The 144,179-nt window shown below is 36.3% G+C and overlaps 1 protein-coding gene across 1 annotated transcript; it reads left to right on the top strand.

Moving 5' to 3' along the window:
- Positions 1-82,857: 82,857 nt before the first annotated feature.
- Adamts5 (ADAM metallopeptidase with thrombospondin type 1 motif 5) lies at positions 82,858-124,193 on the top strand. The gene is made up of 8 exons (XM_026396168.2): positions 82,858-84,738; positions 95,640-95,772; positions 105,898-106,065; positions 114,078-114,361; positions 115,789-115,972; positions 116,326-116,501; positions 118,308-118,483; positions 123,208-124,193. The coding sequence occupies exons 1-8, from the start codon at positions 83,635-83,637 to the stop codon at positions 123,773-123,775; spliced, it is 2,793 nt and encodes a 930-aa protein (XP_026251953.1). The 5' UTR covers positions 82,858-83,634; the 3' UTR covers positions 123,776-124,193.
- The last annotated feature ends 19,986 nt before the right edge of the window (positions 124,194-144,179 follow it).

Genomic DNA, 144,179 nt, shown 5'->3' with positions numbered 1-144,179 from the left:
TGGAGAACACACTACTCATCTTATTTTAAGTCACTTAATTTCTGCCATCATGGAAATGATAGCATTATAATAGGTAGACCCTATCCAACAGGAAAATAAGCCTCCTGAGGAGGGTAAAATGGAAAGCCATAAGGAGCGGTACTTGTTCATGTCATGCTTGAACATCTGGAAAAATCCTAAGCTCCTTCATTCTTATTAAGCAAGTAATTATTGTCCTTTTGCTTTAATCCTACTACTATTACTTGGTTATACTTTTGCTGAAATGTTTTTATTCAATACAGGATATAGCTCCTAAGTAAATTATATTCTCTGTGAAATTGAAAATGTATCAGTTTTTTATTCTATGACAAAGAATTTTATTATTGTGAGCAATAACTTCTCTTTTCTATTTTTAAAACAATTTGTCTGTCTCCATACCATAGTATAAAAATTATAATTAAAAGACTTTGGAGAGAAAGGTGTTAAGAGCATGAGCTTATAGTGACTGTTGGTTCATTTGCTTTCTCCTTATAACACTTTCCTGGAAAGCAAATCTTTTGTCTTTGTCACCTAAGTTCACTGAAATTTCTATTATCTTGCATTTTTTCAGATCTCACATATATTTTTTTCAAAACTCTTTGGCCTTTAAATACACAAACTAATGGGAGTTCTAAAATGAAAGAACAAAGAAATGAGAAAAGATAATTATCAAATAAATAATACAAAAATTCACTCAGAATTGAAAGATGAAAGTTTTTGGTCTTAAATGTCCTACTTAATGCCCAGTACAATAAATTCTGAAAGATACACAATGAATCACATTATCATACATTGTAGAACACCAGAAAAAAAAAAGTTCTGAAGTCTTACCCAGTTAGTGTACACAGGTCATGTGCAAAAGAATAGCACAGGAAATTCACTGGATGCTACAACACAGTGGAGTAAGTCCTTCAAATAAAGAAAAGTTATTTTAAAATAATGTATATTTCAAGGACTGCTCACAAATGATCTGATTCTCCTCTCCCTCCAGTTCCTTGACAGAGCTGATAGACGCGTGCTTGGTCCTTGCTTTGACCAATTAAAGGGAAGAGACAGCCTTGACAGCACTTCTTGCTGGAAAGTGTGTGATGTGTCCCATGCTCCTTAACTTGCCACAGTAACCTGCTACTTTTCTGGCCAACGAAATACAAATGGAAATAATGTGTGTTGGTTCAAGATGGGCTTCCTCAGCGTCAGAGTATGATACTCCCTTTCCTCTGCCTGGATAATACAGAAGCATTTGAGATGAAGATTTTACTGGATTGGACTATATCAGAGCTCTTTTTCCAAGTAAAAAGTAAACATTTCTGTTAAATCTCTGAGATTTGTAGGCTGTTTGTTAAAAACCACATAAGCTAACGTATCTGGACTAATTCAAGCAAGTAAGATCCCCCCAGTCTGTCAATGAGGGTGAAGTAGGATAAGACATTTTCAGACACGCAATGCTCATAACTTTTCTCCCATTTACAACTTCCAAAGAAGTTACTCATAAAAGTATTCCAACAAATAAAGTAATGAAACAGTGAAGGGAGATTATTGAATCCCAAACCCTGGGTCCTCCTGGAAGAGTAGATTGAAGTCGGGGAGGGGACTTGTTGCTTAGGAAACAAAAGACAAAGAGAAGATTTTTTTTTTTTTTGTAATGGAATGCATGAATAGTTATAAAGACTTAAATATATGCTCTAGGCAAATAATGCAATAAAAAAGTAGTTTAAAAATACTGTGAAAACTTGCACGCTATACAATCTTGGTGATGCATACCTATATTTCAGCAATTCATGAAGCTGAGGAAGAAGGATCGCAAGTTAACGGCTAACCTAAGCAATTTAGCAAGATCCTGTCTTAAAAAATAAAAAGGGCTGGGGTTGTAGCTCAGTGACTGAGCACCGCTACATTCAATCCCTAATATGAGGAAAAAGAAAAAAATTTCTTGCACACTCAAGTACAATCTCAAGGGTGAAGCACATTAAAATACTGAATCACTTCAAGCAATTAATAAAGTATATGGAAAAAGAGTCTATTTGACTTTGACCCAGATCATTCTTTCTTAAGGACATTTGGGTTTGTGATAGTGAATGCATGTAGAATCATACATAATACTAGCAAGTACTTAAATCAGAACTGAACAGCTTTGATTATACCAATACAGTCATAATGGGAACTCATGGAATATGTTAAGTTTTTTTTCTTTCATTACTTTTCCTAAAAACTTGGTAAAATTCTGTTCTTTTTATAACTAGATGAAAACTATCAATTTTATTACTTCTTTGGATATTCTTAAGTCATAAAAGTCAGAAGGTCCTCCTAATTCATTACATCACACAATTTAGTCCTTTTTTTATTTATTTTTTGGTCGGGGGAAGGTACAGGGGATTGAACTTAGGTGCACTCAACCAGGGAGCCACATCCCTAGCTCTATTTTGTATTTGATTCAGAGACAGGGTCTCACTGAGTTGCTTAGCACCTCACTTTTGCTGAGGCTGGCTTTGAAATCATGATCTTTCTGCCTCAGCCTCCCTAGCATCTGGGATTACTGGCATGCACCACCATACTGAGCCAATAATTCATTGCCTTAATTCATTTTGTACTGCTGTAACAGAATACCAGAGACTGGGTAATTTATAAAGAACAGAGATTTATTTCTTACAGTTCTAGAAGCTGGAAGATCCAAGGTCAAGAACCCACATCTGGCAAGGGCACTCATGCTGCCTCACACTATGGAAGAAGACAGGAGAGCAAGGTAGCATGCACAGAAGAGAGAATGCAGAAGAGGGCCAAATTCATCCTTTGGTCAGGAACCCACATCCATAATAAGTAACCTATTCTTGAGGACAGCAGGGATCCACTCCTGAGAGCCTCTTAATGTTCCCACCTCTCAACGCTGTTTTACTGGGGATTTAATTTTCAACACATGAAATTTGTAGGACATATTTAAATCAGAGCTTTCCTAGTGTCAATAATCATCATTTTAATTTTCTTTCCAAGATAAGACTTCCTTTCCAAGAGTTCCCACCCAACAATTGGGGTACTGTTAGATGCAAACTTACATCCAGAAACTTGAGCAAGTGAAATTTTTTTCTTTCTCACTTCCTGTTTCTCTACTCCCTAAGACTTGTTTCTGAAATCTTTGGGGCTGGAACATCAGAAAGTGAAAGGCACATTAAAGGAGAGTCAGAACGCACATTCTTCCCTGGTATGATTGTAGGTTCCCTTCATGCTCTCTAGGCGTGGTAGATACTAAAAGAACACTTCTTTATCTTATGGACGCTTTTGTGCTTTCTTGGAAGTTCCCATGCTGGGCCCATCCATTTATAATTTATCAGACTTAAACAGTGATGATGGCATCTCAGCTCTAGTTTTGCAGGAGTCTCCAATGAGTTTTCAATTGCAGGAAATTTTCTTTGCCAAGAGAAACAGCAGCTTCAGGGTAGCTTGCGCTCCTACTTGCCCTGCATTTAATGAGTGGGAAACATTCACTTCTCATCCTCGTTTCCAGAGAACACTGCATTTTCCTCCCTAGTTCATTACAGATTCCTTGGCCTTCTCAGGAAGATATCAGTCTTTCAGCTTTGCCTTATCTGCCCCTCTGAGCAATAATTTTGAAGCCCTTTTTACTCACAACACTTAACTTAGATAATGGAAGCTCAGACTTTCACTTAACCAAGTCACGGCTCTCTACCAACATCTTTAACAAGTTCTTGTTATAAACTCTCTCAGTGAATTACAAAAAAAAAAAAAAAAAAAAAAAAAAAAAAAAAAAAAAACTGGACTTTTTGACATATGGCATTTGGGAGGTTATATGGGATTTTTTTTGTTAGATCATAAATGTTCAAAACTTAAAAATATGAAAGTAAATATTCATATAATAGTGTGTGGAAGAAGACAGGCGAAATGCAGCAGAGAATGAGGGAGATAATATTCTTATCATAAAATGAGATATAGAAAGCTGCAAGAAAGAAGAAATTGGGGGTTTATAATAGTTGCAAAGCTGACCACTTAGGAGCTACTGTTAATGATATAGCTATCAACATCCAGAGGAAGATAAATGAGTAAGGTTTTTCAACTAAATAGCCATCCTTTGTACTGGGAAGAAGATAGATTTTGTCTAAAGTGGATAAACCAAGCAATAGACACATACATAAAAGAAAAGATTTATTTGTTTAGATTATATAATCAAAATCACATAAGGAAATCATTTTAATTCTTTCATTCAGTAAGTATTTATACCCACTTTTAAAAAGTTTAGACTTTATCAAAATAACACATACATGTATATTATTGAAGCAATCTAAATAAATAAAATAAATGTTATTATGGAGTGAATGTCTATTGTCATCTCAAAATTCATGTGTTGAAGTCCTAAACTTGAGTGTGATGGTATATGAAGATAACAGATTCAGAAGATAATAGATTCCTATTAGGTCAGCAGGGTACAACATCAATGATGGAATTAGTGTCCTTTAAATAAAAGGAACACACTGGAGCCCTGGGTCTTTCCACCAAAGAAGGTTACAGCAAAAACATCAATTATCTACAAACCAATTGAGAGTCCTTACCAGACACCAAATCTGGCAGCTTCTTCATCTTAGACCACCACCCAGCCTCCAGAAACAAATGTTGTTTAAACACACTTTTTGTTATTTTTGTCATAGCATCCGAAACTAAGAAATTCTTTAAAGACAAACCACCATTAATTTTTTTTTTAGAGTAAAACTTGACCTGCTTGTCAAGAGTTAAAATAGCTATTTATTTCACTAATATGCAAAACTCTATTTAAATGTGATAGGGAAAAAAAAAAAAGAACAATTCCAAAGCAAACTTGGTAAAACCCTGAATGATAAACTTGCACCAAGCTGCCTACAGGAATGCCACAGGTTCTGAAATGAATTGCCCTAACACTATCACGTTGGATTTAATGCAGAGTTAAATTTACAGTTTTATGAGTCATCTGTTCAAAGCCCTGAGATTGCTGGGGACATGTGGTGACAGAACATGTGACCTAAAGTCCTTGTTGGCGGCACAACTACATTCCTTATCTTCCAGAAATTTTGACAAACTGCCTAGTGCTGATTTCTAAGCAGCAAAATCTGACAAAAGCAGCATGGCAGAGTGGTACCACCAACAAGAGCTACAGGCAAGCCAGTTCCATGTCCAAGAAGGAAAATGGCACCATCTCTGTCTTAGAGAATCAACACCCACAGCTCGAAGGTCTGTAGATAGATCCTGATCCACTAGTTGAAATGTGTCTTTTGGAATGTTTCTAATTGTGCTTTCTGGGTGGGGAAATACTCTACGAATTCTTTATTTTCTGACCTAACGCTCCACTCCAAATCACTTTTTTTTTTTCTTTTTTCAAGTTGAACTGTTTTCTTGATAGAGAAGGTTGAAATGATGGTTGAAATGAGGGCATCTCCTTGGAGTGGGTCATGAGACCCAGACTCTTTCTCTCTCTTTTGCTGCTCTCCCCACCAAGATGTGCTGCTTCTCCACAGGCTTAAAAGCAACCAACCAACTGACTGTAAACCAAAACTGTGAGCCAAAGTACACCTTCTCTCATTATCAGTTGATTACCTCAGTTATTTATTATAGTGAGAGAAAATGATTAACACAGGCATCCAAGACTTAATCAAGGAAAGAGAGAGAAGGAAAGCTATTAGGCAGTAACATCTTGGCTATAAATTTATATCATCTTAGATTTGCATTCTGAAAAAGTAATCATATGAAAAAGCACACTGAGTATTTACTCCTGGCTTAATGAAATTAAGGAACTATGTAGCTGCATTATAAACCCCTACCCTAGACTATAAATAATACTTTCATTTAGAAAGTCCTTGATAAACCAAGGACTATGTCTAACTCTTCTTTTATAATTTAATCTATGTGTTATATGAATACAATTTTGCAGTTAATAAAATGTATAGTATTTATATATATAAATTTCCCTTCACAATCTGCTTATTAGTCTTATTTCTTTGTACATAGTAATGCTCTAAGCCAGGCAAGGTGACATATATCTGTAGATCCAACTACTTGGGAGTCTGAGGAAGGAGGATAGCTTGAACCCAAGAATTTGAGCACAGTGAGACCCTGTCTCAAAAGAATAACAACAACAATAATAATAAAATTATTAGTGCCTTATAATTTTGCATCATAGTGGGAATAATAATGCTTTGAGCAGTATTCTTTCTTACTGTGAAATTCTCAGTGATATAACCATTTGGATGTACAGCTTAGTCACAGGCTAATGAGGATCCCCTGGGTTGCATTGCGGTTAACATATCAAAACACCTGTATCCATCCTATACAGCAAAAGGTGTCATGGTAAAACATTTCCTTAACATGGAGTGAATGTGAGATTTGGAGAATATTAGATCAGGGCAGTAGCCAGAGGACTGAGGATGATGTGGTTTCACCTGAAAACAACCTTCAGACATGAACTCCCAGGGCACCATTAGAGGAAAGCATGAACACATAGTTTTATTCTAACATAAATCAAAAGTGACTAAGAATTGTATTCCGATTTCCCCTAAATTAAATTTATCTTGGAATGGAGACAAAACAGAGATGAATTGCAATTGAAGAACATTTTTCATCATATTCTAAACATATGTAAACAAAAAATAAAGCTGAAAATCTATATGCCCTCTCACCCAGCCTCAGGGAGCCACCTCATTGAAACCATTTGCTACTACATGGAAAATAACCAAAATGGATTAGGCCCGCGGAACAAAAGGAGTGACATTATAAACTCAAGTCACAAGCAACAAGATCCCATAGGGAGTAAATTCCTTAAAAGGAACTTTCAAAATCCCTTTGTTCTAGGTTTATCAGCTTAAGGGGCTTAATTTCACAAAGCTTTAGAAGGAAGAACACTGTGGTACACACTTCTCTAAGTTCAGGTCTCCTAATCCTTCTAAATTGCTCTGTCTTGTTTAGAAAAGATCTGCTTACAACCATCTTTGTGCAAGTGTAAACACAAGAGCTCTCAGATCATTCTTTGTGCTTCAGATCTGCCAGACATCATTCATGTCTCATTTTACAGGCAAACCCTTAGCACTACCACAGGCTTCTGAAGAAAACCAAACCGTAAGGCAAGGCGCATATACAAATCTTTGCATGTCTGGGCTTCCCTATAAGGGCATTGGGTTTTATTCCCATCACAATTCTTGTTTACAACTTTCTGAATTTATAGCCACCCTCTTAGACATCTGCAGTCATCACTTTTTCTCTCTTTTCTAAGGACAAGCACAGTTCTCTATTTAGGACATCAAGCAGGTATTTTCTCCTTCAAAACCTTAAAGGGAGATTCCGCCCCCCCCCCCCCCCGTGTGTTTTTACCATTGAAATAACTCAAATGTAAGATTCTAATGCTGTCAACAGGATTAGCATGAATTTCTTTGACACTAAAACTTTAATATTTCTGGAAAGTTCCATCAGCTGCATGTCAGGCAAACAGGGCTCTAAACCCACAAAATTTATTTATTCACTATTGACTGATAGTCTGTCTCTCCATTTTCTTTGTATTTCATAGCATCACAGACTTTAAAAGTCAGGAGCAACCTTAGGGTCTCATCCAATTCAATACTCTCATTTTAGAGAGAGGATCTCATACCCAAAATCACTAATTTAATGCCCCCTCCCCACTCCAGAAGCACTAACTTCTCTTCTGATCTTCTCATTTCAGTGTTCTTATTGCTCTCTCCACTGTACTATGACCCAGATTCCCAGCCAACATCTAATGACAGGGTTCCTATCACAAGCACATTGCAAGGTTCACACAAAATATTTGACCTGGAAGTATTTGGAAAAACAGTAAACATAACCAAAATGTGAGCTGTTGTATATGTTAATCTTAAAAATAGCTGCAAGATGCAAGCTCAAATATGCCCTTTAGAAATTGCTTTCAGATTTTATAATAATGTATTATCAAGAAAGAGATTCCATTTCATATCTATCACTGGCAAAATTATCTCTCTCGCTCTTTCTCTTCTTCCCTCCCTTCCTCACTTCCTCTCTCCCTCCCTCCTTCTCTCCCTCCCTCCCTCCTTAATATAAACTCGAAAAACCATGCAGTAGCTTAAAACATTTTTTTGTACTTTGCCTCTATTATGATACTGACACTGTAAACTTTTTGTAGTGGACTGAATTGTGTGTCCCCAAAGTTTATATCCCAAAGCTCTAACCTTCCGTGTGCTTGTATTTGGAGGTAAGGTTTTCAGGAGGCAATTAACTAAGGTTAAATAACATCATAAGGAGGGGGCCCAGTATGACTGTTGACCCTATAAGAAGAGGACAGAAATACTTCTCTCTCTACAGGCACAAAAAAGTCATATAAGCCTACAGCAAGATGGCAGCCATCTGTGAGCTGAGAAAAGTCCCTCACCATAAACTCAGCTGAACATTGATCTTGGACTTCTGGCTTCCAGAAGTGAGAGATTACATTTTTGTTGTTTACATCCCAAGTCTATGCTATTTTATTGCCTAAAATGTTACCTATTTTATTACTTTATTAGCCTTAGCTGCCTAATGTACCACTTCAGAGTAAACAACAGAAAAATATCATTTAAGAAACACCACATGGAAAAGTATGAACTTTATATTGATAACAATCAGGAAATATTTTAAAAGTCAGCTGTGTATGTTTATTGTGACTAGTCTTTCCCACATCACTCCCTGACACATCTGGCTGTTAAAGTCGCCAACATGACACTCAGCAACAATAGGAAAAACAACAACAAGCCAATCAGATCCTTAACATCATGATAACACCCCACTGAAAAATGCAGCATGCTCTATTCCAGAGCAATAAAAAATGTTGTGGTGTTTTGTTTATTTCTAAAAATATAATAGTCCTACAAAAAAAGCAAATAATTCATCCCTTCATTGGCAAAAACCAAAAATATCTTTAAAGAGCAAAATCTTTGTGACATGTTTCCTCCCATTGGTGAACTCTGGGCTGATCCCTACTTGGAGCTGGTGACAGGATGCCACAATACTCAAGTTCTTTCACCCAGTACCAAGCATTTTAACAGCTGAAACTGCATGGGTACTAATTATTTTCAAGGAGTTCTTTCGCCTTCCTTTCCAGCTTGTAGTTTCAACAATTGTTTTCTTTTCTTTTCCTTTTTTCTCCCAATACTGTTTTTCTCTTTTATGTTGCCAGAAAAAGCCAGGCTTTTTTTTTCAAAGATTAGATTACCAGCCAGTGACTTTCCTTTGTTGAAAGGACAAGCTTTCTAACAAAGGAGGTGCCTTTCAGGGTAAAGCAAGATGCATTAAAACAGTGGGTCACAAGTCTTAGATAAAGTCATTCTTCATAAACCTAAGCAACTTTGTGAGCTTTCCGGATATTGGTACTAATTTCAGTCTTTCTTTCTAAAAACATAACAAAACAACAGTGAGGAAGAAAAAAGGCACGCTTATCTTCCAAACAACAATCTCAATAATAAGTTTCTTTGTTTGAAATTCAAAATAACTACCCACTATGTTATTTATTGGGAGAAAAAGAACATATTTCTATTGATGTTATGGTTTGGATGTGAGGTGTCTCTCAAAATTGCATGTGTGAGACAATGCAATAAGGTTTTGAGGAGAAAAAATTGGGAATTAATCAGTTGGTGGGATTTATTGAATGGTAATTGAAAGTGGATAGGTTATGGTTGGAGGAGGTGGGCATTGAGGGTGTGGCTTTGAAGTATATACTTGTATCCGGCAAGTGGAGTCTCTCTCTGCTTCCTAATCATCATGTGAGCAGCTTCCCTCTGCCACACTCTTCCACAATATTGTCCTGCCTCATCTTGAGCTCTGAATAAATTTTTGTCTCCTCTACAGGTGTTCTGGTCAGATCCCTTAGTCACAGCTACAAAAAAAAAAAAAAAAAAAAAAAAAAAAAGCTGACTAAAATAATTGGGCATCAAATAAATTGAGTAATCTTCATATCCACACCTCACTGATTACACGTTTTATTATTTTCTTTAGTTTAAATTAAGAAGCAAGGTATAAGGCTAGGGTTGTGGCTCAGAGGCAGAGAGCTCCCCTAGCATGTGTAAAGCCCTGAGTTTGACCCTCCGCACCACATAAAAAAAAAAATAAAATAAATTAAATAAAGGTATTTTTTCCAAACTATAATTAAACAATAAAATATTTTTTTAAAAAAACTATCGACAATTTAGAATCCCCTGAATAGTTTTTTCCATTCATTTATTGCAGTTACAGAAATATTCAAGGTTATTTCCATTAGCATTGAAGAGCAAGAGTTCCTAAATTAATGTGTCTCAAAAGCTATTTTCTATACATTGCTATTGCTTTGTCTGGACTTAATTTGGAAAAGAACTGTGGAATATTAAGAAAAAATTTAAAAGGATACAAAAGATTCATACCAATCCTGAGACCTAATTCTAGCAGAAAACAGTTCATTCCAAGTCTTGCCTCAGAGGAACAAAGATGCCTACTAATTCCTACAGGGTCTCATGACCTCCTTTGGTAGAATGCATGACTTTCTCTTTCCAGCCTATGTCAGCACCCTGGGTTCCCACTGCCCCAACTGAGTCACAAATGTATCCCTTATCCCCGACCTCAGCCTCCAGTGAAAACAGCTTAAGACCATTAGTACCTGTTTTGTGGTGAAGGCCAACTTCAGGATGAAAAGTGTCCCGTAGATCCAAAGCCAATCAATCAGATTAGAGCAGTAAGAGAGCAGGCTCTAGGACTCAAGTAAATTTTTTTAAAAGTCTCTTTGATATATTTGAATACATTATTTGGAGCTTTACACTTATAAGAATTTGGGAGAAACTAGTAATAGACACATGCAAAACTAGACAAATAAAACAAGCAAGAAAATTAAAGAAAAACTAAAAAAACCTATGACTCATGAAAATAACATTTGAATAAACATATAATGATTAATTTGGGACTTTTCAGATTATGATACAGTTATGGTGGGATAAGGGTTGGGGATAAAATTTTTGTCTGTGTTTGGAAAACAGAGTGAATTGGGGACCTATTTTCCATATTAGGAAGTAAATACTATTACTGTAGATGAAAACTCAAAAAATAGTAGTATAAACATGTTGTATAGAGGTATGGAAGATGGTATTAGGAAGAACTGCTAGAATACATGGAAGTGACTACATCTGGGAAATGGGAATTATTGGGAACCAAGTTTGTAGCAGAGAAATTCCAATTTTCATAAATTTTAAAAGTTCTTTTTATTACAAACACTAATAAACCATTTGACTTTTGGCACCATACATATTTTTTAAATTTTTTTTCAAAGTAGATTAAGATGGGTAATTCTTACAAGACTCTGAGATGGAAAGGAATGTGGAGTGTTCCTGCACTAGTAGCTCCTGGTGGGAGGTAGTGGGCTAGGAGCAGAATAAGAAGAGAGGGTTATATATCCAATACTGGGTCTGGCAGGCAGGGTCTCCAAGGCACATGAAGATTTAGCAATTTGCATTGACAATAATGAGATATTCACCTAAGTTCTGAAAGAAACCTAAAAAGTATATCCTTATAATATGTTAATCAGTTAAGATAATTATATTAGAAACATTTAAAAATAAATGAAAACTAGATATTCCTTTTTAGAGAGTATCTGATATTCTTAGCTGGCTTAGAAGCACCGCCCCCTCCCCCCAAAAAAAGTGAAAATAGAAACTTCAGATTCAATATTCTATCATGTGCAAAATTGACTAAGTAAACCTGGAGTGAAAAAATGAGATTTGATCATCTTGTTTTCATAATAGTATTTAATACTAAATAATATTACAAAATTGAAATTCATAAATATATCATTTAATACATATACAATCTAAATTTATGTCAAATCAGTCATTTCATGACTTACATAGTCTAACATATTTATATAGTAATTTTATTAAATGAGTTCCATAATGGTATGTCTATTATTTATTATACATAGTGAAGTCTACTAAAGCCCTAAAACTATCTTGATCCTGCTCTATAAGAACACAAAAAAAGTACTTCAAGAAAAATGTTAGTAAAAATATTCATATGTATACCTATATACATACTCATATTTATACACAATCTTTCCAATTTGTAAGTATAGTAAAAAAACTAACTTAATTCAAATTTTATATTTCATATATAAAAATTTCAGACAAAGTCATCAAGTATTTTTGTTCTTGTCCTCATTACCAGAGTTCTTAATTCAAAACTAGGGTAATAAAAAAAAATAAACCATGTACTCTGTAACATCCTCCTTTGTTGTAATTTCTCATAGTTATTTTCTAATTCTCCTCTTCTGAAGATCAAACTTTAAGCAAATAAAAATCATAGACCTAATTCCTTTAGGGGACCCAGGAGAGGGTGGGAGCAAACCCTCCACATTGGGTATTGTTTATGATGTCTTAAGTCCCTTCCTCTTCATTGCCTATGCTTTTGCTGGTGACAGGGTTCTCCCTGGGTCATAAGCTCCAACCTCCACAGATTACACATTAGTCAAATATATTCTTTGTGGGAGCAGTTAATGCTGTGGGAAGAGAATTCTTGGAAGCACAATCCAGAGGCAGCCTGATTTCATAGAGGTAGTAAACATCATGGGAACAATGGTTGACATTGGCCAAGCTCCACCATAAGGAGGCACATGATCACAGGACAACCCAAGGGGAAGTGAATATAAAAAAAAGGCAAAACCTAAGAATCAGTCATGGAAGGAAAAGGGAGAAGATTGCCAAGAAATCCAGGCATACAAATAAATGAGTAATGTTTTTCATTGGTTGTTCAGTTGCACATGTGTGTTTTCTGGGGCAGGGGCGGGGAGGGGTTGTATCTTAAAAACTCAGGAAGTAATTTATGAAATAAAAAAAGTTCAAGTTTATTATCTTGGAATTTAAACCCTAGAAACATACTTTCACTTTTTTTGAGATGTTTATTCTCAATTTGCTTTGTACAGTATTACTTTACACTATTCACAAATAGCAAAGCGTTCACACAATTAAGCCTTAGTATTTTTACAAAGTTAGTCTTACTGAATTCCCTCAACCTAGGTGGATTTTTATACCTCATTAAATAGTTCCTTGTGCTCTCAGAGCAACAATAAACTGATCAAGAGGCAAAAGAGGGTCACCATTTTTTTTCACTCAAACTTAATGAAAATGTTTTCCTCTTCCAATCATAACCTCTTTGACAAGTTAACAGTTTTTGAATATTGTAAGCAGTGTTTTTCTAAGTGTCTACTTTGAAAATTCCAAGTGTATACTAGCATTCTTAACACATCTTATATCCAGTGTTACCAAAACCTATTTTTCCCTTGGCTTCAGTCTTTTTCAGCCATTAAATGGTCTTGAAAATTTTATTGTAAATTTCCACATATTATGAATCAATAATTGATCATATAAAGTGTTTGAAATCTACCATGTCCTATCTATTCAAACTTCCCCAATTTCTCTATGCCTCCTTTCCTGTGTTTCCAAATATATAAATATCTCAACCAACAGATGGCAAATGGAAGCACCAATGATCACAGAAATCAATCCAAAGCTTTTAAGCATGAAATGGCCCTGAGGCAAGTAGCAGAAGGAATAAAGAAGGAAAGCTTGAATATTTACAAAGAAAAGGAAGGACTGCCTGTCCTTTCATGTAGTTTGGAAAGCCATCCATAAAACTGGACCATTAAAATTGACCAATTCATTTCATACTTTAAATCACATTAATAAGTCACATTGAAGGAGGCACTGGGCTTTTTGGTACTCAATATGAAAAAACACGTAAGTGATATAATCTTTTTTAATGCTATTTGTTTTCATTGGAAAAGAGACCTACACATCCTTTGACTTTAAAGAATTTCTGTATGTTCTTATACTATAACCTACCACGTAGGCTCTTGATTTTTAATGATTTTGATATGAAATGTTCTTGGTCTTTGGATTCTTCACAACTGTTAAAGAAAACATGGTGATGCAATCCTAAAACATGACCACTTCCTGGTATTTTATCTCAATAATTACTCATCTCACATGATTCTGTTCTTAATATATGACTATGAAGAAAAAATTTTGAACATTCATACTGATACATTTTAAATGGATTCCAGTGTCATTTAAGCTGGATATAAAGGATGATTAGAGAGGAATTAATGTTATTTTAATTTTTATTTATTCATTTTTTTTGATTCTTCACAATGAAGTCTAGAAAAAAATAAAAGTTATACTGAAACAACATTTAAAAATGTGAACAAACTAAGTTTCTGTTCACAGGAAACCAAGTGTTAGCATCTGACATCAATATTGACTTTTCTTTGTTGTACCTCTTTATTGCTCTTTATTCTAAATAGTAGCTGAAGTCTTTTTTCTGTTCAAATTCCATCCTCTAAAACTGCAAAGAAAATGTGATGACAAGTGTGTTTACTTATAAGAGGTTGTAAGCAGTACAGTCCAATGTTGATGGTAGCATAACACGTGGGAATGTGCTGGATCCCGGTGCTCCAGACCTTGGCTGGAGACCTGGCCAGCACCAGGAACTGTGCTGTAAGGGGGGCATGCTAAGAAAAAAGGAAAGAAAGGGAAAGAAAATAGTCTAACAATGGAAATTATGTGAAGTTATAAAAGTGTTCTGGACATAAGATAAGGTTAAAGTTCCTGATGTAGCTGAAGGGAGATTTATGATATAGAAGATCCAGAAAGACCAAAGTCTTCAAGAGGTCAGCTCTGAGAAGAGAGGGAACAAAAGCATGTCACCAAAATGTAGGCTCTCTATTCACCTCACAGATTATTCCTTTTGCTGAGAAGAAACTTTTCAGTCTGAATAATTCCATTTAATGATTCTTGATTTTTAACTCTTGAGCTATAAGAGTCTTATTAAGGAAGTCAGGGTCTAATCCAACATGATGGAGATTAGGGCCTAATTTTTCTTCCATTAGACACAGAGTCTCTGGTTTAATTCCTAGATCCTTGATCCACCATGAGTTGAGTTTCGTGCATGGTAAGAGATAGGGGTTTAATTTTATTTTGTTGCACATGGACTTTCAGTTCTCCCAGAACCATTTGTTGAAGAGGCTATCTTTTCTCCAATGTATGTTTTTGGTGCCTTTGTCTAATATAAGATAACTGTATTTATGTAGGTTAGTCTCTGTGTCCTCTATTCTATACCATTTGTCTACAATTTTATTTTGGTGCCAATACCATGCTGTTTTTGTTACTATTGTTCTGTAGTATAGTTTAAGTGATGCCACCTGCTTTACTCTTCTTGCTAAGGATTGCTTTAGCTATTCTGGGTCTCTTATTTTTCCAGATGAATTTCATCACTTCTTTTTCTATTTCTATGAGGAATGTCATTGGGATTTTTATTGAAATTGCATTAAATCTGTATAGTGCACTTGGTAGTATGATCATTTTGACAATCTTAATTCTAACTATCCAAGAACAAGATAGATCTTTCCATCTTCTACAGTTTTCTTTCTTTCTTTAGAACTCTGTAGTTTTCATTGTAGAGGTTTTTCACCTCTTTTGTTAAGTTTTTTTTTTTTTTTAGTCTATTGTAAATCTTCTCATTTTCCTTTAGCGGATTTGTAACTGATATACAGAAATGCCTTTGATTCCAGTCAGAATGGCAGCTACTAAGAATAAAAACAACAATAAGTGTTGGTGCAGATGTGGAGGAAAAGGCACATTCATATACTGCTGGTGGGACTGCAAATTGGTGCAGTCAATGTGGAAAGCAGTATGGAGATTCCTTAGAAACTTGGAATGGAACAACCATTTGACCCAGCTATCCCTCGGTCTATACCCAAAGGACTTAAAAACAGCATACTACAGGGACACAGCCACATCATTGCTTATAGCAGTACAATTCACAATAGCTCAACTGTGGAACCAAACTAAATACCCATCAATTGATGAATGGGTAAAGAAAATGTGGTACATATACGAAATGAAATACTATTCAGCATTAAAAGAGAATAATATCATGTCATTTGCAGGTAAATGGATGGAGTTGGAGAATATAATGCTAAGTGAAGTAAACCAATCCCAAAAAAACAAATGCCGAATGTTTTCTCTGATATAAAGATGCTGATTCATAACGGAGTTGGGGGAGAGCATGGGAGAATTAGACAAACTCTAGGTAGAGCAAAGGGAAGGGAGGGGAAGGGAGGGGGCATGGAAGTAGGAAAGATGGTGGAATGAGATGGACATCATTACCCTAAGTACATTTATAAAGACATGAATGTTGTGACTCTACTTTTTGTACAACCAGAGATATGAAAAATTGTGTTCTATATGTATAACATGAATTGTAATGCATTCTGCTGTCATATGTAACAAATTAGAATTTTTAAAAAAAGCATTCCACCAGAGAGTTCATACCATGAACTAAAACTCACATGGACAAGAGCTTCACTTGTTCCCAAACTGAAAGTCTAGTCTGATAAAAAGAATCATGAGGGAGAACAGATCAGAAGTAATATAGTAATAGGTTGTTGACTTCATGAGCTGCTGCTTTGTCCTGAATGTGATTGGAGGGTTTTAAGCAAAGCAGTATGTATTAACTTTCTACTTCTGTTTAAAAAAATGAGTCCAAAATGTAGATATTTAACAACATTTATCACCTCACAATTTCTGTCATTCAGGAATGCAGTTGAAGTCAACTGAGGACACTGAGGTTTTTCACAATGCTGTAATCAAGGCATTCACTAAGGGTGTAGCTATCTCACGACTGGACTGGAGTGAGGTCCATTTCCAAGCTCACTTACTTTTGTTAGCATGGTTCAGTTCCTTGTGGACTGTGACACTGAGTGTTGGCTGAAGGTCATACTCAGTTTTCTGCTGCCTGGACCTCTGCATATAGCGATTCACAGCATGGCAGATTGCTTCATCAGAGAACACATGGAGAAGAAAGAGAGAGAGGAAATAAAATTGAAGTCACAGTCTTTGGCAACCCAAGCTCAGAAGTGATGTCCCATTACTACTGTCATGTTCTGTTCATTAGAAAATCAATATGTTCATGCAACTCTTAAGAAAGGAATTACATAATGGCCCTAATAGCAACTGATGATGGGCTTTCTTAGAGGGTGCAAAATGTCATGATCTTATAATTTAAAAAAAACTACTAATTCTTAGTGAATAATGGCATGTGGGGATCCAAAGTAAAGTCAGGCAAACCGATTAGAAATAGCCTACAGAATTTGATGATACATTTGATATGGAAAGTTAGAGGAAAAGAATTCAAGAATTTCTAACATTAGTAACTGAGTTGATGATGATATATTTTTGGATGACAAATACAAGCATAAAGAAAGTCTTGCTTAACAATTTATTTATGAAAAACCAAAATATTGACTTTTTGCTTCAGAAATTTTGCATATGTATCTACATATACATATAGGTGTGTGTGTAGTTAAGATTACACTACATGTTTTTTAATCTGATTTTATTTAAAGGATCAAGACACTGTAAACAACTAAAAATATGTATAACTTTTCCTAAAATTCTAATTTTATTCTTTTTAGTCACATAAGGAAGATCAATAGACATAAACTATCAAAAACCATATTTTTATATCCACATAAGAGTCTTCTTGTAATGTAATAAAATTTAATAAACTGATTCATAAAATAATAAGCTTCCTGTTTCTAAAGGTGTTTAAACAGCATTTAAAAACCTGCATGTCAGAGGAACCATTTATGAAGTAGAAACTGGATTAATTTATCTGTAAATATTCACATATTTTCTGTTCAATAACTCCATAAAATATTTACCATAAGTATGGCAAAATATTAAATTATTATATAAGTCATAATATCTTTTGACTTCCTTAAGAAGATTTACCTTCATAAGTCCTCTAAATATAGGTCATGGATTTTAATTGTAGGAGAAACAGCAGAATAACTTGATAATGTCATTCTAAGTTTCCTTTATGTTGTGTTTCATGGGATAGTGAAGTATGTTCTGATGGATCTCAGAACACTTCTCACTGATGCAGAGCATTGTGAGCCATAGTCATTCAGAAGACTCTAAGCAGTTCTACTACCAAACAAATATACGTCAGGTCAGTGATCCATCCCACACTGAGTTCACTTGTAAAATATTACTGAGGAATGGTAAGGCCATTTCCCAGAATGTAATAGGCATAAAGGTCCAAAACGTCTGTGTTCATGCAACTTGAGAAGGTGAGAAATTTGACACAAGTAATGGAATATATTAGCACCATGGCTAGATAGTCATACATCCTCATCTTCTAAAACGTGAAAGAATAGTAATATGCTGGAACTGGTATTTAGTTTTCTTTTTAAAATGATTTCAATTAATTTTATGTCTTATTTTATCTTCTGTACTACTTTTTATTGAAATATAGCAGGCATAAGTTTAATAATGAAATTTCTCTTTACTATGGTTACTCCACATTTATTATTTTGAGGAGGTAGACATGGTATTTACAATGAGTCTTTCATCTTATGACAATGGCATGTCATTCATTTATTTGTCCTTTTTTCATTTATTTCAATAATTTTTATGTCATAAGTCTCTGAAGAGAAGTTTTTCACATCTACCATTTTACTTATTCATAGGTATTGGATTTTTTGATACTACTATAAATGATATTATAAACATAACTAATATATGTGTATAAGAAAGAAGGTGCATGATTAGTCACCCGAGGTAACCATTGTTGTGACATTCAGCCTCATTGATTAGTTTTACTTTTGGCAGGAGGAAGGGATTTTATATAAATGGAATCATCAAGTATATAATCTATCATGCCTGACTTATTACTATCAATTTATAAAGCAACACATCCATGTTCTTACTATGAAACAAGTCTCCAGTTGTGAAAGGAAATCTTTATTATTTTACCTTACACATTGAGATCTTCAGTCCACATGTAATCTTCAATTCATCCATAATGAACTCCTATATATGGTGTGAGAAAAAGTTTAGCTCAATTTTTCTTCCCTTCGAATATCTAATTGACCCAGCCTCACTGAATGAAAATTTGAAGATTATTTTTTTTCCATACAGATACTCAGCTTATCCAGTATCATAACAGGAAATGTGAACCTTTCACCATTAAATTGTTTTAGTACTTTTTTGAGAAATGGTGTGATTATTGATATGCTTGTGCCATTTTGGATTTTAACTGATGTTTCACTGTATTATTTGTCTAATTCTGTCAATGCCACATAGTTTTACTATATCTTTATAATAAAACTTGATAGTGTAAGTTCTCCGAATGCATTCTTAAAGATTGTTTACTATTCTTCATTCTTTGACTTTCTGCTTACCAGAGACAGTTTTGATCTATACACATACTCACACACGTACACACCTCTGGAGGGAATTTGATGAAAATAATTGTGCATGTATTATTTGGGTGAATATTATTTATACCTTTAAGTGATATGATCTCTAGTCCATACATATGGTACATTGTTTAATTTGTTTACTTAGTTTTCATTCATTCAATAATGTTTGTGAGATAATTTAATTTCTTAATGGTTTGGGGACATTTTATTACTCACAGAGTCATTTTCTGTGTGGAGATTTGGCACATCTTTCATTTGATTTATTCCTAGGTATTTGAGATGATTGATGCTACTTTAAAGAATATTATTTGTGTATTTCATTTTGTATTCATTAATTAACAAACCCATCCAAAATCAGCCAGCCAACAGAATAAAGAGAAAAAATGTAAATATATATATATATATATATATTTAGATATATATAAATATATATCTAAATATATATATTTAGAACATGAGTTTTGAGATGATTTGTTAGAACACAATAATCAATGGACACAACTTTATTAGTTTATGAAATCTCCCTCTATCATCAGTTTGCTGTGAGGTTTCTCAGAAAAATCAATATTGATACTATCTAAACAGATAATCATGTTTTCCCCTTTATTTAATTAATGTGAATCACATTGATCAATTTACAAATATTATAATAATAGAACAAATTCTGCTTTATGCATTATTAGATTAATTCTGCTGATATTTTGTTTTATATTTTTGTTCCTATGCCCTTGGGAAAAAAAAAAAAAAACTGTGTCCATGATTTTGGCATGAACTTATGCTTATACATTAAAAAGGTTTGGAAAAAGCCGTGCACTTGGGTGTCTGTAGTTCTAGCAGTGCAGGAGATTGAGTCAGGAGGATGACTTGAGCCCAGGAGTTCAAGGACAGTTAGAGTAACAGAGCAAGACTCCTTTTCAAAGAGAGAGAGAAGAGAGAGGGAGGGAGGGAGGGAAATAAGAGGGAAAATGGAAGGAAAGAAGTAAGGAAGGGAGGGAGGGAGGGAGGGATGTAGGAAAGAAGGAAAGGAAGAAGGAAGGATGGGAAAAAAGAAAAGGAAGAGAAGATAAAATTAAATCACTCGATAAGTGTGGAAAGTATACCTTCCACTTCCATTCTTAAAAGAGTTTGTGTGGTAATTGTAATATCTGTCACCAACACTTTTGGGAAAAAAATCACAAATGCAGTCCTTTGGGTTTGGGAATTTTCTTAGTGGAGACTTTAATTTGTGGATCTGGTGTTTTTTTTTTTTTTTTAAATTTTATTGTCAATGGACCTTTATTTTGTTTTTTACTTATATGTGGTGCTGAGAATGGAACCCAGTGCCTCACACGTGCTAGGCAAGTGCTCTGCCACTGAGCTACAATCCCAATCCTGGATTTGGTGTTTTAAAAGATGGAGAATAAAGAATATAGATACAGATAATAAGGAAATTTACATTTAATCTTTCATCTTATGTCAGCTTAGTAGGTTAAACGACAGAGGTCACTTAATGTTTTTGCTATCTCGATTTACTTCCTGTGTCTCTCAGGTATGTATAGACAGCTTATTTTACTTTCTTCAATAAGCTGCACCCTCTCTTTCTTAAAAAAAAAAAAATAACAGGAGTAAGTTTGCTAAAAGTCTACAATTTTAATACTATTTTCAAACAAGCAAATTGTGGCTTTATTTTCCTAAACTGTTATTTTATGTTTCATTGATTCTTATTTTTACTTTTTATTATTTCTTTACTTATATTTTAGTTAGCTCTTTTTACAACTTTTTCACATGGAAGTTTAGTTTATTGATTTTTCCGAATTTTCTTTGCTTCTGAATGATACCACTGATAGCTATGCCTGCCTTCCTCTGTGCATGGCCACAACAACATTTAAGAGATTTCTGTATGCCAATATGTTGTCATTATGTTTTAGTTCAAAATATTTTCTAATTATATAATTTCTTCTTTGGCATATGGATTATTTACAAATACTTACTTAGAAGATTATTGCTTAATCTTCAAAGTTCAGCGATTTTATTAGTTATCTTTCTGCTTTTGATATTGTTTTTTATTTCCAGCTAAACCACAGGTTTTTTTTCCCATATATATTTTCTCTTGATTTCATTTCCAAATCTTCTGAAGTTTCTTGAGACTTGCTTTATGTCTCAGCATTTGTCAACCTATTTGGGCAAATGTTCCATGAACATGCACACTTGAAAAAAATTCATTTTGCAGTTGTTGAGTGCAGTTTTATACACACACATCATATGTGTATATTTTCTGTATATATAGATACATATTATATATGCCATATATCTTGCCAAATTGTTTAATTAAATAGTTTTAAATTCTTAGACCTAAACAATACTTAATTTTTGTCTGTGTCATCCATCATTTACTGAATTGGGCATATTTAAGTCTCAAATTACTATCATGAATCTTTTGTCCCTTTTTTTTTTTATCAGTTTTGAGCACATAGGATAAGTTGTATACAAATTTAGGCCTTGCATATCTTTCTACTGAATAAATTTACTGGTAACTACTCCCTTAAATATTTGACTGATAATGTTGTAGTTACACATCTCTATGTTGGTTACTGTTTTTCTTGCTTTTAATTTCAACTACTGTGTCCTTACATTAAAGACACATCTCATGGAAGAAGTAGTATAGCTATTTTAATCTTTAATCTAATCTTTACAATGAATATTGGCTAATGAATTTGGATTTATTGGAAACACTTCACTATTTTATAACTTATTTCATCAGTTCTTTGTGTCTTCTCACCTCTTGACATATTTTAAAAATTATTTTAATTTTTCCTCTTCTTTTCATTTTTTAGTTTGTTAGTAATACATTCTATTATTATATTTTGTTGTTGTTAAGGTTCTTTTAAAAATTGTTTCAAGGTATAAGCAGAAAATTTGCCATTTTAACCATTTTTAGTATATAGCTCAGTATAAGTATATTCACATTGTTTTGCAGTCAGCACTAGCATTCATTTCCCGAACTTTCTTTCATCTCCCCAAACTGAAACTCCATGCCCATTAACACAGTGACACCCATTTTCACCTGTACTGGCAACTGCTCTGGGTATTTCCTATAAGGGGATAATGTAGTCTCTGTTCGTTAATGGCTGCAGTTTCACTTAGCATACTGCTTGCAGGATTCAGTCATCAAAATTTCTTTTTAATGTTAAATAGTGTCTCATTGGTATCTATATATACCGTTTTGTTTTTCTCTTCATTAATACCCACTTGAGATGCTTTCTTCTTTCTGTTGTTAATGAACAAGGATGTATAAATATCCATTCAAGTTCTTACTTTCACCTCTCTTCAGTATATACCCCAAAGTAGAACTGCTGGATTACATACTAATTCTGTTTAATTTTTTTTTTTTGAAGAACCATGATGCTATTTTCCACAATGGCTTACCATTTTTTCATTTTTACTAACAACACTCAAGAGTTTCAATTTTTCCACATCCTCATCAATAATTTTGTTTTTATTTTTGTTTTCTCTTTTGGTTATAGCCATCTCATCACAGTGAAGTAGTATATCTTGTAGTCTTTGTTTACATTTCCCTAATGATTAATGACGTTGAGCATCTTTGCATGTGACATTGACAATCTGTATAACTTTTTAAGAGAAATTTCTATTTAAGTCCTTTAACCATTTTCAAAATCAGATTGTCCTGTTGTTTGGGGGTTATATCACTAGCCTTTTAACTGCTACAGGAGCTATTTAGTATGCATCCTTGCTTTACTTGATACCTAGCATTTTTTTCAATATCCTTGGCTTACTAGAGTTGACATGAAATTCAGAACTTTACCAATTTCAAGGCAATGCAAGAGCCTTTGGCATTTGTAATGCTATTATTGTACTCAACTTTTTCACTATTCTAATGACTTTTAACTCTGCATATACTTTAAAACATACAAATATTATTATTGTTGAGATGATTAGTTGGTTACCACTTTAAGCAATCTATTTCCATTTAGACTTGGCCACTTATTTCCATTACCCATTCTCTTCATTCCTTGTTGATCTACTATGCTTCTTTCTGGTATAATTTTAATTATGCTTAAAGATTCCCTCTTTATAATTATTTATTATAGATGTAGAGCTGAAATTTCTTATTGTTTATCTGAAAATCTCTCTACTTCATTCTTAATTTAAAAGAATATGTCTTATAAAGTATAGTATCTAGTTTGGCATTTTTTTAATTCTTAAAAAATTGTATTTCAGTCTTTTATGTCTCTCATTTCTATTGAAAAGATGAATATCTGCCTTATTTTTTCCCTTTGGAAGTAATTTATTCTTTAAACCGGTCTGTTTTTAAGATTTTCTGTTTGTCTTGGTATTCAGTAATTTTAGTCTGATATAGATGAGTATGAGGTTTGTTTTTTTGTATAAACTGGTTTGTGGTTTGGAAAAGTTTTTGAATCTGCAGCTCAAAGTCTAAAATTTGTTTTGAAAAATTCTATGCCATATTTCTTGTAATGTAATTTTGGTGTCATTCTCTTTTCTTTTGGTGACTACAATTATATGTATGTTATAACTTTTCATTTTAATCCATAACTTTTTAAACTTTTTTCTTATCATCCTTTTATTTATTCATTACAGAATTACCATTTGAAACTTTGAATAGATTCCAATTCTCTTATCCTACCCTCAATCTTTTTATCCATTTTGTTTTGTTATTATTGTTGTTGTTTAGAACCGATGTTTTAATCAAAGCCTAGAACAGTAGGCTTTTTCAATACCTTAAGATTGAAATTAGGTTATATAGAACAAACTCAACAAAGATTCAAAGATTCAGATGAATTTCATGACTATTTTTTCTATTTCTATGAGGAATGTCATTTTATTTTGATTTGAATTGCATTAAATCTGTATAATGCTTTTGGAAGTATGACAGAGCTCTATATGGTCTCTTTTATGGTTTGCTGTGGTTCTCACCTCTTCTTTCACTTCCTTCACCTACAGTAATATACTTAAGAAATAAAGACTCAATGAATATTTTAGAGAAGAAAAGTTATATACTTGTAAGAGTTTAGAAAATAATCTGGATTTCAGAAATCCCAGTTTACCATTAAATGACAGAAATCCAGAAGAGATATTTAATGGGACAAGAGGTAAGGAAAACTGCAATAGGAGATCGGTAAAGTCACTAAAGTTTCAAACTAATCTTTTCATGGTGAAATATAAGTAATATTTCATATACCTAAGCAACACCTTCAGGCATCACCAATGCAAATGGCAGGGATAAGTATATTTCTGTTAGTAAGTCAACCACTTACAGGTGAGTATATTAGTGTTCTCTGGAGTAACAGAAGCAATAGGAGAGATAGATGGATGGACAGATAGAGAGACAGACATACAGACACATATTTATTTACCATGCAAAATTGGCTTGCATGAGAATAGAAGTTTAGAATTCCAAGAACTAGTAAGCTGGAGACCCAGAAGAGCCTATATTATAGTTCTGGTTCAAGCTTGAAGGTTTAAGAAGCAGAAGAAATTATGATAAGAGTTTCAGTTCAAGTCCAAGGTCAAGTCTAACTCCAAAGGCAGAAGACTATCTCAATTCAAAGACAGAGAGGAAAAATTCTTTCTTATCTAGCCTTTTATTCTATTCAGATCATCCACTCTTGAGATGAGTCTAACACATACTGGGGAGGGCCTTCTGCTCTATTTTGTCTACCAATTCAACTGTCAATCTCATCCAAAAACACTCTCCCAGACACAGCCAATAAAAATGATTAACCAAACACTCAGCACCCCAAGACTCTAAGTTGATGTCTACAATTAACAGACTCATCAAGATTTCATTTGTTTAGAAAGTACTAGGAATTGGAAAGTAAAACTGTTTTACATTTGTTTGCTTTGTCTTATTTTGATTTGTTTTTATCTCAAGGTTACCATGACACATTCTGAGGAGACATTAAGGTGTTCTTCTCTCTGCCATCCAGATCCTATCTGAACCTGGAGTTCAGCTGCACTGTGCACTGCTAACTGGCCCATTGGTGCTAGATGAGAACCTTTGGCTGGGACATCATCAGTTTGTATAGAGTATTCATATGAACCAAAGGGACAGCTACCCTTTCTGTTACGCCACTAAGTCTTAATGTCACTTCAATTAAGTATTCGTGTCTCTCTGCAAAACAAACCTGGAAATCTGTTTTCTAATTGATTAATGTATTTACCATAAATTTAAAAATGATAAGAGCAACCTGATGCAGTAGTGCATACTGCCAAAACTGTAAGACAGTATGACCCACCTTAAGCATTGTGAATGGTGAAATAGTCAATAGTGAATCACCTTTTATAAATTACCTACTTCAAAATGGAAAGTATTTCATTAATCTTACATATATATTTAAACTTTAGAATAGTAATACTCTGTTGAAAGTAAGGAAATTTCCACCCTTGATAATGAGGATTCTTTATCTTATGGAAGATTTTATCTCAAGTTTGTTTCTAAAAATACAGTTGAGAGGATAAAATATTCCATGGTAAAATCACAATAAAATTTTCACATTAAAAATGACAGCTCCTATGTAAAACATTTCTGCAAGAATTCCAAAGCCTCTACTCAAATATCTGGCATTTCTATAAAACCCTACTAGATATTTTTGGTATAACATAACATTACCTCAAGGAATTCCACAGGCTGTCCCTCCCCACATCTGTTAGCAAAGTTCCTGTCAAACCCAGCCATGAAATGTGGCTCTGAGACCTCCAACGCATTCAGTCAAAACTGATGATATAAAATAGTCATATAAAATTACAATTGTGTCTGCACTGAGGAGCTGGGGGTGCATTACTTTAATCTCCTTAATTTCTAGATGAAGAATTAGATTTAGAGAAGTGAAGAGATGTGTTAAAGTTACATAGCTAGTTGACAGCAGATTTAGTTCCAAAGCAATGTTATCCAAAGAACATTAAAAACTTTGCTCCAGATGTTTTTAACATAGAAGAAATTTATTCACTGAAGGTCTAGGGATGTAAATGGTAGGGCTTTAAAAGAAGTAGAAACTATCCAGGAAGAGTTTGAATTTTACAAAACACCTAAAATATATTCATAGCTCTTTTAGTTTTGTATTATTTATCAATTTTAAAGAATGGAAATTCAGTCAAAATTAATAAGAGCTGGTACATTACGGAAAGCACAGGGTCCAGATATTATCTTTTTACCTCCACAGCATACCCTCCAAAGCATACATGTATCTGAATTTTAGAAATAAATAATGGCAATGATTTCTTTTCTATATCCTTAATTGGATCAACTGGGAAAGAGTATGTGTGTGAGAGAGAGAGGAAGAATTTGGGGGTGGGGGTAATTTTAGAAAGCCTATGAAACAGAATAAATGATGCCAGATTCCAAATAGGCATGGGCAAATATAAAATACCATGAATTTTTACTAAATCCTATTCCAAGAAAAATAACTATTTCATTAATAAACTGTACTCTTGGGCACATTTTTTTCTCATAACATAAACACCAAGATATAAATGAGGGCAGAACAGAAGTCATTAGCCATGGCTAGCCTACTAGCACCAAGAGACACCCATGACATTCACCCCTCCCTCCCTGGACTTTTGTTCTCAAGCCTACTGGATCCAAACATTCTGCTTTTTCCCCTCTAACTTACAGGCTTCAAAATAGGCATGAAAGTTGTTTTTTGCAAACTTTTTTTCTGGTTAAAAATGACTCTTTCTCTTTCCTTCTTCTATTTAAAACTTCTTCTTTCATAATTCTGTGACTCTTGAGTAGATGTTAGGAAGCAAGCAATCTGGTTATGTAAGTTCAAATAAAGCTTATACAACTAGTAATTTGATCAACCTTTCCCAGATACAGCCTTAATATAAATGAAGGCTTTATCCTTAGCTTGAATGAATATGTAATTTTCAGAGAATCTGAAGTACAGTATAGGTTAAGCACTAATATACATACGTAAAATCTGAAATGCTCCAAAATCCAAAACTTTTTGACAATCCACTTGATGTTGTACATGAAAAACCCCACACCCGACCTCAAGCAATGATTCATAGCCCAAAATGCAAACACACCAAAAAATATTAAAATTAAAATTACCTTCAGACTGTATGTACAAGGTATACATGAAACATAAATGAATTTTGTATTTAGACTTGGGTCCTGTCTCCAACACATCTTATTATACATGTACAGATATTCCCAATTCTGAAGTCTGAATCACTTCCAACATTAAGCATTTCAGACAAGGAATGTTCAACCTGTAATCACAGGAAGAGCCTGGGAATGATAGATAGCCTTGTTCTCACCTTTGCTACTCATTCAGGTCTTTTGAGCTGTCATCCCCCGTTGTCTTTGAGGCTCTCTCCCTTGATGCTAGACTTTATACTAAGGTAAGGCGAAGGCAGGTAGCAGACCTCCCTCCATTACAGAAGGTCTTTTTTAAAGGTAGTATTTCCGGCACAGTCTCAGCACTTGTCAATCACAGATGCCTGCATCATTACCCAGTAGACATTTCTTTTGAGATTAGGCTTCACAGTCCCTTTTAGCCTGGTGCTGTTCATGGATAAAGCAGTTCATTGAGGTAAGAGGATTCTGCAGGGGACATCTCCATGTAGTAGTCCAGCTTTTCCTGCAACTTCTCTGAGCAGAATTACAGTGTTATTTATGGTTTCAATGTCATAGCCTTTCAACTGCTTACAAGGATGATGGTGAGCAATTCTGTTTTTAGGATGGGGGCAGCTGAGAGAAGTCCCTTAATATGATATATGTTTTCCCAAAGGAAAAGTTTTTAATGATTTGAGTCTGCATGTGATTCTTAGGGAGTTAAGTAATTTTACCTGCTAACTTGGCAATACAAATGTGGATAATTAAAAGCAGACATTTCACAAAATATTAGCAACCAGAAATTTGGAGACAATGAGGGTGTTGACCTATCTTCATAATGTTTCCACCCTTTGAGTATCTTGGAGAAATTAAGAAAGATTGGCTGATACTGATCCTTACTGTAAAGAGCAATGGAGGTAGGCAATTCTGCCAAGAATCTGTTGTTTTAAGCTATTCACAAAGGAGGCCAGATTGGTGTGCATTTTCCTTACTTAAGTGTTTCTGGTTCAAATTATTTCTTCCAACAATCAATTCTGGCAGGATGTTGTATTGGTTATCTAGATGGTTATAGTAGGAAGGTGGTTCCAATTCCAAAGTATATTGAGTAATTAGGTTCAATGGAATTGATCTTCTCAGAGATAAGACCAATGACTTACTCTTTAAAACATTTTTCATTAGCAAGAATGTTTTCTCTTAAATGTAGCCCATCAACAATCTCGTGTGTGTGTGTGTGTGTGTGTGTGTGTGTGTGTGTGTGTGTTTCACTTCCCAAACCCTCACGATGGACATTTTAAAGGTAATATTTCAAATAGACATTTTTTTACATGTGTAAATGTGCATAGTTATATCATTCAACAAACCAATGGTCAGATTTTTATGGAAGAAAAATCTTATTTTTAACTATTTAGTGGTGAACATTTTATACTCCTTATTAGCCATCTTTATGGAAAGAGAAACTTAAAAGCCTACTAACATCCTTCCACCATTATAAGTCTTATTTCAAAGAAGTTTAGAACTTACTCCAATTACCAATGATGTGAAATAAAATTACTGATTAAATCTTTTGTGCTTGATACTATAGTGCTGTTATTTTCTGAAAATAAAGTCACTTATCTAGAACCACCAAATCCTACCAGGATTTTTATCATTCTTTTTGGATTCAGGTTTACAAAAACTCTTAAGATTGCCAAACAACTATTCCTTCTCTTAATTAAAGACTTTGCCACCTTAAACTTGGCTTCCTCTTCACAGAAAATTCAAACAAAGGGAACAATCAGCACTCTGAAAGTTCTGACTTGTCCACATGAAATTCTATTTTAATTAGGCTTGAAAAGCAGTTGTTTCCGTTGAATTGGTCTTATAAAAACCATATTTGTTTCTCCTTGTGCTTTCAATAGACATCAAACCAACTGAAACCATGCATTTCAACAAAGGCACAGTAAAAGTAAAGTTAAAACTATGCTAAATTTCAATTTCCTACCAATTTTAGGTTTATCCATCATAATCATTACCAAATAACCCCATGGAAATAATACAGGGACCCAATGAAGGTTGAAATATGGCCTGAATTTATCACCTACTTGATCATCAGCCTATACAATTCCAGAAATAATCACTAACAACTAATGACACAATTACTGTTAGTCCCATCTCTACCATGTCTTATAATAGCTATTTTATATGCATTTGTACTCAATTGTCAAAAACAATGAAAACACAAATTGTAATTTTAGTCTCTTCTCTATTTGCCTAAGAGAGAAAGCAAATATCCAAGAGTCCATACAATCTAAGATACTTCTCCTAGAAAGTAGGAAAGCAGTGTTCATTCATTTCCAGCAATGAGTGAACACCTTCTGACCTTGTATTCACAGATGCAATGCTTATTTCCCCAGTTAATATAAAGTCATCAGTGAAATTCTAGATAGCCACTATACATTTATATGTGTATAAGCGAATGCATTTATATACATACATACATTTATACATACATATTTATGTACATTTATATGTGTATATACATGTAAAATATAGATGTATATATTAATCCTCTAAAGGAAAGAGGTGGATATGAAAGATAGACAGGTCTTATGGAGAAAACAGGTAAGGGGAATGGGGATAAAAGCCTGGCTTGGGACAGGGGACATCCACCAAGGAGACCAGACTACAGAAACTGATGGAGAAGTGTCCATGTGAGTTCAGTCCTGTTGCTATGTGAGTGGAGGGCAGGAGGACAAGATATGCCTTCCTGGAGTGATTCAGGATAAGCAAGGAAGCCACTATGGATGAGGAGTAACACACAAGGATTGGTGTCAATGAAGGTGAAATCACAAGGGAAAGTAGGGAGGCATATATTTAGTAGCCTTGCTAAGTCATTGTTGAATTATGGCTTTGATTTTGAATGGGTGAGAAGCTATTGGGAGGATTTGTAAAGGGGAATTATATGATGTGACCTGTATCTGAACCATATTACTTACCAATTGTGCTGCAAATAGACAAAGAGTTCTGGGTCAGAGGTAGAAAGAGCAGTTATCCTGTTAATGTGATTGTTCAGCGGAGAGATGTCAGTGGCTTAGATCAGGGTAGAGGCAGTGGAAATGGAAGAAGTTTATTTGGAAGACAGAACTGTCAGCATTTGTAAGTAAATTGAGACTGGGATGTGAGAGAAGGTGAAGAGCCAAGCAAATGGGGCAGGGCAGGGTGGGATCTTGTGCACAGGTGGAGGGTTTGGACTGGACAGGTAGTCCCAACTTGTGGAGGTTCTTTTCCAATTGTTCCCTTTTCTCAGTAGCATGGAAGATGAGCTCATCAGTTCAGAGTGCAGATAGGTTATGAAGTTTTAGAAGGGGGAGGATAATGATACGGTACGATAATTCAGGAACATGAAAAATTTAATATAGTATCAAACTCCATAGCAAAGTTTGGGTTTTTAATTCAGCATGAGATTGGATGGCATGGTTTTGCATTCAATTCCACCTATGCTGAGATGCTAGTGCAGATGGAAATTACTTGGAAACAAAAGCCAACCTCACAAAACATCATGGAGTTGAGAAATCAACTTTTGATGGGCTCCACCTCTGTAAGGTTAAGCATATATATTAGCTCAGCTTAGCCTGAACTATTCTGAATAATACACAGCACTGGACAGAGAGAGTGTGATCTTTTGAAAGAAGATTCTCACTTGTCCTCTGTCCTTATTTTCCAAGTGTCTTGGGTGTAACTGCCTATTCCAAAGAAAATAATAACTCCCAACAGGGTTTGGAATTTCAAATAGCATAATAGCTCTGATTAAGTCCATTTTGCATTAATCTAATAAAACAAAAATAAGAAAAATAGAGAAACTTTACCTGTAATCTCACTACCTCAAACACTATTATAATTACCATCAAAAACATGCACATCCTCTAGTGAAGTTTTAAAATTTTTACGAGTAATTCTGGTTTTTACTTTTTAACACTATACTCATCTTGTTAAAATGTTTTTATAATTTTCCTTTTAATGACCGTGTTTTTTTAAAAAATTAGTAGAGTGGTTGATTTTTATTAACTACTACCCTATTTGCCAGATATTGAATTATTATTTGTCAGGAACATTTTGGGGAATAGTTTTCTTCTATTGTTCTAATTCCTCTTAATGCTAAGTTTTTTTAGGATAACTTCCAAGAAAAAAAAAAACTGATCTATGTCTCTCTGAGCTCATTGTTTGCACCCATATCACTTTTGTTCCAACCTTCTCTGCTCTTAGTTTTTTAAATATTTAATATGGTGAATGGCACTTTGTTGTTTAAATTTAGCATTTATGTGTTTCAAAATCAAAGTATAACCTCATATACTTTTTTGTAATTTATATCAAATACATTAAAGTGAAATTCATTATGCTAATAAAGGGATAATTATGCCCTTTTAGATGACTTGTTCTTTAAACTGAAATTACATTCAATTTAAATTTGTCTCTTATGTTAAAAGCTAGATATCTTTTTGATAGAACATATAACATGATGTTCTCTAATGGTAGCCATGGGTAAAAATTATACAGAAAAGCATTTCCATTGTTCACCACATAGTCATTGCCATTGCATTAACATAAATTCACCAATAATCCATGCATCCTAATCTTGCACCAAAGATGGTTTAGTAATGAATGATTTTAAGTAATACCAGCACAATTTTTTTAAAAAAAAGCTTCACATTGAGTAGTTTTGATTTGCATTTCTCTAATTGCTAGGGATGATGAACATTTTTTCATGTATTTGTTGATTGATTGTACCTCATCTTCTGAGAAGCATCTGTTCAGGTCCTTGACCCATTTATTGATTGTGTTATTTGGTTTTTGGTGTTTAGCTTTTGAAGTTCTTTATATACCCTAGTGATTATTGCTCTATTTGATGTGTGAGGGGTAAAGATTTGCTCCCAAGATGCAGGCTCTCTATTCACCTCACACATTGTTTCTTTTGCTGAGAAGAAGCTTTTTAGTTTGAGTCCATCCCATTTATTGATTCTTGATTTTAATTCTTGCACCACAGGAGTCTTATTAAGGAAGTTGGGGCCTAATCCCCCATGATGGAGATTAGGGCCTACTTTTTCTTCTATTAGACGCAGGGTCTCTAAGATTTCATTTCAATCCAGTGAGAATGGCAGCTATTATGCATACAAACCACAATTAGTGTTGGTGAGTATGAGGAGGAAAAGGCACACTCATTCACTGCTGATGGGACTACAATTGGTGCAGCCAATATAGAAAGCAGTATGGAGATCTCTTGGAGAATTGGTAATGAAACAACCATTTCCCTCTCCTCGGTCTATACCCAAAGGACTTAAAAACACATACTATAGGGACACAGCCACATCAATGTTCATAGAACACAATTCACAATAGCTAAACTGTGGAACCAAGCATAGATACCCTTCAATAGATGAATGGATAAAAAAACATGTGTCATATATACACAATGGAATATTACTCAGCAATAAAAGAGAATAAAATTATGGTATTTGCAAGAAAATAGATGGAGTTAGAGAAGATAATACTAAGTGAAGTTAGCCAATGCCCCAAAACCAAATGCTATATGTTTTCTTTGATATAAGGAGGCTGATTCATAGTGGGATAGGGAGCAGGAGCATGGGAGGAATAGACAAACTCTAGATAGGGCAGAGAGTTTGAAGGAGAAGGGAGGGGTCATGGGGTTATTAATGATGGTGGAATATGATGATCATTATTATCCAAAGTACAAGTATGAAGACACAAATTGATGTGAATATAACTATGTATACAACCAGAGATATGAAAAATTGTGCTCTATATGTGTAATAAGAATTGTAATGCATTCTGCTGTCATATATATATACATATATATATGACAGCAGAATGCATTACATACACACACACACATATGTTTCACATAATAGTCACACTCCACTCTTTGCAAAATGTTTGGAATAAAATCTGCAGTGATTGTTCAGTGAGTTACACGTGGTGCTGTGTATGTAGGAGTGTGCAATTTGTAAAATTTTAGCTATTTGTTTTTTTAATTGTATTTTAATGAGTTTTTGAAGTTGTATTATATTTTAAGCAGTTTTTAATCTGAGAAAGTTTTAAATTTAGGCAGCATTGTAGTTTATTTAAAGTTGTATGAAATAGAATCCTCTTGGAAAAACTACATAATTAGCTCACATTTTAGTAATTTTCAACTAAAGTACATCACTGCATAATAAATTATATTAAATTAAAACTTTCTATCAGTATCTATTAGTCCACTTATTTTAGCATATTGAAAGCTATTTAGAATAAAACCATAACTCAAGAAGAAAAATATTTGGATGAATAGTTGGAGTAAAAGAAAAAATTCAGTTAGGTTACCACTGTGTTTTAAATTTATTTAGACAGAGTGGTAAAAATAAATTTCGATATGTGAAAATGTATGGTTATTAATATTTAATTTCCTTTCAGAATAACTAAGTTTTATCTCAATTTTGATCTCTCCCCTTATTTGAGAGAAAAAGCAAGAAAATGTGAATTGTGTAAATTAATAAAACAAAATAAAGCTCATAGATTGTAAATGGAGAACAAACGCATCTGCACATTTGGATGGACAGTCTCCAAGGTCTGGCATGAGTGATTATGCACCTCCCTAAGGTTTCGCCTTGAACATGTCTGTTCATTCTTTTTTTTTTTTTTTTAAATCTGGTGCATTATCATTATATATAATGGTGAGATTCATTGTTACATATTAGTACATATTTATTCTTGATTCTACATGTACAGCATTTGTTCCATCTTTGCTATTTTCATAGAGCTTATCAAAAATGTAAGAATGGCCCTACCAACACAGGTACAAAATTAGGGTAGTAGTATAATATCTGTTTCAATCAAAACGTATATTAAACTAAATGGTCACAAAGTTTTGTATCTTCCTATCATACCAGGAAGCACAAACTCTTCCCTGACTTGTTAGAAAGAGGATTCTTTAAAACATTCACTAAATGGAGTACTCTTATTTTTTGGTACTGGGGATTGAATCCAAAGGGGCTTAAACACTGAGTCATATCCCCAACCCCTTTTTTTATAGATACACATATATTTGTACATATTTTATTTAGATACAGGGTTTCATTGACTTGCTTAGGGCCTCTCTAAATTGCTAAAGCTGGCTTTGAACTTGCAATCCTTCTGCCTAAGCATCCCAAGCTGCTGGGATTAAAGATATCCACCATGCTCAGCTGAGTGCTTTCTTTTTGGAGATCATGTGTTTCATTTCTCTTTGAAGAGAAGGTAGGCCTTAGATGCTGCCTCAGTATGGATGCCCACAGGAGTTGTATTGTGGCTGCAGCAAACCTTCCCACAGAATTCCCAAATACTATTATAGATGTCCCCATAGCAGGTTAACATGTCTCTAAAAATGTCCTGCTGCTATGAATGGCCAATATGAAATTTAAAAAGAGACAGAGTAGGATATGGGAAAGAAACAGTACTGGAAGAAAAGAAAGTCATGTAATCAGCTTCCACTCTATCTTCCACTCTATCTAAATTTGAAATGCCCAAATTTGGTTCATTGCTTCTTTTCCAATTTTCAAGGATGACAATGAAAACTGATATAAGATAGTTATTTCAAGAAATTATGGAAAAACATTCCTCCTCAACCACTTCAGATTTGACATTTTATTTTCTTAACTGTATTTTGTAGGATGGCATCAAAGACCCATTAAATTGTAGAAAATAAATTTATTCTAGAAATTCACTAGGGAAGCCATTGTCACACTGTTTCACCATTTATCTTTTACTTGGATATTGGGATATATTTTTGCCTAAATCTCCTAGGGAGTTCTTAGGAATAAATTACTCATCCTAGCTGCTCATGATTGCCTCCCCGTAGAAAGAAATTCAGATAAGAAATTATGTATTCTCAACAGCCTGCATAGTCTTTCCTTCTTGGTAAAAATTTGAGCAGCTCAACAATTCCCTATATTTTAACAGGCACAGATCCCTATTGTTACCTAGGAATGACTATACCTGAATCCCCATTGCATTTACTAAGATTAGGGAAGTTGATAAGGGACTGGAAAATACTTCTTGTTATCCACAGCTTGATCCTGTGAAAACTTTAAGTAGACCTGATCATGCAAGCTGAAACCCCTTTCCTCAATTGGAGCATTTCATGAACTTTACACACACACACACACACACACACACACCAGGCATTTCATTGACACTCATTTCAGCCACTGCTCAGATTTTTCTAATAGCACATATGAAAAGGCAGATTCACTTTTTGTATACATACTACATGTTTGTTATCCATTCATCTACTGAAGGACATCTAGGTTGGTTCCACAGTTCAGCTATGGTGAATTGTGTCATACATAACAAATTAGAATTTTAAAAAAAGAGAGATTCATGCCTGAGTTCGTGAAACATGAGTATAGAGGGAAATGTCTGATATTTTGAATTTGTTCCAAACACTTCTATCAACATTTAAAAATAAGATCACTGTCCTTGACTGTACTGGTTTAGGAGGACTGCTATAACAAATACACAAACTGAGTGGCTAAAACCATAGAAATTTATTGTTACATTGTTTCTGGAGTTAAGACTCCTCCCATCAAGATGTAGGAAGAGTCGGGGTTTTTTTTGTTTTTTGTTTTTCCCTGAGGGCCACGAGGGAGAATAAATTCCATGCCTTTCCTCCAATCTACTGGCTGTCTCTGGCCATGGGGTTCTCCCTTGGTGCCAGTCAGTAGCCAAATTTACTTTCTTAAAAGAATAGCAGTCATATTGACTTGGGGATCCACCCTAATCTAGAATAACCTCATCCTACCTGATTCCATGTGCAATGACCCTATGTACAAATACGGTTACATTCTGAGACATTGGTAGTTAGGCCTTCAGCACATGTATTTGCGGGAAGTGGGGGTCAACATTGAACCCACAAAACTAATCAATAGTTTCTTAAAAGTAACAGCTCCCTGATTCATTGTTTGATCTTGCTTCTATCCATGTAAGTTAGATGTTTCTTTCTCTCTCCCCATAACTTACTTAGGTTTTGAATAAATATACATCTAATATATTTTCATTTTCCCAACAAAATAGATGTTATCATTTATTTATTTGTTCAAAGAGCAAATAATCATTGAACTATGTAGAACTCTTCTAGATGCAAGGGATAAAGTGTAAAAGAAGCACTAAATATTGTCAGCTCCTCAGAATTTACAGTCAAATTTGAAACTTAGTCAATTAAGAAAAGTTTATAGTCCAGAAATTTTAGATATTAAAGGAAATATACTATTATTTTGGGTAGGGAAAATGAAGCAAGAAGTCAAGAGCTTGTTCACTCTTATTTTTATGACTTCCCTGAAGCCTAATTTTTCATGTATAATTGTCAGTCTTGGTGACAATCTGACATTCCAAAGGGATTAATTCCTAGCAAGAGGAAACAGACTCCACAAGAGTACATTTCAGTGGCTGGTTGAGCATCCTTGGGCCATGAGCCACAGACAGATTTTCTGGCTTGGATTATAGCCTTAAGAATTTGAGCAAATATTGCTCAGAAATATGAATGGAGAAAATTCATTCTAAAAAATTATTTTTTCCTGCATGCTTTGTTCTTTGCCACAAGCAATTTAAGCAAACCATTCTTCAAGTGCCACACTGGGATGGAATTCAAATGGACCACAGAGTGAATGAGAATCATGCAAATGAGAAAAGTCTGAGGAACACAGGCAACTGGCAAGTGCCAATTCAACCAAGAATAGGTAGTGTAACATCACTATTTACATGTAGTAAGAGGAAAACATTTACAGAAAAAAATAAACTTTAGTTCTGAATTTTTGTTGTTTATAATGAAAATAATCTGGCATCATTAAAAACAGTTAAGTGCTGAAGAAAAAAGCTTCATTCTGTAAAAAAAGTTCTAAGAGGGCCCAAGTATCTCTTTTAGTGGTCTTGGTAGTTTCAGTATAATAATATTTTTCCAACTTCCAACTCAATGAAAAGTATTAAAATTCAGAAAATGGAAAGCCTCACAGCAAGTTAGACAGGAAGTAATTAAGAGAGGTTTGATCTCAGCCTAAAAGAGAGAATATTAAAACATCATTAACACTAGAAAAGAAATGATGTTATTGTGTATGTATACATAACTTGAATAAGTATTTGCTAGATTGCTCTGCAAAAATAAGTATGGAAGTTTTCATTTCCAATTATAAATGGATTAAGTTTCCTATCATTCCATATGGTAGAAGATATGTGGTTATTTCTGGCCTATGTCATATTTCTGGTCACTTTATGGCAGAAGTGACATAAATCATTTATTTGTCAATAAAAGCTCCATTCCCATCCCCACGGTCTTAACACCCATCCCCTGCCCCCATTCTTTGTCCAAAGATCTCCCTTTTCCCCATTGGCATGGAGATAAATAACAATCACTTGTTTGTGCTCTATCAACTTGGGCTTTTGAGTACAGTGAAGAGAAGACTACCCAACAATATAATTCTCACAAATTTACACGTAGCAATAAGTAAATCTTTGGTATATTTTACCACCAAATTTGGTGTGTCATTTGTCTTTGTAGCTAATACTGGTTCATTCAGAGAGATAAATTCCATATTTATAGCAATATTCAACATTAGCTGAATTTACAAAATTTTTCCAGTCTTGGATATATATACTTATAATCCACTGTTTTAACTTGTATTTCTCTAGTACCATAAATTCTTATCATATGACTTCATCTTGTATGAGGATGATATTTTAGTTTCCTCTTTAACTTTCCTATTCAGAGATATAGTCTATTTTCTCTTGATCTTTCTATATCATTGGTTGTCATGAGTTTTATTTGTTTACTTGTGCTTTTCTTTTTTTCGTTTTTTTTCTTTTCTTTCTTTTTTTTGTGGGGAGCGGTTCTGGGGATTAAACCCAGGGGTACTCAACCACTGAGCCCCATCCCCAGCCTTTTTTTGTATTTTATTTTGAGACAGGGATTCACTAAGTTACTGAGGCTGGCTTTGAACTCGTGATCCTCTTGTCTGAGTCATCCAAGCCACTGGGATTAGAGGCATTTGACACTGAACTTGGCTTGTTTGCGTTTTTCTTAACCTCTTTTCAGTTTTTGATATTACATATATTTTATTCTATTCTGACAATTTGTTCTTAAAGTGATCTGGGTGATCCTTTGTTAAAAAATAATAATAATTAATTATTTGTCATTACTTTGCCATCAACATCTTATTTTAAAAAATTCTTTCCTATCTCTAAGTCACGTGATAATTTCCTATTTCTTATGTATTTATAGTTTTTGTCTTTTCATACTCTTTCAATCCATCTAAGTTTCTTATTTTTTTCCTATGAAGGGAGTAGTTTCTCAACATCATATATTAAACAATCTGACCTTTACCATTGATTTGTAGAGACTGTTTTCTTCTATGTAAATCTTCATATATTTGCATTGTGATTATTGGCTCAACCCTCCTAAACAGTTTCCCTCAGGGATCTCATTTGACAGGGGTATCTTCTTCCCATGGTTTTTGCATTTTGTTACTGTAAGTGCCCACCCACAAAAACTGAGATGTATGCAGATGAATGCAAACTCCTCCATCATCTTGCAGCCAAGATTATTCCTCAATATCCCTCCCACCAGGTTAAACAGATTAGAGGGGCAACAAAATTGCCTACTATATACCATGCTGGCGAGTGGGAAATAAATTCACCTAAAAATAGGATATCTTGAGTTGAATTTCCCAGACATAGACTCTGGAACAAAAATGTCGCAAATCACTTACTTAGGAAGTTAACAACAACAAAAAAAAAAAACACTGTTGGGAAAGTTATGAAATGAGACAAGAGAAAGCCACTAACAAAAGATTGCTACCACTAGGGGAAGTGGAGCTTCAAATTCCATTGGAAAAACTCTGGGATTCCATATAGAGCCAAAGTTTTATAGTCATCACGCATGTGACATAAGGGGACTTTAGTATTTACAAACAGAATCATTGCTCAAGAGCCACATTCTTCAGTGGACATTGAAAAGGTCCCAGCCCTTCAATGGCTCTCAGGTGGACATATACAGATGCCGAACTTTAGTAGTAGGCAAGAACAGGGTCAGCAGCAAGGATGCAACCAAGTGTGATGGGAAGCAGGTAGAACAACAGCTGCTCTCCAAGGTGAACGTAGATCATTACTGGATAGTACTGATTAATAGTAAAGGAGACAGTGCTTCTCAGGTCTAACTTACAAATGGGCCACTTTGAAATCTTCTCCAAACCCCTCCAAAATGGATATTATTCATGTTCTATTTTATGTATTAAAAATGCTAAAGAGATTGAGGTTGGCTAAATGTCCCAAGATTTCAGAGCCAGGTTTTATGGTTTCCACTATTTTTTTTTTTTAGGAATTCAGGTGACTGCAATATTGAAACAGTTAATATAATTTTTAGTTATTCTTTATATTGCTACCCCATTGCATTTTCAAAATAGTCTGTGGAGAAAAAAGAACATGACTGTTAATAACATTTTTTTGTTGTTGTTGTTTATACAAAATGAAAGAAACAAGTAAGAACAATGTGAAATCCAAATGTTCAATCACTTTCTGGTTGAAAGGTAGGAACACAAACAGGAAACATTATCCAGGCAGTGAGAGAACCTCATATTTAATGTTCTCCTTTCTTATTTTCTCACATGCCCGCAATGAAAATAGCTTTGCAAAGCTCTGACCTGAGAGGATATTTGCCACACTGTCCTTAAAATCTCTCATATTGAGCCTTACTTTCACATTTTAAAAAAATTAAATGAATGAGAGGTGCAGTGTTTTAAGTAGTCCTGTTTTCCCTACTCTAATACTCAGTCATGATCATTCTCCATTCTTTCTTCCAATGAACAAGATAATGTGGCCTTCTGTCATGCTGTTTGTGTGGTGTGGCTTCAAAGTCTGCTTTGGATCCATCACCAGTCTGTTTGCAAAGCAACTCATATTAAGTAGTTTTGGCCCTTCTCTACCTGTGCTTTTTCTTTGGATTGATTGTATGTTCTGAAATTCCCCTGTAGAATCTATTATTGAAATGGCAATGAAAAAAAGATAGTTACCAACGAAAAATAGCATTACTATTCTTGATCATAATTTTTTAAATGAAATATTCAAAAATTGTATATATTTTTAGAAATTTTCCTTTAGGGCCACTGATATTTTGTTGTCAGATTTTAAGTTTCTATGCTCACATAGCATGGCCTTCAAGCTGGAATACTATGTATTGACAAAACTAATGATACAATATATCTTTTAGTGTGTGTGCAATGGAGATTTTAAATGAAGCATCACATTTCATCATCCAAAAATGTTATCACCTACCCTACCGTGCAGTAGACTTACAAAAACAAAACTCAAGGTGACTATGCTAGGATCAAAGAGATCCAGTAAATATCAGATGCATGAGTTGAGTAAAGGACTACTGAATCTGATGTTAAGAGAGCATTAATATTCATCCCAACATGCCATGCTTCATGACTGTATTTCCAAGGAGGCATGTAACACTATCAACTGAAAGTCCAGGCACACTATGCAGCCTCAAAAACTCCACAGAATGCCTGAAATGGTCCCTCATTTATGCATATTTGCTCCCCAGATTTTCTGCCAAGTGAGCCATGAGAGAACAAGGAACAAAATGGTAACTTTGTGTGATAATTAAAGAATTTCTACCAGTAATTTTTACTAATAAGGCAGAAATTTTTAAAAGGTGCCATAACATTTGATGAGTAGAAGAATGTATTAAAAGCATGGTATGGTCTCAAAAAGTAGGTGGTGCTAACTGTGACTTAAGGGGCTAAAAATTTTTGTGTATTTTTGTTACTTAGATATTGCTTTAAGCTGTACTCTGTTAGGGCATAGAAAATGTATTCAAGAAATACACACAACCATGTATGTGTGGTTGAGAATTAATAAATAATTGGTGCAGATGTGCCTCAGAAATTAAGAAAATATATTTTGTGGCTGGTAAAAAATGGTGGCTACACAACCAATTACAACAGTAAGATTTCCTTAAAAAGTAACAGAAATGAGAGAACAGTTACTCATACTTTTGTTTCTAGAAAATTTATTCCTAAGTGAGTCAGAGAGCCAGAGAGCTACCAGATTCTTAGCTAAGGAAGAATGCCATGATTTGAATGTGACCCCCAAATTCACATGCGGACAGCAATTGAAAATAGAGTATGGATGAGGTAATTTCCATTAGATGAGGTCATGAAGGGGAATCCTACATGATGGGATTAGAGACTTTACAATAGAGGAAGAAAGACCTGAGTTTGCCCACTTCCTCTCTCTCCATGTGATGCCCTCTGTCACACAAGAAGGCCCTTACCAGATTCAAACTGTCAACCTTGGACTTTCTAGCCTCCAGAACAGTAAGAAATAATTGTTTTACATCATTTACCCAGCCTGTGATATAATGTTAGAGCAACATTAAACAAACTAAGACAAAGGGTGAAAAGAACACACTGAACTACCAAAAACTTTGTTTAAGTTGCTGGGACTAGCCTGGAACTTGAGATACCATGAACATTGTTAAATGATGAGTTATTACTTTATGCTGAATATTCTCCTTAAAACAAAGAACTGAATGCTTACAGAGGCTCAGCATAATTTGATTGTATTGCATGAGGCTTTGGCTATGCTAAGGACTTATATTAAGAGGAAAGGTCATGATTTTATGGGATAAAAATAAAATCATTGTAACACTTCTTAAAATTTTATGTGACTTCCAGATTATTTCTTCATGAGCAACTTGATAGTCTAATTTGGCTTTTTCTTTTTTCTTTTTTCCTTTTTCAAATACAAAATTTTTTTAAGGAAAGAAACACATTACTCAAACCAAACAACATCATTCATATCTTTGATTTAGATATCTAAACTTAAGAAAATTGGAATTTATTGAAGTTAAATGAGTATTACTCAGAAGTCTTGCATTATATTTTCTGGTATTTTATATTTTGGAATCAATCCCATCTATATGCAATTGATTTTTTTAATTTTTTTTCTTATGTCAAAACATTTTTGCTTAGACACATGTTACCTTTGAATCAAAGTCAGTATGATGGCTGGATCATTGTAAGACACGGACTATACTTTTAAAATAAATTTAAATGTTTCATTATCGAAACATATTTTTTTCTCCAGAAAAAAATATGTTTCACATTCTTGTAGGGATAGTAGACAAAAAGAGAAATAGGTCCTCACGTTCTGGAGTTTACAGCCCAGAAGAGGATACAAATCAAATACATAAGTCACTTTCTGGGATCAATGAAAAATTGGGTATCATGCAATAAAATCAATTGCTATTATTGAATTCCTGTTGTATAATTCATTACAACAAGAAGGGTGTATCAAAATAAAACACAAGAATCTTACAGCAATCAAGGATTCCTTCATGACACCTCAACTTTTGCCACATCATCTGTGATCTTGGAGCTTACCTGTGCAACATGCCACCCTATTTAGCATGTTAGAGTCGGAGATGTTAGAGTCGGAGACACCAGTGCTGCATTATGACTGCATCTTCTGTGTCCCTGGAGCTTAAATCAACATGACTATTTTTATGGTCAGAATCTCCTTGAGTTGAAAAATATTAATACACTCAATTCCAGGAGTGTTTCAAGTTTTGGTGGCCCACTGCTTATATAATTATTAGGAGGTTTCTTTAGGGAAAAGAGTACTCTCTTATGGATACAAACTTAAGGAGAAGAACTTGGAAGATGCTAATGCAAAGGAAGCCCCGAAAGTCCACAGTATGTTTCTGTTAACAACAATTATAGTATATGAAAACCTAAAAAGCAAGTAAGAACAGAGTCATATCCCACACATAGAGGTACTTGATATATACAACCATACCTAAAAGTCTCTCAGCCTTGAATAAATTCATAAAAATCCTATAACACATTAGCAGAATGTACATTAAAAACATGTTATAATTATGTACTGTTGATTCCAAGAATATAAGAATTATTTGATTTTTTAAATGTATAAATTTGAGTTAGTATATTAAAATACTAAAGGATAAATATGTATGATCAATTCAATAATTGTGAAAATTATTCCTATTTTTAAAATGTCTTTTTTTAGAAATATAGGACCTATTTGAAAGTTATGCATTCACCAAGACCTCATAATAGCAACTATAATTTAAAAATAAAATTTGGAAGCCCTTTCATACAAGTCAGAAGTTGAACATTTTACTAGAATCATTGGGTGTGACAATAAATCAGCTGAAGGAAATAAAAAGGTTTGTGTATCAGGCAATATTGGGAGATAATTTACCAGTTAGAAAACCCATGACAGCTAGGCGTGGTGATGCATGCCTGTAATCCAATGTCTCAGAAGGCTGAGGTAGAGAGAGTTCAAAGCCAGCCTCATCAAAAGTAAAGTGCCAAGGAACTCAGCGAGACCCTATCTTTAAATAAAATACAAAATAGGGCTGGAGATGAGTCTCAGTGGTCGAATGTCCCTGAGTTCAATCCCTGGTAATGTCTCCCCGCCCCCCCCCCCACACACACACAAAAAAAAAGTCCATGACAATTATTTTGAAAAAAAATCTATCATAACTTATATGGATACTCAGAAAGATACTTACATACAAGGTGAACATATAAAAGTAGTAATAGCATTTTATATGGTGGTAATAATAGATTTTAAATATAACAGAGAAAGCAGTAGTAAGAGTAATTGAAACTATAAGAAAAATCATAATTTTAGATGACTTAAATACATGAGAAAATATAGTGGCAAACAGGAAGTATAAAAAAAGAAAAGATAAAAACAGGAAGGATAAAAAGTGTACTTTTGGGCTCAAATCAATATTGAATTCTGTGAAACAAAATAAAAGTCTTTTTTTTAAAAAAAAAAAAGAGGAAATCTTTTTTTATTTTTTGCACAGTGTCTCCCAAAGAAATAAGCCCCGGTGACATAAAATAGACTCGAATCATAGAGGTTAAGAATATCATTAGAAAGCTAAAGACACAATGTATGTTGAATGACCCTCGATGGAGGTACATACACGCTGGCCGGGCAAGTCTCAGGAACCTTCCTTGCCTTATCTTTTTTAAATTTTTTTATTTGTTTTAATTAGTTATAAATGACAGTACAATGCATTTATGCACTTTGATATATCATATATAGATGAGATATAATTTCTCATTTCTCTGAGTGTACATGTTGTAGAATCACATTGGTCATGCAATCACATATATACATAAAGTAATAATGTCTGTTTGATTCTTATCCTCATATCCCCTCCCCTCCTCTCCTTTCACTTCCTCTACCTAATCTAAGGTAACTCAATTCTTTAGTGCCCCCGCCACATGGTGAATTAGCATCCATATATTAGAGAAAACATTTGGCCTTTGGTTTAATGGAAAATGATCAGACCATTGTAATGTCAGCAGTTCTTTGTGGCTCTTTAACTATTTATTGTAATTTCTTTCATTGAATGTTCATTTGGAAAGAATTGCAAATGTTTCTAAGAAGCATGATAAATCAATCATAGTGCTTAAAACATTAAGAAGAAATGGACAAATAGCCTCATGGAGAGATTCTGCAGCCCCAGATGTAACTCATAATGTAATGACAATGGTAGCTTTTTAGATTCATGGAGGAAACATTGAATAATTCAATATATTACGTTCAGACAACTTGCTATTAACTTAGGGGAAAAAATTCTATAAATCCACTTAATAAATGGACAGATCAAAATACTAAATTTAAGAAAATATAAAAAGAAGATAGTAAAATAGTAAATGTTTGTGTTAATATGTGTAAAGTTTTTTAAGACATTAGTAAAAGATGCTAAAGTAAACATAAAATTCATAAAACATTTGTATTTTCTTATATTCAAAAATGATGTAAACAAACACATATGGCAAAGGACATTCAAACATAAAATTTTAAATGTCATAGCAAATCGATAAAACAGTAAAACAGAAATATAGCAACAGCAAAAAAGAAATATAGCCTGTGAGAAAAATTCTATTCACATGCATAATACGAAAATAACTATTAATATTAAAAATAAAACTCATAAGCTCATGAGTAATTGAGAAACTGCAAATCATAACAAGATATTATTTTTAACCATTTGATAAACATAAACCAGAAATATTCATGAAATATACTACTGGGCTATATAGGATAATAAGATACAGAAAACTGCATGCTCAATTGAGAAAATGCAAATTTTCTACATGTTCAAAGAAATCCTTGAGGGTCTCTTTCCAATTTAAAAACACATATATCCCCAACATCACATTTCTAAGTAGCCATGCTAGCTAACACACACACAAAATGATTTATGGTCTTCATTGCAACTTTCTTGTTCATAACAAAAGAAATAAATGAAGGCTACAAATTTTCTACCAACGGAGTAAGATAGAGGATACTATTTCATCCTGTGAAATACTATGCAGCAGTTTGAAAATATACTGAGCATACATGAATTGTCATGGACCAACCTTTAAGATATGTTAGAACAAAACCTATAATATAATCCGATATATATCAAGGGTGTTAGTGTTTGTGTGTGAGCCTCCAAAGGTCCAGAAGAAGTCAGGGTAAATTATTGGCAGCAATAACTATTGAGACGACAAGTGGACGCGTGCAACTGGAGGATTGTGAGGTGGGACTCTGGATCCCCCACGATTCTCACTTCCCTTGTTGACAGTGCCAGTCCTCCAGTGAATATGAGCTGGATTTTTAACTTGCTTTTAGCAAATAAAACATGGCAAAGGTGATGGGGTGTCACTCCTGTGTGTATGCTGCATTGTATGTGACTCCTTACGAGCCGGCTCACTCTAGAGACTATCTCCCTCCCACCCTATCCACCCCCCACCTTTCTCCCACTATTCTTCCCTCACCACTCCCCTCGTGCTGGTTTTGAAGAAGCAAGATGCCATGAATCCTGCAACTGTAGCAGAATTCATGAGTGAACTTAGATGCATGTCCTTCTCCAGTAGCCCAGGCTCTCGTGAGACCACTGCCCCAGCCAAAGCCAGGGTTGCAGCCTGAAGACACCAAGGGAACCAGCAGAGCAGAGGAGACTCCTAAACCACAGAAACTGTGAGATAATAAATGAGTGTTGCTTTAAATGTGTGGAAATTTGTTGCACAGCACATAGGCAACCAAGACCTTTCACCTTTCACTCCTATTTATTGTGTCTTCCATGGAAAAATGTAAAGCTATGTTGAAATGGAACTAACAACAAAACTGCTGTTGTCATAGAATCAGACCACCTCCTTTCTTGAGAGGTCCTGTGAGTCCCACTTAGATAAGTGAAGAGCACTGAAAGCCACAGAGCCTCAGAGAATCCTGTTACAACTAAAAAATAGGTTCTTCTCTTCATAAGGAAACCTACCACATTTAGGAAATCACACATGTATACACAACTCAACTCAAAAGGAAAACTTACTCTGGAGGGAAAAAAAAAAACACTTTTTCTCTTAGAAGAATTATAAATAGTCAATTTAGAAGAAAATGCAGAATTTATAAGTTATCCCTTGACAATCATAAGAATAATAAATAATTCATCCAGGAAGAATCAATAGATCCTAAAATGTGTGTGAAATCTTGACATGTAATGACATAGTTACATAGTCCTAAAGTACCTCCAACTTTCTAATTATAAAAGAGAAAAAGTGTAAAAGTGCAACTTCATAGTGAAGAAAGTTGTTCATCATCACCTTAATCAGAAAATCAAAAGCAACATCACCAGTTATGTGTCAAACTAAAACAGAGCTCCTTCTGATAAAATGGAATAAGAATAACAAAGAATCCTCTCTGTGAAATCTCTACCAGAAATGCACAATATGGGTTTAATCATTAAAAAAAAAAAATTAGACCAACCTAAATTGGGGGGATGGGAGAAAGTAATCGTAAAACAATAACAACAAAAATACACCCTGAAATCTTTACATGTGCCAAGTTCATGCAAGTTAAGAAAATACTGAGAAATTCTTCCAAACCAAAGAAGACAAAACAACTAAATGTAATGTAAGACGTTGGAATGATTCCTTTTGGTATTAAGGACATTCTTGGGAATAACGGGAAATCTAAATGAGATCTGAGGATTAGACGGTAGTCATGTATCAGTGTTAACTTCCTGATTTGGATGATTATATTGTGGGTACACTGGGCAATGTCTCTGTTAAAATTCATCAGTGATGGGACGTCAAACAATGACTTATTGAAAAACTGTCAAGGGTTAAAAGAAAAAAAAAACCAACTTATTCTATCCTTATAATACTTTGGTGATTTGAAAGTATTTTAAATTAAAAATAAAAAATGGTCATTATTATTTTTAACCAAAATAAGATATTTCCAAAACAACCATTATTGTGAATATTTTTACCAAGATTTACCAGTTATGAATTCTTTCAATCTAAGCCAAAAGATCATTATTATTTAAGTGCTTTAATTCTAAAATCTGACTTCTTCCCAATGTGTCTTGCCTCTAGTAGAAGATTGTCACCATCCAATATGGAGACTAATTGTTTTTTCATTCAAAAAAACAATTCTCACATGTGGTGAATGTCTATACACGATAGAATTTGAGACTAAGGCAATGGCCTCTTTCCCATGATATAACAGTATGTTTGAGGTGAAAATATCTAGTTTACTTGAGTCTTCCAAATAGGTAATTAATGTTTTCATTTCCCTTCTGTTTCATCAGGGCAATCGAAAAACCACTGTTTTCAATTCCAAACACACACTGAAGTACACACACAAAGACCCACGTCATATGTGTCCATGACCCCAGTGATTGGACAAGACTACTCATTTCTAAATAACAGTAGCCTTTACTGGAACCCACTAGACCACTAATGTGCTTGTCCCTGAGCTAGAGCTAGACACAGAGCAGACTCCCAGATCTGTGTGGTTTTTACCAGCCGGTGCCATCTGTTTGCCATTGAAAGAATGCTGAGACCTACTTCCCACCACTTTTAAGAGATCCATCAGAGGGACATCCAAGTGCTCTCCTATCTTTAACAAGATATCTTATTCTTTAAGTTTTCAGTTTTAAACACTGCACATCAAGGGCAAAAACAGGCCCCAAAGAGGAAATATTTTGAAGAAGCAGAAGTAGGAAGTTTTCATGACTGTTCTCATTCACCCATTTGATGCATTTCTTGCTCCTACTTCACCAAGTTCTATCCAGGCATTCATCAATAATTATTAAGATCTTACCTAATAATCCTCATCTTAACCTCAAGTACATGTGCATTTTAGTGACAGATTTTAAATGAACTAAAATCCCTTAAGACTTACAGACATAAATATCCTTTGGAGAAATGTCAAGCATCATTATCATTGGTGAAAGAATATTTGGAGCAAAACTCTTTCCAAAAACCACATTCTGCAAACATTTCCCTGCTGGACTCCACCTCTCCTTGCTGAGAGGTCTAGGGTAGTGGAGGAGGAGACTTATTTCTGCAGCAAAGAATAACAGCAGTTCTGTTATTTACTACAAGTATGATCAAGGACAGATGATGAAACTTTCTGATCATCAGCTTAGTGAAATATATAGGAAAACACAATTATTTATTTTTCTAAGATTATTGTTGTAATTGAATATTACGTTGCATGTAAAGTGTCTGGCACATAGTAGGTGTGTAATAAATGGCAATTATTAGTCATAGAGCTTGCCCCGTCCTCATAGGAAAATATGGTCTGTATTTTTACAATTTTGTTCTTCAAATAAATTTGTGACTACAGTTTAACAGTCCACATTTTCTGAAAATGAAGTATTTGTGTGAAGTAGATTTATCCAGAAATTTGTTGCTGTAGCTTTTATTAGTGTAGAAATGTTCTCAGTAATAAAAACATTATCATAGCTAAGTGCTTTCAATTTCTGCTCTATTGTAGCATTGTGGATAGAAATGGAAAATAAATTGTTTGCTACTTGTGTTCTAGTGTAAGTGATACAGGAATTCTATATGGGTCTGAAATCCAATTTTTTGCATAAGCTGAGAAGGAAGGTATGCAGTCATTAAATTCAACATCGCGAAACTATTCCTCTCTTGAAAAAAATAAACAAGTTTAGTACTTTATGCCTCATGTTATAAGTAGAAAATTAAAATCAGCAAAATAATAGAGTAAATAATTTCACTATGTTCTAAAAATTGCCTTTGAAGTAGCATCATCACGATAACAATCAATGATTTACTGATTTGTGAAGGGATAAATTCATAAGAATGTTTCATAAACCGTACTTCCACAAAGTATGAATGTCTGATTATAAATGTTAAAATATCTTCTGATGTAGCTATTTATTAAGTTATTCTTTAAAACTGTGAAGAGGGTAACATTTGTCAATATCAAGACTTTGTTTTGTTTTCCTAATGAGTCCTATTCTAAAGATCCCAAACTTGTTGAAATCAGTGTCATTTCTGTGAAGAGATTTTTTTTATGGTTTGTCAGTAAAAATAGAAATAATCATTTGAAATTCTGTCCATGAGTGAGATACTGTCCTAAGGACTACATTTAATCCTCAAAACAACCTTTAAGGTATGTCTGTACTATTCTCATTTCTGAAAAGAGAAAATTGATCCTTTGAAAGGCAGAAGAACTCCACTTTTTCCACACCACCTAGTTGGCAAAGGTAGAATCAGTACTGAAACCCAGTGACTGTGACTCCAAAGCCTTTGTTCTCCATCTCTCAGAAAATCCATGAACTCATGTCCTGCGGATCCCATTCATATTCCAGATATATAGCTTTCAACATTGCTGTCACCTGCTCCGGAGAGCAAACGGAGGAGTTGCCAGCCTTGGTTATGGTACAAAGTGCCAAAAATTACTTGAACTGCAAGACAGCTCACTCCAAAATCCTATCCTGGCCCAGGATTAGAAAACCACCAGAAAGTAAGGAGGCAAAGTAAAAACTAATAAATAACTGAAGACACAGTTTGAGTATTCCTGGAACACACTCCTGTATCAGGCTCACCAGTCAGCATTACAAAAAGAAAAGTACTGATCAGGACATTATTTGACATGCTATGTCCCCCTCCTGCCTACGGCATATAACTGTCACTTCTACACTACTGCTTTCCTGGGATTTGAGTTAGTGGAGTTGTCATGCATCAAAGAAGACATTATTACAGAACAGCTATCAACAGACCTGAACAGATAACTTGGAAAGTTTACCAAACAGGTCCTATTCTGGATCCCACCCCTCCCCAAGAAAGAACAGAGTGAAAAACACGTGGATCAGATGGGGTTTCTCTCTGACCTGAGGTTTGAGATATTATAATTTGTTGAAACAGTGAATTCCAAGACTACATTCTTAGAAAGAAGTCCATTATCATCTGGTATTAGAATTCTGGGATCTGGGATCTCTACAGTGAAATAGTGAATAGTTTCCTTGACCGCAGACTTGGCAAGGAGAAATCAGCCAGAAGCCTCCGGAGACCTGCCAGACCTTAACCTGAGCATGGTCTTAGGGCAGGCGGTGCACAGAGCAGGGCAAAGTTAAGGTGCACAGATGCTCTTGAAGGTCTGTTGCCTTTTGATATTTATAAGGGTAAAAGCTTGTGATTGGGCCTGATGGTTAGATTTTGCTTATTCCTTGTCCATTTGCTGACAATTCATGGATCAAGTGCCATTGTTTAAAGGCGAGTAAGGCTTCTAATATCCTTTGGTGGCCTCTTTGCATATGAATGACATGGTAAATGCTGAAAGCTGTGGTTTCATCTCAGTGGCGCAGGGAACCACTGGTTCTTGACCCAGTAGGAGACATCCTGAACAACTTAGTTAATTCTTTTATGTATTATTCCAGAATCGAAGGCTAGTGGAATCTTAGCAGTGTTGAGAAATAAATAGGATTTTCCCTTGTAAACCAGTCTTACTAAACCTTCAGCTAATTAGTAAGGGCATGGTGGTAGTTTTCAAGGAGCTAATAGAAACCTGTTTTAGCTGGGCACCATAACCAAGGCCTGTAATCCCAGCAGCTGCACTGGAGGCTGAGGCAGGAGAATTGGAAATTCAAAGCCAGCCTCAGCAACTTAGCAGAGGCCCTAAGTAACTCAATGAGACCTTGTCTCTAAATAAAATACAAAATAGGATTGGGGATGTGGCTTAGTGGTCAAATGCCCCTGAGTTCAATCCCCAATATCCTCAAAACAAATAAATTTTTTAAAAAAATGTTTTAATATTATGGAGAAAACAGCTTATAAGTTGTTGATATGAACAGTAAGTAGTTTTATAAATAACTCTATAATGTGTTACAATCCTGGTTAACTTTTACTACTGTTTGTAACCTGTGCTCAATTTAGGAGTACTTCTTCCCTGTATTACTCAGGGTTCTCTAGAAGAACAGAATCAAGGGAAAGTAGAGTTATAAAAAGGGATTTATCAGGATGGCTTATGGGACCAGAAACTGAATAATTCAAAATGGCCATCTGCAGGTTGGAGAGGTGGAAGAACTAGTCCAAGAGGCTGAAGCCCCAAAACAAGAGGCATCAACAGTGCCACCCTAGTCTGAGACAGAAAGCTTCTGCAGAATCACTGGCAGAGTCCACTTTGGAAGAGTGAAGAAGCAAGAGTCCAGTACCCTCAGAGGATTGCAGCAGCAATCAAGTACCCATTCAAGAAGAACTGAGCTTGAACCTCCTACTGATGATTCCTTGTTCTTCCAATTTTTATTCCATCCAAGCCATCATCCTATTGGATAGTGCTGCCCACACTTAGGGAGGGTCTCCATTTCTGTTGGGTATCCCACATGCCAATCATTCCTAGATGCATCCTCATTGACACACCCATAAACCTCTTAATCCTCAGCATTTCATAATGCAATTAAGTTGACAACTCAAGTTAACCATTACAAGTAGTTTTATAAATAACTCTGTAATATGACTTATCTTGTTTAGTTTATACTACTGTTTGTAACCTATGCTCGATTTAGGAGTACTTCATTCCGTATGAGTGACACCAGTGTCCCATTTTGTAATCTGAACACTAAACCAATTAAATTCGTGAAAAGGGTAATAGTGTTAAATTTTTATTTTCAAAATGAATCACTTAAATAGGCTTGAACTAGCTAACAAACTGTCCCCATGAGAAGTTACGAGATTACTTGTAATTTCACAACAGATGAAATTTCACAGCCATCAAAACATCCACTAAGCTGATGCACTTAAACTTTGCCCTTGTCACAGGAGTGGAAAGTATTTTTCTAACATTAGAAGTTTCATTTGAGCAAATAGAAATTAAATCCATTTATTCAATAATAATGAAAAACATAAACTTCTTAATCAATTTTGCATTTATTAAACATTTAAATACATGTAAAGATGTTACAAAAAAGTTTTCTTCTAATTTTGATCTTCCTGCTCCCCAGTCAGCCTCTCTCCCAAAAGACATAAACTTCAAGTTAATATTTTGGTAAATTCCAATGAATCAACATTGGTAATTAGCTGAGCTTGAGGGTTTTGGATCATATGATATGTATCTAGTTTAAATGTGATATTTTAGACCATAAACATATACATCCTTTGTAAAAAAAAAAATAAATAAGTAAAATTATATTTAAAGTCAATATTTACAGAAAATCAGAATCATATTTGTTAAAATCTAGAATTTTATAGTTCACAGTTTGAAAATCATCCTGTAGGATAAAGTTAATTCTATCCTTTAAATCTTGTATCCAATGCTTTTAGCCCCTTCATTTCTTCAGCAGTCTGTAGTTCTAACAAACACCTATGAAGGTGAGTGACAGCACACAGGATTTGGAGAAAAAGACTCAGTGGGGAAGAGGCAGAGAACAGAATGCCTTATATAACCCTTAAAGTTATCAACTGGATCAAAATCACTCATGAAACTTTTAAGAGACTTATAACTAGAATCATCCCACACCTATGAAGTCAGAATGTCTGTGGTTGAAATGTAGACATCTACATTGTGCTTAAAACTTCACAGATGGATTTGATGAGCCAGGATCACGCACATGGCAAATGTTTTTGTCATTTTCAGTGTTATAACCAATATCATATTAATCTCAAAAAATAAAAATAAGGGGTTATATGGAATATGAGTGCCAAAATAATTAAAGGGGAGGGTGAGAAGATAAAACTTAAATTACTAAGTTTTATCAGAAAGGTTAAGTTGCTGTTCTAAGAACTAAAACCAAAATTTGCACTCAAGTGTTCTAATTAAGTAACCCATGTTCCATTCATCAGAAGTAGCTCTCAAAAGGGTTATGTAAGATCAGGAGGTAAGTGAATGTCTGCAGAAAGTGGGCTTGAGAATTGTGGTCCAAAGAAAGTTGATACAACCTCATGCAAATATTGAATATATTCTTTGATGAATGCTTTTTTAGCAAGATAATCCTTCTCAGACTTGTATTAACAAAGTATTGTGTTTGCCATTCTTGACTAGAGACCTGTGAAGACTTTGATATTACAGATATTCACTGTCCACATATGGTAGGAGACATCAACCAGCAAGACCAGAAGTAAATTAATTGTGAAGGTGTTAAAGTTACCTTGAAATATTCAGACAGATAAATTTAGCAAACACTGTGTCTCTTTTTTTATGTTTCAAAGCAGGGGTGTTTCATGGCTTTTTCAATATGTCCCAGATAATTTTCTGCTTGACTCACTAAACCAATTTCCCATTCTTTCCCACCTTGCTTTCTTTCTTAGGAAGTTGACCTGTTTGGACAATATTAATGGTGGGTTTTCTGTCACTGTGAAAAAATGCCTGAGATAAATATCTTTTTAAGGAGGGAAGGTTTATTTTGATGCAGTTTCAGAAGTTTCAATCCACTGTCATTCGGTCCTATTTTCTTTGGGCCTCTATTGAAACAATACATCATGGTGGAGAATGTATGATAAAGGAGGTTGTTCACTTCATAGCAATGAGAAAGTAAAGATAGAAAAAGGGGATAGGGTACAAATATCCCCTTTAAGGGCACACACCCATTAATCTAACATTCTTCTACTAGGTCTCACCTCCTAAATATTCCACCATCTTCTAATAGTGCTACAAGCTGGTGGACAAAACTACATGACCTTTGGGAGATATTTAATATCTAAACCACTATGGTGGATCTCATTACCTTTTGGTTCCTGGTCAATAAAATGGAGGAAAGTAAATTTACCTTCTTTTGGAATTGCCTCAAATGGCTGCATTCTTCAACCAAAAGTCCCTGCTCCTCTTCCAGTGACTTTCTCTCTAGATTATGTTCTGGATTCTGGAAAATTCTCCCTCCTCTTCTTCTGCCATGCTCAACTAGTAGCACTGTTATTAGCCCAGGTTACCCTACACTGTTCTTTGGTTCCTTGTACTATTCCTATCATTTGCAAACAATCCCTTTATTTAAGCCCCTTAGGATGATTGTTATTTAAATGTGATGTCTGTTTTCTGCAGATTTGCCGATTGATAAAAAATACCATGTTCCATTTCTATGGAATTTTAAAAGATAATTTATTCCTGAGATCAGCTTTTGGAATTATATTTGCATATTGCCAGAGTGAATTGATTTGATTTTATTCATTGGAAATTTGAACATAAATAAAAATCATGAAATATAATTGAGCAGCAAATACTGTAGACAAAATTTTCCTAAACTCTTAAGGATTTAAGTCAATACATCTATCTTTGGATCAAGAAAAATTGACTCAAAGCCTCAGAGGGGAGAAGTCGTAACTAGCATTATGTTAATTTCTGGGGAAAAAAACATCTCACCCAGAGTGGAAAAGGAGGCAAATTCCAAAACAAGCAGGTCTCATGATTATGAGTGCAATATAAAGAATGTGTCCCCCTTTCATTTCTAGAATGCTATCTGCATGTGTTACACGTCAGTTATTTGAACTGTCCTTGTTGTTATATTAGGCAAAAAGAACCCTGTTTATTTCTGTTAAAGGGAGTAAGAGAAATAAAAAATGCATTTGTCAGTCTTTTAGTTGCTGGCTTGAGTTTCAAATTTGGTCCAGAATTTTCATCTAAGTTAATCTAACCAAAAGGGAGAACCATCTCTGAGCAGACCAAAATATGGATGTGGAAAAGCTTGCAGCTATTATGAGCATAAAATAATTATTAGAAACTATTTTTATGAGTTATGTATAAATAAATAAGAAACATATGGAATATATTTCCCTGGAAATACACTCTGGTTTGGAATTAAAAAGAAAAAAAATAACCATGTTGGCAAAAAACTGATAAGTGTTTGCCAAACCCCAACAGTTGGAAAAATAGCTTGAAACATTTGAGGAACCCAAACACGGATGAGTTTGCCCTAGTTAGAAGGCCTTTTACGGTCAGATGAATGTGGGTAACAGTAGAGGAGGTGGGGTGGAAAAACAAATCATGAAAAACACACGGTTTGGCATTATTCCATTCTCTTTAGCGGAAACTCAGATTAAAATATTCCACAGAACATACCTGACTCAAATCTTCACACCAAACAAGCTCAAGAATTCCCCAGGTAGTTGACCCAATTTGAAAAGTTTTAACAAGTTAGTATCTCCACATAGCCTGGCCTGTTACTCTGTTGAACATAAATTCTAGATTTATAAGTCATGTTCAAAAAGTTCAGAAAGCATAAGAGCAAACATGAGTGGGAATCCTGTAATGGAGGAAAGATTAAGAGGGTTATTGATGCATCAAAAGTGAAATTCTAAGTGTATAATTAAAAAAATACAACATGGAGAAGAACTGTCCACTTTTAAATCTAACAGCTCTTGGTACATGAATTTCTGCAAATGAGGAGAACAAAAGAGGGAAGAGGTGGTTACTATAAATAAATAATAATTGACAAGACTACTGAAAGAATTTCCAGCAGAAAACTGGAGGCCTATGAAAAAGGCTGAGAATAGTCAAAATTTATCATTCAGTCAACAACTTTGTATTCTGAATTTTAAAAAAAATAACTGAACAGATGACATAGGAGATTTTTTGTGTTAGTTTAAGGACCAGGATTCAAAATCATAGACATTTTTAAATTTTCTTTGTTAAAGATGATAATTTTTCAACTCAAATTTACTTAAATGAAATAAAAGTCTTAAACTTAGTGGGAAAAATAGCAAAGGACATTAACTTTTTGATGTGTTTCAATGACTAGGCAGGCTGAATTTTATATTTCAGGACAAACAAAGTTCCTAGAGGTATATCATTAACAATTCATGGAAAATGTGAAAACTAGAAGATGATAATACATTATTTTCATTTTTAAAGCTGTTAAGAGTGTAAATCTGAAGATTTCAAATTTGGGTGCTAAACTTGCATAGAGCATTCACAATATTTTAGAATATCAATTTAAAAGTAGTTTACAGCTTGGATAATTTCTAGCTTTTATTTCAGTTTGACTCAGGAAAAGTTCTCTAGGAGGCTTTTGAACATAACCTGCCTGCCCCCAGGATAACTTCTCATATTCATGATTCTGAGAGGGATTATCAAGAAAGGACCACATGTGGAAAAGATATGAAATAGAAATTGCAAAAGGAAAAAAAATACTTTTACATAAACTAAGACTGGATAAATTCAAATATATAATATTTTAAATGAGCAAAAGAAGGAATTGGTTTGAAATTTCTGTATATTTATTCCTACTGTTATGGTTTAGAGGTGGTGTCCCCCTTACTCATATGTAAGATAATACAAGGAGATTCAGAGGAGAAATCATTGGGTTGTAAGAGCCTTAACCCAGTCAGTGAAATAATCCCCTGATGGAGATTTACTGGGTTATAACTGAAGTTGTTGGGTATAACTGGAGGAGGTACGAACTGGAGGCGAGGCTTTGGGGTATATATTTGCATCTGGCAAGTGGAGACCTCTCTCTCTACTTTGTGATCACCATTAGAGCTGCTTCCCTCTGCCTCACCTCCACTGAAATCATAAGACCTCAAATAAAATTTTCTTCCTCTACAATTGTTCTGGTTGGATCGTTTGGTCACAGCAGCAAAAAAAGCTGATTAAAACACCTACTAAATAATTCTGACTCAAAATTAGGCATTTCTCTTCTTAACAGTGATTCACTGTTCCAATAATGCTCATGGCCACATGATAATTCATCAAGATCAGACATGGGGAGTGTACACAGTGGGGCAGTTTCAGTGTTGGAGAACGGCACAGACTTAGGGAAGAAATGATTGTTTTATGTTAGTGTTATTTAAGAAACTAGCTATAGAATTCAAGTTCCACAGAGAGGCAAGTATAGCCAAAGTACAGCTCACAGGATGATTTATTCAGCATAAATTAAATGAAGGTCTACTCTGTGCCAGAATCTGTCCTAACCACTGGTCACAATCATCAGCTTGGGGTCTGCTTGACTAGATTCTCATTTCCAGGTCCCAGGTATTCAATAGAATAATGATCTAAGTGATGCAATAAAGATATTTTGTGGATGTGATCCAGATTTATAATTAATTGCCTCTAAATGAAACAGATTTTCCTACATGGTTTGGTACTCTTTTGGGTTAACTTAAAGGGCTGCAGAGTTGAAGTGTTCCTGAAGAAGTAATTATGACTGTGGAATGCAATTCACCATTGTGCTTGAGAGTTACAACCAGCCCTTCCTGATGGCCTGTGCTGTGGAGTATGAATTTACCTTACAAGCCCCCCAAAGTGCATAAGACAGAATTTTGTATAATAAATTAATCATCAACTATTAGTAGATAAATAGAGAGACCTTATTCATTCTATTTCTTTGGTAGAGACTTAAACTGATACAGATTTTAGTAAAAGGGGTTAAGGTTCAAGGTACAAATGTAAAACATAAGCAAATATATAAAAGGGGTTTTGATATTTTGTAATGACTAGGGACTGGAGGATTTTCAGACTTGATATAAAAACCCTAGATTACCTTGAACAAAGTGCTGGTAGAGATATGAATGTCAAAGGCACTTCTAGAAAAGCTCAGAAGTGTTATGTTATGGGAAATCAAAGGAATGTCAATACTTATTGTATAGTGGCAACTTGTTAACTGAATTGTACCCTATATTTATGTGAAAAGGAAAACGTGTAAGTGATGAACTTGGATATTTATCTGAGATTTCAAGCAAAATGTTCAAAGTATAGCTAGAATGCTGTTTTTTTCCCCCCTGTTTTAGTAAAGTGTGAGTAGTAGAAAGCAGTAAACTGAAGAAAGAATTGTTATGGAAAAAATAAAAAGAGCCCACGCTTGATTAACTGGAGAAATTCTCAGCAAATCCAGACTACAAAAAAATGTCAAAATTCAAAGATACTTCATTGTTAAAGTATACTCTGGAGAGAAGTTCCAAAGTGTTGCTATACAACCTCCTTTCAGTGCTGAGGAGATTTGGTATATGTGAATCTCCTCAGCCATCTCAGCAAAAGATAAGAATACAGAGAGGATTAACCAAGAAAGATTTTACAAGGACCGTCTCATCTAACCAAGAACTGTCCATGACATACACGGGAGAGCCACAACATTTTTGAGAATGTTTTATCAGCAGGAACATTGTCAGCTGGAACTGAAAGTAACAGAGACAGAAACGGGACAGAATTAACAAAGTTTGCCAGACTTCAAAAATTCTAGAGACCAGAAACAGGTAAACAAAACTTACTCAACTTCAGACAAGATTTACCATTGAAGAAAAATCAGGTATGACTCTAAAAGCAGTGTAATAGGCCCACAGCTTTGGGCCACAAAAGATCATTCAGAGGCCCTGAAACATAATGGGATTTTTCCCACTGGATTTCAAAATTGGTTGGAACCTTTTTCTCCCTTCCATTTTCTTCTCTTGGGTATGGGAAATTCTATAATTATTTTACTAATTATTTACTATATCTGTTCACTATGTGGACAGATAATACATTCTCTAGCTTCATAGATCCACAGATGGAGAAGTCTGAATCACAGACAGAATCTCATGGATTCTCACCTTAGGTGATTTAGGTGATGAGATTTGGAACTTTTCACCTGAAGACATTCAATAAGATTTTGGACTTCAGCTTATTCTGTAATTGATTGAGACCATTAGAGATGATGGAATGGTACAAGTTTTAGTTAGCTTTTCCATCATGGTGACCAAATATCTGACAAGAACACTTTAGAGAAGGAAAGTATATTTGGGATTTATTGTTGCAGAGGTTCAGTCTATGATTGTCTAGCTGCATTGCTCTGGGTCTAAGGTGAGACACCACATCCTCAGGGAAGGGCCCAGTCAAGGAAATCTGCCTTGCTGGTGGGGCCAGCAAGCAGACAGAGATGGTAAAGGGACCTCACGGTAAATGCATCCGTCCAGGACACATACTCCAATGACCCACCTCCTGGAGCCACAATCCACCTGTCTGTCGTTATCTATCCACAGACATTCAAACTAGGATGGACTGTTTAGGTTACCACTCTTACAATCCAGTCACTTTACCTCTGAACATTGCTGCTTTAGCACAGGAGATTTGTATCCAAATCATAACAGTGCAAATGTGTTTTGCATATGAGATGGATATGGAACATCAGTGATGGGGGAGAAGAGGATTAAACTGTAGGAGATTGAATGATGGTCTCCAAAGATTCCAGTCCTTGAAAGATGTGGTAACATAATTAGGAGGAAATATTTGTAGATATGATTAAGTTAAGGAAGTTGACATGGAGGATTATCCTGGATTATCTAGTTGGCCCATCAATGCCATCACATTTCTCTTTATAAAGGAAAACAGAAATTTGACCCAGATGGAGAGGAGAAAGCAGTGGGACCATGGGAGGATGGATGCAACCATAAACCAACAGATGCAAAGAGCCACCAGAAGCTGGAAGACAGAAAGAACAGCTCCTCTCTTCAAACTGAGGCAGGGAAGTAGACCACCCATAGGTAGACAGGGTAAGGGCCTTAGAAAGGGAAGGAGGGAAGGAAACCATGCCATCCTAGAAGAAGACATCAGCCCTGGAGAACACCCTGTGTCTACCTCTGACAATTACAACCACAACAGTTCCCTCTTGGCTAGAACATCTTGTCATTGCCTCTGACAGCTTCAAGCACAACTGTTCTCCTAGTTACCCCTATCCCTAGCCCTAGCAATAGTCAACCACAAAATCTACCCCTACCCCAAGAAGTTCCTCTCAGACTACAAATCCTTACTCCCAATTATGCTGGTAAAGGCTTAGAAATCACTTTTCTCCATATTTGCTAAAGACGACAAAATAGAGTTGATTGTTCCTTTTCTGGGTCCTATATTTACATATCATCCAACCCATCACCTAGAGTGAACATCAAGTTCACAAAAAACCCTAAACAAAAGGCACACACTGGCATCCCTCTTCTGGGACTCCTCCTCCGTATTCAAGAGCTCTGCTTTCTTTTCTTTTCTTTCTTTCTTTTTTTTAAAAAATTTTCCTATTATTCTAAAGACTCCTGTTACTTTGCTCTCATTCTTATATCTGTGAATTTCATTCTTCAAATTTGTGAGTCAAAGAATCCACCCATCAATGTTCCATTTTACAAAACCACCTGTTGAAAGCAGTCCTCAGAAGACTTGAGTTAGCTCAGCGACTTTTTAATTTCTCACCTCCAGAGCTCTACATTGTTTCAAGTCACTCGGTTTGTGACAATTTGTTGAAGAAGACACAGGAAACTAATAAAGATACAAAAAAAGAGTAGGACAAGGATTCTTCCACAAAGATGGTCACAGTCTTAGGGTCCCAAGGCATGTCAAAAGTCATTGAAGTAAGAGTTAGTAGGGCACACAAGAGAAAGGATTTGTTTCTCCTTGAGTCGGGGTGCAAATCACACATGTTTTTCAGCTTAGAGATTAAATGCATTTTATCCAGAAAAATAATAGAAAGAAGGTGAATAAACTAACAAAAACAAAGTAAAAAGGCACAGAGGTAGTGAAAGTTTGCCTTTCTATTGTATCCACACAATGGAACTGAAACTTATTTGACTGGAGAAATGATGAGTGGAAGGATAGAAATGAAGCTAAGGAGGTAAGCTGAAGACACTGAACTTCACCTAAGACATGGAGAACTCTAGAAAGATTTTTAAAGCAGTAAGTCAACAGGGGTTTACAAAATACTATTTGGTTCACATTTTAAACTGTTCACCATAGAAACCACGTACAGAAGAAACTAGACGGGGTCAGACAGAGACCAGGAGGCCAGTTAAGGAACAATGGCAACACCTTTGGTGAGATAATATGACAGAGGGGAGAGAAGGAGAGGAACTTAGAGTTATTTTTGAGGTCAAACTTCTGGGACTTGCTGACCAAATAAATATTAGGAATGAGAAAGAATACAAGGCACTGCAACCAATGAGCAGATACAATGTCATTAGCTGAAAAAAGAATGATGAGGGGAATTGTGGACTGTTTACACCATTCATTCATTTACTTAATAAATATTTACTCTCCACCTACTTTGTCCGGACTCTGAGCTAGTAATGTTCAGTTATGTTCCAGATGCTTGATGGGGTCAAGTAACACAAGCAAGGTGAGGAAGGATACGAGTCACTGAGACACTTATGCCAGTTTTTGTTTATTTTTGTTTTGGGGGGTTTTATTATTGGTTTTGATTTAGATTTTTGAGTGAGTGGGCAGTGTGGGAAGGAGAGATAGTAGGTGAGGTGGTTATAATTGGGGATGATGATGATCTTGGAAGTGAGGAAGGTGAAGAGTTGTCACCACCAGGGCTGAATCAGATGTCAATAACAATGTCAGTGTTGCCTTGGATACCAATGAACTTAACTTTTTTGCTGATGGATTGTCTATGAAAGGCCTTTGCTTTAAATATAAATGACACACCATAAGCAGAGGCTCCAGTGAATACTCCAAAGCACTGCTACTGGGTGGTCCTGCAGTAGAGCCACATTGAATTATTAGAGGCCCTACAAAATACTTGGTACTATAAGAAAATGACTTCCACTCCACAGGACATTGCTGCAAGGGAAATGTTATTGTAATAGATATGGAAACTGGTAGTTTTCTCATTTTATTACATGAATGAAATATTATTTGGGACATTTTAATAGATGAGGAATTTCACTGGCAGAATTGAGATTCAAACTAAACATGTGACTCTTCAAACCCAAAGTCATGCTATTCCCAGCCTTTTGAGCTTCCTTATAAACACTCAGCTTAAAATCCTAAAGTAATCAACTCACATAATTCTTCTGGTGGCTTTGACCTAGATTCAGTTCTTTGGAAGAAAAAAAAATTGTACTTTTTCTATTACCATCAAATTTTAGCATAATCACAGGCATTGTCTTTAGTAGGTTTGAAGATCAAGGAGAACTTGAGCACTTCAACTGGAGATGCCACATCTTTGGAAATTCAAAGGACATTTATTACTTTTTAACCAAAGTGTACAATTGACCATAATATTCAAGCTAAATAAAAAGTTATAGCATAGAGTCATTCGATGAAAAATGATTTTTGTTGTTTTTTAAGCATGAAAGGTGGACAACATGGAATTATTGACTCTCCTTTATTTTTTCATAAACACTAAAAGTTAGAATAATTAATCAAATTATTCTCCTGGTCTTCTGGGCCAGTTTTTTTCATCCCTGTCACACTCCAAAATCTCCTTTCTTCATTTTTAGCCAACATCCTTGTTTCCTATATATTGAGAAAAAAAGAACTCCCCAAACTATGAATTTTATCTAAAGTGTGTTTAGCCCTGTTGGGTAATCAGTTGTCCCTGTTTATCCTAGGGAATTTGTTTCCAGACACCCCCAGACCACAAAACCCAATGATATTGGAATTCCTTATGTAAGATAGCATCTATTTGTACAGAACCTACACAATCATCCTGCATACTTTAAATAATTTCTAGACTATTTTTCAATTTTTATTAGTTATTGATGGACCTTTATTTATTTATTTGTTTACATGTGGTGCTGAGAATCAAACCCAGTGCCTCATACGTGCTAGGCAAGCACTCTACCATTGAGCCACAATACTAGCCCTCTAGATTATATTTAATATCTAGTACAATGTCAAAACTGAGTTCTGTATTGCACTGTTAGAAAATAATGAAAGAGAGAAATTGTTTTGCTCAGTATAGATGAAAATCTTTTTGAATGTCTCCAATCCATGGCTGGTTGAATTCACCATTTATTGAATCCACTCATGCAGAACCTATGTTTACAGTGGGCCTACTCTATACAGGAAGAAGAAATGGGAGAAGTATACAAGATAAATCTTTAGCTATTGGGAAAAGTCATTGGATGATGATGGAAATTGGTAAATCAAGAAAAAAAATTAACACAACATCTAGAGATATGGAAATAAATATCTAGTTAGCAGTCAAAACACTTTAAAAATGCAAACAGTTGCTTCTGAGGAATACAGCTAGTGGGACTACGTATGAATGGGGATGCTATTTTTTCACCTAAGCCTTTTAGCGTTTTTTCAGATCTAGGAAACAAACAAACAAAAAAGAATAAAATTGTCAAATTAAGGCTGTAAGAAAATACATGCAAATTATAATTGCTTTATTATTAAGGTGTTATTGTGGATAGGTACCATGTTTTTCTCAACTTTTTTCAATGTTATACAATCCATACAATTTACCAAGAAGTCTTCATAAGGAGTACTTTCTTTTATATTTTATTCAACTTTAGAAACAGTTTAAGTGCCCTTTAAAAAAAGTAACACATTGGTGAGGAAAGGGGAAAGTACTAGAATTTTTTGTTTGTGTATATTAAACCTTAGTGCTATAGCCAGGGTAAGGGATTACTCTTAGCTGATCCCATTATTGGACTCAACACAAGATGAGGGGTGACAGAAGTATTTATCAGCAATAAAGGAGCTGCCATTTTTATCAGGAAATTGACAACACCAAAGAAAGAAAGTACCCAGGAGTGTTGTCAGCACTGGAAAGTGGGTAAACTGGGGTGATAATGGGTCCAGTTTCTTATCTGCAGAACCAGTGACTAGACTTTAGTCCATGACAATCCACCAAAGTGATTAGAATCTCTGAGCTGTTTAGGTAGACAGCAAGAGGACCTCAGAAGGTGGTGCATTGATACCTCTGAATGATAACTCATCAGAATGTATCAACAAGATATGTTCTTAACAAGGACAGCTTTGGAATTCATTAAAATGGCTAGGTTTCTGAATCTCTAATTTAAATTTCACATTATCTGTACCCCAGAAACAAAGATGAAGATGATATTTCTTTCAAAGCCTTTGCCTTTGCCTTCTATAATTTTCCTAGATCATTCTAATACTAATAATGTTGAATTCTAATGATGTTGAATTTCAAGCTAATCACTCAGGCCATAGATTAAATGATTAAAGTGGATTTCAGTTTTCAAATAAAATGTTGTAATAAAGAATAGTTTCCTATTAACAGCCTGATCCTCATATTTTGCCATTGATCAGAACATCTATAAAAATTAAATATTTGTCATTCTTATAAACAAATGCTACGTAGCATAAAGACTTTCAGTATATATTATTAACATATTTGAACAATAAAATAATTAGACACAATAGGCTTCCAGAGAAAAAAGAATATTGATTAATAAAAATAAAATAGGAGGGGTTGGAGCTGTGGCTCATTGTTCGAGCACTTGCCTAGCATGTGTGAGGCACTGGGTTCGATTCTCAGAACCACAGAAAGAAAGAAAGAAAGAAAGAAAGAAAGAAAGAAAGAAAGAAAGAAAGAAAGAAAGAAAGAAGGAAGGAAGAAAGGTAGGTATTGTGTCCATCTACAACTAAAAAAATTCTTTAAAAAATGCTTAATTATTAGTTAGTACAAAATGAATCACGTGTGCTCAAAGGTATAAAGGAAAGCTTTATATAATGTAGCTGACATTGTTATTATCCCCCCCCCATCTTGATTATTGACAGGGAATGGTTGAGACAAAGCACCAAGGAGAACCCAGGCAGGGATAACTGACTGGGCTATCAAGAGGTCATTGAAGTCAAGGACCCAGGTCATAGGGTCTTAAATATTAGTGCAGGTCAGAGAAAAGACAGTGCCAATGATGCAGTTCTGCGTGGCCTTCTGCCAGGGCTCTGAGTAAGTGGAAGAGCACTGAGCTGGTGACTCATTAGCAGTCAAGTTGCTGTAAGTGGGGAACCACCTGTAGTTAAGACAAGTGCCCCATTGAATTTAGGAGAACATGAGAAAACTCAGGAAAGACTGATCTCTTTGACGAGAGGTGCAAAGTCTTCAGTTCAGGCTCACATTGCTTTCTAGGAATTCCTTCTGGCCATGCCTGTATCTGGTGAAAGCTTCTCTTCCAAGCCTACATTTTTGAAGGAAACAGGGACTGAGGAACTGGAGGTCCCTATAGCTACCTGTACTTAGGTGCTGCCTTCTTAATAACACTGAGGAAAATGGATTACCCTTAAATGAAAAGTAAGAGGGAAGAAAAGAAGGGAGGAAAGAAGGGATGGAAGGAAGGGAAGAGAAGAAGAAAGAAAAATTATTTCCCTTTAGTTTTTCTTCTAAACTTAAAATATTCACACACACACACACACACACACACACACACACACACACACACACAAAGATTCTGGCTCCTGTCACTCCCCTTTCTTTCTTCTCATTTCTAAATTTCCAGCAACATTAGTCCTCCTATTTTCTCTGTGTTGTCTCATGGTTTACCGGGGTTGTAGGGCTTCAAAAAAGAATGAGACATAGTACAAGATTCTTGTCGCATCCTAACACAGTTACATCCATTTTCTTTCAGAGCTAGGTAGATGTTAGTTCAGGACCTCCTAGCTCTGAGGGGCTAGGTTGAGAAATAAACTGAGATCTGCTTTAGTTCCTCCTACATGTGATCTGATGTTTGTCTCTAGCAGCCTTTTAAAATTCTATCCTTATTCTGTGTGCTAGGCATTTTCATGATAATGTGCCTTGATATGGTTCTGTTGTAATTTTGCACCTTTAGGGTTCAATACGCCTCTTGTATTTGGTGTTCCGTTTCATTCTTTAGATCTGGGAAATTTTCTGATATTATTCCATTGAAAAGATTGTGCATTCCTTTGGTTTGTATCTCCATGCTTTCATCTATTCTGATAAATCTTAAATTTGGTCTTTTCATGTTATCTCATATTTCTTGGAAGTTCTGTTCAAGGTTTCTTAAAATCTTTTTTCCATGGTCAACTCTGTTTTCAAGATTATATATTTTGTCTTCATTGCCTGAGGTTGTCTTCCAAGTGATCTAGTCTATTGAATTTTTTATTTGGTTTATTGTTTCCTTCATTTCAAGAATTTCTGTTTGTTTTTTCAGAGTTTCTTTATTGAAGTGATATTTTATTACCTGTATTTGCTCTCTTATATCATCCTTTAACTTTGCAGATCAGTTTAACTATGAACATTCTAAACTCCTTCTCTGACGTTTCTTACACTATGGTGTCAATGGATTCTGTTATTGGAATGTGTTGGTTTGCTTGGGGCAATTTGTTTCCTTGTTTTTTCATGTTGTTTTTTGTGTCTACCCATCTAACAGTATGGATCTGAGGCAGTAGAATTTCTACTCTGTAAATTTTTATTGTCCCTGAAGATTTCCCGTACCTTACTGTTTAGGGGGAGAGAAATAATAACAATGACCATTGCAAACAATTTACAGCATTAAACCAAATAGTTCCTACTATGACCTCTTCAATGTTAATTATCACAATAAACAGAAATGATATGATCAATTACTATCTATAATAAAAACAGCAAGTTTGCAAATGAGTTTACATTTTTAAATGGTGGACAGGAGAGAATAGAAGTGATTATAGGATGTGATGGTTATGAGAGAGGAAGAGAGAAGACAGAAGTATAAGTTTAAAGGAACAGTGAAAGAGAGAACAAGAGAAACAAGTAGGAGAAAGCAGGCAGAGATTGGATATTAGCAGAAGAAAAGAGAATCAAGGGAAACAGGTAGGAAAAATATATATAATATATATATACCAAAAAATATATAAACAAAATAATAAATACAAAACAAAACTAAAATATATTAATCAAACACAAAAATAACTAGTTCACAAAAACGAATCCATTTATAATAACTGGCTTCAAAAATGTTAGAGATGAGAAGGAAAAAAATAGGAAACTATAAATGTCCATGGACCATTAAGGTCACAATTAAATAGTGAAAAAGAATTGAGAGAGAGAGAGAGAGAGAGAGAGAGAGAGAAGAAAAGAAAAAAGAATCTTGATGAAAATTTAAAGAATTCTTTCTGTTGAAGTTCAAAATATTATCTGCTTCTCTTCTCACCAGTTATACATGGGTTCTTCTGGAGTGTGATGCTCCACCCTCTGGACTGCTGAAGTGAGAGAGATAATCCCACAGGCAGAGTTTCTGGAAGCAGGGTTTATGCTTAGGTGGGCTTCAGGCTCTTTGCTGAATGCTAATTGATCTGGAGATTTTAAATCAGCACATCTCCAGTAACCAGTATTTGCTGGTCCACGCTGGAAGACTTTACCCCAGGGATCTCCCTTGGGTTCCACTTGAGTGGTGGGGGACCCAATTCTTTGTCCCCTAAGTCACCTGCAGACCCCACGTTTCCTGGTCCTGGGTTAAGTCTTCAATTTCTTCCACCCCCATGCTTCCAAGTTCCCATTTCTTCAGCCAGTCCTGAAATCAGTCAGGTTGGAGGGGCAGGGGGTGGGTGCGGGTAGACTTGGGTGAATTTCTGAGACCACTTGTCCCCTGTGTAAACCTCTTGCCAGGTTTGAATTTCTTCTGGGCACTTAAGCACACTCTATGTCGTTTTGTCGTGCAGTGTGTTTACCTGGCCTGTACTTTGGGCCAAACCCAGGTTTGCCAGGAATGGGTTTTCCCAGTTGCCAGTCCCCACACCACAACTGCAAAATCCTTCCTTCCTTTGTCCTCCACATGCCTCAGGAGGGACGGTGGTTTCTTTCCCTATGGACGGATATCGAGGAGCAAGTCTTACAGGTCTGTTGGACCGTGTCCTTGGTCTCTAAATGCTCTGTACCCAGACATACCTCAGGCCTCTCAAAAATTCAGTTTCCTTTAATTTGCTTATCCCTCTGCTATGCTCACGGAGGGACCCCTCTGGCTGGAGCTTCTGGCCTGATTGAGGTAGAGGCTGTGCTACAAGGATTTTTTTTCTTATTTTATTATGTCCAACCTCCTTTGTCCCTGGTCTGTTTTGAATGTCTAGTTTTATGTTTCAGTGAAGTCTTTCCTTTTTTTTTTTTTTTTTTGTTCACCCATCTTTCAGAGAAGCCACTGTCTGCTTTTTGATTTCACTCCATGGAGCACCCAGGAATGTAACCTCTATTCTGCTATCTTGGATCTCTCCTCATTTTATTTTTTTTTTTAGTTAAAAGAAGAAAAAAACATATATGATGCACCCTTTTTATTTATCATATGACAAAATTAAATATATTTATCTTTTTTTTTTTTTTTGCATTTATAGGGTCTTGATTTAACACCTGAGCAACCATCTTGAATGTCAACTGTCCTTCTTAGGAAATAAGTTTCGCTTTCTGGTACTTCCTATTACCGGAACTCCCCGCAACCCCATTAGTGACCTACTCCATGGTACCATAACCCTGCGCCCATCCCAGAAGGACAGGACTAGAAAGCCCGTGATGCCATCAACCTAAGCCAATCCCATGCTATTCCCACCTGCCCAGCTCTGACACAAGCCCCCTGAGCCTCTCCCACAGCACCACAGCTATGACTCCAAACCCCTACCCACAAAAGCTGAACCCCCGAACATCTCGGGCCTCTCTCCTCTCTATAGAGAGATGGACTTTATTTGTCAGCTTTGACAAATAAACTTTCTTGTGGATCTCTGCCTGGTCTCTGTCCTTCATTTCTCGCTAGCCTGTCTCTTGCTTTCTCACTTTGCTTTCAGCATTCATTCTATGTTTTTCCTGTGTGATAATATTATTATCTTCATAATTAATATTTTAAACAGTTCCTACATAAGCTCCTCTTGACTGATGATAAAGTTCTTAATCTTGGAAACAAATATTTTAACCTTTATTTTGCACTTACTTGTGGAAGATAATAAGGTTGGTTATAAAATTGTATACTTAAACAATTATTTTCCCTTAGTCCTTTAAGAACTTTAATTTGCTATTTTTGTTATGCATTTTTGCTGACTCAGGTTCACTAAAGATTTATCAGTCTGGGTTTCCCCCCATTCTGGTGGCTATTAACAGTGACAGTAGTCTCTCTAGTTAGGAAGAGTAAGTGCAAAGAGCCTAAATAGAAATTATTTGTACTAATTCACTTTTGTACTCAGAGCAAACTCTATCTAATGAATTTTGGAAAATAGTCAAATATTTTCTCTTCATGTACCACTTCTCTATCATTCTCTACATTCCCTTGTGCTCTTGAGTTCTTCCTAATTAACATATGCATCTTTTACTGTTCTTTTACTTTTTCTTTCACTTATGTACTGCACATGAATTCTTTTGAACCTTCTTTAAAATCATTAGCTGTGTTCTACTATATGTAGTTTATGAAATCCACTACAATAGGTTTACATAGAATATTTTTGATTTTCAAAATTTATAATCAATTCCTTTCCATAGTTCTCTTTTTTCATTCTCTTCTTTCATTTCACCTTAATGCAACTTTATAATATTCTATGCTTTAGTAGAACTTATTTCTACATTTATCTCTTCAATTTTCTTAGAAACTTTGGTTAAAGTTTGTGTCAACCTCCCCTGAAGTGAAATTCATATTTTTGTTATATGTATAGATGCTCCTCAGCTTACAGTGGAGTAACATTCTGATAAACTAATCATAAGTTGAAAATATCACAAATTGAAGATGCTTTTAACACCCTTAACCTACACAGCATCCTAGGTTAGCAACACAGTGTGCCATGTGCAGTTGCTTTCCTTCCTGATCATATCACTGACACTGTTCTACCACAGTTGTACCACATTAGAGGGTCAGTTGTACCACATTATCACTAGCCTGGGAAATGATCAAAATCAAGTTCTAGTTTCTGGTCTTGTTTTTATTGAATGTGTATTGATTTTATACCATCATTCAGAAAATTGCAAGTTAGACCATTGTGAATCAGGGAAATCTATGTACTTTAGCATCTGATTTCTTTCTTTCTTTCTTTCCTCCCTCCCTTCCTCCCTTCCTTCCTTCCGAACTTAGAGTCACTTTACCACGGAACTACATTCCCAACCTGTTTTTTTTTTTGAACTGTCATATTTTTTTTTATTATTTTGAGACAGGGTCTCAAGAAGTTTCTTAGCCTTGCAAAATTCCTGATGCTGGCATCAAACGTGGAATCCTCCTGCCTCAGCCCACTGAATCACTGGGATTAAAGGCATGCTCAACTATGCCTAGCATCTGATTTCCGTGTAACATCTTTCCCGTATCTCAGTGAGGTTGTTTTTGTTTGATTGCCTTTCCATTCATTTTCCTCTGTGCTAATCCATCTCTACTTAACCATCATTAATTGTTAAGATTGCATCATCTGAGGGCTCCTGCTGAAAGAAACACTGGGGACCACAGACATGTTTACCAATCCACTATATTCCTGGGTTCATCTTTTGGCTTCTGAGATTGGTCTCATCACAAACCTGGTTCAGAGCTTACTACAGTCCATTGCTGCAGACAGCAGTTACTTGTCACTTTCTTAAACTCACTGACAAGACCTAGGGATGGTGTCTTGAAGTTTCGGGTCTTGAGTAATAAGGCTAACTGCAAGGCACCATTTATTTATATCACTTTGTTTTTGCCCTATTATCCTTTAGGGACCAAAACTTTAGTTGTCACTTGTCTATTTATTATAGAATTCAAAATGACTGACTTTTGACTTAGAGTTTCTGATCCAAAGAGGTATTCTTTAAAGAATGCTTATTTCTCTTCATTTTCTTTTTTAGCTTACCCATCATTATTCCATGTGTAATTATTAATTTACAACTGTATGTGCTTATCAATGCAACTTTACATACAATAGTAAACTTCTCGTGCCTTTCTGACCATAAATGTTCACACCTTGTTTTCTTGTAAAATATGAATTTTTCAAAACAAAAGAATAATTAAAAGAATGTCAAGTTATACATCACCACTCTTTCTCTAATAGCTCTAACAATAACAACATATAAGAGCCATATACACTGGACCCAGCATTATACAGAAGACTCCTGGCATGAGTTGGCAATGCTGACATATTTTGGAGTAATAGTCACAACTCTTCCTGATCCAACTGAGAAATAAGCGTCAGAGGCAGGTAAGGATTAAAACATACATAGGAAAACCTAATTGGAATATGGATGGAACTTGATTCACTTTTTTCTAATTTGTTTAGTCCAAGAGAGCTTATAGGATAAGCAAGACATCTAGCAAACTTGTGGTGAACTTCTAAGCACAGAGAATTATCCTACACCCTCTGCAAAAGGTCACATATGCTCAAGATTGTGCTTGTCAGCTTTCTATTGCTATAGCAAATCCCTGGTACAACCAATTTGTAAAGAGTAAAAATTTATTTTTATTCAGTTCATGGTCATTTGGCCCTATTACTTTTCAGTCTGTAACAAGGAGCAGCCTTGATGGCAGAGAACATGTGGCAGAGCAAGGCTGCTCAATTCACAACTAGGACAGAAAGAAAGAGGAAAGGATTGGGATCCTACTATTCCCTTCAAAGACACACCTCCAAAGGCTTCCCATTAGATCTTACCCCTTTTATGGTTTAGATGTGAGGTGTCCCTCAAAAACTCACGTGTGAGACAATGTAAGAATGTTCAGAAGTGAAATGAATAGATTGTTATGAGAACTGTAACCTCATCAGTGGATTAATCCACTAATATGGATTAACTGAATGGTAACTGTAGGCATATAGGATATGACTGTAGGAAGTGAATTATTGGGGACTTGCCTTTGTGGGTTATATTTTTTTCCCTGGTGAGTGGAGCTCTATGTTTCCTGGCTGTCATGAACTGAGTAGCTTTCCTCCTCCACATCCTTCAGCCATGATGTTCTGCCTCACTTTGTGCTCAAAATTATAAAATCCGTCATCTATAGACTGAATCTCTGAAATTGTGAGCCAAAATAATTTTTTTCTCCTTTAAATTGTTTTTGTGTCTTTGGGTCACAGCAACAAAATGTTGACTTAAAAGACCCCTTAAAGGTTTCGGTACCTCCCAATGGTGCCAACCTAATGATGAAGTCTTCACCACATGACCTTTCGGGGATACTTGCGCAAACCTTAGCAAAAGCCACCACATTATTTATACCCAACTGGTAAATGCAAACCAATATGTGTCTCTCTTTTTCTCAGGAGAAAAGTCAATGACAGAGGGAAACCAACCTGCAGTATACTCTTGCTTATGAATATGTCTGTGAATTATCTGAAGAGTTTGTGACGATGCAGATCCAGTCCAACCAGGGTGTGGCCTGAGGTTTTGCACTTCTCACATGCTCCCAAGTCAGGCAGATGCTGGTTTTGAGTAGCAACTTCCTAGAGTGGGGCTTTCGATGTCCATTCAGGGGATGCCCAAGGTCACAAATATTTTTTTCATAATACAAAGCCATTCCGTGGAGTGTTTTGGTGGGTACATGGCATGTGTTGGTTAAACCACTAAAAACATGTGAATCCTAGTATCTTTTATAAAGAAATGTATATATATATATATATATATATATATATATATATATATATACTATATTTTTTTAACAAAAATAAGCCTGACATGGTGGTGCATACCTGTAGTTCCAGTAGCTTGGGAGACTGAGGCAGGAGGATCACAAGTTCAAAGCCAGCCTCAGCAACTTAGAGAGGGCCTAAGCTACTTAGCGAGACCCTGTCTTGGAAAAAATAAAAATAAAAAGGCTGGGGATATGGCTCAGTATTTGAGCTCTTCTGGGTGTAATCCCTGGTACATTTTTTGAAAAGAAAAAAAAAATAAAGAAAAACAAAAAAGAAAGAAAGGAATTCACAAGAATCTAAAACTATATCCCTCATTTCACTAGTTTCTTATTTTGAAGAACATAATTATGTTTATAAAAATATTATCCATATTAGCATGTAATGGATTTATTTTCATTATAAAATAAGATAAATATATATTTTCCAGTTCTTATTTTTATTATGGTAAATATCAGTAGATATAATTCATATGGCCAAAGTTTTGGGGATGCCCAATCATTTTAAAAAACCTTTCCAAGTATTTGAGATTCACTGCTTTCTGATGTATGGAAGTTTATTTTTCCTTGGTCAAGACAAACATGAAGAAAGAGAAAGTATGTTCTCCTACTTTAAAGCTATGTTAAGAAAACATTGAGAGCCCACATATTTTAATAAAACACCTTAGCACAAAGTACTTGTGGACATTTTTGTAGGAAAAAATAGAAGAGTTGGCTATGGCATCTGCTCTTTTTAATGGAATGTCAATAAACATACAGGGAGTTCTTCCTCAAGTGCCTTACTGTTGGGAAATGACAGAACAAGAAAACAAGTGAGTCTTAATCCCAAAATATGCTACCCTGCCACAAAAGTAGATGAGTCAGTTTATCCTTGGCTTCCTTAAAGCCTCATGTTTTCTCACCCATCTCATGGAGAATATTTGGGACTGTATTTTCATCCAGGATAGGCCAGTATTTTCTTTGTTGAATATGCTATTTCTGTTCTATGAATTTCTTCTACTTGGGAAAATACATGTGAGGCAATGCATCAAAGAATTCATTTGTTAACTTTACATATGGTAAAAATATCAAATGCTTCTGGAAGCTTCCAGCCAACATTACACCACATGTGCTTAGTTCAACTGCCTCCATCATGCCTTCACCACCTGAGCTTGATAAAAACATACTGTTGACTATATCATTAAGCTTATTCTAATGGAAACATTCAGACATGGGTTTTGTTTGTTTTTTGGTTTGTTTTCTATGCCTAGCAATGCATTTCACCATTTTTCAACTTTTCTCAAATGTTTACTAATGTGTAAAGTCTGCATTGGATGGACCAGTTGAAGTGCTGTTTCCCTCCTTTTCTTATGCCTCTGGTATGGTGAGTCATTACTAAATTCCCTGTTTAAATGGATCTATTTTATTTTCTATCTTAAAGCAGATTATATAATACTGACCAACTTGAAGCCAAGGAAGCAGGTGCTTGTCAAAGGTCTGTACAGGCCAGTTCTAGCTCTGGAGGCATGTGCAATGAGGGACATAGTCCTTATTCTCTGTGGAATGACAATCTAGGAAGTGCAAGAGGAACACAAAGATAAGCACACAAATGGCTTTAATACTCTCAGGGACCATAGACACAGGAAGACATGAGTAAGAAAGATGTTTTTTTTTTTTTTGTTTGGTTTTTTTTTTATAGTTCACCCAGAGAACAGAGGTAATGTCTATTAGAATAGATAGTCTTCTAAACTGTTTTGAACTTTCCACTTCTTAACATCAGGCTTTTCTCTAAACTTGGGACCCGAAATGTCTCAAATATATTTATTCTTCACAGCCTTAATGATTATCCTTCAAAATCTTCTATCACAACAAAGTCAGAGATAAACTCCTTGAAGCAAAATTTAAACAGACATCAAAGAGTTAAAACAAAATCTTCAACTACTGTAATGGGTATTTAAGAATAATAATGAATTTATTGTTCATTTTCTTTGTACACAATATTTCACACAGATACACACACACACACACACACACACACCCATCTTCATAAGAATCAGTGAAGTCTGTACAACTGTTGTCACTCTTTTTCACATGAGTAAATAAGTAGAGAAAGTGTCTAATAGGCTGGGATTTTGGCATTGCTGTTTTTGAGGATGTGCTAAAGTGCACAGAAAGTTTGTCCACAGTACATGTTCTCATAGTTTGATAGAATAATTTTGTTATCATGCTCAGTCTAGTAGGTTGCTCTAACTACTAAGAGCCACAGTGATCAGTACTCTTCCGTACTGTAGGGTCAGGCACAGATGAAGCAGGTGAGCCAAGTATCTCTTAAGAGTTCTCGTTGGAGGAGGATTTGCTTAAGTTCCAGGATTTCACAGGCATTGCAATATTTAATAAGATAAATCAGACAGAATAATGGAAATACAATTAAATATCAGTTTTGATTAATCATAAATGTGACAATTCTGCAATTAGTACATCAGCCTAAATAAGAGGTGTTGACAATTCTGATACAGACCAACATGGATCTGCATAGGTGAGTGACAGAAGAGAATAGAAACTTCAATAATAGAGTAAGTTAATTACTTGGCATTGTAATTTTTAGGAATAATGTCAGATAAATTTGCTAACATCAGATCAATAAACATAGACTATCTTAGCTCAATATATTTTATTGAGTATTCTTTGGTGAATTCTTTGAATCAAAAGTATTTAAATTGTCTACCATATGCAAGGTACTAGACTAAGGGTAAACATAACATGGCAAACAAAAAATGGGGTGTTAATCCAGATTCTTTCTGGTTTAGGTGGCAGAACCCCTAATTATACTGGCATAAACAAAAGGAAATATTTTGTTGACATGGCTGGATTTAACGATTCTAATGATTTACTGCTCATTATTTTATCCTACTTTTTATCTGTCTTCACCCACTCTCACTTTTGGTTGGCTTCTTTCTGAGTCTCCTCTTTGGTGACATCTCTAGGATAAAAGTGAAATCAGCAGAGACTAAACTAGATGCTTTTTGCTCTTTCTTCTTGACTCTCAGCTGCTCTATATTCCCCAGCTTCCTGCCCACAGTCTTATATCTGGGTGGGGCCATATGGCTTTTTCTGCCAGATGGACTATATTTCATATGCTGTTTCCAAGTATGCTGCTTCCAAGAAAAAGCAAATAAGGGAGGATGTGCCTTTACTTCCTTTCTCTTCTCTTTCTTATGTCAGTATTAGGGGCAACAGGTTAAGAATGGGATAGGATGGCAGGATAGAATAAGGTTGGTTCTCAAATAACTGCACAGAGCAGCACTGTACCAGCCATCAACCCATAATGGACTATGACATGAGCAAAGAATGCACTCTGTGTGAAGCCATTGAGAATTTAAGAGTGTTTGTTACAGCATTCAGCTTTCCTTTTAAATGTGTAGTCCTTAGATTCCCTGATGACGAGGTGGGGGCGGAGTGCATTTAGCTAATGGTTTGAGCAAATGTTCCAAGTAAGACTGCAATGGGCAGAGTTCTTTGCAGAACCAGCTGCTCTGGCCAGGTGTAAGGAGCACTCTTAGTTGCCAAGTTTGATGTCCAGTGTCCAGATCTATGGGGAAAAAATAGCTTTGTTCAAACACACGGACTGAATTTCCCTGAACAAATATATTTTTATATTAGAAGAACAATGGTAAAGAAAGGTGATAAGTAAATATCAGTAAAGACCCACATAATTTACATAATTTTTTAAAAAATAGTTTATCTGTGTTTTGCTTACTTAACATGTCAATTCATGCCTCTCATTTACCAGATACTGAGCTGAAAACTGGAGATAAAGTGGAAAGAAGACCTTCAGGGTTCCTCTTTTGATAGAGCATGCATTCCGGTAAAGAAGACAGACACAGAGAGGGAGAGGGGATCCAGGGAGAAATGGAAAGAATATGGAAAGAAGGATGGGGAGGCCAAAACCAATTCTGAAATATTGAGTTATTTTTATGCAAAAAAGTTTGTTGTCCGATAGGACAATTCTATCAACAATCTAAAGCTAAAACTAGATTTAGGGTAAACAAAAAAAATCATAGTCTCCAGACATAATTTTGCATTTTCCAGAGGGGAAACTGACTGGGCTGGAAGTTTTTCGCAGAGACTCTAATGAGTTAGCTTCTCCTTTAATCATATTTTTTAGGTTATTTATGGATTCCCTGAATATTTTACAGATTCGGTAGTGGAATACAAATGAGAGGCTTTCTTTATATCATACTGGAAGTTTTCTTCTGTCAATACCTCCATCACACTTAGGTTCAACATACAACATTTTCCTTATTTAATTTTCTAAAAGAAAGTCATTGAGTAAACTAATGGATAAAATAATTACATATTTAACTAATGCTTGCTGTCAGACAAGTGTGAGTCTGAACTGCAGAAAAAAAATAGGTTAGAAATTGTATAGTTAATTGTAAATATGTCTTTAGTAATTCACAAGTCACTATTGGCAGTTAATTCCATAAAGTCACAAGTCAGAAGAATTCTTTTAGGTTCAACAGTCACTGAAATGTTTGGACCCAAACTGACATGGGCCATTAAGGGTCTGGTGACCTTCGTGGTCAAATTTGGTAGGGACTGTCTTTAGGGGATAGTTTTGAACATGGGCCAGAGTCTCACCCAAAACAGCACCACAGTCGTATCCTTTCCTACTCACCTCCATCTAGAAAGAATATGATGACCCCATTTGGCACCAACAGAGACAGGAAAGGATTTTGATGAACTGATGCAGGGTTCTGAGATGAGAAGGAAAGGAACAAAAACTGGCTCTGGGAAGAGCTACACAGGATTCCATGAGCAAAGATGAGTTTCCTGAACTGTAAATCAATAAAGCCTGATTCCGCTTCTCATTTGATGCCTCAAGCTCATCTGCTCCCATTTTCAAAGGGCAGCAATGACTGTCTTGGGTCTCTGTGGGGTTCAGCTGGAGTGAAAGGGATGTTACCAGCAGGTACAGGTCCTGCCAACTGGGTGGTGGATGGGGGCAGGATTGGTAGTGGACCCCTATAAGGGAGTCCCTTCCTAGGACTCAGATCAAACTTTCCTTCAGTCAGTAAATCAGGGCATCACTTTCTGTTACCAAAATGATAAGCAGTTGGGAAGCCAGGATGTGGAAGAAATGGCATCTCTTAGGTGAAAGAACATGAATCAAAACTGCAATGTCTTTGCCTGAATTGTAACCTAGATAACTGCTTTTCCACCTCCAGTACCCTACTAGGAAAGGTGTGTTAGAGAGGTATGTGATATCCTTTGACAGTTATGAGTAAATGAGGCTCTACCTGCCATCTAAGCACCTTGCAGAACCCTCCACATCATGGGGAGGGGGGGAAACACATTGATCAGGCAGCTGGTATCTCCATTTCCTTATATTCAGCTTTGTTTCACACATTAGCTCCATATCAGAATAAAGCAAGTGCATTAAAATGGAAATACTGAGTAATTTCAACAAACACTGTGATATTTCCGAAGCTTGAACAAAGTGATATTAAGACACAAACTTAGCCTAAAAAAGGTGTGACTGTACGACTCAGGAACAACAAATTTTACTACAATTACAATCACAACGACAACTACTGCTCATTAAGTTCTTTGAAATCTGTGCTTGAAATTTGCCATCATGAAGGAAAAATAAGAAACCTCAAATGTTTCAAATTACTCTTGTGTGGGAATTCCCGATTTTTCATGTGTTTCCAGTAAGGTTTGATTTCAAGATAATTTCTGGAAAATATAGGAAAAAAAGAATTTGGGTAACTCATAAAAGCAAGTAATATGTGCATAATTGTGTGAGAAAAGCTAAAACAACATTTCACAGCTGGTCAGCATAAAAAATGACTTGTCGGTTTTACTTTACAGATAACACCTGTATGTTTTAAATAATACATATGCACATTATTCATTTGAAGACTTTTTTACAGTATAAAGTTTCTGTGTATAGGAAATATAAAAATCTAGCTTTTACAAGGATTTATTTTTATGATATTAAATAAAACTGATTCCAAAGCATATATTTTCCATCACAATAGATAGATGGTCATAATTTGTCCTATTCAGATAGCAGAGAAAATGATTTTGAATTTTATCAGGTATGCAGGAAACTTCTTTGTTGGGGGGGGACCTTGACATTGCAGATCTCAAGAAACTTTTCTTTGCAAGGGAGAGGGAACAATTGGTCTAATCCCCTTTTCTAGTGTCTAAGCTTTGATCAAAACTTCATATTCACACATCAATGCAGGCTAGAGGGGACCCTAAGTTAGGGTGGGTGCTTGGGCATGACTATGCATACTAATATGTGTTGTGTGTGCTAATGTGTGTGAGATTATGTGTGTGCACTGGTGCATTAAGATGAATGTTCTGCCACTGTGGAGTAAAGGAAGGTCTGGGAAAAGGAGGGAACGATTGTAGAGGAGCAGTTTCACCCTCTAAAATCTTGGGACTAAATAGTAAATATACTCCTTCCCCTGCACCAAAATGTAACCTTTAGTTTTGAAGCAAAGTCTTCTGAGAACTAGAATTTGCAAAGCAAAGAGACAAATGGGGAAAGGTTCACCTAGAATCTTCAAAGCATGCATAAGTGGCCAGGAGCAATAGTGAAGTCTTTCCACTTCATGCTAACCATGCATCCTGCTACCAGGGAGAGGACACCAAGAGGACTCTCAATGCAGCAAAGCATGAGTAGGAGTCTTGATGTAAGAAAGGAAAACAGAGTTGGGAATTGTGATTCTTCTGCATGGGAGGTAAGGTGCAGGTGTTTGGCTGGCAGGGAATATTTTACTGCGAGATATTTCCTCACTCTTACCATTAAAACCTTAGTTTGAGGTGGGGATGAGGAAATGACACTTTAGCAAATGGAAATTTGAGAAAATACTACATTCAAGAACATAGGAATCTTATGAAGTGATACTGGAAATACAGAGCTCAGAGCACCTGCAGGTGGTTGTTGTTGTTTTTGTTGTTGTTGCATCTTATCCCTTCTATTTTTGTGTTTTCCTGTTTGGATTCCAAGAATTTGTTGATTCATTTGGCTCCATCTCTAAACTGTGAGTGCCTTGCAAACCTTCATTTTGGCTTATTCATCTTCACAAGACCCTGGAAAACATCACAAAGCTCCCTACCCCTTGGTTTTTAAGAGGTGGGATAGATCAAACAACAAACTAGAGTTAGAGGATTTAATTTTCCTAAAATTTGGCTACAGGTTAGTCACTTTGACCTCTAGGTCTCAGTTTCTTCCTGGTAAATGAAAGTTGCCTTAGAGGATCTCTATGATGATTTCCAATTTAGCATCATGATGGAATGGAAAGCCTTGTTTTCCTTTTAGGAAATGTAAAAGTTATGTATCAGTTGAATTTGTGATCATATCTATAAATGCAGTGAAGATTTCTCCTTAAATATGCACAAATAAAGCTGTTATTTAGAATAATAAGATAATGAAGTAGAAATGAGCCCACCTAAACATGATTGCCAGTATATTGTCTTCCTATGATTAAACACTTCAACTACTTTCATCAGGTGCAGATTACTTCCTTGAGCTAACATTATTTTTCTAGAACATAGCTGCTCATTCTAATCCACTAAAGTAATTTTTTCACATATCACCAAATGAACTTTCTAAAGTGTCAAAGTAACTTATACAGGGGGGAAAAAACTTACTTCCAAGAAAATTGTTCTGTATGAGTAGGAATTTATTCATTCTATTCAAAAGCTCTGTTAGTTTCTTTCCTTGTGATATGTGATTCTAATAAATATTCAGCACTTGATATTGATATTTGGAATTTTGTTTCTAAGTGTTTTTCAATGTACTCATAAATGACTGGATAATCTATCTGAATATAAATGTCATTTAAAAAAAATAAAGGCATAAAATTTGTGTGAGAAGCTCAGCACCTTCAAAAGAGACAAGCTTTAATAAGAAGAAAATTCAGTTAGAATTTCCTTAAATTCTAAATAAGAAATATTTTGTGGATGAAAAGAATTATAATTAATACATTTGAACCACTGTCATCTTGAAATACCTATCAAAATGATCCACTGAGATTAACAATGATGAAATGGTTGCATTTACTGAATCGAGATTGCTTTATAAATGGTGTTTAATGCCAAATGCTGGATTATTTCACTAAAACTGGTTAAGAAAATCAAGTTTGCTATTTGTAGGCACAATATACTGATCACTGGAGTAAAAATCATGAGCTTAGTGCTGAAGGCAATTGGTGGAAAATTGGAGATTGCTGGAACCTAGATTCTCTTCCTTTATATTCTGACTCATCAGCCTGGTAGTATGGGCCCTGGACAACTGACCACTGAGAGACTGAGGAGGTTGGAAATTCACAGGCCTTCAACAAAAGCAACTTCCTTGTAGGTTCTGATGAATTTCAGAATCCATCAGCAGCTATTGAATATTCCTGGGACTTGGAAGGTCACTTACTTTATGAGTGAGGATCAGATGTCAGAACACATTTTACTTGCCTCCCAGATGATGACAGATGGTGTTCCAGTCAGAGGGAAATGGACCATCATTACTGGACATTTCCAGAAGTCCTCCAGAGGTTTATTGGTACTTTGAGGACCTCCAGCTAGTTCTGGATGTTCATGGTTCCCTCCCTAAGAAGCAATCATCAGCTTGGGGGCCACTGAGGCATCGCAGCTACCTTTGTCACCATCAGAGTTTTAAAACATGGAAATGTGCTAATTATACCAGGTTCATTTTTCACTGAAGAACATTGGTAGGGGAGGTGCTCCTGCTGCTACAATAGATCTTATAGTTATTATGTCAGAAAGCCCTAGGACTTTCCTTCTACCTTTTTAGAATTGATAATTAGAGGAAACAAAGAGGACAGAGAAAAAGACCAACGGTGTGTAAATGCCACCCGCTTACTAATAAGCACCAATCCTCTTTCTCTACAAAGTATTCTTTTTTTTCTCCTAAAAGGAATTTCTGAAAAGACTAGTAGTTTAAGGCCTTTGACAATGAGTGTTCATTTTCTGTGATTGAACATATAGACATTTATCATTTTAATTATCTTTTAAGCAGGAATAAAAAAGAGAAAGTGAGAATACAAAATTTACAAATCTTCTGGGGGGGGGGGGGGATTGAGGAGAATTCATTTCAGTAGCTAACTATTTCCCTCCTTGCCTTTCTAAAGCAACGGCGTTCCAGTGGCTGGGATTAAGTGACAGATTGTGGGCATTGACTAGACGCGCGCTGGAGAAAGAGGAGAGCCCATCCTTTGCACACAAAGCCGCTGAGTTCCCATACCGCAGGCGGCCCTGCCCTGGGGCACCCGTCGCGCTCCAAGCTCAGGGACCGGCCAGGAAGCGCCAGCGACTGCTCTCGGCAACCCAGACGCGCTGCTGGTGGCTGGGAGAAGTTAGTCACCCCGCGACCGAACCGAGCTAGCGTCGGAGCTCAAATAGGCTAAGGAAGGAGGAGGCAGGAAACCCAGTACCCCCGGACCGCTGGAAGGAAGCGAAAGAGCGCGGGGGCGAGGGGTCGCTTGGGAAGCTGAGAGCCCTGGCTGGTGGATGGTGTGGTACCGTCTGCAAAGCCGGAGCGCACCGGCCTGCAAAGGGGAAAAACTTGCGGCAGAAACTTCCTACCCAAAGCAAGAAAGGCAAGCAAGAAAGAGGCAGGGAGAAACTTGAAATGTCTCAATAACTTTAAAAAACACCCCAAAACATCCCTCCAGAAGATGAGGTAAGCCGAGGCTAACCAACCCCTCTTAGTTGTGAAATACCAGACCGACCCGGAGTCGCTGTGACTTTAAATGAGACCAAGTCAATTTTATGTTTTTCTTCCCAAATACCCCCACCCCCCACCCCGCCCGCCCTTGCTCCCTCCTTTGTCCCTCCTTCCTCTCCTTCAGGTCCCGGTCCCTTCCTCCTTCACGTCTCCCTTTCCTCGATCACCCTCCCCCGCCCTTGCTCTCTCCCTCCCCCATCTGATTAGGCGCAGACGGGGAAGGGTGGGAGTGGTGGGGGAAGCTCTCCCTTTAAGAGGCAGCGTGCAGTGACGAATTGTTGAAATTGCCATTGCAGGATGGCATGCCGCTATAAATTCATTGTTCCACCTCCTCGCATCTTCACAGCGCTCGCGCTGCTCTCCGCGCTCTCCACGGCCGACTGGGGATGACGGCGGGCAGGAAGACACCGCAGCCAAGGGGACTCGGACGCGCTGCTTCACCGGCTCTCCGCAGTCTGCCCCCCACATTTTTGTTTTGATTTTTATGGCTTTTTTCCGTCTCTTTCTTCCCTTCCTCCCGGTTTCAGCAGAGCCGAGGAAACCCACAAAATAAGAAAGGAAGTGGCCCCGAAGCTTGGAAACTCCGCAGCCAGCCGGTCCGGAGCAGCCAGGGGGCGGGAGGGGGTGCGCACCAGTTGCCCGCCTGGTGCGCGATACCTTTTTTTACTTTTCTTGGTGCAACGACCTTGGCTACATTTGGGTTTTCCTCCCTTCCCCGTATTGGCTGAATCTCCACTACCTAGCTTTTTTATTTTATTTTATTTTATTTTTCCCTTTCTTTTTCTTTACTCCCCTCTTTCCGGAGCACAAATCCAAACATTTTCCAAACCAACAAAGAAAAGTTAGCACGCTGGCACCTCGGCCCGGACAGGCTGGCGCTGCTTCTGGTCCCCCTCCCTCCGACACTTGACTCAACCTTGCAAGCAAGTGTGTGTGTGTGTGTCCCCATCCCCCCGCCCCGATAACTTCCCTGGCGAATAACAAATACCCATAAAGTCCCCGTCGCGCAGCCCCTCCCCGCGGGCAGCGCACTATGCGGCTCGGGTGGGCGTCCCTGCTGCTGTGCGCGTTCCGCCTGTCCCTGGCTGCGGCCAGCCGGGCTGAGGCACCTGCCCAGGATAAAGCCCAGCAGTCTCCGGTTGCTGCAGCGGCAGCCCAGCCCCGCGAGCGGCAGGGGGAGGAGGCGCAGGAGCGGTTCGAGCCTCTGGGCCATCCATACCCCCTGGCGCTGCAGCGCAGGAGCAGCGGGCTTGTGCAGAACATCGACCAACTCTACTCCGGCGGCGGAAAGGTGGGCTACCTCATCTACGCGGGCGGCCGAAGATTTCTCCTGGACTTGGAGAGGGATGGTTCGGTGGGCACTTCTGGCTTCGTGCCCGCAGGAGGCGGGCTAAGCGCACCTCGGCGCCACCGGAGCCACTGCTTTTACAGGGGCACCGTGGACGGCAGTCCTCGCTCCCTGGCTGTTTTTGACCTGTGTGGGGGTCTTGACGGCTTCTTCGCGGTCAAGCACGCGCGCTACACCTTAAAGCCTCGACTGCGGGGGCCATGGCCTGAGGGAGAAACCGGGCGCGTGTACGGGGATGGGTCAGCACGGGTCCTGCATGTCTACACCCGTGAAGGTTTCAGCTTCGAAGCCCTGCCGCCACGCGCCAGCTGTGAGACCCCCGCGTCCCGGCCCGGCGTCCACCAGCGCCTCCAGCTTCATAGTAGTCCAGACCGACATACTGCGCTGGCCTCGAAGCTCAGGGATCAGTCCGCTCTCTTGCCTATGGGGGACTCCGGACCTCAGACTTGGTGGCGGCGTAGGCGCCGCTCCATCTCCCGGGCCCGCCAGGTGGAGCTGCTCCTGGTGGCGGATGCGTCTATGGCGCGGATGTATGGCCGGGGCCTGCAGCATTACCTGCTGACCCTGGCCTCAATTGCCAACAGACTGTACAGCCATGCCAGCATCGAGAACCACATCCGCCTGGTCGTGGTGAAGGTGGTGGTGCTGGGAGACAAGGACAAGAGCTTGGAAGTGAGCAAGAACGCAGCCACTACACTCAAGAACTTTTGCAAATGGCAGCACCAGCACAACCAGCTGGAAGATGACCACGAGGAGCACTATGATGCGGCCATCCTGTTCACCAGGGAGGTAGGTCCAGCTGGGGTGGGTGCACCTGGCCCTGAGATAAGGAGGTAGGTGGAAGGGACAGTCTTGCTGATGGCTTTGTTTCTCCTACAAACCATCTGCCGCTATGGGACTTGCTTAACTGCATCTTGCAGAAAACCCAGGCTGTGAGCTGTGCTCCTGTGTTCAGATTAGCCTCTGCAGCAATTCTTGCCTTAGTGACTAGATCTGCTTAGGCAATCAATAATGCTCTGTGTCATCCAGTCTGAGATATATTAATACAGGGCCACAAACATGGTAAAGAGAACTAGAATGCTTGAGAAACTGTACATAGTTAAATGGGAAAGGGGGAAAGCAAGATTTCTTTTGGAATCATCAATCTTTTGCTTTCCAGTGAAAGCAAACAAATAACTTTGTCTAACCTAATGGAAAGGGCTTGTTAGTTCATCCAGATAGTTCATCTGGTGCTATTCCTTTGCAAATGTCCCTTCCTAGTTGAGCTCCTTCTGCAACATAAGTGAAGGAAAGATTTTCCTAAGGACCTCCTTTCCAATCTGGCTTCCTAATGGAGTCATTGCAGGTCTACCTTACTGTCTTAGTTCCTGGGAAGGAAAGAATGTGGGAGGGCCAAGAGGACACAGAAGCCCAATCAGCTGACAGGACAAACTTGTGAGGTTGCTTAACAAGTTCTTTGCTTAGTAGACCAGTAAATCACAAGCACAGTCCTGGCCAACTCAGCGGCCAAGGAAGGGTCACATCCAATTTGCAGGTTTGGGTTTTGGAAGAATGTTTCTGAAGCTCCAGTGCAAAAGATCTAGGCAAAGAGTCAAGGCCTGGGGAAAGAGTATTTTCCCAAGATTTCCCCCATTTTAAGGATGACTTTACAGGAAAGAAATGGATCTTTATAAGCCCAGAGGCTCTATGAGGAACACAATATCTGTTTACATGGTTATTAGACCACCACCTTGGTATGACATTAACAGAAAGTCTGGATTGGATTGGGGTCTGGGTTGCTCATAGTTTTGAGCCTCAGTTTTCAGTTCTGTTTTGATTGGCAGCTTTCTGGATAATCAAATAACTGGTAAGAATCAACCTTTAAAGTTCATTCTTGAAGTGTTTGAGACTCACCCAGAATAAATGAAGAATTACAAACTTTGAAGTATTATCTAAAATCACGAAATGGAATAAACAAAGGATAAGAAATTAAATGATGCAGGAGGCTTCAGAATCATGCCTTCACTACCAAATTCTTCTATTTTTACTAAGGCACCCATGGTATGAAGGAAAAGTGTTGATAAATTTGGAGTGGTACATGTGGTTCATGGGTGGACATAATATAAACCACATGTAAACAAAGACATTGAAGGGCAGCACTTTAGAGAGAACCAGGCAGAGCACCCGTGTGGTGCACAATGGAAAATCTTTCTCCTCATTAAGTGATATTCTGGAATCCATCTTTTAATTCCTGTGCACAACATTGGTCTTTGAAACGGTAGAACATTCATTTTGTAGCCGGCCCTATGAAATTCTCCTGTAAAATTATCCCTTTTTTATTTAGTTTCCAAGTCCCCCCCCCACCTTTTTTTTTCATAAGTAACTTTCCATGTCTGGGTTTCCTTGCTTTGCTACATCACAAGAGACTGCCAAGCAGGAAGCTTGGCTAGTTTATGGAAGGAGGCTCCCTAAAGAAAAAGGAAAAAAAAATCTTTTGTAGGCATACTGCTCTGAAGAGTAGGTCATTTTAATAATTCATCTTTACTACTAACATATATTCTAGAATTCTAATATAAGTCAAAATTGATAGAAGGCCCATCACTCCTTGCCCTCTGACCCATAATTTTCTTAATGTTTCCCAGGGGAATAAAAACAAACTAGGCAGTGATTGTATATGATGTCTATCTTGCTTTTTCTGGATTTGTTTTTTTGCTTGGATAGTTAATTCTGTGAAACGTATCCAAACCTTTTAAATGGATGAAAGCAAGGAAGAAATAAATTGACTAGCTATCTTAATTTTAATAAGTACTGTAATAACATACTGTTTTCAAACTGCTTCACACATGAGAAGTATTTGACATGGGTCCTCCCTGGTCTCCTTGCCAAGCAGAAGCATACTTTAAGGAAAGAAAATCTCACTGAGTTTCCAGTTGGCCTTCTAGTCTACACATTGGAATTCACAAAAACCAGTAGTTTGAAAAGTCAAGTTGCAACAAGGTATTATGAATATATACAGCTAATTTTAAAAGAGTGTTATTAGGTGGCTGAGACAAGTATTTCAAGACCTCTATGCAGTATTCACTTGCGAATATTCCAAATGTAGAGTTGATTTTTGCCTCATTCTTCAGAGAGTAAAAAACAGAAAAGGCTGGAAGAGAGATGATCTTGGTTAATCTATCTCATGGAAATCAGATATCTTAAGGCCTTAAGAAAATCTTTCTCCCCTATTTCTATTTCAATGAGAAATACACAGAGTTGGCTGCAGGCTTCTACTTTTACAACTCTGTTTTGAATGTAAGAAGTGTGTTGCTTAGCAGCCAGACGCCAAGCCATCAAATCCGTGTTTTGATGGGCTCTGAGTCCAGCTCAAATTTTGTCTCCAGATGTCTTCTTCTAAATTACTTGTTTTTCAGGCATGAAGCAAATGTGTGAGGATATGTTTTCCACTGTATTTACTAGCCGAGGCCACCTTGAACGTTGTATCTGAAAGTCAGCAGAATAGTGTCCATAATTTATCTATCAAACTAATACATTTGCTGTCATATCTATACTCCAGCATTTCAGTATCGCTATAATTAGAGAAACTTAGCACCCGCCAATTTTCTGGCGCAGAAGCCATTTTTATTGTGGAGTAGCACTTATGCTGGATTTCACATTACTTCTGCAGTGGAACAGTTGAAATCCAACCTCCCCAGTCTTTATTTTTGCAAGAATCTTTTCTTGTTCCTAACTTCCTCTTTTATTTTAAAGTAATTTATTTAAATATTTAAAGACAAAGTCTTAAACCCATTTTGTATAGGATCCACTCTTTTCTAGAAACAAAAGTCTCTCCAATTGATGACAAAATTGGTGGTTGTTTAAAATCCCACTGACACTTGCGTACCACCAGTGAAAGCTATACCCTGCCATGATTGAAAATATGGAATTGAAACTAAACCAGCTAAGAGAAGTGCCATGTAAAAAGTTCATTCACTGTCATTAATTAACAGTGTGCACTTTAATACGCTATTGTCTCCCGGCTCAAAACTCTCTTCTCCTAATCTGATTTAGCTTAGGATGCTGGAACTGGAATTTAGACATGTTTCTCCTTTACCACTTCTTAGGTTCTGACAATAGGGGGTGCTAAAGAAAGACCAGAATCTTGAAAGAGTGAGAGGGATGTTTTTTCTCTTATTGTCCTGCTGACTAGACCATCTGACTCAGTGTCTTTTTTGAATTCAAGTCCATTTAAAAAAAAATAAAGGAGTCCTTATGAATAAATCATAGCTTATAGTCAATCTTAACTAATAAAAGGCTAAATAACCCTGAAATGGGCAGACTAGTAGCAGATTAAGCAGCTTAATTAGTATTATTAATGTATGACAAATATTGTGAAAAGTCTAAAGTCTATTAGAGACAAGATCTCACAACACACAGGAGATATTGCCTTTCTGTGTTTCTTACTTTGGCATGTGCCTGTGTGTACCTTCCACATGTAACACACTCACTAGGCAGTGTGGTAGATGCAGGATGGAAAACACCTGGTCCCTGCCTCCTGGGCTTATCACTAGCTGAGAGGATGCAGGCATGTGCATAAATCAGTCCAGTGTTAGGAAAACTGATAAATGCATTATTAAGCTAAATGCAAAGTCTATGAGAGAAAAAGTGAGAGCACTGTGAATTCTGCCTGTGGATTTTTATGCAGGTCTTATTGTACATGTAGAATTGAATTGGTTTTCAGAAGATGGATAAACTTTACTTAGATTCAACCACCTGTGATCAAGCCCTTTATAGGTACTACCCAGGGGTGTAAGCCACATGATCATTAATCTTTCAGCAATCTACACCACTGTGTCATTCTTTTAGTTTGACAGATAAGGACACTCATGTACAGAGAAACAGATAATCTTAGAGCAACAGCTGACAAATGGCAGAGAAAGAAGATAGTGCTCTCTAAACTAAAAATATTATCACTAATTTATTCAAACATTCAATATCTTCCTTCTAGGCAGGGATTCTGAGACTTAAAAAGTGGCCACTTTCTTTAGAATCTATTTCAGGAAACAGTGAAGTGGATAATTTTGGTGGAGCATGATGACTTTTATGATAGATGTGGTTGTAGGGCATCGGGAAATATTGCCGACCACATTTCAGTTCAGGTTTGAAGAAAAGGTAGGCATTAGCCAGGCTCATAAGGAGGAGTTAGGCATTGGGAACACAGTGGACCTTCATGTTCCATGGCTTAGAAGCATTGTGATAATTCTGCAAAATTCAGTTATCTGTGATGGGATACGGGATGTGAGGGTGGAAAGGACAACTTGGAGAAGACAGTAAGAACCAGATTACAGATACAGAAGAAATTGTATACATGTAATTTCAGTTTGTTTGGGATACCATAAGAAGATGTCATAGGATGGGTGGCTTGAACAATAGAAATATATTTTCTCTCAGTTTCAGAAGCTAGAAAGTTTAAGACCAAAATTCTAGCCAGTTTGGTTTGGGGTGAGGCCTCTTTTCCTGGCATGTGCTCAGAAGATGTTTCCTCTGCGAATGTTCTGGGTGCACAGGAGAGTTTGATAAAGACTGAGCTCCGGTGTCACTTAAAGACACCAATCCTATCTGATCAGGGACCTACCCTTAAGACCTCATTTAACCTAATTTACCTTCTTATGGGTCCAATCTTCTGATACAGTAGCGTTAGGGTTTAGGAATTCAATTTAGGAATTTAGGGAGGACACAATTCAGTCCATAGCACCATGGCAAGCAGTATATATTATAAACTAAATGCAATGAAAACCAATGGAAAGAATATTAGTGGGAAAACAGCAATGATCTGAAATGTGTTCTAGAATGAGCCCTCTAGCCTAAGTAGCAGGACTGGATTCACTGGAAGCTAGACTGTCTCAGTCATCTAAACTGAAGGAGCTCATGATGGTCTAAAGTAAAATAATGACATTAGGAATTGAGGGGCACAGGTTCAGTTAAGAAATGTTAAGGAGTTAAATGTGGATAAATGACTCTTTTCTAGCAGCAAGAATATTTCGGTCTAAGGTTTATGGCTCAAAATATTCATGAGATATGCAGGAAATAGTGGACAGGACTGAGCATGTAGGGTCACTGGAGACAAGCAGGAGGGTTGGGTTGCATTGTGCAGGAGTTTGAATGCCAAGCCAAGGTCAGTGTGGAAGAGTGGAGGACTCTTGTTAGATTTGTGCTCTAAGAAGGAAACCTATCACAGTGTAGAATTAGGAAAGTTACTGAGACTCAGGGCCAGTTAAAAGTCTCAGGTGATAGTCCAAGCAGGAAGGAATAATGGGAAGAATAAGAAATAGAGGGCAGCTGCAGTGACTGCCAGTAGATGTGGCAGGAGAGAGAGACAGAGGTAAGTTAATGACACTATCAGGTTTCTCATCCATCACTTCTGTTTTCTTGTTTTCTGAAATATCCTTTGCAATGAAATTTGAATATTAAGTTGCCCTCCAAAATGACAGAGCTTTACCAGACATACCATAAAGATGAAGACCCTGCTGTTTTTTATTTATTAAATTCTATTTATTTATTTATTAAAATTTAAAAAAAAATTAAAGTGCCAATGTAAATGTAAAAGATAAGATTAACATCAAGAATAACATGTACTGATTTAACAGTGCCTTGGTAAGTTAAGACAAGGAAATAAAATGTTTGGTTACAGGTGTGAATTTGAGCTTCCCAGTGATCCAACAAGACTTTGGCCACTTGCTGCCTCTAATCTATAATTTCTTCCTCTATAAGTTGGAATATGTAGTTGGACCAAGCCCTAGAGAACACCTTATCCAGTCTCCTTATATTAATGATAAAGGGACTTTGTCTCAAAGTCTGTAGACTATTTGCACAATACTTCTTTTTTCTTATTTGTTGTTTTTAAATATACATTAAAGTGGGGTGTATTTTGACATATTATACATACATGGGGTGCAACCCATTACCATTTTGATTTCACTCTTATGGTTGAACATGATATGGAATTATACTGGTTATGTATTCATATATAAACATAGGAAAGTTATGTTTGATTCATTCTATTGTCTTTCCTATTCCCATTTCTCCTCCCCCCCTTCACTCTCCCCATACTTCTTACTAATATAGTTAGAATGAAAAAAGTATCAGCTTTCCATGCACCATCTCTAACAGATTTGCTTCCATTCTTCAGAATGACTCTTCCAAGCATCTAAGCCCTTCAGTCTCCAATGTGCTTCTTTCTTTTCCCTTTCTTTCTCCATATTTATAAGAGAACATGTCCTGTCTAGGAACTCTGGATCCAGACAGCCTTTCTAGATTACCCTGCTAGTCCACTCCCAAAATACCAAAATCCAGTTATAGCAAACTTTTCATTCTTCCCCAAACAGAGCCTGTCTTTTACCACCCATGATGTTTCCACAGATCCTTCTTTATTACAGTACCTTTCTTCCCAGACTGCAAAACCAGCAAAGGTGTCTCCACTCCTTTGGAACCTTTACTGATTCTCTCTAGGAAAATTCATCAATTCTTCTCCTGTAATGCTACAACAGTCTATTCATCTTAGCACAGCCTGGTCCCCGCTTGACATATCTGTTGTGCTCACTGGACTATGAGGTTTCTTAAGGGTCAGGATTAGATCTTATTTCATTTGTTCATTGTAGTATCAGCACTTAGTACAATAGGTGGAAGATTATAGGCATGCAGTAATTGTTTTATGAATAAATGTACCTGGATTCCTTACCTTCTTATCCAGCTGAGCTCTGAATATTGGATATCACCCAGTTGTATCCAAAGGTATGAGTAGAGATAATATAACATGAGTCATGGTAATGATGGGTCTAAAAGTCCCAATTAATATAGTCTGTGTTGAAGGACAAAATAAAACCCTTGTGATTAGGGATTGCTATACAAGTAGCCAAAAAAGTAACTGACACCTCAAGAATAAGATCCATGTTGAGGGCACAGAAATAAAGAGAAGTTGGATTTGATTTGTGCATACCATATACACGTGTGGAAATATCACACCAAACCCATTCACATTTACAAGTAGCACATGTTAATAAAATATAATTTAAAAAAAATCAGAACAAATACACATTGGTGTGCATGTGTGTGTGTGATACTTATGATTAAAATATGTACCATCCTATTAATTCTTGTATCACTAATCACTCCTCAGTAAGAGCTGTGTGAAGAGAAGTGTAAACAACTCAAGTGTAGATCAACCATGTTTCCTGCTCTTCCCTTGAGCACCACGCCTGCCCTTACCGGGAGGTAATATTTACAGTAACAAGATGCTTTTAATTCCTGTATAAGGTGTTCTTCCTTAACTTGGACTGCTGCCCCTGCAATTGTGGTGGTATCTGTCCTTATCAGCATTTGTATTTCCTTAGCTTCTTATTGCAGCAGTTGCATGGAGCATGGGAGACCCATCTCTCAATCAAGGCAGGAAATCCTTCAACTCCTGTGATTTGTTCCACTTTGTATATTCACACTTGTTTGGTTCATTTTTCCCACCTGGCACTGAGCACTGGGATTTTCCAAGCAATAGTATTCTTTGGGTATTGATCTCCTCAAGGCAGCATTATTTGCTCCCTGCCTCCCTCCCATCCCCACAAACAGGTCTTGGACTTTATTAGTACTTCTAAATTCCATAATAAATCACAAGATTTGCCACATGCCAAATCTTCTAAAAAGCACACCTGGTGAATGGTCATAATGTCTGTGATCTCCCTGTCAAATCTCTATTGGTCTTTCAGACCATCTCAGATATATTTTTGAGTTAGACACATGTCTCAGTCTTATAACCCTGCCAATGCCATACCACAAGACCACAGTTAAATCTCTGCATACTTTTGCAATGCTTCCATTTTGCTAAATCTTCCATTGCGCTTTTTTTCCAAACAGTAGTGATAATATATTGATCCTATATAAGAAGAGCCATCTTTAATACAACAAAGATATTCTTTACCTTCAGATCTACAATGAATAAAGCAAAAAAAGTCTTTGTCAGTACATTTAATTCATTTACCTCTTCCATGATAATCCACATTTCTACAACGACCTCTGACTCCAAATCTAGATTATATAAAGAGATATATAAACACAGATATATGCTATTACTGCAGTAGTACCTGTACTCCTACTCTGAACTTAAAAAAAAATAAATTGTATAAACAAGAAATAAGGTTTGCATCTGTACAGTTATAAGCAACCACCAGAAAATAGAAACAAACTTGTGTGATATGCTGAATTCTTAATAATTTAATACACAGATTAGTTTTCATACATGTAGATGAACATTGGTTCACAAGGAAACTCAGATGTTCATTGTAAATCTTGAGTGTAAAACAACAAATATATTGCTAAGGCTTGAAATCATGTGAGTGAAATGGAAAGGTTGCCAGTTTGTAATTATAGTTATGGAAATATAATAGTGTGACTATGTAGTCAAGGGATTTAATGAGGGTGGTTGAAAAAATAACAAGTGCTTCTGTTCATAATTTTGTCACATACACACATTTCCATGGCAAAAGGCCAGATGCATTTATTGCAATTCAGAGATGACAAAGAGAGCTGATGGCCCTTAATGAGCAATTGATTAGCAGTAAACAGAGAGATATTAAGATTCTAGTTGAAATGCCATTCAGAACAGGAAGGCCATTTCCTTTAGTTGTGACTCTTTACCCAACCTTATTAGTGAAGAAGGAGTAAGAAGGGAAAATTTACTTCTTGCATTTTATTATTTGATAATTATGAAGCCTAAATTATGAAGAAAAGCATAAACCTTCATACAAAAATTTACAGTCATGCAGAAATAACCTACAAGTATCTAGTAGCTCTCTTAAATGATGACCTGGGATTTGGTCCTAGAACTACTAAAATGATTGGGGAGGGTGAGGATTTTTTTAAAAAATCGATTTTGCTATATTATTATCTCAAAGACTGATTATTATGCAAAAGCATATTCCAATTTCAATTTTAAAAACTACTAATTTGTTCTCAGCAGCTGTAATTTGGGATCCCATGGGATGACATATGAGGATACACAGGAAACTCTGGAGGGTGTTGTGGGTTTGGTGTCTCGATTCACCAAAGCCACTTGGCTGAGATTGCCAATGTCTGCTGCTAAGCTAATATAGTGGCCACAGTGTAATCCATCACAGCTGTGAATTCACAATGTACAGATACAATAATGACTTGAAAACATACTAAAGGGAATAAAATAGGATGTATCTTCACTTTGGTTGGATTTTTAGGCAGCCAAACTAGGAAGAATTAGAAGATTGTGTTGGCCTGGGTAGGTGGCACTGGTTGCATGATAATAACAGCCATCTGTGTTGCTCATGGGTAGGGAGGTCCTACTAACAGGCAGCATAGGAAAGGTGTGTGAAAGTCACGTTGAGTCTGACCCTATGTCACCAATAAACTCAATTAGCCAAAAATCTACTGAGTTCCTAGTTATGGCAATTAGGGGAAAGCAAAAATGACCGCTATATTGAAATAGTACTTTTTACTCAACTTTGCATATTAATTAACATTTTAAAAAATACTTTCCTTGCAGTTATTAACATATGGCTCACTAGAAATACTGTCTTGTTTGAGGGGATATAAATGTACACACTGTTCTTCAAATTTTATTGAAAATAATAGGTAATAATAGGCAATTTAATGTCTGTTAATTTTTTGAGTAACATTTAAAGTAAAAGCTTATCTTTACAAATCTTTTACACAAAAATTATGGCTGAGTCAGGTACAGTGACACATTTGCTATAATCACAGTGGCTCAGGAGACTAAGGAGGAACACAAGTTCATAGCCAGCCTCAGTAACTTAGAAAGACCCTAAACAATTAAGCAATACCCTGACTTAAAATAAAAAATAATGAAAGAATTTAGCAAGACCCTGTCTTAAAATAAAAAATAAAAAGGTATGGAAATGTAGCTCAGTGGTAAAGTGCCCTTGGGTTCAATCCCCAGATCTTCATATTTTTCAATATCTTCTTGAGGTTCCTTTCAGCCAAAGGAAAGAGGAATGTGATATCATTTCCCCTTTTGAATCTCTTAAAAGCTATGCAATGTCTCTCACACACACACACACAAAAAAAAAATCCACATACCCATATCCATCCCATACGTGTAAATAATACACCTGCATTGTACATATTTTCTGAGAGCTGGTCAGGTTGAGAAACACTTAAATGCTGTAAGTGAGAGTGCATATATTTCTGAAGAGGAAACCCATGGAATTACAACTCAGTTTGGAATTTCCCTTTCAAGTTACTGAAAAATTTATCTTGTCGTGAATGTGTGGATGTAGTTTTCCCCTGTGACAGAAAGAAAATTATTAGGACAGTCTTCTGATAAATTTAGCATGTTTGGGGATCAGAATATTAGGGCTTTCCTATGCACAACCGTATGGAAAAGCCATTGTTGACATATCATATGTACATTATGGCTTTTTAAACTACAGCTGTGATTGTAATGGACAAGGTACAGTCCTAAGACATGTTTTTTTTAATGCACTTGAGTGCCTTTATCCTTCTGTGCTTCTGGTCCCAAAGTAGCTCAGAAGAGTCTCTGCCGTGGGTTTGTCTTTGGAGCCTTTCCAAGAGCTGAGCAGGTGATACCATAAACATATCCCAGCCTTGCCATTTGGGGTGAGCAAGTGGCTGGACATGGTGGCTCTCTCTGGATGTAAATTGATTGTAATGATTTCTTTCTTTCTCCTGGGCAGGATTTATGTGGGCATCATTCATGTGACACCCTGGGAATGGCAGACGTGGGGACCATATGTTCTCCGGAGCGCAGCTGCGCTGTGATTGAAGACGACGGCCTCCACGCAGCTTTCACCGTGGCTCACGAAATTGGTATGCAGTGCCTTTTCTCCTCCCTCGCCAAGTCAAACACTTGTAGCAGCTGCAACAGGAACCAAAATATTTGGCAATTAATTCCAGATTTCTTCTGGTTCAGATGTACCCGTTGGGGATTAAATTTGTTTATATTTGCACTTCTAGGGTTAACTAATATGTGAGAAGGAAGGCAAAGTCAGCAACACGGTATATGTTTCCTTCTGACAGTGTCACTTAGACGTTAAGAGAAACTTGCTACTGCTACTATCTTCTTCCTGTCCTTTTAAGCTTTGCTAAGTGACTCCTAGACGAAATTTGTCACAGTCGCCTATGGAATGCGGAGATGTCCCTTTTGGAAGTCGTTCAGCACAGAACTGACTCATCCAGGGCTAATCAGTTTGCACAGAGATTTAACATGTTTGGCTCTATTGTGAGTGAGAATAGCAGACTCCCATCAAAGGTAATCAGTAGCTTGTAGAAGATATTCCTGTGTCCTTCTTAATAGCATAGACAAGGGAAACCAAGCTGACACTCAACAGGGTTTGCTTTAAGATGTCACTTCCCCAATTCGTTTGTTTTAAGAAGCATCCAAACCCTACAACTCTAAATTTAGGACTCAGTTAACCATTAAAATATGTATGTGCCATAAGGAATACGTGCTTTCTAATCATTGACCTACACTACTATATGTTTGTGAAAATGGCTAATACTTTGGACTAGGTGTTTGAATTAGACACTCTGAGTTCACTTCTTGCTAAAGTACCTTCTATCTGGATCTCATGGGTCCAATTATTTTAACTCTCTCAAAGCTTTAATTTTTATATGTGAAATAACATGAGATAATAATGTCCATCTCATGGAATTATTTCATGGGTATTTATATCCACATGTACTTCTCTTGTGCCTTTTAGTTAAAAGAATTCATTTATTTTCTTAATTTATGTATCACCTTTTGGCATCGTTGTTTTGGTGGGACAAAATATGGTTTGATCATTACTGTAGCCTTAATTTTTTCTGTGTTGCTTTTTAAACAGATTTAGTTTCTTTAAAGCTAAAACCATAAATTTTAAATGGAAATTAAAACTTCTATTTCACATTCTTGGCAGGCAGAGAATATCTAGCTGTTATATTTCTTTGAGGAGTCAAAGTAACCTCTAAGTAAAGGTATAATCTCGTAAGTCCCAATATTATAGCACTTAAATAGAATTAAGTAGTTATGTTTCACCTCTTATGGAATAATCATGACAGTAATGTTCCTAGCACTCCTGATACTCTTATGATCTCAACTACAACAACAAAACACAAACATAAAGCTTTGATATAAATAACTATACAACAGCATCACGGATGAGTGTTCAGTCCACACTCCTTGAGCATCCTTGGCCTCAAGAGCCAGATCTGAATTGGAGTGCCCAGTGCTGCCTGAATGTTCTCCGTGTTCTGCAAGTGATTTGGGCATGCTGCACTGGAGGAGCTCATAGGCCTGATGGTGTTTTTAAAACACAAGCCAATTGATCTTCAGGGTAAGGGGCTTGTCTTCACTTGTCTCTCGCGTATGCCTATGAAACTAACTAATAACAACACATTCTGATAGAGACCATTAATCAGTATTTATTCCATTATCAATGTATGTACATGAGTAAGCAGGAGAATGTAGCAAGCAAGGGAGCTGCTCAAGGCAACACCCAGATTCTGTAATGGGAATGAAGGGGAATTCATTCCAGTCTTCCAAAGGATTGTAATTAAATGGAGGAGAATTTAAAAGTACACCATTGTTCATCACCATTATACAAAGTGAGAGAAGTCCCATATGAAAGCATCTAAATCCCTCAACAGCCTAGTGTGTCTCAGCAGGGTGGAGAAATGATAGGGAATGGGCAGCCAAGTTGGGTTTTGGTGTTATCCACCCACAGGACCCAGAGCTCCAGATCCTGCACTTCACTGGAGAGATCAGGCATTCCTTAGGAAGGACTGTTTCTTCTCTCTTCTGCTCTCTGTAGTGATCTGCTTTCCCAAGATGGCAGCCTCTGGGAGGTCTTCTGTAGGAGAAATGCCCTGGCTGTCAATGCAGCTTCTTCAGGACTGCTTTGACTCCCAAGCCCGTTAGGCTGGAATGAGGAGCCTGGCAGAGTCACCTTCTCCAGTCTTCCTGGATTCCTCAGCCAGTGCCTTGGTGACACCAGCATACGCACAGTCTGAGTGGTAGAAAGAATGTCAGATGTGATAAGAACAAATGTTATATTAAAACTATATACACATAGGCAATGAGAACTTATCTTAATGACACAGGATTACTGGACATAGTTATAGAACAATGTCAGAGAAATGTAGACTTTCATATGCAAAATCAAACCTCAATCTTTGATGTATGATCACATCCTTTGGTCCCCTTTAACTTCTTGGTTGGATCACCTCTGTTTACCTCTTTAAAACCCTCTGTAAATCATTCTCCAATCAAATAGTGCCTGCTTAATTTCCCTTTTTGGATTATGAATGGCCTAATTTGAGACATATAAGGTGTAGAAATATGGATTTAATTTCCTTTTCATAAAGAAAATCTGGCTTTCATTTGCTTTATTTTCTAATTGCTTTATTATTTAATTTTGCTTTTTGCCTAAGTATTACGAACATATGTTATAAAGTATCAGCCATAAAATTTTTAGAAAATACACAAAATATACCTAATCTTCTGTGGATTATTAGAGTCTTATCCCCACAGTTCCTGGATCTTAAATAATATAGCTCACTGATCTGTTTCCAGTGCTTTTATTTTTGGATCTTTGTTTCAAGTCTTCAGCACAGCTTAAGCTCACCGTGCCCTGGATTCAAATTCTGCTGTATTCTTTCCATGGGATTTCCCTTCTTTCCTTTTATTACATGTTTGTTGCTTTCCAGATTTAGAAGCTGTGTAGATGGACTATGTATAGTGACAAAAATGACATTTGGAAACGTCAGTTTCCCAGTGTTTTGAATATACATAATCCTCATTCCAAACTGTACAGTTTGTTTCATGCAAACAGATAGTATAAATGTGTTACAGAGCTCAAAACACAAGCTGGGAGAAGATTTTCAGGCTCTTCCCATAATTTTTCTACTTTCTTTTTTCTATAAGCAGTAAAAGGATATGTCTGATTAAGAATAACACTTCCATTAAATGGCTTATAAGTTCTCATGGGAGAGTCCAACTGCTTCCTCTTTTTTCTACATAGTGGTTTCAAATTTAAGATCAGATTTATTTTTTGAATGGATAAGTGAATCTAAATTTCCTTTTTTATTCTACCCTCTCTACAAGGAAAAAAATTACCTTGAGACTCATAAGATAGAGGAAAAAATGAAATTTTTGTAAATTGCTTAAAGTTAGAATGCCATGGATGGAATAAACAATTCTGAAAAGATCTCTTTCATGTACTACATATTAATTGCATTATTTTTTCTCCTGCTAATTCTTTTTTTAAAAGAGAGAGAGAGAATTTTTTAATATTTATTTTTTAGTTTTCAATGGACACAACATCTTTACGTTATTTTTATGTGGTGTTGAGGATCGAACCCAGTGCCCCGCGCATGCCAGGTGAGCACACTACCGCTTAAGCCATTGAGCCACATCCTCAGCCCCTCTGCTAATTCTTAAAAAAAAAAAAAAAGACAAGAAAGCAGCTGAGTTTTGGAGGTGCATAATCTACCAATACCAGGCTTCTGGAAAATAACTATTGATTAGTAGGTTATTGGCACTGGCAGTAATATATAAATTGCCTTAACTTCTTAGAATATTTCAAAAAGTTACTTCCAACCATCAAAAACACAGTCTCCATCCATGCGCCTTGGGTGGAGATAGGAATGTGTTTACAGCCATTTTACAATCCAAATGTGAACTGCAGAAAGTTTTCAAGTTGATGTAAGTTTACATTTTGAGTTTATATTTTTAACTTGTCAAAGTTTTATTATAGACTTATAATAATAAAGATTTCACCTGCTGCACGCATGGTTGTTAAAAACAATAATTTTATTGATGTCAAGCCAGCTTCTAATACACTAGGGAGAACAATCTGATTTTATTTAGATTAATGAAATCCATAATTTGCAAACATGCCAAAGGTTTGCTTTATAGTAGTTAATTATAAAATGTGTTAAGTGAATCTCTGCACTATGAAAGACTCCAATGTGCTTCCTAAGCTAAAGCCAGGCAATTTTAAAAAGTCAAGACCAAATATTCAGTGAAGACTTGGGAAATAGCTGAGACACAACAGCAGGGTTTTCCTGTGTTTTGCTGCGGTTAGAGGGTGTTCTCTGGTTGTGCTGATCAGCCTGTGACTACTCCCATCAATGATTAGATTAAACAAGGCCATGTTTTGAAAAGCTGTGGCAGCCCTTGACACACCATAGACCAAAGCTAAGTGTACAGCATCAGATGTCCAAACTGGCTGTGAGATGTGAGGTGAGAAGGAAGCTGGGATTTAACTTGTTATTTATTCCCAAACCCATCGCTTTAATCAATGTGAACGGAACATTTTTTTTCTATCCAGTTTGGAACAGTGCTACACTGTCTTTTTTGGCCTCAGATGAAAGGTAGGAATAGGTCTTTGCTATATGTCTAACAGTATTGAGTGATTTAGTGCTTGTTAAGTTTTTAAAACATCAAATCCCAATTCGTGTTTCTCTAGGGGAGGCCTCTTGATTTTCTGCTGCATGTGTGGAAATCAAGTTGAAGTTGGCAGAAAAAGGAAAATTGCACTTACTGTGTAATTTGTTTCTCCTCTAGTAACTAGGAATTTTTCTCTTCCCCTCCCAAATCAAGGTGTTTAGCAATATTAAAATCACCAAAGACTAGCATTTCCATAGTGAGAGAACAATGATAAATGAGGACAGTAAAGTTAGCTGGTCCCTTGGTATATATCAAGCACCTGTTCTAAACAGTTTACATCTTTTATGCTACTTAATCTTTACAAAATGCTCGGGGAAGTAGTTAAGTTTTATTCAAGTGAGGAAGAAACTGACACACAGACAATTTTCTAAAGCTAAGCCTAAGAACTATTACTGCTAGGGTAAGATTCAAACTCAACTCCCCTGGCTCCAGAGCCCCAAATTTTTATACTATCCTAAAATGAATGTTTTCTTAGACAGTATTATTTTAAAGGAAATAATCTCAAATTTAATTCAAAAGGACATTGATACAGTTAGGTATACAGTGAAAGGGATTATTTTCTTCCAACCAAATTGTGTAACTGATATCATGTTTACCATTTATATTTAATTTTTCAAATAGTCATTTGGGAATTTTATCACTTCTATATAAGGATCTGTGTTTAAACAGCGATCATCCAATTGTTAGAGCTCATGGATGCTTTCTTCAGTTCTAGATTCTGATCCTGTTTAAACTGTTGACTCACATTTTAATCCCTGGCCAAACCTTCTTGTACCTCCATAATCCCAGCTGGAAAATTAGGTAAAATAAAAACATGACCTCATTAAGAAACAGATGCTTCATCTGAACACTTTCTTTCCCAAGTAAACACATTACAGAGCTTCTGGTAACTTTTTTTAGGATGTGGTGCTGTGTCCCCTTGACCATTGGTCAGTTTAGGATCAGGAGACAGAAGCTTGAAATTTAGTTTAATTCACAGACCAAAGTTCAGTAAAACAACCAGTTTCCTTCCTGAGGTTAATAGTGTAAGTCAGCCATAACTGTAATGCAATACCTGAGTTGACTAGGAAGCCTGCCTACCAGTTTCCCTTAATGTGTCCTGACTCCTCCACTTGTTATCACTGATTTTCCAACAGTGAATTCATTGATAAATTTAAAGAGACTCGATGTTCTTTAAATCTCTCTTGAGAATTCAAAGATGAAATTTATTTAACAAAACATAACCTATGTACCAATTTAAAAAGAAGATTGTCACACTGGAAGAATATTCAAATGACCAATTGTTTGCTATTTCTGCAAGAACAATATAACTGAGAATTGTTACTAGGGGCTTTGCTTTGACATCATGCACCATTAAACTTATTTCATTAGTATAATTCAGAAAAAAAAACACTCTTTCTTGATCTTATTTTGTGGGGTGGGTACTTATTAGCATGGCTTTTGTATGTATTAAGAAGAGATGGATATTTCCTAACAAATTATACCTTGACTTTTGCTGGTGACTTCAAACATCAAAATTTATTTTGAAGTATGGGAACACCTCACATTTTCCCCAACACGTTTCTTGAGTCTCTCAGAAAATACTCATGGATTAGATAGTTGCATGATTCTGGAAATTTCACTCTGGCTTCGATCTGTCACCCCCTCCACAATTTATTTTGAGACTATTATCAAGTGGATACACTATATTAGACTGTTTAGCCTTTCATTACCTCAGAATTTCAGGTGAGAAGTTTCCAATTACATCAAAAATTAAGGATTCTCTATAAAAGATAGCATTGTAAACAGAATTGCCCAAGCAAACTTCTTTTTGATGTTTTGCATGTCTGCTAATTACAAATGGCTCTAAATACAAATACTGTTTCTTCCCCAAAACAAGACTTTGTGATATTTAGCTGAAGCCCCAACAGTGAATGCCCCTAAATCTCCCTCCACCTTTTCTCTCACTAGTTTCCACTCCCTGTTTTACTGAAAGAGCTTTCTCAAAGATCTTTTTTAGCTCCCAATTCTCCCCACTCTTCGGTTCCTACTTTGTGACTCTGGAGAAGGAAATAACTTCTTCTCTTCAAGGGCATGAATTGCCTTTCTCTGTCCCTTCCACCAACCTTGCTGCTGTGCATTTCTCTAAAAGCTCACTGTGAAATACAACGTAATGAAAACAACAAACTCCTTTAGTGTTGTAAACCCTTTCTCCAACACTTCTTCAGATGCTCCAGGAGCTGTTTCAGCCTCTGCGCGGCATGAATGTCTAAGTCCGATCTGTGGGTGATGCAGCTGGGTCCTGCCTGTTTCAGAAATCCTTCATCTCCAGTCCACACCATTCATTCTGAACATTCCCATAAATGATTTATGAGCAAATTTCTCCCTGAAAAGGTAGATGACGGAGAAGCTTAATTCCATCCTGGATGATAAGTCTAAATTTTTATTCACCTCCACAACTGTTTGAAATACACAGTAGTCAGCTGTGATGTTATATTTTAATTTCCTAGAGTCCAGATTTCCTGTGTTAGTAAGCATCAGGGTCATAGTGTGAGCTCTCATGAAGCTTCCTTTTAAAGTATCTTCATGCTGGTATATGGACCTTGTCATTTCAGGGCTCAAGGACAATGGAAAATTTAAGAGTGACATTAGACATCTTAGCCAAACTGATGGAGGACTCATATTTTTAAAATCCTACTCCTTTTGCTGTTCACATCCTTTAGTATGTGTGTCACATCTTTCCTGAAGAGCATCCAAGCATTCCTCACATTGATCTTCCTTTTCAATTTCCATCCAGCTCCTGAGGGGAAGTCACATGGGTCTCTCACTGTGACCTGGTTCCAGCCACTCTGGAACTCACTGCCTGTTTCAGGGGTGCTCACATGTTCTTCCCATTGTCTGTGACTCCCCCTGCTCTAAAGAGAGTCTGCCTCTCCCAGCCAGCTCATGGGCTTACCCCATGGAGAGCAGAAGGCTCATTTGCTCTTTCAATTAAACCCCAGGCGGTCCATTTCTGCCTGACTCTGGGGATCTTAGAAAATTCACATCTCTTTTCAGCTTTAGAGGAGGTGGAGCTAAGATTTGCTCACCATCAGCATGGCAATCTTCTCTGGTACAATGTCTTAGATGTAACTTTAGTGGCAATTGAATTACTGGGAATTGAAATGGAGAAAACTATGTTATACGCATTCTTGACTATGTCAAAATGAACTCCATTCTTATGTATAACTATGATGCATGAAAAAATTAATAAATAAAAAGATTCCATGGATTAACTAGTAAATTTGGGTAGCAAAAAGAAAATATCACAATATGATGCCACATAGCATGTCAAATGATCCATTAAATTATGCCATCTTAAAAGATGCCTTGCTGAAATAGTTAAAATGTTTTACATTTATATGCCTTGCCCCTCTATATGAAAGAAAAAAAAAACAAGGTACTTTCCCAGCCCCTCAAAGTGAATTTGATGTTGGCCATACGGCCTGTATTTTAAATCAGAAATCTAAAATCTAGCCTCCAAATGAAGTGAAAATCCCTTGATGCAGTAATAAAACTGCATATGGAAAGTGCTATTTATATCAATTTGAAGGAAAAGGCTGTTACTCCATTTAATGCATATGAATATCTTATGAAATAGAATGCAAAAATCACATTTTTCAATATAGAAAATCTGGATTCAAATATATATCGTATTACAGAGGTTACTTTGGGCCACTTTTCCTTTTTTCTCTTATGTACCAGATCAAAAACTTAAATATAAAATTTTTCCACACAACTCCCACAGTGCAAGCTGATAAAGCTTCTACCTTGAAAAAGTTCAGGATCTGTGCAATGGATTCTCAGTGAGTGTTTGTTTGACAAAATGACTTCCAGTAATTTTAAGGAAGATTCTGTTTTTCTGTGGCCTGTGATCCGAAAACTCTTAACACACTACTCAAAAATTAGATGGTCTCTCCTAATCTGCCTTTGCACGTTATCCTGGACATACTTTATAATGTCTGATGCACATTCATGCTTCTGTCCAAACAAACTGAGCATAACAGTGGGAGGGTTTTCCAGAGAGACCTTGCTAGCCTCATAAATACTGTTGAAGTCAATTACCAAATAAATAGCATAAATATGTGGCGACTTGGAAGGTCACCGAGCCCTAGTCACTTAATTTCAGCCACAACAGCAGTCAGCTGCTCAGTGAACAATTTTATTATGAGGTGTCAGTGATTTAACAAGTTGGCCAAAAGTAGTCGGAATGCAGCATGAAAGATTTCCTCTCTGTTGAGTTTGACCGTGTATGCTGGACTCCTGATAGAATGGCCCAAGTTTCTGTACTTGGCACTCAGGAACCAAAGGAAAATGAAGGAATCAATTTGCTCTATTATATTCTACATGCATTTCAGTGGATTTTATATGATTCTACAAAGCTTTGCTAAAAACACTGTTAGGGTAATTTGTTGTCTACTTTTTAGAGTTTCTGCAAACTGCTAGAACTGCTTACCTGAGTTTTTTTAAAGTAGTCTTTTAGATATATTGGGGAATGTCAATTTATCCTTAGACTGCTTGAAAATTGGTATTAGGTAATAAAAAGCAATTTACTCAGATTATAGGAATGTGGTGATGTACTGTGTGTAATGGTATCTGACTAACAGAATGGCAATAGTGTGGGCTGGGATTACAGAGAGCCTGGTTGGGAGATTTAAGCACAAGTACCACCTGGCTGATCAATCACATCCCAGTATCTATTTGCTTTGCAGTCTTGAACACTCCATCAAGGGCATCTTGATCTTTCAAACATTTCTTAAATGGAGATGAATATACTTTCAAAATAAGCTATTTATTTGTGAGACTAGTAATCAGTCACAGCTCCCTAAATAACAAAAAGAAATGAAGGTATGAAGTAAGCTTACATTTGCATGGAACCTAAAAGCTACTCGTTTTTCCTCTCTGTCTTTGCCTCTCTGGTACATCTCACATAAATACTTATGTACTTGACCAAGAAAATAAATCTCATTCAAGAACCATCTCTCAAGTGTTTGCAACTTGCATGGCATTAAGTTAAATGCAAAGGTTTCAACAGAGAATTGGGGACAGATGCACTTTGATCTCATGGGGCTTAGGGTTGATCAGAGAAGGCAGAAAATTAGACAATCAAAATAATATGTGGTGAGGGCTATGACATAATCCCACAGTTGCCTCGCAAATTCTAGATTCTAAATAAGGCTTTGTTTCTACATGTCTTTGAGCATATGTGAGCCAGATGAATTATGGGAATATCCATTCTCAAATTTTTCAGTTTTCTTCCAAATGTTCACCCCAAGCAATGGTTCCACTAACTACCCTCAGCTTTTATTTCTCTAGAGTGCAGTCTTTGGGTGAGAAAGAAATTAAAATGAACTCATTTATAATTGGGAACAAAAAAATCAAGTGTCAGCATAATTGTCAGGGAAAAATAGAAATGCAAAACCACTCGTCATTGGCACTTCCTTTATTCGCTCCCACATTTGTGCCTTCTCTGTTCTCTCCCTTAGGACATCTACTTGGCCTCTCCCATGACGATTCCAAATTCTGTGAAGAGAACTTTGGTTCCACAGAAGATAAGCGCTTAATGTCTTCCATCCTAACCAGCATTGATGCATCCAAGCCCTGGTCCAAATGTACCTCAGCCACCATCACAGAATTCCTGGATGACGGCCATGGTATGTATCCTTCAGGACAACAGAGGCTCAAGGGAAGAAAGCTGGGATTCTTAGGCACTTTACTTTATTGCTTTCCCATAATGTTCATTTTGGTTGTTTAGACAGTGTCAAAATAGGAGCAAGGAAATTGATTGTCTGTTGGTGTGTAATGCCAGCATCCCTGGTGGCTTTATAGCTATGGTATTTTTGCTTTTGAATTGTAAAGTTCAAAAGAGAAACCGTGTGGGAGACCACACAGAATGCCTAGCGGGTGCCCTGAAAGCCTGGCTTTTATTCCCTCTCTCACCACTGGCTTCCTGTGAGAACTTTGGCAGACATCTTGGTTTGCCTGCTATTAATACGACTCAGAATTATTTGCTACATGCCTATTACAGGGGTGTGGTTTAGGTGTAGGTGACAGTTCTACCGGATTCTCTTTATGGCAACATAAAACCTGCAAAGGAAGCTCTCTAGATTTTCATTGACTGGAAGAATTTGATTTCATTCTGACAGCAGATTCCCCTGAAAGTAGAATAAAAACTGCAGAACAGAAACAGAAAAGGAATCTAAATGATGGGAAAGCACTTTAAGAACTTCAAAAGAAAGTCTTTGACTTTATCCTTTAGAGACAGTTCAAGAACATAGTACACTTTATTAATTCTTTAAGACTAGGATTAGAGCTGTAAATTATATAGAAATAGAGGAAGTTATAATTTTTAGAAATAATAAATCCTAGCCCCGAAATAATCTCTGAAACAAGCTATTGCAAATTTTCTCACATCCTTTATTACTTAAAATTAATAGGAAATCAAGTGGGTGAACACATGAGCATCGAGGAGAGATCCTCAGATATCATATATTTCACTTCACATCATCTACTAAAAAGGACATATTCTTCATTTTTGCTCTTTTAAAATTCATCTCTTTCTAAAATTAGTGCTTAAATCAAATATCATAATAATTTTTCATAAAGTTACCTTATGGTATATGGTTCAGCATCTGTGATTATGGCCTTTCCCAAATCCACAAAGTTTATAACTTATTATATTTGTAATTTCTTAAGAGTGTTAGGCATCTTGAACTTTGGCCACACAGTGTCAAAATGAGGATAATTAAATTCACTTCAGACAGAACTTCAGCCACACAGTTCTTTGATATTATGTAGCCAGAATTTGCTCATTTACTCCTTCTTGTTACATCACTGATGAACTCTGAAGCCTTTTGCTATTTGCTGCTGTTTACATTATCTATCCCTAAAACTAACCTGAGTCCAGCTTGATGTAAAATTCCTCTCAATACAAAATAAATGTTGTTTGTTAGTGAAAGGTCAGCCTGATAACTTAAAAATTTCAGAATAGACTAGAAAGCAATATATTAGGCTTTTCCTTTAGACTAATAATAAAATGAGCATTTATGTTTTATTCATTAGCAATGCTGGTTAGATGCCGATAAAGTCCTAAAATAAATGTTTACCTAATTCTTTTATCTACATAGATAAAGTCAATATCTGATAAAGTCTGTCTTCAGTGGAACCTTAACACTTCACCCCTAATATTACTTTTGCTGTTTTATTTTTTTCCTGAGAATGAAATAACATTAATATCTAATTTCAAAATCACACTTTGTACATTCCAAAAGGTTGAGCTAAACCTTGACTCATTAAATGAATGGATTTAGTTGCTAAGGCAGCAAATACTTATGGCTAAAATGGGACCAATTTTTTTTTTTCCTGAACAAGTATTAGGTCAACTAATTACAATGCTGTGCAGAATTTTGTTCCTTAATGCCATAATTTTGGAATGATTCGTGTATTTCATATTTTGAAAATCATGATCTTATTTTCTGTGCAGTAAATAGGCTTTCAGCACTGTCTTCAACTCTTTACATTATTTCTGTATTTAAAGAAGTTCATACTCTGAATTTTAACAGTTGTACAGCAAATTTACTTTTTTTAATCTCTGTTTCTGTTCAAAAAGACTCATGATAGAAAACAAGAACATAATTTTAGTAGACATAGATCTTCTTCAATTGTACTGATTAAAATTTCTGAATTTTCCAGATGTATATTAAATAAACATATTTAGTTATTAGAATTCTTTGAACAGAAAATTCTCAGTTTATGTATTGACTTTTTTCATTAAATTTAGATTCTCTTATTTGAATACATTGGTTTGGTTAGGCAGTGTTTTATCCTAGCCAAAACAAAGAATTCTATTTTATGAATCACATATAATGATTAAAGTAATTTCAGAACAATGAAATATAAAAGAAAGTAGTGTGGAACAGTGGCAAAGCTAAATTATGTCTCATTTCTTCTAAAAATAGCATGCACAGAATTGAAGCATGTACACTATAGTACTGTTATTTAATTGTGAATTCAAATTAGTTTAATTAACTTTTTAATTGGGACCCTCCAAACTGACTTAAATCATTTGAAGTGCAAAACCAGCCACAGGAATTAGGAAACTTAATTTCTAGATGATTGAGGTTCTTACATTTGAACTAAGGAACTTAGGAGCAAACCAAGGAGAATGTCGAAGCTTAAGGAAGGAAGAAAAATGAACATATATTTTGTCTAGGGATCAAAAGACTTTAGGATCCTTGTCACGAAACCTTTCACTTTACTCCTAGGGAGCTATGCAGGCTTCCAGTCAGATGCCTGTTATTCATATTTTACACTTTTACTATTTTTCTGCTCTAATTTTCGAGGACATTAACAACGTTAAGCTATAAAATAGTTGTAGGGGATGGGGAAGACTTCACCTAGGTAAACTGAGAGCAAGAAGTGGCATTGTTTTAACAATAAAGAAGAAACAAAAACAGTGAAATATAGCCCAAAACCATAAAATGTCCAGTGGTCTGATACCATTTTCCAAAAGGTCAAAAGTGCTATCACATTAGTATTGTCCCTAAAGTTACCTCTATATTTTAGCATGATGCAATAAATTCAGAAAAAGAATGACTTTTCAGTTATTGAGGAAGGCCAAATGGTAAAACTAATATAAAGATTGAAAAGCAGTTGTTATTTTTTTAAGTAGGTATTCTCAATTATACAAAATGTGTGTCTGTGTGTGTGTGTGTGTGTGTGTGTATGTGTGTTGCTGAGGATTGAACCAAGGACCTCATATATGTGAGGTTAAAACTTTATCACACACTGAGCCACATCTCCAGACCCAAAATGTGCATAATTTTTGATGGTATCTTGGTATCTAAAGATTACTTTATCTGGAACATCTATCTCCTATGTAATATCTTATCCTTCCCTTCCCACCTCCAAAAGAGCTGGAGACATGAGAAATTAAATTCGAAGCACTTGATTTATTTAAAAATTATTAGCTATAAGTGGCTGGACATTTGTAGCACTCAACCACTGCCAAACTTAAATTCATTAGCACTGAGTGTTTCCTGATTTAGATCCAACAAGAAATATGCAGCAATTAATTTATGGTTGAGAAGCCAATGTGCACACTCAAAAGTAGCTGTGTCTGGAGATTGGTGATTCAGAAAGGAGTAGCCATGTCCCCTGGGACTCCTCTATGCCCGGCCAAGAGACTTGCAGAAGTCCTGAATGTTTATACCCATTAGTTCTAGGCAAGCTGGCTGGGAGTGTGCTCTTCTAAAATAAAGGTAAGCACTGCCAGAGAAATTGTGCAGTGAAAGCAGGTTATTGAATTTCCTCTCTCTAATACTTAATAACCTTGAGGCCAAAAAAGATAGCTGTGTTTGCTGGAGTACCAGATGATGAGAAAGGCCACCACCCAGGTAGGGACAGCTCAAGATCACCCACAACACAGGCCGCTAAGAAGAATCTGCAGACATACTTAAAATATTAACATGTAGCTTATTTTAAGAGCAAAGTTTACAGTCCCTCACTGAACATTGAACTTTAGATAGAAAAAAAATGTTTTTGGAAAACCAGGTCTCTGAATCTTTTGCCAATTTTACAGCTTATCTGATTATATAATTTAGCATGAGAGCTCAACATTCAGTTTTTAAGGTAGTCTTAGTAAAATTCAAACTCACTATGGTTGTACTTTGATTTTCACAATAAATGTTCTTTAAAAGGAAATGCAAATAAGACATCTAAGGCAATGGTGACCAATATTTTTCAAAAGCTTTGCTTCCCCCTTTGGAATGGGGAGTTTTCAATCCTTATTTCCTTGCCATTCCATCTACTGAGTGTGCACTTTATGCCTCTAACAGCTTCTCAAACAGACTTTAGAGTTACATTAGGTCAGTGCCCTTTGTTCTTTTCTCAATGCCCTTGTTCCGTTATCTGCCTCTATCTCCCAAATGACTCATGGAATAGCAGGCAAATGCACCCATTTCTCTTTTAATGTCACACATTTCAGCTAAGACCTGAAAGAAAAAGCACAAAGACATAGAGATGAAGTAGGAAGTGACGAGACAGCATATGAAGTCCTGTTGGGCCGCTTTGGATGCTTCAGTGAGGACAATGATTTCTTCTATGCCATGGCTATTTTGGGGTCAATTCTTAATTTTATGCCTGAGTATTGAAAGGATGGAAAGATTGAAATAACTAAAGAGCTAGAATTACAGAAGGAAAGTGAAAATATAAAGAACAGCAACATTCATCTGATAATTCCCATGCAACATTTATATGAAAGATGAATAGTGCTAGAAGTTAGGTATGTAAAACCAGAGATCACCTGGAGGGAAGGACTATCTTCCACCCCATTGGTGGACCTCAGTGGCCAGATGGAAACAAACAACCACATTCTTTCTGTGTCTATCTCAAATCACCTCATTTCACTTTTTTATCTTTTGCCTTATTTTAAACATTTAATTCACCATGGACAGTAAAAATTTATGAAATAGGCACATATTTCTATCAACTTTGTTTTATAAACTATCCATTTTACATACACAATATATTAAAGCTAAGAAAGGAATGGAAGAAGAGAGGGATGCAGGGACAAAGAAGCAACTTGGCAATTTGCGGAACAAACAACAAGAACAACATCAACAACAACAACAACATCAACAACAACAACAACAGTAACTGTTGGTAGCAAAGCCCAGATAGAATTTCAGACTAGAATAAATTTATGAAGTAGATATGAAAAAGTGACTGAGAATAAAAGACTAAGAGGAAGTCAGCAGTAGATAGGGAGCCTATAGAAGTCAATGAAATGATACTGAAAAATTGATCAGTTTCCTTTTCCCCTCAACTATGCATTTTGAAAAGTGAAAAATGTGTATCTAATCCACTATTAATTCAATTTTAAACATTTTATACCATGAGATTAATAATCAGGCTGTATAATGACTTTGTTGTTGTTCCCTGGAATGGGTCTGCCATTTAGTAGAGAAGTCCATACTATTTTATTGCAGGACATACATCAACTTTTAAAAAGGACATCTATAGACTGTATGACTCAGAGTATGCAGAAATGGTACAGTAACATATTCTAAGACTGAGAACATGGTGGTAATAAGTTAGTTATGTCAATCACTTGATAAAAATAAATCGTTTTATTTTTAAAGGTTATCTCCACACAACCTCTAAGGGAAAAAAAAAAGGACTGATATACCTATTTCTTAATAGAAAAGCAAATATGTTCTTGGTTTTCAAATTTTAAAATTTCTGAATTAAGTGTCATGAAGAGAACCCACATCTTGAAGTCTCCTTGTTGTTGGCTGATTTCAAATAGTTTTCCCTCTATCCGTCTCTTCACTAATCATCAGCTGATGAGGTAGAGTCAGTGTCAGTGACTTTGCAACCACAGTGAGTTTGCGACTCATTTTGCCTCCAGATACGTAAAGAAGACCTGTGCCACATGCATCCACACCTGGTAAAGACTTCCCAGCTAATATTTAGTTACCCAGTCCCAAGATCTGTGCTTTTCAGTAAAAATTTTTTTTAAGTTTCTTAAGACAGCACTTTTGAGGAATTGGAAAGTGTTCTTGCTGATTCAGATTTGTTGACAGTCTTCTAACATCAGCAGTCTGCTAAGCCATTCTGGTTTCCACAGCGTGCTTTTTCCATCTAGCAATGAAGATAACGCTCTCCGCGGAGTTCTGAAGTGCCTCATCTTGGTCCTGTAAACAGAGCTTAGTGAGGTTTTCCTGTTTTCCTATTGACTTGATATGGATGTTTTCCTTTCAACTTGATGTTTTTCCCACACATTCTCTTTGGCAGGCCTCTTACTTTTAATGCTTTTTCTGGGTTCCCTTCAGAAGCTTTACCTCTTCAAACACCCTGGCTCAGAAGTTAAATGGGAACTTCGCTCTTTATTCATTTTCATATAATGCCTCCATCACAGACGGACAAATTCTAAGGTATTCACTTTGAAGAAACCTGAGTGTCGCTGTAAAAACATTTGCAGAACACTTAAGAGAGGTTACTTCTCAATGAAAAAATAAGGATTTGAATTTGTTGAATCAAAAGAATAATACATCTAGAATGTTGGCAGATACGTTGGACAGAGAACTATCTATCTTTGTTTCCTATTTTTTGGGTCTACCTTTGTATCTGTGTTTGCCAATTTTACCTTTTGACTGTTACAGTGAGAAGAGACACATTTCTTCCTAGTGAATTAGGGAGAGGTTAACTGCCTTGGCCAACAGCACTCACCTTGTTAGTGTTTCACCAGCCTTAGAGGGTAGACCAGGTGTTTGTCCCATTAGCCTAGCTGCCCTTCAGCAGCAACATTAGATAGCTCTCCACATGCTTGCAGAAGACAAAGTGGCATGCAATGAGGAGGGCAGATTCTAGGCATAAGACCCTAATTTAAGCTTTGTGGCTTGGGGTAAATTATCTGCCTCTTACGATCCTCAGTTCTCTTGTCTATAAAGTAAGCAAAATAAATGAAACTGCCTCATAGGGTTCTTGTGAGGATTAAAGTTATTACATGTAGATAACTGAGAACAGTGTGTGGAACAAATGTTTGTTATTGTTTTTATTAGCTTTATCATCAGTGCATAAATCTAAAATTAAGTAAACAAAAAATATAGAAATAGATGGGCAGTATGCATACATATACGACAAAAGAAGATAAATAGAGTAAAGCTCACTGGGCAGGGATTCTCAGGGAAGCATTTTCGGGGGAGAAAGCCCTGTGTCACCTGTGGATCTGCTTCATCTGTGTTCCACCTTCTGTAGACCTCTCATCTCACCCCTGTTTGCCTGTGGCCACCCTGATCCCTAATATTTGCAGTAAGACACTAATTTGGTTTTGACAGATATACTCCAAACACCCAACAGATACCTGTTCCCAAAAGAATAGACACCAAGGAAAGAAAAAGAAGAGTCAGAAGGCTGGCCTAGTCCTAAATTGTCAAAAATTGTTTCTTTTCTTCTCTTATCACTCCTTTATTCTATGAATCTTGAAAGAATTTCATTCAAATTTCATCAGTCTGAAAGGAACATTACTTTTTTAGTCCATCTCTTTCATTTTATTGTGAGAACTTAAGGGGTAGATGTGGGTCATTTTTTTTTCCATATTCTTGATACTAAGTATGCTTTCTAGAACATTCTAGGTACTAAGCAAATGCTTGTTCAGTGAGTACTATAATAAATGAGGTACAAACTTGACTATTATGGAACTAGTGGAAAGGAGACATGGGATAAACACATAGGGATAAGGTAAGTGAGAAATAGATATGGGATGTAAATAGAATGCCAAGGATGAATTCTGTTTCTCCAAGTTGTGGAGGATTTATTGTTGCTATTAAGTATGCTATCAGATTTCCTCGAGGTCCACCCTAATTTTCTCTTGTTTTAGTGTTTCAGCATAATGGATATTTTCAAACTATTTCAAATAATTTCGTGTACTTATATGCTGCCAGCCACACCTCCATTACAGGCATTCCATTACATGTATCACCCACGAAGGGTGCTAGAGGGCACTGCTGAGTCCCACCCTTGCCGCTTGCAGAGTCCCTTTTCCATGGAGATTGTGGGTGCACAGTGCTTCGGCCTTATCTGGAGCCTTTAATTGTTAGATCTCCCCTTTTAGCGATGTGAGACCTAAACTTATTACGGAGGTCAATTTCCGTTGTTCTTTTAGGTAACTGTTTGCTAGACATACCACGAAAGCAAATCCAGGGCCCTGAGGAACTCCCAGGACAGACCTACGATGCCACCCAGCAGTGCAACCTGACATTCGGCCCCGAGTACTCAGTGTGTCCTGGCATGGACGTCTGTGCCCGCCTGTGGTGTGCCGTGGTGCGCCAGGGCCAGATGGTGTGTCTGACCAAGAAGCTGCCGGCTGTGGAAGGGACACCCTGTGGGAAGGGGAGAATCTGCCTGCAGGGCAAGTGTGTGGACAAAACCAAGAAAAAATACTACTCAGTAAGTGGCCACCCAAATCCCTGAGACCTCGCATGGGATGTGTGTGGGTACTGTCATAGAGGGCTTCTTGGTTAAAAGATTCTTCCTTTCTGATCTATATAAGTTTCATTTTTTTTTTTTGCCTCAGTAATCAAACACTGGAGAATATCTGACAATAGGTATTTCTTTAGGAATTATAGCTTTTCACACGTAAATAAATGACCAAGAATCTGTCTAATTGAGACCCCAATTAGGGCCCCAGAACTCATCTTTTGGAAGCTCACTTTTAAACTCTTCTTGTTAAGATTCCAGATACATTTATTTAAATTTAGTAAGTAAATAGTAGCAGAGTCAATGCCATGGTTCTTATACGTATTTGGCAAGCTCCAAACGGTCATTTTTCTTCCGTTGATAGCAAGTTCATCTAACTTTAGCGATTGCAGTAACCTCTGGCTTCTCTGGGGAAATAGGTTTGCACTAAATGCACAGTCCCAGCTTCAGGTCACAAACTGCCTCCTTAATCTTCAAGGCCAGATCATGCTGAGTGTTCACTCTCACTTGGAAGATTTTGCCAAGTCCCAGAAGAATGCTGCTTTGTATTTATCACCTGTGTTTCTACAGGCTGTCACATAGAAATCATTTGTAGAATGGGTTCCTAGTCTTTAACACTGTCAGATACCCCAACACAGGCAGCCAGAGGTAGCTCTGCGCACATTCCCTGGACAAAATAGTGTGAAATATTTTTCCTTTCTGAATCTTTTCAGCTTCAACCCACAATGTTTCCAGGGGACTAGACCTAGGTTGTCATTACAGAGCTCTTCCTTCCCTATGGGGTCCATGCATGTAGGGTACAGGTGTCCTTCAGTTTCTGTCACATCTAATTAGGAATTAGCCAAGCCTTTGAAATACATTTATGTAAGGATCAGAGTCTGTCACAGACCGAATGCATGGTATCATCAAAGGGACCCTAGAGCTTCAGGGCTAAAGAGGGAGAAAGACATGGACTTGCAATCACAATTGAACAATGCCGGGCCTCCTGCAAAGCTATCAACATTGTGCACTTTATCAAAGACCTGAGATCAGCGTGTTCAGAAAGAGAACATGGTTGTCCAGTGGTTACCAACAGAGTTGTACAATATCAGAAAGCATAATTTAAAATGTCTCATAGAAAACAGAAGACACTCTTTGTGGTATCTTAGTATTTAGTAGGATGCATTAGATCCTCTGGCACTGGCCGTAAAGGCTGGGAAAGATGAATTGCTTGGAATTGGAAATGTGTTGCAATTCCAGAGCATGATCATGTTCAAATTTGATGAAAATGTAACTGTCATGAGGTTTCCACTGTCTCATTATATGCAAGTGATTTCTAAAGGTACCTTTTGAATGTTTTCCTCCTGGGTTTAAAAAAAAAAAAGAAAAGAAAGAAAACCTTCTCTTTTTTATTTCAGACATCAAGCCATGGCAACTGGGGGTCCTGGGGACCCTGGGGCCAGTGTTCTCGCTCATGTGGGGGAGGAGTACAGTTTGCCTATCGCCACTGCAATAATCCTGCACCCAGAAACAGTGGCCGCTACTGCACAGGGAAGAGAGCCATCTACCGCTCCTGCAGTGTGACGCCCTGCCCACCTAATGGTAACTACCCTGTGCCACAAGTGTTTGAACTCTAGCAGAAATAAATAGGAGAAGCTAGGGAAATAACATTTATATTATGCTGCACAGTTCCACTAGTATGCAAATCAATAACAAATATGTGAGTGATTTTAAATTATTTTATAAACAAGTTAGTGTATTCAGGGAACTGGAAAATAATGATCCTGCAGACAGAAATGGAAGACAATGATATAAAATCTTTCAGAGTGGATGCATAAAGAAGCTCTGTGATAAAGTTAGCATCATCTCCTTAAAATTAATTATTTAAATGCACAAGATTAATATGTAAGGTTCAGAACAGGTCAAGTGTTAAAGTAACATGTTTTGTTTCCTAGGTAAATCTTTTCGTCATGAGCAATGTGAGGCCAAAAACGGCTATCAGTCTGATGCAAAAGGAGTCAAAACATTTGTAGAATGGGTTCCCAAATATGCAGGCGTCCTGCCAGCAGACGTGTGCAAACTGACCTGCAGAGCCAAGGGCACTGGCTACTACGTGGTGTTTTCTCCAAAGGTAACTACACACTAGCTGTGCAGATGCAGGAGGTGTGTTTAGTGCAAATTATTTGGTAGAATGAAGGCTGCAGGTGCCAAATGTAAATAGTCATTATTTTGGGGGTGGTTTGAATTTTGGAGATTTTTATTTCCACCTCTATAATTTTTATATTTTCAAACTTTAAACAATGAATAAAAATTATTTTTCAACAGAATAAGTAAATTTTTAAAAGCTATTTTTGAAAATTATAAATCACTGTCAGGGCAAGCAAAGTATAACATAAACTTCAAAATAGCTATGAAAACAACTAGTATTTCTTAGGCACATTTGCAAAGGAGAATATAAAGCAAGCAACTTTTTTATTTTTCTGTCATTTACTTAAGAATTCTTCTGCTGAGTCAGGAAGATAGGCATCAATATCATTGTCTCTGACCCAAGGTTTTGACTAAGTCTTGGATCATCAATGTGAATCAAGTGTCCTTCAAGCTATGTATAAGTTAAGTTTGTGGTCATCTCTTATTTTTCAAAGATGAACATATCTGCTTAGGAAATATACTGCAGACTTTTCTTTTTTTCACTATTATGCAGCAACTATTAAATATTGTTTATCTATTTTGCAAAGAGGTGCTACATTTAATAATACTTCTGAAACTGGCCTTCAGAAATGTACATTATTGAAAACTAAGCTAATGTTCAATTTATGTGGCTTTTTTGAAAAATATATTTCATTTAGTATGAAATAATACATTTCATTTAAAAAATAATATAGAGTCAGATGGGATGGCACACACCTGTAATCCCAGTTACTTAGCAGGCTGAGGCAGGAGGATTCCAAGTTTGAGACCAGCCTCAGCAACTTAACAAGTACCTAAACAATTTAGTAAGACCCTGTCTCAAAAAATAAAAAGAGCTGGGGATGTTGCTCAGTAGTAAAGCACCCCTCCATTCAAACCCAAGTACCAATAAATAATTAGCACAGAGAAATAAAAACAAAAACATAACCTGGAAATAGCTCTATCTAGAGAACCATTCATCTATAGAAGTATATTCTACTTCACTTTACATACATGCACACCTTCACTCACATTCCGATATATATATGAAAAGAGTTTTGTCTATACGCAAACAATAAATGCAAGTTTATATATGAACATATATATATGTTTGTGGTATTATATATACTCACATACATAAGCCACAGTTTATATGCATATGGTTTTTTAACTAGCTTTTTAATGGCAGTTTATACTAACTCCTTTATTCAAAATATATTCATTCTCTTTCAGTAGTATTTTTGTGACTTCCTCATATTTTATTTTCCACATTAACGTATTTATCTTTACTTCAATGCACAATGGGGAATGCTTTTCAACCAATCACATGGGTTTGAATAAGTTTAGATTTTCAAATGTGCTACCCTAAGAACAGTTTTGCAATAAAGAAGAATCTCTGTGTCCGTAAGGCTGCTCATATTCAGTTCTCTACAGGCATGATAGTTCCACAAAATAGATGAAAAAAAAAGTTTCAATCAATATAAAAACTGGATGATTCTGTGGGAACATGTTATGCATACCAAAATAGAGATAAGTACCTAGGATGGCCTAGCACATTAAGTTGAGAAAAGGTGTCAGATCTTCTTACCGCTAATATAGCAAGGATGTTTCAGTCTTAAATCCCTGAAAACTAAGTGGTTGGTTGATTTTTGATTGCTGGTTTATTTTTCAATATAACTTATTCCAATCAAACGTAAATGAGAACAGCTTACCAAAGGAATCAAATAGCAATGCACCCATGTTCCCACTCTTGCTGTGTCTGCCATTTCAGGTGACCGATGGGACTGAGTGCAGGCCCTACAGCAATTCCGTCTGCGTGCGCGGGAAGTGTGTGCGCACGGGCTGCGATGGCATCATTGGCTCAAAACTGCAGTATGACAAGTGCGGGGTGTGCGGAGGAGACAACTCCAGTTGTACAAAGGTTATTGGGACCTTCAATAAGAAAAGGTAATACGATAGAATGCTTGCCCTTACGTGAATTGAACAAAGCTTTAGACACTTGCAAAATTGATACAGGGGACTCACATTACCTCATAAGCTGTTTTTAGGGGAAGTCTGACATGGCTGTAGGAACACATTAGGAATGTGAGAAGGGAAGGAGAGGAGATGAATAAAGCCCTGATAACTCAGGAGAAACTCTTGGTGCCTCTGGAAAAAGATGGATGGCCACAGCTGTAGGGGTCAAGAGGATAGCATCCAGCTACTGTGACATTGTACAGATCTGTTGCCCTAAAACCTAGTTGATGAAAGGATGCCTGGTTTCTATTTTAACTAATTTTTTTTAAGAAAGCAGTTTTTACTAGCCTGAGTTTTTTTGAGAAAGCATTTCTTCTTGCAAACTGTAAGTTAATGGAAGCGGTGTGAGTACCAATCCTGGTTTATAATGAATATTCTGATTTATATCTATTCTAAAGAAAATTCATAAAAAACAATGTCTCCTGCATCTTTAATTGCACTTTAAATATGTAAGTGTACAAATTACCTATTTCTGGCATTAAATGTTATGCTAACAGATAGGATGGCTAACTCTAATGGAATACAGGATTATTATTTTTTTCTTTGCAAAACCACTTTTTGCTGAGTGGTATTAGCTGAGTGGACCTATATTCTTGATGTAGGTGCTGTGTTATCTTTAGAGAGTGAAGCACAAATCAAACTAACTATAAGAGTTTAATTAAAAGATTAAGCATCATGTCAATGTAAACACTTGAAATTATCTTTGACAAGATAAAAAAATGTGTGGCTAAAAATTTATTCTGGGTTAAAATATGTACTACCAATCTTACTTGATAATGAAATAATAATTAATTACCCAACACAGATGTTGAGCCATCTGTGTTGATAAATCCTGCACCTCCAATTATATCCTGCATTTTTATACATCTCAAAGACATGTTATAGATGATGAATTTAGCCATTTGTTTAACAAATGAGGAGACTGGCGCTATGAAAGTTTAAGACGTACAGACTTCTACTTGGCTAATGGGTGTTGAGCTGAGCCGAGGCTATAACTTAAGTACAGGCCATTTTGTAATTTTAAAAATAATAATAAAGGAAGGCAGTAATGCAAAGAGGAAGAAAAGAAGGGAGGTAGAGAAGGAGGAAAGAAAGATTTATAAACTAGATGGGGAATAAAGTTAATTTTAATAATATTTATCATAGACATATATCCTATGTATTTTTCTACATAAAGTTTAAACTCCCTTTTAAAATGCTAAATATAAGGCTAGGGCTGTAGCTCAGTGGTAGAGTGCCTGCCTCGAATGCGTGAGGCACTGGGTTAGATCCTCATCACTACATAAAAATAAATAAAGATATTATGTCCACCTACAACTAAAAGAAGAAACAAAGAAAGAAATTAAAATTTAAAAAAGATTTAAAATGCTAAATATAACATTTTAAGTTCTTTATATTGACTAATATCTTCACATAAGATGTCACATGAAAAGATGAAGAAATCCATGATAAAGACAGATGATGTACAGTACAACCACTTGCAAACTTGTTTGACCAAGACTACATTATGTGATACAAATAATCTGTTTGAATGTCCCAAATAAATTACCTAGGAGTAACATTAATCTTGGAGCTAAAATATTTGCAATTAAGCTCTAGTTCAAAAAAATAATTCACTAGCCATGTAATCTTTGAAAAGTCACTTAATTTTTTTTATCATGATATTTCTCAAAAGTAGAATGGAAATAAGAGCAATTATCTTGCAATTAATGAAAGCATAGGTGAGGATTAAATGAGGCAATACAAACTAAAATACTTCAAGTTCACACCTGTTCACAAACATGACCACTCTTCCCTTAGCTCAGAAAATGGTAACTCAATTACTTAAGCCTACACTTTCAAGTTGGCTTTCACTTCTCATTTTCTCTCACACCCCATATTGATCTACCAGTGAATCCTTTTGGCTTGCTTCCCACCATTTTTCCAGATGTGTTGCCCTTTACCATGACTTCCTCCCCAGTCACCAAGTCTTTTTTTTTTAATTTTTTTTTATACTGGGGATTGAAACCAGGGCCTATGCATGCCAGGAAAGCACTCTTCCAACTGAGCTATATCCCCATCCCTCCCAGTCACCAAGTTTTGCCTGGCTGACCAGCAATCTTCTCACTGATCACTCTGGCCCTGGCCCCTCACAGCCTCTTCTTCCTCCCTTGAGAAGAGTGACTGCTTTATTACCTAATCAGATCCTGGTGTTCCTTGGTCAGCACTCTCTGATGGCCCCATGTCACTTAGTGTCCAAGACTGCTTTATCCCCTAGCCTGCTAGGTGGTGCCTCATTGACACTGGTCCTCTCACTCTGCTCCTGATTCCTTTCAAGCAAACAACTTTCATGTATGGGCCATTTCCTCTGCCTGGCACACTTTCCCCAATTAATAAGCTGTGGTCTCTGTAAGCCTCTGTCAAATATCACCTTCCCAGATAATGGCGACGCTAACGAGCAGGAAGACCATCCCCCAATCCCGCCATTACTCTGTCTTCTGACCTTGCTGAGTTTCTTTGCAGGAAATATAAGTTTTATTTAAGGGAAGGGTGAGGGGGTATGACTGCCCCTTAAAATGTCACTTCCATGACAGCATGCTAAGTATGTGAATGAATTTACTCCTTCATGACAGGCAGGCACTGCTCTTGGTACTGTGCAGATAGCCCTGCACAAAACCAACTTCTCTTGCTCTGCCAGTCAGGCTTTATAATAGTTAAGTGAAAACAACCTCATTTATTTATGGTAGTCAAGGAACCTGGTTGCTCTCCAGAATTTAAATGATACCCAACAGGATGCAGAGAAACTGAAATATTAATCACAAGATAATGGAACCCATCTTTTAATTAGTGCCTATGAAATCAGGACACTAGTCCTCAGACTTACCAGTGCCTTGTAAAACTCAGCTTGAAAACCTGTTATGGTGCTGACCGCACTGATTCTCAGCAAAATGAGACAGGCTCTGAGGAGCAAGATAAAAACAAAAAGCTCTCCTGCCAGTTTTCTTACCATTCAATTTTTCTTTTTCTTATATCTTGCTTAGTATCATTATAACCAGAACTTAGTTTCAGTTAACTGTTATAAAATATGGATAAGGATTTCAGGCAAGGGGACATGGTGGAAAGAACTCAAATTAGGATTCAAGAGACATGACTTCTAAGCCAAACACTGCCACTAGTGAATTAGAGTGAACTTGTTTAAATACTTGAAAATATCCCTTTTTCTTAGCTTTGAATGTAAGATGAGACTCCCCAACATTCTTCCTGCTGTTGTTTGAAGCCACCATGGTTTTCCATATCATTGATTGGTATTAGACACTACAAAAACGAAAAAGGTCTGGAAGAAAGGACTATGCATAATATATTTAAAAATTGAAATGATGAATCAAGCCGGAATAAGCAATATCCTCAGCCTGCATCTTCTTTCTTCAACACTGTCAGAAACTCTGATACCTAATTGGCAATTACTGTGGAACAGATGCCCAATAAACAGGGCACTTGCTTAGGGTGAGCTTCCCCTTCCATCCAGATGAAATTCTGGAGCAGGGGAAAGACTTGGATTTTTAGTGTTTGGGTAGTGACCCCATAGCTTCTAACCTTGAGTAAGAAATAGACAATGCAATTTCATACAATTCAGTCAAACTGCACAAGGAATTTCTATTTAACTGCACCAGGAGTTTCTATTTAAATAACTGGAAAATTATTTAAAGTAAGTAGTGGGACTACTGGTGTAGTCCCTTGGTGCTTAATTAGCATTTTTCCCAGCATTTGCACAGGTTTATGAGTATTAGAGATATCTGTGACTTTTTCCCTTCTCCTAAGCAGATGGCCTAGCGACCTATCTTATTTGTCACCCATTGTAACATTTTATTTGGTTTGTCATAATATCTCCATGAATACTAATTTCAGGGAGTTTTGATAAGGTGTTAATTTTTTTTCTTTTATTTTCATGCTGGTAGTAAGTTTTCATTACCTAGTTATAGAATTTTAACTTCTATTTAGTATCCTATCTCTTAACACTAAATAACTTAATAGTTGTAGTAGAAATGGAAACAGAGCTTTTGTTCTGACCTTAGACCAGCAAAGTACTAAATCTGTGCTCTTGAACCAGTCCACATTGAAGCAGTGTTGGGATCACTGAGAGCGCTGCTGTAGGTACCCCACCCTGCATGATGGCCATTCAGTTGGCCTGGAGTGTGGCATAAGCTTTGGAACTTCTAAAAGATCTCCAGGATATTCCAATATGCAAATAAGTTTGAGAAACAGTAAAATTTGCTATGAGATTGAATGAGGGCAAATGTTTTTTTGTTATCTTGTGTTTACATATGTCACATTGTATCTAGAAAACAATGTAAAGTGACATTGTAAAGATGATAGAGTAGGAAAAGGATGGCAATGGTTGAATAAATTTTTAAATGAAGTTGGTATAAATTTTTTAATCAAGGTAAGTTGTTGACTTCATCCTAATTTTGAACATCTCGATACAAATGCAGATGGTCACTTTTAATGTGTCATTAGAAAATGCCTTTCTAAAATCAATCTAAATTAATCTTTTAAAAATATTGATAGTTCGTGGGAAGATGTTTAGTGAGTTTCTTTTTGTTCATCCATTTGCTGAGAGTTTACCTATTTTATTTTTTCTCTTTGCCCCCCTCCTCTGTGGAAATTCCTCTCTCCAGTAAGGGCTACACTGACGTTGTGCGGATCCCTGAAGGGGCAACCCACATAAAAGTCCGACAATTCAAAGCCAAAGACCAGACTAGATTCACTGCCTACTTAGCCCTGAAGAAGAAAAATGGCGAGTACCTAATCAATGGAAAGTACATGATCTCCACTTCCGAGACAATCATCGACATCAACGGAACAGTCATGAACTACAGTGGTTGGAGCCAGAGGGATGATTTCTTGCATGGTATGGGCTACTCAGCCACAAAGGAGATCCTAATAGTGCAGATTCTTGCAACAGACCCAACAAAAGCTTTAGACGTCCGCTATAGTTTTTTTGTTCCCAAGAAGTCTACTCAAAAAGTGAACTCTGTCACTAGCCACGGCAGCAATAAAGTGGGATCACACCTTCCACAGCTGCAGTGGGTGACAGGCCCCTGGCTTGCCTGCTCTAGGACCTGTGACACGGGCTGGCACACCAGGACGGTGCAGTGCCAAGATGGAAACCGGAAGTTAGCCAAGGGATGTCTTCTCTCTCAGAGGCCTTCTGCATTTAAGCAATGTCTGCTGAAGAAATGTTAGCCTGTGGTATGCTCTTAGGCACAAAGATGACTGTAGGATCCATCACTGTGGTGAACATGAGGTCTACCCCAACGCACAGAAAGTCATGCTTCAATGTCATTGTCACCAGGAGTTGAATTATGGGCAGAATCTGCTCTCTGTGACCAAAAGAAGATAGGCACTGCTTCATGTGACAATGGTAACCTTGGAATATAGGAAATTTTTTTGGTTATTGAACATCCCCTGGACCTACAAGAATGGAAAACACACTGATGAATGTAGAATCAGGGGACGTTTGAAGATGGCAGAACAGTCTCCCCCTTGTCACCTACCTCTTACAGAATGTCTTCAAAGACATCATAATCATTTTCACCCATGATGCACAGTAGCTTATTTTTACTGTTTGTAAATACCTTCTTCCTTGGTATGTCACTTTATATCACTTGGTTCTATTAAAATATATATACATATATAAATATATATATATATACATATATAAATATATATATATATATATATATATTTATATAAAATAGTGTTTGACCAAAGTAGGTCTGCAGCTATTTCAACTCTTTCCAGTTTCCAGAAAGAGCTGTGGATGTTTTACTGGAAATTAAGAACTTGCTGCTGTTTTAACAAGATTTAGTATGTTTTCTGAACACAGGAGATAAAACATATTCAAAAAACATTTTAACAGCAAGCATCTCTTGAGCAATTCTGAAAAGGATCTCATTGTATCTAGTCATTTAAATACACACATGGGTCCATTTACTTAAATCATTGAATGCCTGTATTTTTTTCAGGCAGCCAGCCAAATTTAATATATGATTAGGATGTAGAAGTAATGTGTGTGTGTGTGTGTGTATGTGGTCAGCATTCAGGAGTATAAAAATGAGTTTTCCTCATGTTGGAATTTAAAGGATAAAAACACATGTCATCCAGTTTTCAATTTAGATCTTCACAACTTCTTTCTCTTTCTACGGCTCTCATTTGATATATCACAATGTGTAATGTACATGCAGAAACCACATCCCACACCCTCAACACTGGTATACCTCTTACCAGCAAGCCTTTAAAATGTGTTTGTTTTTGCTTGTTTGTTTGTTTTATTGATGGGTTCCAAAACACCTGCAATGTTTTGTACTTCTTGTCAACCTGGTTTAATAGGAATATTAAAAATCACTTGGAAATTAGTCATATCTAGAAGATATCATTATCACTAAAGTGGTCAATGCAAAAAAATAGTGTTTAACATGAATAAGGCTGTTTCCACACCATAGGCAATAATTTCTTAATATTTTAATATATTTCTACTTTACTAAAGATTTTTCCCAACTGGAAAGTATTTGGTTGTATCAGTAAGTGTTTGGGTGACAAAAATATCATGATTTCCAGGAAGTTTGTTACTTTTAGTTCCATAGCCTGTGTAGGTAGGTTATAAGTTTGAACAGTTAGACATTGAAAATATTTTACAATCATGCATATAAAAGTCTTTTTTAAAATAAATACTGTAAACTGCATTCTCCCATTTCATAACTCAGAAAATCAAAAGTATTTATTTCACTGGTATTTCTTTCTTCTTTGTGAGATATCAAAAAGTTAATTAATTGTTTTATATAAAATTTTATAATAATCGCACCAAATGTGCCTATTGTTAAAAGATTTGCATATAAGAATTTTAGGGAATTGTTGTTGGAGTTTCATTAAACTTTTGAGAGTTTATTTTTATTATAATATTTTATAACATAAAAGAATTACTCAGTTGATCTGGCTTTATCATATCTGTTTTAGTGGATCAGGAATATGGATGTCTCATTCTTTGAAGTATTGTCTTTGGAAATTCCTTCTGTAAAACAGATAATGTTTTACAAAACAAATGACTATTCAGATTTTCACAGACTGAGATTGCTTTAGAAATAGTAGTTTTATCTTAAGAAATTATCATTTTTAAAAAATGGAGTCTAATAAGACTGATATATACATTTGATGGTAAACACCAAATACAAGGACAGGGACAAAAGCCAGTCAAATGGGTAAGAAAAAAAATTTAAAATCTCATTAATTCAAAGATACTTTATAGTTTTAATATTTTTCCTAATTTAAAAAATAATTTTAATCAACTAACTCAAATGTCACAAGATTCATTTTTATATTTTGTGATTCTACTTCCAACAACATTAAAAAAAACAATTAAAGAGTACACAAGGCTGTTTCCTACTCTTCTTTACTGTATTCATAGATTTTTAATAGGATTTATCCATGATTCATTCTTCCCCCAAATAATGAAGTTTTACACTTCTCTTTGAAAAAATCTTAGTAGGGTTAAAACAAATAAACCACTATTTCATTTTTATAAGGAGCTTCTTTATCTTTTTTTAAAAAAAAATAAGTTTTAATAGATTGACTGAGGAATGTATGTCTAAACTCCTGAGAAACATGATACAGACTGGAACCTGAAATTCAGAGGTGGAGTGTTCAGACTAATGAACAAAGGAAAAAGTACTTTTCAACTCCATCTAATTCAGTCCAGTTTGATATTGTACTGTCTTACCTTTCCATTGTTGCATCTTGAATTTTTTAAAAAAAGTATAGGATTCAGGATGTTAAAAAAAAAAGAAGAAAATGTATAGTTTTTTTTGAAAAATGCTCAGGTTTATAAGAATCTAATCTCACTTATATCACTAAATGCTTCAGCATAAGTTTCATTAGGTACAAAGGGAGCCCAGAAGAAAATAACATGTATTTGTTATAGATCATAAAAGATCTAATTAACCCCTTTTTGTTTTGAAGTATAATAACATTGGTATAATTTAATTGACAAATTCAACTCCCTTTGCCTTCCTGTGGAAACAGTTTTATCCCATAAAGTAAGAATTAAGGGATGAATCACAAATTACAAAAAAAAAAAAAAGTTGCAGCACTGAAAAATAAGTAATTTATTGTTTTTGCAACTGGTATGTGAATTTGTGTGATAAAATTATTTATTCTTATTTAACAAAAGTATGTGCAAATTCTTCTATATTTAAAATGTTTTGCTGTTGTCCTGCTTTTTAATTTATGCTTCTTGTTTGTGTATAAAGTACACTTTGTGAGTTTACATGATATACAGCACTGGTTGCTTTTGTATTTTTTTTTTTTACAGAAAGCTTTCTGCATGAAATAGACTTATGTGTATGTGTATATATTCTTTATGCACCCTTACTTTGACACTATCACTTTTCATTGTAAGGAAAATTTTAATCTTTCATGACTAGAGGTGTTCATTGCCTGTAGCTTTGTTCATAAGTCTTTCATATCCCATAACACTCTTTTTTCCAAGTCACAGACATGAAAAATGCTTACTCCATCAAATAAGGTGCAAGTTCCAAACTCGAATACATACATAGCTGGGAGCTTCCCATAGAAACTATGACAACAACAAGACAGACTCCTTCACATCACTGATGAACATGGACGAGGAGTTATTGGTGCATGATCTGAAAGTTGCGCATGCACATCTTTGAGAGACATGAAAAAATGATAATGAAACCAGAAATCACCTTTTGATGATTTAGATTTTTGGTGTTAGAGATACTTCCCAAAATCAATATGAGTTAATATCCAGTATCTGTAGGATTCCATACATGAGCACAAATTGGATTTGTGTGGTTTAGATGCTGCTAGTCCTGTTTCTTCAAATGGGGCTATCCATTGACCGAATGTGTGTGACATTTTGTGACTACCATTCAGTCACAGAGCATGGTGATTGTACCTGGGATAGGCAGACACCATTGCTAAGACCAGCTTGTCCCTGACTGTGACTTCAGTCCGATCCCAGGAATGAGGCAAAACACCCTTCCACTCACTGACCATTTCCAAGGTCAATCTCTGGTTCTGATGCTTCCCTGCAAACTCCTTCCTTGCAAACAAGGTCTCTGTGACAGTGTAGGTGAGGACATCAGCTAGATTCAGAAGCCTATGACTTAGAGGTCACTATTATAAAATAAGATTGAATTTAATAATAACTGAATTTTACTAGGAGTCAGGTTGAATGTGAAATCTCATTGCATGATGGGTAACAGTACTGATTCCTTTATAACTAAACTTGAGGTCATACAAATACCCTACATTTTTAACATTTCAAAGCACAAAATAAATGAAATAACCCTGAGGACAGAAGTGGACATCTAAAGCTATAAAAGAAACAAATTCAAGGTGCTTTATCACTTAGGTACACCAAAAAGGAACTTGTATGTTTTCTCTATTATTTGTTTTTTTCATTTGTCAGAAACATATAGATTTAGATCAATTTGTAAAACTAAAATTGTTCCTAATAGCCCTCTGTTAGCATGAATTATAGAAAGAACATATTGAATTATATCACCATGAAACACATACTTTCTATTCAATTAAGTATAGGAACATATTGAAACATGAAACCACGCACTAGTCAACCAAAAAATGGGAATACAGATGGTGTTTGGATCAGCAAAGCATTTAATCAAGCAAATGTCTGGTGCCATGGTATGATTTTAGTGCAGGTTTTGTGGGGAAAATAAAGGAATATGTTGTTAAATGCTGTTGGTTTTGTAAGAGAGTAAGACTTTAGCATACACAGTAGTTGTCTCAGTTAATTGCACCTTACCAATATACTAGCACTTTAGCAATATAGTTTTGCTGTCTCTAATCCTTATTCTGTGGCTCCATTAACTACTTGTGAGCTGTGTAGGTCAAATGAAAAGATAAATAAAAATCCATGTTCTAAGGCACTGCCACATCAGCAACCCATGGTACAACACTATGAGGAAAAACTCATTTATAAATAGAACAGGGAATTGTGTTTTTTTTTTTTTTTAATTTTTCTTTGGCACATCGAATGAAGAATTTTAACTCTTTTTGAGGTGCTAACATTTTCCCTAATCAGCTATCAAATGTGCTGTATTGTTTTGAAAAATTTTTATTGGTGCATTATAATTATACATAGTGTCATTCATTGTTACATATACTTATATTCACACCACAGAATCTGGTCAGTTTCATTCCCTACAACCCTCTTTGTGCCTCTCTTCATCAACCTCCCTGTTCCCCTTCTTCTCTTCTCCTGGTCTCCTTTCTATTTCTAAGTTATTATTCTTTCTAACATGAGTCTATAATTTCCAAGAAAGGCCTCCAAGCTTTTTTGTCAAGTTTGAGCAACATTTAATACTGAATGTTCAATAAATAAGCACATTCAATGGTCATTTTTTGACCAACCATGTTCAATAGCATAGACCCTCTGTACCTCTGAGGATGTTTAGATTCAAAACTTGAAGAATGTCAGGCCAGATTCATGAGTAGATGAATCATGTTTTACACATTCCATACAAATTTCCATGTATGTTTGGCCTAACATTTTTTAAACTTCTCAATATTTTATGACCACACTAAATATTTAATGACCATATCTTAGCCTTTTAACAACTCAACCTACTAGAAGCATTGCTACCTAAACTGATGGTATGTTTAAAATAGAAGTTTATACTCTGTGTAACTTTGTAAGGCTAAACTTTTGATTAAGAAATATTGAAATAGTATGTGCATTATGCACTCAGGCATGGCATTATTGGTGCATCTCACTACAATTAGCAGTTGACAAACTCTGCTTACATTTTATCAATGATTTATCAGTCAGTGAAAATCATGCACATGCTTTGTGAATAGAAACTGCAGATAACTAAGTAGATTGCATAAATATGTTACATTTGATGTAAGCAGTGGCACAGATTTTTTATTTCTGAATTAGTGTCTGTGAGTAAATTCAAGTAGTAAATCTACATAGGTTTCATTTTGAAACATACCTTCATGGTAGACAATAATAATGAAGATTTACATAACTAAATATTAAATATAAAATGTAAGCTCTTATTATCCTCAGTATTCCAGAAGGGATGATGTATAATGCAATCAAAAGACCAAAAATTGTGGAAAACTAAGACCATCATGTTTTACATGTCTCTTCAGCTTTGGTAAACTACAAATTGGAATCAATACTCTAGGCATTACTGTGTCTTGTAGCCTACATTCCGTAATTGCTCTGTTATTCAGGTAAACCGCTTGAACTGAGCCTCCAGGGACTTATTCTGTAATATTTTTCATTGAGGAACAATATCCTACTTTGTAAAATACTTCCCTGTGTGTGACTTAACAACTGTAAAATTAAGCATTGGTCTTGTGGTTTCGGTGGACATAATAAATACAAATTGTAAACTAGGTTAAAGTATGTACTGAATGTTTTGGAGGTGAAAACTATTGTCCATATATTTTTAATTTTCCCATAACCTTGGTAGCACATAGACAGGTCTCGAGAAAGTCCTAGGTGACCTGTAATTCTATCATCTTTCAATCACTTTGTCATAGACAGTATTTTTTCTTAGTTAAATTACTATAGAACTATTGCTTCAAGCTCTTCTTACCAGACTATCACTCTCTAAAGTCTTCTTAGTATTAAGATTAAACAGCAAACAAATTTGGCTTCATTTTAATTTTTTGTACATAAACTTATTCCAGAAAGAGTTGAGATATGAATACAAGCATAGAATATTTTTTTAAGTTTGAAATTCATTAGAAAACTATAATTGCTAACAAATTTATAGCATTAAGTTACCTAAGGATATTAATTTCTTTTAAATCCTGAAATCATTATACTTTAGTGTATGTTGCAAACACTGAATTTCCCTCTCATCTCAAACTGTATTTTAGAATAATGATACTTTAAATTTTACCCATAGTAGGACATATATGTTTCAAATAAACCATTAAAAATTCCTATACTTTTAAAAAGTTGATATATAAACTTGGTCATCACAATATGGCTAATATTTGTTAAGCATCTCATTGGGTCATACACTGTAGTAAACATCTCACAAACCATCTCTGTGGTCTTATGAGGCTGGTCTTAAAATTTAAGTATTACAGATGACTGTCATGATATGATTACCATCAGTGGTTATCTAGCATTCACCCAAGTGACAGGCATAATTGAGAGTATCTTAAATATTTATTATCAATCACTAACAGCTTTAATCACCGAGAATCTTAAATCCTTATGGACTGTGTGTCTGAGGGAGGGATTACTGAGTGAATGGAGAACTGTGAGGGATTGGGGAAGTGCAGAAGTATGTACTGAATGTACTGTTTAAAGGCCCAAATGTGGACCCCAACAGTAAATCAAGAGCAGTCTTAAAATTCCAATAAAAATTGCAAGAAAACGACAGAGTATAAGGCAAGCAGTATGGATAAAATCAGAAGCCAAAGTGGAACAAAAGATTATTGTTGAAGGAGAAAGGAGAGAGAATTTGACTTGGAAAACTAGTAAATTACTGGCAAGTGTAAAGTGATATAAATTGGTGTGAGGTGTAGCTTTTAAATTAGAGAATGAACAAAGAAATGGTTAAAAATGAAACTGGAGGTGTTTGTGAAGTCCAAATTTTTCTTAATGCTTTTAATTCTGTTGTGTCTTTCTAGATGTATCATTGAGTGTTTTCTCTGCTCAATCGAACTCATGTTTATACAACAGAACCAGTGATCATAGTCTGTCCTCTGTATCCACAGATTCTCCATCCTTAGACTTTGACATCTGTGAAGGGTCCTGGAACCAATTGACTCTGCATGTTTTTATACAGACACAAGTGAGAAGTTATAGTAGAAAGTTCTAGCTTTCTTAGTTCCATCCATGTCTATCACATGAGTAAACATGGACTCCAGGATGACTGACTATATGGGGTGGTTCCCAGGAATGGAGGAAAGCAAACCAACTCAGGTCCTCACTTAATGCCTATCTAGGAAATGACCCATAAGAAGATGTCTTTTCTAGATACCAAAAGTGTCTCCCTGTTTCCTCCCAACTCATGATTTGTCTTTATCTGGAATCACAGACCTTCTGTTGCTGCTGTTATTATTTATGACTAAAAGCATCTAAATCTTGGAAAGCTAAAAAGTGTATCTCTTAATAATTTTTAAGGAGATTCATTCTAAAAACAGTAACTGAACTCATTTTAGGTTAAAAAGAGTTGTTTCATCTATAAAAGTGTCTAGAGTCATTAACCTTTTCATCTTCCAAACATGTCTGGTACCTAACAGACATTGTGAAGAATTTGCCTGGATCGCTTCTTCAGCTCAAGTTTCTTTGCTATCCCTCTGCCTATTCAAAGATGTTTTCTATTGCCCCTTAGATCTCCCTAGGATGTTTTTAGGCAGTTTCCAGGAAACACAGAATTGGACAGGATCAGGCATAAGATACAAAAGACACAGAGCTTTTGTAGGGAGAACCCTATAGAAGTTTCTGAAGGCATGACCAGCTCTGAGTTGATCAGAGAGGACATTCATCTATGAGAACAAGCAACAGATGCTCCTTCCTTCAAGGTTATGCTAAAACCAACCAGATATTGGCTTCTCCACTGCTATCACCCTGAACAACTGCGAATACCTCCTGGTGGGGATTCCTGCTTCCATCAACAGCAAGACTGCTCATGACAGTCTGTAAATCAGATCATTTAACTCCTCTGCTAAAAACACTCCAGGACCTTTCTGCTTTTCTCAATATAAAGAATAAGGTCCTCTCCAGGATCTGAAGAGCTCCACAGAATTCAGTCCCAGCTACCTCTCTGATGGTCCCTCCTGTTTCCTAACCCTTGCTTCACTGTTCCAGCTGCTTTGCCTCCCTGTTATTCTTCACTGCACTAAAGATGAACCATGTCTAGAAACCTATGCCTAGAACACTCTTCTCCGGATATGTACTAGCTCCATCCCATTCCATTAAGCCTCTGCTTAAATGCAATCTCTCAGCTTCAACCACGAATAGATACATTCCTCCATTTTTCCTCATGGAATTTATCATCACTTGAAACTTCATTATGTATCCATTTATACAAATTTATCAACACTGTAATGTACTCAGATCTACACATCAACACTGTAATATACTCAGATCTACAAGTGTACATATTTTGAGCACTTAATCTTTATTTTTCACTGCTATATCACCAGCTCCCAGGAATGCAATGGGCATGTAAGTGCTTAAGAAGTATTTTTGAATACATGAGTGAGTGAGTGAATGAATTGATGGCACTCTAAGCAGGTAGTCAGCGTTAAAGGCTTCAAGGAATAGTCAGTGCTCTCCCAACAGGTAGGCACATGTGACAATGGAAATATTTTTAACAGGCAACACTGTTTTAAAAAAAGTTTTAGAAAAAAACGTCAAGTCAGGACTAGGCTAAGGAATCAAGGGATTCAGAATAGTTGCAAACACTCGGCTATTTGACTCCAGGACGGGTCTTCTGTTCCAGTTTTGATGCTTTGCTAGAAAGCAGACTTCTACAGATATCCACAATTTCCATCCCTTTATTATTAAATTAAACACCAACCTAAGTATTGCTGTGAAAGTATTGTGCCATGTAATTGTTACTACTTAACAACTGGAAGATTATCTCAAGTTAACTGGTGAGGCCCAATGTGGTCTCACAAAGTCTAAAAAGCAAAAGAGAAAAGAAAAATGGGGAAGTCAGAGAATTCCAAGCCTGAGAAGGATTCCATGGTTCCATTGCTGACTTAGAAGATGGAGTAAAGGAGTCACACGTTAAGGAATCCAGGTGCATCTAGAAGTTGAGAACCCCTGTGACCCACAGCCAGCAGGAAACAGGGACCTGAGTTTCACAACTGCAAGAAACTGGATGTGTACTCCAAAATTCATGTATTACAGACTCAATACCCAGTGCACAGTGTTGAAAGGTGATACATTTAAGAGGGGATTAGGTCGTGAAGGCTCTGACCTCATGCATGGATCAATGCCATTGCTCTGGGAGGACATTAGTTATCTCTAGATTGGTTCCTTATAAAAATATGACTTCAACCCCTGTGGTTCTCTCTCACCATTGCATCTTCTGCCATGTTATGATGCAGCAAGAAGGCCCTCATCAGATGCTAACTTCTCAACCTTGGACTTCCAAATCTTCCAGAATTGCGAGAAATTAATTTCTTTTCTTTATACATATCCTATTCTGTAGTATTCTAATATAGCAGCAGAAAACTGACTAAGCCAAACATGGAATCAGATTCATGTTTGGAGGGTTCAGAAGAACACAACCTTACAAATATCTTAATGCCAGCCTTGTAAAACCCAGAGCAGAGACTTGGCTAAGACACTCTGAGCCTCCAGAACCCTGAGATAATGAGGGAGTGCTGTCAACAGGTGCTGAATGCTTGACTTTGGTTTTGGTATTAATAGAAAGTGATTACACAGATGAAAACAGGCAAAGATCACAAGTTAGAGTGGAACAAAAGGAAGGCTGCCACATTAGAAACCTGAGCAGATATTGGGGCTAAACTACAAGGGAGGAGCATAAGATAAACAAAGTATCGCAGCTACTAGATTTGGCACAAAAACTTGGAGTAAGACCACCCGCCATCCAATGTAATGTTTGTATAGAGTCACTTGTGGGGATCCATATATATGTTCTGACTCAAAGACAGGTTTATTTAAAATCTTGGTGTGGAACAAGACTTTGTAGCCACAATGGGGATAAGCAAAAATGTTGCTGAAAGATTGGTCACATAATTTAAAAGTTAATGAAGATTTTTGTTCGTAAAGTGCTGTTAACCTACCATCCCCAAATTTAATGATTTCATGAGTCAGAGCTCAGCCTAGTGATACCACTGCTGCACACATCACATGGCTGTAGTGTCCAAGCCAGGCTCACCCACACACCTGGTGTTAATGCAGGGACAGCCAGGAGGTCAGTCCCAACTGGGTCCCTGTGTCTTCATGTAATCTTTCCAAGTAGGGTCCTCTCCATCAGGGTTCTCAATCTTCTTACACAGCATGTTGTATTTCCAAGAGCAGGTGTTTCCAGAGAATCAAGAGTAATCTACCAGGCTTTTTCTATCCCATCCTTTCAAGTTCCATCTCTTAACCACACTAAGTAAAAATTTTCCATTATGTAAATCAAGAACTTTCAAAGATCCTTCCTTGATTCTTCCAGAAGTTGAAAAATTATAAAATATGCCACCCTTTGTTCTTTGGTTACCAACTTCTTCATTTTTCTTTGCTAACATATCATTTTACACACACACACAAAAGAAGAGGAGACTTTCATTTCAGAAACAACAATGTTTAGAATTGCAAAAGCATAATAGTCAACAATTAAATGGAAAGCATTACACTTTGTATTCATTGAAGTACAAAACAAGCTAGCTGAAGACAGTAAATCACACAGGCTTGTAATTAACTTGGTGTACCAGCCCAGAGTAGGGAATCTTCCTGGTTGGGTGGGAAGGTTTTTTTGTTTTTTGTTTTTTCCTTGTTGTTGTTTTAATTTTGATATTTTTTTTCTTTTGCTTTACCAATCTGCATGTCTTTCTGGGGGTCTAGGGGTGGGAGAGGAATTAACATTTCTAAAGAATTTTGTAAATCTGTAGATCAGGAATGTCTGAGGTTCCAGATTTAAGGTTGCAAATGAAGTTGTTATTAATTTGATGTTATTCAACACAAAGTTAAATGTGTTAAGCTACACATCACCATTCCCCTAGATACGCTAAGCCAGATGTATAGAGTGTTACACAGAAATCTTCAAACATCTGCTAGATCATTTCAAGAGCAATTGAAACCTCTTTAATTAGAAGGATGAAAACAGGAAATACTTGATTTAGGAAATGTCTATAGCACTTTATCCGGAACAATTTAATGAAGAACAATCAAGTTCCAACTCCTCTACACTGACAAACTTTACCCCTAAATACTGTCAGTTTCTCTGTTCTTGGTCCTACTGGAGTCAGAGATTATGAACGATGTGAGCTATCAGGCTGATTTTCAAAAGCATTTACAGCTGAACAGAAAACCTTTGAAAGGACAGCTTCTCTACTGCACCCATTTCACATTGAGAAAATGAAACTAAACTTTGGTAGAATGTTTCTAGAGCCCATTGTTGCTATTCCTGTAATCTACTAGAGATAGACTCCCAAATCCTTTCAGGAATTTTGGCACTGACCTCAGTAACAGAATCAGAACTGTCATAGTAAATACATTTTTTAAAACACTTTGAGTTCATCAGAAGAAGCATAAATTACAGCACAATTGGCCTTAGAGGGATATATTATTTTATTGAAAATAAGTCTTCTCTCAAGGCCCTTTACCTCTGATCTTTCACTTATATTTTTCTGAAAAATTCTTATTGAAGAGGAACTTAAAATTTGAGGGACTGAATACTTCTTTAAGAACCTGATTAAAGTTGGGCACCATAGCTCATACCTGTAATGACAGTGGCTCAGGAGGCTAAGACAGGAGGATCCTGAGTTCAAAGCCAGCCTCAGCAAAAGCAAGTCAATAAGCAATTCAGTGAGACCCTGTCTCTAAATAAAAATGAAATAAGGCTGAGGATGTGACTTAGTGATTGAGTGCCCCTGAGTTCAATTATAAAGAAACAAAGAACCTGATTAAATTAAAACTATTTTTTTTTACTTAATAAATGAACATATACACAAAATATTGCATACAATTTCTAAAGAATTCATAAACCTCTAAAAGATAAATAGGGAAATTCAATGTAACAGGAACAAGAGATATGTTGTAAAAAAATTTTTTTTTTAGTAAATATCCTTATAAATGAAAAAAATGCTGGTAAGATTAGAACATATTTTGCAGACATTGGTAATCTTTAAAAAAGTTGTTTCCTGAGTACCTTGTAATATGGTCTCTGATAATATTGGGATGCAATAGCATATAAGACACAGTTCCAGCATCAATAGTGAGGTAATGTTCATATAAGTGCTAAGAAAATTACATTACAAGGTCATTTCTTCTATGATATTAGTAAAACGCAGTATCAACTATGTAATATGGTTGCCATAGATGCAACTTATCTTTTAAAGCACATTTATACAATTATGGATTGATGTTCTTCCTGTTCTGCTTCACAAAATATATAACAGACTTCCAATGTTCTCATTCATTCCACTTGCCTTCCCTGATTCATACTAACCATAGTAGGGCAGGTGCCCAGCAAGACTAGGTCTTTGAGCTGTTAAATGCCAACTATCAACCGCCTTTGGATTCCTTGTTATTTAAAAAAAAAACAAACAGATTTTTCGAGATTTAGATAACTAGTGGGTTTTCTGTATCTTTCTGACATATGTATTTTTGGTTCAACTTCTCATGGGAATTGAATTTCTCAATCCTGGATATAAAAAAAAAATAGTAATAATGTAAACAGATGGAAGACACACTAGGAAAAAAGAGACTGGAAAGATAAAGAACTTAAAACTATGTTCCATTTTGTATGGGGAAAAAGAGTTAGAATATGAAGATGATACAGATTGTGTTTTCGAATAGTTGCAAACACATAATGTCTTAGCTCTGTTTCTGTGACAAGATACCTGAGTAAAACAGCCTAAAGGATAAAATATTTATTCTGGCTCATGGTTTCAGAGGTTTCAGTCCATAGTTTATTGGCTCCACTGTTTAGGCCTATGTGAGGTAGAGTGTCGAGGTAAGGAGGGTGTGGACTCACCTCATGGGGATGTGAAGAGAAAGAAGGAAAGTGAAGAGAAAGAAGAAAAGAGTGAGAAAGAAACAGACAGAGATGGTGGGCAGTACAAGTTCCCAATGACCTATCCACTTCCTCCAACTAGACTCTGCCTCCTAATGTTTCCACCACCTCCCAATAGTTCATTCAACTATGAATCCACCAGTGGATTAATCCATGGATGACTCTATTGTCCTCATCACCCAATCATCTCTGAACCCTATTTGATTAGGGACCAAACCTGCAACATGTAAGTCTTTGGGAGATACTTTATCTCCAAACCATAACAAAAGAGGAAGGAAAGCCAATTGTATTTTTTTGTTGTTTGGATAAACAAAAAGAAAGGATAGATTGAAAAACCAGTGAGTTGGTCAAAGTAAGAAACAATGGAGAAGAACATTTCTACCATCTCATGTTCTAAAAGTTCTTCCAATCACAGATGCTTCAGAAGTAGTATAACAGTAGAGATTCAATTTCAACTATACCTCTCCCTAATAAAAAGTTTCCCCAATGTATCAGTGTATCCTTTGTATTTGTATACATTACTTTTAAGTATGATTAACAATATTTTCTTTCATCTTGTAGACTGCTCTATACTTCATACACTAGTACATGATGTTGACCTATTAAAATTTCTAGTTTTAATTGTCCCTTATGTATATAAGTTTTCATCACTATAAATATACCTGAGGCATCTAACTTTATATAGATAAAAGGTATATATAGTACTGCAGGTTTAGAGGCATGGCATCAATGTCATTTAAATTCTGTTGAGAATCTCATGGCAAATGACAGATGGCAACTACAGGAGCAACAAGATATGATGCAGACATTGCTATCAGTAACTTCCATTCCACTTGCCTGAGCAAGTAACCACACTGGCATATCTTCAGCCAGGAACAGAGAACTGGGCAAAGTCAAACTCTGGCTTCTAGAACCACCATTTGTGGAAAACTACCAAAGCAGTCACCAAAAATGTATTGAGGGTTCATATAAGGAACACTCCATGCCCCAATTGTAGAAGAACCTCCCACCAGGTTCCATCTACCAAAGGTTCTACCAATCCTCAACAGCATCATGCTGGGGACCCAGAATTGAAACACAATGGAGCCTTGGGGACACAAACCATATTCAATCATACCACCTAGGTATAGTTTATCTCATTTCAGAAATTTTGCCCCCCCCCCCGGGGGATATTTAATACAGCATAGAGATAGTTTTGATTGTCACAATAGTGGAAGAAATGGTACTATACCTGGTGGACAAAATCCAGAGAAGCTGCAATATACAGAACAGCCTTCCACAATTAAGAATTATCCCATCCAGAGTATCAATAATACTGAGGCTGAGAAGCTTTTCCTGAATATATCACTCCTTTCCTGGTCTGTCTCTAAGGTAAACATTCTCAGGGGAGTACCTCTTACCTTCTAAGTAGATGTAAGTCAACATGCCTATGACTCTTCTTTTTTTAATATTTATTTTTTAGTTTTAGGTGGACACAATATCTTTATTTTATTTGTATATTGCTGAGAATTGAACCCAGTGCCTCACGCATGCTAGGTGAGCGTGCTACCACTTGAGCCACATCCCCACCCCCCTATGACTCTTCTTGCTGCTTGGTTGGGGGCTGATTCTTGGAACACAGCACTTTGTTTTTCCTTTCCTTTTTTTTTTTTCTTGTTTTCTTTTTTGGTGTGTATTTCCTGAGAACCAAATACACTCAGTCAGATTATGGACCCTGGGCATTATTGGTATACTTGATGAATTATGCAGGTGAGCATGGCATAGACTGATGACAGGCCATTACCATAAATCACTATAGGTCCAATTTCCAACCAATTGATTGCGAGAAATCTACAGAAACCGGCTCTGGCCCATCCATTTTAGAAAATTAGTGTTGTCCCCAAAGCCAGGCTTGCACATTTTCTGAATGAGCTAGGTAAAATATTTTCCATAGAGCTAAATGAAAAGAATTGAGAAAAATGAAAGTTTTGTTCCTTCAAAATCTTACTTTAGGTGCAAATAGCATGTAGTTTTAAATAGTAATTGCTGTGCATGAGTATGTTCCAGTTTCTGGGGAATTCAAGGAAGTCCAAAAACTCACCACCACAAACAATAATCCCAATTCAGTTTCCAATGCAGTTTCACTCACTGTTAGATATTGGTTCTTTCAAATAAAAAGCTTTTGTTTAAGGATTCTTAAAGTTTTGTTAAAGAATAAGAGTTGTGAAGAAGAAGAAGAAGAAGAAGAAGAAGAAGAAGAAGAAGAAGAAGAAGAAGAGGAAGAGGAGGAGGAGGAGGAGGAGGAGGAGGAGGAGGAGGAGGAGGCAGCTTTTATGTGAAGATTTATGCCAAAATATACACTCCTAAACTTGGCCACTTAGAATATTCCTAATGCTATTCTAATTGACCTAAGAGTGGAAAAATGAGGGAAGCTGTTCTCTTTCTTTCCTTTTTTCCAACACAGTTTCTTATTTTTTGGTCAATCCTCAAAAAGAAATAACAATAAACAGATCTTAGATATTAAGAGAAATGAGAGAGAGAGAGAGAGAGAGAGAGAGAGAGAGAGAGAGAGAGAGAGAGAGCTCCAGCAAAAGTAGAGACAGAGGGTAAGAAAGAAGCCACAAGCATGACAGCTACAGCAGGTAAGACCAGGAAAGGGCACACTATGAAACTCTGCTTACATTTTCATGAAGTTATTATTTATTTTTAGATATATACAGTGTTCTTGCCACTAGATTCCATCATGCCAAGCCAAAAGGATTCCTGAGGTTCTAGTTTATTTCTTCTGTCTGAAGCCATTACCTTCCACCTCCTAAAAGACTCAACACCACAGCTTTCAAGTCAACGCCAAAGACACTATGTCTCTGAAAGCGAGTGTACAATTTGAAAAAAATTATTGCACTTTGATGTGCTTTGTTTTTCTCTCAGAAAAAAATGATTCTCCATCATAAGAATCAATCTTGGCTCAATTTTGAACACCTAAAGCAGTGACTGACCCATGAAAGCATGGGGAACCATCTGTACCACTGTCCAACCTGGGTTCTGATTCACTGTGACTATGAATCAGATGAGGAGTGAATAATCCCTTTTGCCAGTTCAAAGCTAAGGTCTGGAGGCAGCATGTTTTCCTGACTGTTCAACCAAATATTCTTGGGTAAGTTTACTAGGTCAGAGCTACAAACTTCCAAAACACTATTACATTTAGAAGCACAGTGAGTTCTCCTTTGTGGAGACTCCACACCTTAAAGAATATTTGCAGCTCTGTTTTGTTTTTTGTTTTTTTTTGTCCCAGAATGTGCCTGAATCTGAAATCCAGACAATGATGAATACTGATAGCATTCAGATTCCAACCAACTTGTCCGGCCACATGTCCAACAATTATACATGATTATATATTTATGGCTCTGCCACAAAGGCCACCTTCTTTCGGGGATTTCCTCTATGTGCCAAGTCTCTGTGTCTTTGAAGCATTATCCAATTATCAGTTGAGGTTGCTTTTCAGTTATCCCTAGCAAAACTATGCAATTAAAATTCATGTTTTCCATGAAGACTGTCCTCCCCTGATGCTGCTACACACACACTGGCATACATGTTCCTAGTTCCTAGTCAACATCAGTTGCTCCAACTTCTGAATAGCCACTATGGGTACCTACAGCATTATGTTCTTTAACTTTTGCCTTGTCTTAATATTAGTTGCATAAGTCTCTTTCTTCCTCTTCCTCAACTACTTCTATACCCCATGTTATAAACTCTTTGAAGGCAAAACTCAGGTTTTAAACTCTTAATCACTACAGATTTATTGCACGAGTGATTGATAACACAAGATTACATTGCAATATTACCTTGGGAAAAAAAATCCATGACCATCAATTCACAATACCAAGCAAATGTAGTTTTTTAAATGAAATCTATCTTTATTCAGACTGTGTTACTTATTATTCATTTTTGCATTAATTTTGATTTTTTAAAAATATACTAAGACATTATTTTTCTTGATACCTGAGCTTTATGAAGTCTCCCCTTCTGCTCGTAAACTGAGTGCTGGGGACAAATTCTTCACCCACCTTATCTTAAAGCCAGTACTGGAATATCCATCAAATCTAAAGGAGCTGATGAAAGGTTAATAGAACATGTTTTCTTTTTTTTTTTATTTGTTGCCACCAGTGCTAATGGAACTGTGCTACTAAAGGTTAATAATATACTGTGAATATTCAAGAAAAATAGAGGCTAAGAAATCATATCATCCACTGTCTTCATTTTAAAGATGAAGCAAACACATGAAAGTCACAGAGTTTAGGAGAACATAGTTCACAAGCAATTTTTTACTTCTTTTTTCCTTCATCAGGTAGTTGTTTGGGGTCTGTGGCCATGAACACTGCCCAATGAACTTTCCCATGTATGGGCATCAGTTCAAGGTCCTTGGCCTCATCAGTACTCTTCTGTACAGTATGATCTCAAGTGTCTTGGATGAAAATACATTTATTTATTTATTTGTTTTTGTGGTACTGAGCATTGAACCCAGGGACATTTTGCCCCTGTGCTAGATTGCCAGCTGTCTTTATTTATTTTATTTTATTTTTTTTAAATTTTGAAACAGGGTCACACTAAGTCCCTTAGGGTCTCCTAATTTTCTGAGCAATGGCCTCAAACTTGCAATCTTCCTCCTTTAGCCTCCCATGTTTATAGGATTACAGGCATGTGCCACCGCACCCCATCAGCAACACATTCTAAAATGAAGAAGACAAAGAAGTAATCTGAGATTATAGGTAATTTCATTTTATTTCTTTGCTCTTTGACATTTAAAATAGATTTGTGTTTCCTTGAAAGATTATGTATTAGAAACATAGAAAAGTAAAAGTATTTCAAAGAAAGTAGAAGAGAAACAATGATTCATTGTATCTACTAGAGAAGGAAATTTAGACTAAGTGAGAAGAAAGTTGCTGAGCGCTATTTTCACTTGGAATTGGTGGTTCTCAATCTTCATTGTATTAGTCACCTGGGGAACTTTAAACATATATATTGGAACAACAAGAAAACTGTCTCATTTGCAGCAGACATGCAAAAAGTATAGTTACTTTGGAAGTCAGTTTGGCAGATTCTTATAAAATGAATCATACCTTCTCATAAGATCTAGCAATCACACTCCTTGGTGTTTACTCAAAAGCTTTGAAATTCTTTATCCACACAAGGACCTTCAGAGTGGCTTTCTTCATAACTGTTAAAACCTGGAAGGAAACTAGATGTCAATGAATAGAAAAAGTCTGGCACATCCAGATAATAGAGTATCATTCAGTACTCAGGAATATAGAGTCTAGAAAAGCCATAGAGGAAAATTAAATGTACATTACTGAGTGAAAGAAACCAATAAGAAAAAGCTACATACTATGTCATTCCAACAACTACATGATATTCTGGGAATGTCAAAACTATGGAGACAGTAAAAGATCTGTGTTGGCCAGAATATGTGAATAGGGAAGAATGAATAGGTGAAGCACAGAGGATTTTTCAGTGCAATAAAAATACTCTGTATGAAATATAATGGTGGAAGAATGTCATGATACATGCATGTTGTTATCCATACATTATACAGGTGTATTGTTTTAGTAAGTTTTTGCATTGCTGTGACCTGAGAAGAACAATTCTAAGGAAGCAAGTTTATTTGGGGATCAAAGCTTCAGAAGTCTTAGTCCATATATGGTGGATTTCATTTATATGAGTCCAAGGTGAGTGTAGCACATAAAAGGGGAGCAATCCAGGAGAGGAAAGCAACTTACCTCTGGGGGTTGGGAAGAAGAGAGAGAGAGAGAGGAAAAGAGGCCACGGGGCAGACACATTCATCCAGGGGATGCTCCCAGTGGCCCACCTCCTCTAGCCATGCCCCATCTGCTTTCAGTTACCACCCAGTTCATTCATTCAAACTAGGATGGACTAATTAGGTTATAACTCTCAAAAATCCAATCATTTTACCTCTGAATATCTTTGCATTAACAGGAATTTTGGAGTCACATGTCATATCTAAACCACAACACTTGTCATCACTCATACTCTTGCCATAGTTCCAGCAATCAAGACTGAACCCTAATGTAATCCATAGATCTCAGGTGATGATGCATCAGTGAAGACACTTCAGTTGTAACAAAGATCCCACTCTGGAGGGGAAGTTGATGACTGGGGAGGTAGTGCATATGTTGGGCCCGAGAAATCATTGTACCATCCTCTCTATTTTGCTTTTAGTTTTCAATTTTGAACCTAAAACTGATTTAAAACAAATCCATTGAAAGAAAAAAAATCCCAGGTCTTAACTCTAGACCAATTAAATCCAAAGCTCTGGGGTTATTTTGTTGTTGTTGTTGTTGTTGTTGTTGTTGTTGTCATTTTAAACCTCAGGAGACTTCAACATGTAGCCAAGTAAGCAAAGTATTTCTGCATGGTTTTTTTTTTTTTTTTTTTTTTTTTTTTTAGCAATGCCTTCATTCTTTATTCTATGTGTTTTTTGCATAGATTACATATGTTGTTGGTTTGGTTCTTAGTTGTTCATCTTTGAATGAGAAAATTTCTAACTGGATATGATTTTTGCAAAAAAGAGTGTGACTTGCCCCCTTCAAGAGCCATTTGAATTGGGAGCAGGGAATTAGCTCTAAAACACACAAAGAATTGTAGATTCCCTTTTTCTTCTTGCAGAACATGGCAGAAATTTATCTGGAGGGCCCCTGGTGAACTAAGCTTAGGTCTTTTCCACAATAACAGCAGGGTGTTATGCAAATGCTAGAATTAAATGACTTCAAAGTTCTTTGGATCTTCAGTATGCTACTAAAAGCATTTTCCCATCTCTACCAGTTTCTAGTCCCCATTATTTTCTGATCTTTTTCATGTTGAGACTTGTAATCTCT

This window comes from Urocitellus parryii, chromosome 2 (assembly GCF_045843805.1).
Source record: "Urocitellus parryii isolate mUroPar1 chromosome 2, mUroPar1.hap1, whole genome shotgun sequence".
Lineage (NCBI taxonomy): Eukaryota > Metazoa > Chordata > Mammalia > Rodentia > Sciuridae > Urocitellus > Urocitellus parryii.
This window is presented reverse-complemented; position numbering and strand designations above follow the sequence as displayed.

Excerpts from the sequence above, each read along its gene's own strand:
- Adamts5 (XM_026396168.2), top strand. The coding sequence starts at position 83,635 with ATGCGGCTCGGGTGGGCGTCCCTGCTGCTGTGCGCGTTCCGCCTGTCC. Across the intron at positions 114,362-115,788 it reads CCAAGAAAAAATACTACTCA|ACATCAAGCCATGGCAACTG; the intron begins GTAAGTGGCCAC and ends TTTTTATTTCAG. Across the intron at positions 116,502-118,307 it reads ACGTGGTGTTTTCTCCAAAG|GTGACCGATGGGACTGAGTG; the intron begins GTAACTACACAC and ends CTGCCATTTCAG.